This window comes from Acomys minous (genome assembly GCF_964271855.1).
Source record: "Acomys minous genome assembly, chromosome: 12".
Taxonomy (NCBI): domain Eukaryota; kingdom Metazoa; phylum Chordata; class Mammalia; order Rodentia; family Muridae; genus Acomys; species Acomys minous.
In genome coordinates, this window is record NC_140493.1 from 76,591,215 (window position 1) to 76,693,510 (window position 102,296).

The window sequence follows — 102,296 nt, forward strand, 5'->3', positions numbered from 1 at the left end:
CTTGAACATGTATACAGAGGTCAGAGAAGGACATGGGGTCATGGGGTGTCCTGTCCTCTCCACCATACGGCTTTGATGCAGGATCTCTCACTGACCTTGAAGCTGCCCTTATGGCTAGACTGCCTGACCAGAGAGGTATGGGGCTATCTGCCTGTCTTTGTCTCCAAATTCTGGGGTGACAGACACATGGGTTACGGGGATTCAAGCTCAGCTCCTCATGCGTATACAGCACGCTCTGTATTCCTCGCCCTCCCCCACAGCCTTTGTTAGTGGGAGAAAGAGGCACCATGACCTGTGATAGAATGCGTCCCTTGGAAGTCAAGCTAGCCAGACTTGCATTCTGATGTCTGTATTTAGGAGCTTAAGTGACTCATAGAAGGAAATGGGGACCCGTTGTCAGGGCTGAAAACTGGGGTCCAACACAGTGCCTGGCTCTAAAAAAAAAAAGAGCTTTTGCTCTTGGTTGTTATTCTAGAAAAACCTCTAAGGTCTAACAGAGATTCTGTGAGTACCGAAGTGAGAAGTTCATCAGTGTCATGGCAACAGGCACTGGGCAGCGGGATGTACCACCCGAGACCACTACCCTCGGCCACTTCCTTCTTCTTCATATTGCTGCCAGATCTTATCTGACTCATTCATCAATGGGAGTTCACGCTCCTTTGAAGGGAGGCCATTTTCTGTCGTCTGACCATCCATTCCTCCAAATCTTTACTGTAACCTGCCTTTGATGTCCTGGTCTTGTCTTCCTTCCCAAGGGATACACTGTAGAGTGTTTGGACTCCACACTGTCTCTTCTGTCTAGTACAGCTGACAGGAAACGCCAGGAGGGTTTTCTACCCTCCAGAAGGCCACTCCATTTTCCTCCCCTCCCGCTTCTTAGCGCCAGGACAAACTGACATAATCTTAATTGCTTGAGTACCAAGGGCCCCGCTCAGTATGTCCTACACATTGTAGGCATTTAATAAATAAATTAATAGAGGAATAGCACCCAGTAAGGCTGCTCTAAAAGAGGACCTGGAGAGATGACTCAGAGGTTAAGAGCACTGTCTGTTCTTCCAAAGGTCCTGAGTTCAATTCCCAGCAACCATGTGGTGGCTCACAACCATCTGTAATGAGATCTTGTGCCCCCCCCTCTTCTGTCGTGCAGGAACACATGTACGCAGAACACTGTATAAATAATAAATCTTTGAGGGGGCGGAAAGAGAGAGAGAAAGAGAGAGGGGGAAAGAGAGAGAGAACCTGAGTTTGTTTCCTGGTACTCACAGCTCACAACTGCCTGTAACTCCAGCTCCAAGGAGCCAGATACTCTTTTGGACTCTGTAGACACCTACAATTTATGTGTTCTCTCTCTCTCTCTCTCTCTCTCTCTCTCTCTCTCTCTCTCTCTCTCACACACACACACACACACACACACACACACACACACACACACTCTTCTTAAAAATAGGAGGAGGTTTTGGTTTTTGGTTTTTGATTTTTAATTTTATTTTTAATGACTGAATGGAGGGCTGGAGAGATAGCTCAGTGGACTTACTGCTTGCAGAGGACATGGATTTGGTTCCCAGGACCTACATGGTGACTTACAATGGTTCATAACTCCATTTCCAGGGGGATCCAACACCCTCTTCTAAACTCCATGGGCAACACAAACACACACACACACACACACACACACACACACACACACACACTACACTTAACTACATGCAGACAAAACACCCACACATGAAATAAAGTAAGCATATTTATTTTAATACATGAGTGAATGAGAAAATGGTTAGCAAGTAGCTCATGAGTAAAAAGAGGCTCAGCCTTACGGAGCAGAAGGTACGGGGTAAGCCACAATGCCTGGGAGCTTGAGGCTCGAGCAATGGCTCAGGCAGTGAAGGCATGAGGACCTGAGCTCAGTCTCCAAAACCCAAGTCAAAATGTTGGAGGTACATACCTGTAACCCCAGGACTTGGGTGGCAGATACAGAAAAATCCCAGGGACTTGCTGGTGAGCTCCAGGTTCATTGAGAGACCCTATCTCATAAACAAGGTAGAGAGCGATAGAGGGAGACACCTGACAGTGACCGCCACACACAAAACATGTACAAACACATACACAGGGAAGGGGGAAGGGGAAGCCAGGTAGGCTCTGTGGAAATAAACAAGGACCTACTGCGTGCAGCCTTTCTGTCACGTGTTTTACGGGCATCATTTCATATAATACTCATAAGAGTCTACATGTGAGAATAGGAGCCTCCCTTTTCCAGAGAAAATTAACTTGATTGCTTACCTAGAAAAACTGGAGATGCTAACCCAGCGACCCAAAGTCATTGTCACTTTGACTTCATCTCCCAGTCCACTTCTTACCAGCTGTGAGAGCTCTGATGATTTGTGTGGGGTCTCCGACTCTTCCTTAGCTCATCTAGAAAATGGCAATGATGTTTCCAACTTCCGGGTGCTGAGAATTAAGTGCAACAAAGTAACTCAGTTGCTATGAGCTAAGTTTACAGGAAGATTTCTGTAGCCGCAGAAGAAGCAGGGGCAGCTATAACAACAGGGAAGTTGTCACCTCGAATCTTTGCAGTTTAACGCGATTCTATTCTGGGAGTCTGAGAACAGGCATAGGGTCTGGATTCAAATCCTCCAAGAGAGCTTACCATTTGATCCTATGAACATGATGGCTGCGATCCCACACACCACCACAAGGTGGAGCAGGGCTTTGTATCCTCCGGGATCTATTAGGCTACCAGGTCTTTAAGGGAGGGAGATTCATCCTTAGTATTTAAGGCCAAGGCTCAGGAAAGCAAGATTAGGCGCAGAAGGAGCGCGGCCACGTGGGTGGGAAGAGAGGCCCAGGGAAAGCCTCCATCCCTTTCCGCCCAATTCACTGCTCCCCTCACTTCCAGCTGGGGTAGAAGCAAATGGGTCAACAAACCATGAAAAGGTCCACTTTATCCGTCATTCATCGGCACACTCTATTATATGGGAAATGCCAACAGAATGGTGACAACTGCTGACCTAGTGACCAGAGGAGGAGAAGAAAGGCTTTAAGAGGGAGAGTCATGTTTTGAGAAATCATGAAGACGGGATTTGAGTGGGCCAGAAGGCTGAGCTGTGGGCATGAGGCTGGCTTCAAATTCCACCTCAATCGCTATTAGTCACACGGCTTTGGGCGAGGCATAATGTTAGTGCCGAGTAGACTAGTGTTTTGTAGGTTGAACAAGATGGTAGCAGCGAATGTACTAGCGGGTTGCCATTAGGAGCCACAGTAACAGCTCAAAGAAAGACAAGTGTAACTGTTCCTTGTCACATCCTGTGATAATGACTCAGAGGGGTTGCCACTGTTTTAGCTCCACCGAGGTGAGAGCCCCGTGTGGTGTTCAGCATGCGTTGTTCAGCTTGCATCGTGGATAATAGCACTGCCTTCCTGATGAAATTCCAAGGCCCTCTGGTCTAAGACTGAAGAACGCAGACCCCTGTTTTACTTTTGCACAATTCCAGCTTTAACCCTAGACTGATAAGTAGCTGGGTGATCAGGATGCCCAGCAGCAGTAGGCCTGCAGTGAAAGTGATAGTTTACCAGTCTTTCAGTGCGGTGTGTGACAAGACTATCTGGAGTGCATTGGCAGAGCATCTGCTAAAGGCCTGGAGCTGGTGTCCTGGGTGACCGTCTGCTCTCAGTCTACGGCTCTGGGGGGAATATGTTGACTCTGACCAAACTGACCCTGGCCTTGGACAGAAACACTGGCATGGAACAGAAGAGACAGTACAAGAAACTAACTTGGTTGAGTGCATTTAGGCCATGTGGGTTTTTTTGTTTTGGTTTGGTTTGGTTTTTTTCAAGTTCACAAGACCATTTCCTGAGGGACAGGATGAAACTGGTGTATAAGTGACTCTGGAACTGAGGGAAGATAGAGAGAAAGACCCAGAAGCCCCACTTAAACAAACGCGAGAGAGGCCGAGGGCAAAGGTCTGTTTGAAGTATATTCTCTGGTCTCCAGAGGACACCTTGGCCTCACTGCCCTTTCAGGCCTGATGCATCTCTGCTCTCTCATCTGGAACATGAGGGTGACAGAACCTCGGGTCGCTAAGGTCTTTTAAGAACCCTGGACACAAAGCAGGATAGAGGATCCCGGTGTGGATTCTGGCTCCTTTCCAGCCACACTCCTTGTGAGCTATGACCCCAGAGTCATGTGTCCTGTCTGTGGCTCAGCTTCTCTGGGTGCAGGTAGCCTCAAGGCTTGCTCTAGATGACCTCTGAAGAGTGTTAATCTGGGGCACCCAATGCCATTTCTAGAATCCCTCCGTCTTGACTCAATATTGTCTGGGGGTGGTGTGCCAGGGGAGTTTCACCTCTCCCCTCTCTCTCTCTCTCTCTCTCTCTCTCTCTCTCTCTCTCTCTCTCATCTCCTCAGCAGTGAGAACTTTCACAATGACAGGGTCTTGCAGAGGCAGCTGGGAAATTCAGGTGGTTGAAGATGAACATAATTGCCCCTTAAACAAGGGAGCACTCCACTGGGGGCATCATTCTCCCTAGACAAGGCACTGTCTTTCTCTGTGGTTGTTTCCTCCCTCACAAAGTGGAAGACATGTTTGTCCCCAGTCAGCAGTCATACCCTCCACCCCACAGAAGTCTCGTCTGACTCTGGCTCACCTGGGAATATGGCTTGGTGGGTAAAGGCAACTGCCACCAAGGCTGCCGACTTGTGGGACCCACATAGTGGAGGAAGAGAGCTGACCCCCTCAAGACGTCCTCCGGTCGCCACAAACATGCCGCAGTACATGTGTGCACACGCACACACTAAAGACATAAAGATTGTTCGATGTCTCAGGCAGAAACTGGGATAACTAGCTTTTCTTCGCAAATTACAAAGCGCACCCCCATCCTGACTTTTGCCCTGGATTCTCAGGGGATCACTAGAGGCTGCTGTAGAGGGAGGAAGAAGGGGGTGTTCATTGGACTTTCTGTCTCACCGTGATTCATTTTCATCTCTTTAAGACAACGGGGCGCTTCTCATACAAGTAGATGCATTTGAATAGTTAATATTCATTAAGCAGAGCGGTTGGCTTTTAACAGTCGGGGGACTCCTAAAGCCGAGAGTGAGGTCTGTGAGGGTAGGGAGGGTCTCCAGGAGCTGAGGATGATGTCTGCGTGGAGGTCCATGGGGGGAAATCCCAGGATGTAGGATGGTTGGGCGTTGCCCTCTGCAGCTGACCACCCATGTTTCTTTGGAGAGTGTGTTTGGCAGAAGGGTGGCTCAGGGGCAGAATGAGTGGCCTCGGCCTCAGGAGAGTGATGCTATGTAGGACCGAGATAAAGCTATCTGCTTGCAGACCGGGAAGGGCAGCCAAGACTCAGATACCTGCCGAGGCAGAAAAGTTTCATTCCACATTCAGTCAACAAACATTCGTTGAATGATATTAAATGTGGCACTATTTTACAGGAGCCACAGCGCTCAGGAGCCACAGGGCATGAAGCTAAAACATTGGTGCAATGAGCTAAAGTTTTAATAAAAGTAGGAAGGAAATCCTTCAAAGAGGTAATGACATATTTGTAGACTTGAAGAGGGAGGGGGCAGTCAATAGTGCCCCCGGGTAGAGGAACAGCAGGTACAAAGGCCCGGTGGCAGGCATGTGTCAGACAGAGTGTTCCAAGGAGGCCATGAGGCTGGAGTCAACCCATCACATAGGCTTTGTGCTCTGAGTGACTTAGGAAACCATTAGAATATTTATCAGCCAAGCATGATCCAACACTGATTGAACACAATCCCTCAGGCTCCTGGGCCTTGCGGGTGGTAAGAGAAGGAGAAAGACCAGCTGTGTAGATTGCCGATTGCGGATAAAACGGACCTGACAGGGAGGGGGCGGGGGAATGAGGTCCCGAGGGTTGATCAGCCCTTCAGCTTCTATCCAAGAAAGAGCTGATAGGATTTGCTAATGATTTGCTACACGGGGCCTACAAGATGGCTCAGTGGGTAAAGGTGCTGGCTGCCAAGCCTGACCAACCTGAGTTTGCTCCCCGGGACCCACCTGGCGGAAGGAGAGAACCAGGAAAGTGTTCTCTGATCTCCACACGGGTGAGCTATGGCCCATGCTCCCTACCCCAAACCCACTAAATTAAAAATAAATTTAGCTAAAACTTTTTGTAAGGATTTGCTTCCAGTCACAGGGATGGGTTCCTGTTTGGGGAAGATAAGTATCCTAGTATGATGGAATTGTTTTTTGTTTGTTTGTTTGTTTTTGTTTTTTTAAGATTCATTTATTTATTATTATGTATACAGTGCTCTGCCTGCATGTACACCTTCAGGCCAGAAGAGGGCATCAGATCACATTATAGATGGTTGTGAGCCACCATATGGTTGCTGGGAATTGAACTCAGGACCTTTGGAAGAGCAGCCAGTGCTCTTAATCCCTGAGCCATCTCTCCAGCCCCAGTGATGGAATTGTTAATGGAGCCGACAAAGGCTGCGTGAGAAACAAGTGTGAGAGAAAAGACACAGAAGGGTGTGTGTGTATAAGCAGTGGGCAGGGACGCGTGTTAGCATGTCTGTCCACCTCTGAGGATGTCAAACCTATTACATACAAACGTAGGCCAGCGGGCTGGGGGTGTAGCTCAGTGTCAGTGTCCACTCAGCATGTGGGGAGGCAGGAGGGGCGGGTAGGGCTTGGGTTTCAACCCAGCACACAAACAAACAAGAGTGAGCCCCAGAATGCTACCCAAGAGATGTGGCAAGGGTGGGGGTGGGGGTGGGGGTGGGGCCATGATTGAGTGAAAGTACCTGGCTTCAAGTCTCACCTCCTGCTCTAACGGAGGAATTTGGTCCACATTATCCATGGACTCTGTAGGCTTCACACTCTAGGCTTTGAGAACGCAAACTCCAGACACAAGAGACCCAGTAGAATGGCTTCAGATCCCAGGATGGAAGCACGGGCTGGGCTGGAGTCTCTTGCTAGCTTCATGGTGTCGGGTCAAACCTCCTACATCACCAGGTTATCCTGGGGGCTTCTCAGCTGGGGCTCCCAGAGCATCTGCTGGACTTCAGTCCACAGTGAGAGTTCAGCCTATGCAGCGCTTGCTACACAGAGAGCCCTGGGCTTGCTGTGTTATGTTTACTTAAGTATGTGAGCACCTGCACGGGAATTCAGGTGGCCAGCACACCTGGAGACGTAGTGACAGCCTTTTACCCTGCACTGTATAGATAGACAGGATCAGTGAGTAATTTACCACACACCTACCTCTTGCTATCCCACCCTCTGTAGGTTCTGAGAATCCAGACAGTTGCTAAAAGATGAACACAGTTAAAAGTGTGACCAACAAAGCAGGCTTTCTCAGGACAAGGGATGTCATCTTGTTCTTTTGTTTTAATCTTCCACAGCAAGCATGGCTTCTTAACCCCTGCCTGAGAGGTGCTTAAGGGAGAGCTAGATTGGATCAAAGAAAAGGGCCTTAGAGGTCATTTCTCCCAACTGCCTTCATTAAAACCAAGAAAGCCAGAACCCAGAGAGGCTGCTTGCGTGCCCTAGTGACCCAATGGGTGGGAGGCAATTGAGAGTTGTTAGTATTTAGCACTCCCGACTCTTGGGTCAATGGCTCTCCAGTATAATCTCTGGGTTGAGGAATGAATGAAGCTGGCTAGTGGGAAATCAAGATTTTTGGGGTAGGGGTGTGGGTGGACTTGGATCCTTTGATGGGCTCACTGCATCTGACAGGAATCAGAGGGCTTCCTGGTGAGGACAGTGAGATAGAGCAGGGGTCTTGAATGGCTCCCTTGAGCTTCTGGGAGCTCTTTGGGGCCAGCAGTGTTTGCATTGGTCTAGACGTTTTCCACCAAACCTCCCTGCAAATATTTGAAGGCCCCGATACAATGCCACACAAATAACCGTATCTAAAGCATTCCCGTGTAAACAGCCTGAAGTCCTTGGTCAGTCAGCAGGGATCAGAGAGAGAAAAACAAAACCCAACCTGCCTTCTTCCTCAAAGCAATCTTTTGAAGAAAACCCTCAAAAAACAACCTTTAAAAATGGTGTGTTTTTGTTGTGGCTAAAGTCAAGGGGTGTGTGTGTGTGTGTGTGTGTGTGTGTGTGTTACTATTTATTTACAGCTGGGGGGGGAAAGGCTCTGTGTGTGTGTGTGTGTGTGTGTGTGTGTGTGTGTTACTATTTATTTACAGAGGCTGTGTGTGTTACTATTTATTTATAGCTGGGGGAAGGCTGTGTGTGTGTGTGTGTGTGTGTGTGTGTGTGTGTGTGTTACTATTTATTTACAGCTGGGGAAGGCTGTGTGTGTGTGTGTGTGTGTGTGTGTGTGTGTGTGTGTGTGTTACTATTTATTTACAGCTGGGGAAGGCTGTGTGTGTGTGTGTGTGTGTGTGTGTGTGTGTGTGTGTTACTGTTTTTTTACAGCTGGGGGAAGGGTGTGTGTGTGTGTGTGTGTGTGTGTGTGTGTGTGTGTGTGTGTGTGTGAATTCTACTCTGCCTTGAGGCTGGCTGGTTCCCATCACAGATATACACTTCGTTTTGTCTCTCTCCCTTGTCTGAAGATACACTCTTGGTTTTCCTCTACATTTCATGAGTAAGACAGCTACGAACACGGGTGGGCAAATAGTTCTTCCTCTGTTTTATTACACTTGTAATTTTTAAGATTCACTCTGAGTTTTACCTGTGTGTATGTCCGTCTCTCTTGGTGCATGTCAAGTGTGTGTGTGTGTGCCCATGGAGGCAGAGTGCTTAAGTCCTCTGGAGATGGATAGGCACTTGTGGGCTGCCTACCCCACATGAATACAAGAGCCCCTAACCACTGAGATGTCTCTCCAGCCCCATATTTGTTTGCTTTTCTGTTTTTGTTTTTAATGAGGGACCACATAGACTAGAGAAGTATTCTATCAAGAGACAAGGAAACAATAGTGACAATGACAGGCCCAGGGCTCAGGGTCCGGCTTGCTAGATAAGTGTCCAGAGAGCTCAGCGCCATGCCTTCCTTCTTGTAGGTACTTAGTGAACAGGAACTAGATTGCATTATCTGAATAACTTTACGAGAACACCTAGGCAGCTGACAGAGCTTCCCCAATGAAACCAAACACATAGAAGCAGTGTAGCAATGACAACTGAGGGTGGGCTGGCGCTGAGGACCTACTTTGTGACCACCGGTTTTAAGGTCTAGAGCCCCATTGCGTCAGTCTCCTCACTTTCTCAAAGACACTGGCCACCTTGCCTTGCCCTGCTAGGCAAGCACTCTGCCGTCAGGCTATGTCTCCAGCTGTTGGCTTACTTCCTTCGAGACAGTCTCACTAAGTTGCCTGGCCTAACCTCAAACTCACCCAGAACCCCAGGCAGGCGCTGATCTCACGATCTTCCTGTTTCAGCCCCCTCAAGGAGCTGAGATTATAGGCCTCAGCCACCAGGCTTAGCAACACTGCCTACTTCACACATCAGGATATTATTGTCCAAGTTCACCTTTTCCTAATTCAGTCCCCATAATTCAGTCCAGGGCTCCATCAAATCCAAAATAAGAAAACGGCATCCAAGGAGCCCTGAGTGTATTTTCATCTCTTTATTGTATGTAGCATCTTTGCTTTCTTTTCTTTTCTGTTTGTCCAGTCCTTCTGCACCAATGGTACTTCTCTTACTGTTTTTCTTCCTTTTTAATTTTTATAATTTATTAACATTCAATCCCCACTGTTACCCCCTTGCTTGGATCTTCCTGTTTCCGCCCTCCCTCCCTCTTCTGCCCTATTCCTCTCCCCTAGTCCTGTGACGGGCGGGGGGGGGGGGGCACCCTCCTCCCCCCCACCCTCTGACCACAGCCTATCGGATCTCATCAGCATAGCCTGCATCCCCTTCCTCTGTGTGCCCACAAGGCCACCCAGCCAAGGGGCAGTGATCAAATGGAGGGCACCAGAGTTCATGTCAGAGGTGGTCCCCCTTCTCCCCTCCCCCATGTGGAGAATGCGCTGCCCATCGGCTACATCTGAACAGGGTCTAGGTTCTCTGTACGCGTTGGCCTTGGCTGGTGCATCAGTTCGTGCAGGCCCCCCTGGGTCTGCATCCGCTGGCCCTGATGGTCTCCTTGTGGACTCAAAGATCTAACGTCAAAGGTCCTAGGGACTCTGTTAACTGCAGTGAAGTCTCTGGTCAAGCTTCTGGGAACTGGACACTATCCCTGTGTCTTTAGACCCGGCTGCTTCTCTGCTCCATTGTGGCCAGCTCCAGGTGCACAGAGAAACTAATGAGGAGTGTGGGACAAGGACGGGGAAAGGTCAAGTTCTCCATTGCTGCTGGCACAACTGCCAAGAGAGGCCACGGAGGAAAACTGGCTATAAGGAAAGAGATGCGGACCAGAAAGCAATGTCCACTTCATTACCGGGTAGTTCTGAGCATGTGGAAAGAGGCCAAGGGGCAGCCTATAGACTGTGACCTGCATTCCTGCAAAGATGAGGGCTCTGAGCAAAGGCTGCGTCTAAAGTGGACAGCTGCCTCTGACCGGTGGCACCTAGGGGCATTTCTTCTCTCCTGTCTTGTCCTTTCCTCCCCTCTGGTCTCCTCCATCTTCTCCCCTCCCCTCCCCTCTCTTCTCCCCCCTCCCCTCTCGTCTCCCCCCTCCCCTCTCTTCTCTCCTCCCTCTTCTCCCCCTCCCTTCTCTCCTCCCCTCTCCCCTCTTCTCCCCCCTCCTCTCTCTTCTCCCCCTCCCCTCTCTTCTCTCTCCTTCCCTCTGTTCTCCCCCCTCCCCTCTTCTCCCCTCTCCCCTCCTTCTCCTCCCCTCTCCTCACTTCTCTCCCTCCTCCCATCTGCTTGCCCCATTCTCTCCATCTCTCGTGGTTTCTCCCTTTCTTCCCCTCTTTCTTTTTCCCCTCTTCCGTTCTTTTAATCTTTGCCTTTCCTCCCTTACCTCCCACTTTTGTCTCTTTTTAAAATGTATTGCTTTATCTCTTTGTCTCCGTATCTTCCTCCCTGCCCCTGATTCTCTTATCCCATACTGTTGAACAATTATTACACAGAGAGACGCTTCCCCCCTCCCCCCCCCCCCACCCCCTTCAAATCTTACAAGATTCCCGAGAAGCAGCTATCTGATAACTTCTATCTAGGCTTCTGTTTATCTAAAAATAAAATAAAGGGCTAAAGAGATGGCTCCCAGAACTCACCTGGTAAGTCAAAACCTCCTGTAACTCCTGACACTCTTTTCTGGCCTCCTGGAGTCCGAGGCACTCAGGAGATGCCCCCACATGCAAGCAAACACTTAATGCACATAATGTAAATAAAGTGAAAGAATATTCTAAAGTAGTGTAAAACTTGGCAAAATGTGATGACATCTGTTTATGGAAAGGCCACAGTGATGCCTGGAATTCGTATACTGTCCTCAAAGATGAGCACCAGTGACACCAAGCTGTGCCAGTCTTGTGCATGAACAGGAGGGAGCCCCCCAAGTCGGAATGTGCCTGATGACACACAGAAGACATGGGAGGGAATCTTAAGTCGGCTTCATGTTTGTCAACGCCTTTATATTTACACCGGTTTCTGTATATACATTAAAGATCATCGAAGTGGTGCATGACATGGGTTAATTAGTACCAATACCCAGGAGTGGGTGCTCACATGGTTTCTCTCCTTTAACTGCACCCACTCCGCCTACAGACCTTCACCACCTCCTGCGTAGGAAGGGCAGAAAGTCCCTGAATACCCTCCATCAAAGATGCCGGAATCCCTCTGCCTGTAGCTGTGCTATGCCACCTTCGACAGTCTGGACATGTGTCTTCTTTATATGTGTTGGCTCAATTCCTCCTTACACCCTTTCTATTAGAAGGATCTTATTGCTATTTATATTTAAAACAATTTTGAGTGTTTTTATTATGACTTTCTGTGTGTGGTGTCTTACATGCATGTGCACTTGAGTGTGTGTGTGTGTGTGTGAGAACACTCATAGCATGTATATGTGTGGTGTCTACATGCATGTGCACTTGAGTGTGTGTGTGTGTGTGTGAACACTCACAGCTGTGTATATGTGTGCTGTATAGATGCCTGTGCATTTATGTGTGTGCGTGCATAGCTGTGTACATGAGTGTGGTGTATAGATGCCTGTTTACTTGTACACATGGTGTATATGTGCCTGTGCACTTGTGTGTGTGTGTGGTGTATACATGGCTGTGCACTTGTGTGTAGTGTAGTGTGCACATGTTGGGGGATGTGTGTGGGGGTTAGAGGTTGGTGTCAGTCAGGTGTGTGTACATGCACGTGCATGTGTGCGTGAGTGCACGCATGCCCACATGTGAGTGCATGTGTGTATGCACCTGTATGTGTATGTACATACACACGTGTGCACAGGTGTGCGTTCACATGCAAACATGTATGCAGATGGTGTGTGGCATGTGTGGAAGCACTTGGATGTGTATGTGCATATGGAAGATAGCAGCTGGTTGTCTTCCTCCATTCTCTACAATAAAGGACAGGGTTTTTGTTTTTGTTTTTGCTTTTGAGACAGGATTTCTCTGTGTAACCCTGGCTGCCCTAGACTCACTTTGTAGACCAGGCTGGCCTCGAACTCACAGAGATCCGCCTGCCTCTGCCACCACGCCTGGCCACTAGGACAGGGTTTTTAGATTTATTTTTTAAACAGAACCTTTCACAGCGCTGACTCACTAGATGAGGCAGGCTGACCAGCAAGCCGTGGCAACCCTCCGTTCCCCACCTTCCCAGCACTAGAATTACAGGCAGCAACTCCAGCTGGAGTTTGGATCAGTCCTTCAGCTTGCGTTTTCCTGACAGCCACCTCTCCATCTTCCCCTACTCTTACCGAGACTCGCTTCTATCTGTTGGTTGTGCCGGGCAGTTTACATACGGCATGTGCCCTGCTGATTTCTATAGCATCTGTTCTGAGTGGCAAGCTGCTCAGAGCTATGTCTTGGAGGCAGCAGAGACAGGTTTCAAACCCAGATCGGTGTGATGCCAAGCTGGTTTCCCTGTGGCATCTGCCTCTTGGCTGATACAGAAGCTAAAGCCAGGAGGGACCGCTCCTGAATCTCAACTCAGTAGAAGTTTCCTGCAACTCAAGTTCTCTGAGCGTCAGTTAAGAAAACTAGCTGGGCGTGGTGGCACATGCCTTTAATTCAAACACTCTGGGAGTGCCGAGTTCATCTCTGAGTTTGAGGCCAGCCTGGTCTACAGGAGTGAGTTCCGGGACAGCCAAGGCTATACAGAGAAACCCTGTGTCCAAAAACCAAAATAAAATAAAAGAAAGGAAAGAAAACTAGAAAGAGGAATAACAATGCTGTTCTGGGGACGACCGTGAGGAATAAATGGATGCCTGATATACATGCATTGTAAGGCCTGATTGCTCCCACCTAGCAGTAGAAGCGGGGTGCACACATGTCTGTATCTCTCATTCCAACTCATTACGACAGAAATTGAATCTAATTTGCCCCACTGATGCCAGACCCCCTAATGCACTGCCCAGCATGTGACTCACACTTGGGAAATGTTTGCTTCGCTGACTCAGCATCCCCAGAGGCTCTTTACCCCCAGGCCTGGGAGCTGAGTCTGCATCTGGTCACGAGGGCATAAAAGGGTACCTTGGTCATCCCTTAGCGCAAGGCTGGGTGGCCACACTTGTGGACGGGGGACAAGTCACGGCCAGAACCCTCACAGGGCACTGTAGGCAGAAGGTAGAGGCAGGACCCACTGCTCAGAACTAAGAACTCCAGGGTGAAAAGGGAAGAGATGAGGCAATGCTGAGTGAGTGGAGGTGCCCGGCTCATAGAACGGGCCCTTTCCCTTTCCCGGTACATTGTCTTGAAAAGAAATAAAGAGAGCCATTCTGTTTCCAGAGCATGACACAGGGAGTGAAGCGGGCAACTCTGTGTCTTACTCAGAGACACTCAGAGACCTTGTTCCTACACCTAGATTGTGCCTTGGGCTCAACCTGTCATATAGGCAGTGTCATTAGAAAATAACTGCTTAGCGGGGCATTGATGGTCCTCAGTTCAATTTGTCGGTTCCAATCCTTAGCCGTGTGTGGGTTATTGGGTCAAATTATACTCTCTTGGGGCTTCTGTTTCCTCCTTATTAAAGTGAGAATGATACACCTAGTTTTATAGGCTGAGAAGAAAAAGTGTGGTGGTGGCGTGTGTGTTTGTGTGTGTGTGTGTGTGTGTGTGTGTGTGTGTGTGTGTGTGTGTGTTGGGGTATAACTGTGCCACAGCCTGAGTGTGGAGGTCGGAGGACAGCCTATAGAAGTCATCTCTCTCTTATACTTTGTGAGTCCTGGAGAACCAAAGCCACATGGCAGGTACCTTTACCCTCTGAGCCATCTCACCAGCCCAGAGCTTACTTTATTTGCTATGTGAGCCTTATGTGTTACGTGTATGTATTTTTATAAACTAAATTTAAAACTTTCAAATAAATGCGCACGTCTCTCTCTCTCTCTCTCTCTCTCTCTCTCTCTCTCTCTCTCTCTCTCACACACACACACACACACACACACACACACACACGAATCACATCACATCTGGATGTATGAGGGTGATCTGCCTGCGACATCTGTCACCCCATTGATCACCAGGGCTAAGTGGCTGATCTGGCTGGCTAGGTGGCTGTCTCCTTTCTCCCTCACCACTCCTGTGTTTCCACTTCAGCGGCTGCATGCTGAGGAAAGCCTCCCCCTAATAGAAAATAAGTCTTGGGTCAAGGATATGAGGGTCGTGGCACCCACTTGCTAGAACCTCCATGAAAGCACTCAGGACTTATTTTAGTATTAATCTGAGGACACACTCCAAGAAATGGCAGTAAATGTTACATGGGTTTTTTTAAAATACATTTTGGCCTATCATATTATGATTAACCAATAAACATTCATGGCATACCTAGTGTACATGGAGCCCGTCATATATTCTATAAACATCTGAGGACTGTCCACTGGGCACTGGGCCCTCCACAGCAGTTGCAGAGGGAGGAAGTAGTGTGGCCTACTGTTCTGCAATGAAGGTTCTCAATGCTGGGTGTAGTATTTATTAGTTTAATATCATACTAGGCTACCAGTTTTTAATTTAATCTTTTCCAAGCTACTGGAAACACCCTATTTCTTAAACAAAACAATACAAAACAAAACAGCCCAGCAGAAGGATGTGGGTTGTTGAATCAAAAGAGAAGAAATAGCCCTTAGGAGTTGCTCTGGCTAAGTGATCTCGTAGCAGCAGCAGGCTGGCGGGGAGGAAGGGCTTGGAGCTGGAGGCGATTATTCTGAAAGGTGAGGGGGTTGGGATTTGCTGATTCCTTCGAAGGGAAAACTTAGAAGTATTCACATAGTAAATGGTCAGAAGTGTTTGGCAGCGAGTTTACCTTCATGCTGGGTAGTCAGAAAGGAGGGAGGGGCAGGGAGGGAGGGGGCGAGAGGGAGGGAAGGAAGGGACTCCCGAGCCATGTGTCCTGACTGAGCAAGCGGGAGGCCTGCTTGTGCTGACCCATCCTAGATATTTCTCTGAGCTACATCACTGAACTCTTCCAACAACCCGAGGAGGCATAAACTCCATTGTCATCAACATTTACACATGTCCATGATATAAAAACTTATCAAAATCAAACTGAGCGCTCCCAGAAAGCAGCAGGTCCACCTGGCTCCAAAATTGTAACTTCCTAATACTCTGGGTTATATTTATTTATTTATTTATTTATTTATTTATTTATTTATTTATTTATATTTTTTTGAGACAGGGTTTCTCTGTGTAGCTTTGGCTGTCCTGGACTCACTTTGTAGACCAGGCTGTCCTCAAACTCACAGAGATGTGCCTGCCTCTGCCGCCCAAGTGCTGGGATTAAAGGCATGTGCCACCACTGCTCAGCTCTCGGTTATATTTTTTGGGAAAGCCATTTCTTATCCCAAATGAGGCATCTGCTTCCTCATCCTATGAGATAAGCAAGGACATGAGGCCACTTGTAAGCTTGCTTCTTATCTACAGGTTCCGACCCACAGAAGCATTTTACCCAGGTTTAATGAAATGCAGCCCATGAACCAAAGACATTGTCAGCCATTGTTCTTAATAAATAAAGTTTTATTGGGACAACCACAGGTATCCATTTTTTCACTGTATGCAACAGAATTCAATAGTTGCCACCACAGAAACTTGAATGTCCACAGAGCCTAGAATAGTTACCATCAAACTTAACCCTTTATGGAAAAGGATTGCTGCCTATTAGGACATACTAATTTCTAGGGTTTTGTTTGGCTTGGTTTTGATTTTTGAGGTCCTGCTGTGTAGTCCAGGCTGGCCTCGAACTCCTGATCCTCCTGCTCAGCCTGCTGAGATTAGAGACATGTGCCTTCCCACCTGGCCACTGTATAGATTTTAATGATAACGAACCATATACATGGTGAATAGAAGAGACTCTAGAAGACTACAGACCCACTGTAAAGGATTGGTAAGTTAATAGCCACCACTGTTTACATTTTACTCATTGGAATTGTCTCCTGTTTCAGAGAGCTCAGGCAAGCCTTGAATTCCCCCAAACTGGCCTTGAACTTCAGTTTCTCCTGCTTCTTCCGCCCAAGTGCCACCATACACAGATTTGGAATAGATTTTACTTTTCTAATTAGGTTCTAACTCATGTACAGGAGTGTGCACACACACACGCGCAGGCAATATGCCCAGGTCCTGTTGATGTATTCTGAGTCCATCAAAACACAGAGCCACCTTTAATATCCCTCCCAGCATGAGGGAAACAGAGGCAGGCGGATCCCTAGGAGTTCAAGGCAAACCTGGCCTACACAGGGATTTTCAGGCCACCCCCAAAAAACATAAGAGTCTTCAGGGGCTCAAAGGGTGCTTCAGCAGCTGAAAAGCTTTTGTTGCTCTTGGAGGAGGTCTAGCTTGATTCTGAGCACTCATAGGGTGGCTCACAGCTATTGGCAACTTCTGTTCCAGGAGATCTGCTGCCCACTTCCGGCTCTACAGGCACCAAGCACACACACGATGCACAGACATACATACAATTAAAACCCTTTACACATAAGATAAAAATAAATAGTTTTTAATGGGGACTGGAGAGGTGCTTTAGTGGTTAAGAGCACCTGCTGCTCTTGCAGAGGACCTGGATTGGGTCCCATCACCCAGTTAGGGGCTCACAACCACCTCTAACTCCAGTTCCAGGATCAGACGCCCTCTTCTGGCCTCCCTAGATATTGCATGCACATGGTGCACAGACTTTCAGGCAGACCCATACACATTAAAAATAAATGACCAAGCAGGGACAGTGGGGCACGCTTATAATCCCCAGCACTCAGAGAGGCAGAGACAGGTGGATCTCTGTGAGTCTAAGGCCAGCCTGGTCTACAAATAGAGTCCGGGACTGCCAAGGCTAACACGGAGAAATTCTGTTTCGAAAAACCAAAAACAAACATGGAGATGGTTTGATGGTTAAGAGCACTGGCTGTTCTTCCAGAGGATCTGGGTTCTCAAGTTCTACTCCCACACGACACCTCACCCACACGACAGCTCACAACTGTCTATAACTCCAGTTCCAGGGGACCCAACACCCTCTTCCGGCTTCCAAGGGTATCAGATACACACGGTGCACATACATACATACATACATACATACATACATACATACATACATACACACACACACACATGAGCAAACCACTCATGCACCTAAAAAATAAAAACAAAATAATAGGTACATGTTTATCTGCTCACACACCCGTCATTGCAATTACTTGATAATATCCTATATTGCTCTGGGTAGCATATAAGCTGTAGGTCTGGGTGGGACAGTGTCAGGGTATGAACACCTGCACGGTGGGAACTGTTCCCTGAACTCTAGGTATAGCTTCCTGTTCGTTCACATGGGTGACTGCTGCTGGCGGTGGGAAGAGCCTGGAGTTTTGAGAGGGGGGGGGAAAGTTTGGGTGTTGGGTGGCACCCCACACTTAGATCTACAAATCAAAGCAGTGGTGATGATGGTGGTTTTTTGATTTTTTTTTTTCCCAGCTTAAGACATCAACTGATGCTCACTACACTTACACTGTGGTAGTGAGTAAGAGACACGGAAACAAAAAGATTTTCCGTCAGAGATATTTACTCACAACGCTTCATTATCCTGTTAGAGTGGAGCTGGGAGGCAGAGAGAGCGCGCGTTCTCCTATTGGCCGTAACCACAAGAAGCAAGGATCTGTCACATGTCCCAAGAAACTAGAAAGCAAGAAGGTGAAATGAAGGGCCCCCACTTGTGTGAACTTATGATCCTTTCTCAGATAAAGTGATAGGTGTGGGGGATCCCATGCAGACAGCTGTTCACTTCTTTCTCCCCACGTCTGTCCTACCCAGCCCAGGCAATCCAGATTCCCGCCACCTGCCACCAGCTCTGTCTTTGAATGACTCTGCCCTTAGCAGCCTGCCTCAAAATCACCAGTCTGCTCACCAGGAGGTGATCCTGTGCCTAGCAAAAGATAGCTGCTGGCCTCTCTTCGTCCTCAGTAATATTCATCTCTATCCCTGACCCAACCACAATTTCCTCCCAACAGTTGCTTTTGAAAGTGCGAATAGTAAGAGCATGTACTTGGAAGTTCCTTCACCCTCCCCGATGGTCCTGGACACCTGTCCTTCTTTGCCAGTTCTCCCAACCTCAAATGTCCGAGAACCCTAAGTTTCCAAAGGGCAAGATTTTTAACTGGGAACTGGCCTCCCATCTTTACAGAGCGCTAAGTGGGAACGCAGGTGTTAACCAGCCTTGCACAGGTGGTCTTCCTCAGTGTCTACACACCTGGATTTAGAAGTGTATTTCCCTAATGAGGGAACCAGAGGTTCAAAATGGCCTCTACCCCGGGAGAGTGAGTGAGTGAGTGAGTGAGTGAGTGAGTGTGTGTGTGTGTGTGTGTGTGTGTGTGTGTGTCTAAGCAGTTCCTTCTGCAGATCAGGTCCCAGCCTGGAGGTCTGGGTGCGGCCTTTGCGGCCTTCTTTCCTCTCCGTGTCCCGGGGGAGATGTGGCAGAAACTCCTACAGTGTCGTGCCGAAAGGTTCTTGGCTTCCTTCCGGGTCAAACCTGGGTGGAGAAAAAGTTTCTTCTATGGCTTTGGGGGTGGCGGTGCCTGCTTTAGGTGGCACGTAGGACTCCTGCGACCGATCGCCACAGAGCGCAACGCGTCTCTAACTCCCGGCACCGTGGACCTCCTAGAACTTAGAAAAAAAAGAAAAAAGAAAAAAAAGAAAAAAAAGAAGCGGGCCTGGGTAACCCACAGCTGCAACCATCGGTCCAGCCACAGGCCACACTAAGCACTCACTACTAGCAAGGCGTCTCCACAGCCCTAGCTTTGCTTGCAGGGCCCAGGCGCTTTACAGTGCCGGGTTTAGGTTAGAGCGCGCGCCCCAGGTGCCCTGCTCCCGCTTGGTTCGGTGAGGCTGGTGCAGCCCGGCAGCAGCGGAGCTCCACTTTCGCTGCTCCCTCTGACCATAAACTAGTGGCGCCTCCTTTCAAGGGTCCCGCATGCCTCAATCTGCTACCACTCTACCCTAACTACGCGGTCTGGGCCGGAAATCCTGCAAATCCAAACTACCAGGCCTGGCTGAGGAGGGCCTGAAGAGCATTAACTGAGGTAAAAAATAAAAAGGGGTCCCTCCAATTCCTTATAGCCTCGCCTAGAGCCATTCTTCTTCCTGGCATCCATTCCCAAAGGATCGGATTCTCCACCACGCCGCTGCGTCCCCAAATTTGCTACCTGCGGACACCCTGGAGGCTCTCTCTCTCCACCCCGCTTCACGCCCCTTTTCCAAGACACCCCAACTTTCTCCAGCTCTCTCACCTGAACCCCCGAAGCGCAGTTTCTTCTTTCTGGACTAAAGCCGAACCCGCCGCCAGTGGAAGGGCCCCCGCCCACCCCCACACAGCCTAAGCTGCAAGCCACTTGCTTTACAAGTCCAAAGGTCAGCTAAAGTTTGGCTGATAAACAGACTCGGTAGAGGAGATTTGGAGCCCCCCAGCGTGAGTACAATGGGCCCTGGCAAGCCCCGATCCTGGCCCAAGTCTCCCGGCTCCGTTGGACTGTCCCTTAGGCTCTCCCACTCACTCGGTTTTTCCCCCTCCCCACCACCATTTGCATCTTGCCGAAAGCTGAGCCCTTCCCACTCATTTGCATATCTTATATGGCCTAATGGTGGCGATCATGGCAAGTTAGAAGTTTTCTGACTCCTCTCGGAGGAGTCTCCGGGACCCTGGGGAGTAACAGGTGTCTGAAAGCTAAAGGGTGGAGGGGTTCCAGGACTTGGGGTTCTCTTGTAAAACTCCCCTCCACCCTCTTCTCTCACACCCACCCATCCCCTCACCCCCTTCTTTTTCTATCCTTGGAAAATGGTGTCCAAGCTCACATCGCTCCAGCAAGAACTCCTGAGCGCCCTACTGAGCTCCGGGGTGACCAAAGAAGTGCTGATCCAAGCCTTGGAGGAGTTACTGCCGTCCCCGAATTTCGGGGTGAAACTGGAGACCCTGCCTCTGTCCCCCGGGAGCGGGCCAGATCTGGACACCAAGCCGGTTTTCCATACTCTCACCAATGGCCACGCCAAAGGCCGCTTGTCTGGGGACGAGGGCTCGGAGGACGGCGACGACTATGACACCCCTCCCATCCTCAAGGAGCTGCAGGCGCTCAACACTGAGGAGGCCGCGGAGCAGCGGGCCGAGGTGGAGCGGATGCTCAGGTAGGCAGTGAGCGAGGGACTGGGCATGTCGGGAGGCCGCGGAGTCCGTGGAGTCCCCGGCCCGGTGCTGAAGGCAAGCGGTGCAGACTGCTCCCCCGAAAGCCCCTTTTCCACGGGAAAAATCCCCCCGGGGGCTCTCCGCTTCCCTGCCAGCAATTGAACCTAGCCCTCCACCGGGCGACCTGGAACCCGAGGCTTCATCCGCCTCCACCTAGGCGGGCACCCTGAACCCAAGCACCTTGTTGGTGGTACCCAGGCACTAGGACCGAAGGTGCGGAGCCTTAGGTCACATGACTGGAGGTGCGGGGCGGGTGCAGTGAAACAGCTGCGATTCCCGGAGGACCTGAGACTTATGTCCCCACCAACTTCCAAAACCCCAAGCCACATTCACCTCCGCCCCCCGCCCCCCACCCCCCGAGACCTGCAGTTCTTTGCAAAGGGCCTGGCAGCATCGGTGGCTGAGGCCTAGGAAGCAAGTTCTTTGATTAGGTAGGGCCTTGCCTCTGCAGCGCGGATGCAAGCACCGGGTTTACATTTATAAAGTGGAAAGTTTGTTGTAGGGCCACCAGCGCCGGGCAAAAGAAACCACTAATGAAAGGAAGAGAAAATAGATGGGGTACATGTTCCTAAGACACCCCCGCCCCTATGCAGAGCACCCGATCCCAACCTGGGAAAGGTGGGCGTGTACGCATCTCGCTAGCGACACCCCGGCAGTCCCCGGAGAACCCAGGCTGACTGGCGGCTTCCCGGACGGCTAGGATCACTTGCCGGTCCTCTTTCCCTGGCCTACGCTTTGACAGCTAGTTACTAATTATCCAAGGAGCCAAGTAGCTCCCTTAGACTGCCTGTCGCTCCGGGGCCACTTGGCTTCGGGAAGGAGCCCCTCGCGTGGCCTCTGACTCTTAAAGCCCTGCGGCTTCAAAGTTTCAGAGTCCAGGAGTGGGAGTGATTGCCTGGCCTCTGCAGCTCGGCTCCCCCTCCCGCAGCGCCGTTTGGGGGTGGGATATGACCTTGCATTTGAATTTGCACTTCGAGGGACTTACCCACTAGCCAAGGCAACCTGGAGGACTTTTAGATTTTTTTTTTTTTTACCCCCCTCAAAAAATGTTTTTGTTCTAATTCACAAGCTTGTGTTTCTTGTCTTGCTATTTCTCCATGTGGCAGTGATTTCTAACTGACCCGGGCTTAGGAGCCTGCATGGTGTCAGGCAGTAGTACCGACTGGGGAGCCTAGCCCCTCGGAGCGTGTGGGAAAGCAGGCTGGCAGGGAGGTTGTCCAGGGCCTAGTTTAGGAACCCCGCATCCCGTCACCAGCCCCCTAGGGCCTAGGCCCTTCCATCTGGCTTGCCTTGAGCCACGGTCTAGCTCTCCCCCAGCTGATTTAGGGAAGCGGGGGAGGCCTAGGGAGCCTTTCCACCGTGGTCCCCACGCCGGGCTGGACACGGCGGAGACCGTAACATAAACTGCAGCACGTGGAGTTGGGGTGTTATTAATTTATTCCTATAAATCATCAACAGAAAGTACACAAAGAGCGTGATTAGGTTGAAAAGAGAGGCGGGTTATTCATTGGTGAAGTTGTAAACTCGGCTTAGAAAGGGAAGGAAATCCAAACGCAGGAGGGGGTGCTCGCAGGGCACACACGCGCCGCTGCAGGGCGCGCCCCCAGGTTCCCGTGCCACTCCGGGAAGCCGACACCCGCAGGGCCCCGCGGACGCAGAGCCCGTTCGAGTTGGAGGTCTAAGAACTTGGGCCCTCTTCCCTCCTGTAAGCCGGTGGGGAGCAGAAGGAAGGGAGCCCAGACTCTAGCTGGGGTGAGGACCCAGGACACACCCAGAGGCTTTTGTCCCTTTCACAAGCTGGTGCCTCCTTCCCTCCCCTGGGCCTGGAGCGTCCGACTTTATTAAAGTAATTTTTCAAGAAATTGTTAGCGGCTCCCAGGTCACTGCACAGCCGACTGCGGGGTACCAGGCACAGTCTCCCCCCCCCCCGACCCCCACCCCACCCCCGCTCCTTGTTCCCCTGTAAGTCAGAAAGAAAAGAAAGGTGTGCGGGGGAGGAGGTCACTCGGTGGCGCGCCTGGACGCCTTCACCCGGGCTGGAAGAGCCTGGCCTGAGAGAGTGAGAGAGAGGTTGAAAACTGCGTTGCCCTGCGGGTCCCAGGCCTTGGAGGCTGGTGTGCCCTGGGCGCTTAGGAGAACCTGCCGCCCTCCTAGGAATCGAGGCTCTTGAGGCTTGCGGGCTGGGGCCCCGGACTTCAGTACTCCAGGGCAGCAATGTCGTCGCTGAGGAAGGAGCCTCCCGGGCAGACAAAGTGGCCACAGCGGGCTTGCTTTTGACACCTGCGCTGGCTCCATAAAGGGTGAGCGCTTTTCGCGATCCCAAGTTTAACCCGGTGAGGAAACTATTTCCCGATAACTCTGGGTCCCAGAGCTCTCCCGTAGGGAATACGAAGGACGTTCTCCGGTCTGAGAGGTTAAAAAAAAAAAAAAAAAAAAAAAAAAAAAAAAAAAGCGTAACTACGCCATCTTACTCCTAATTCAAATCTTTTAATTCCGGGCCTGAAGGTTTTGTCTCAACGGCTTTTTTTTTTTTTTTTGGAGGGGGGAGGGAAGGGGGAAGGGGGTGTTATCTTTTTCTTTTCCTCATTGTTGAGTTAATTCCCCCTTTTCACAGAACCACTCACACTTAGAACACACTATTTCGTTAGGTTTCTTAGGCACGTAGAATAGGTAAAGACGCTAAACAAAGGGGAAATGGCCAAATGATCTGTTAAAGCGATACAGTATTAACTTTTAAAATCTAAATACTGTTTTCTCTGACTTTTGAAGCTATTGTTCGTACCTGTTAGAAATGTTTTTCCGCCCTAAATATACCTGTGGAAATGTTAGCCGGCAATGAGCTTTTAGACGCTCGCTGGTATTTACGCGGTCATGTCTAAAATGTTGATTGCCCTGTTTCCCTCCTGTTCACGGTGAATTCTCCAGCGCTGACACCGGAACGCATTTCCTCTGCTTTGTTCTTGCTACCTTATTACGTTGTTTTTACTTTCTGTGCTTTTACAAATGCTTGAGAAATTCGTTGTGTATAAATAATGTGAAAGTTGACATTTCTCAAAAACATCTCATTCAAAGCCTGCCTTCTCGCGAATCCAATAGCCAAGGCTTGCTGAAATAGTCACAATTCAAATGCCTATAAAATATCTCCCTTGATTGCTGCAATATTTTAATACTTTAAACAACTTAATTGATTTTTACAGGTACCATTGAAAAATAATTGTTTTTACTACTGTATCTAATTTGGCCTTAGCTTTATTGCCAATTTGTATTGTTTCATCTGAACCCAGTTTTCTCTTCATTTTTTAATATCCTATTGAGCTAATATATGATATATATACATATATACATATATCAACATGAATTGAAGGATTGTTTCTGTAACTGCATTAAATAAATTATATACATATTTGTATTGTTCCTTTAATACTTTTGACCTGTGCTGTGCATTTTACTTTCTTAGTCTTTTAATTTCAATGACAGTTCTCATTCCAAGTCATCTATTTAACAAAAAAAGAAAAAAAGAAAAGTAACAGCAAAGTCGAAAACATTCTAAATTTAAAAAGCCTGGAAGACGCCTGCCCTTGTGTCTTGTTATAATGATCAGCTGGCTGTGCCTGTGTTTGTGAGAAACACAATCTGAGAGAGCTGCTACCTACCGGGGGCGTTTTCCATCGGAGAGATGCACTCATACAGGCAAATGCAGCATTTGTGATCATTTATGTCTTACTTCCATTACTCTTTCTCAATGGGTTTTATTTTGGAGGCGGGGCTGTGGATAATTAAAAAATAAAAACAAAACAACAAAACCAAACCTACCAGCTTTGCAAGTGTCCTGCTTCTTCAACCCCAGGAAGTGTTGCCATTGTATTTGAGAACACTTTTCTAAAAAACCCCCCAAAAAACGATGTGAAATTTTACTATGAAAGGAGTCACAACTATTCAAAGGCTTGTGAAACATCTCAGTTCGATTGCTAGAGGTTTCTAAACAGGTCGAACAGAAAAACAATTTTATACAGGCGTCTTTCCTGCTTGTGTCCCAGGAGGTGGGCTCACAGGCCTGCTCCTGTTTAAACAGGCTGGGACTCCTTTTCGGAGAGAGACTAACATTGGGGAGCTTTAGACTGAAACAGAGCAGCTTTAAAAACTGAGCGGCTTGGCCAACTCAGGCTTCTAGCATCTCCACTCTCAAGTGAGACTCTTTCTTTTAGTCTCTTTAAGTCCAAGGAAAGCAGAATCAAGTAAGAGCCATTTCTTCCATGGGCCTAGGAGACGACGGGGAGTGGGAATAGTGGAGTGGCGGTGGACTCAGAGATGAGTGGTCCTCAGCAGCAAGTACCTCAGAAGCAAAAACTGTGTCTTTATGAGCACGAAGTGGGAGACATCTACTCTTTTCTCCCCGTTTAGTTTTCGTTTTAGTTTAGCGCCACACCTCCCTCAGGGCTGTCGTTTGGACAGGTAGAGAAATACATGAAGATGGGTTTTGCCCCTAACAGGTGTCTACTTTCCCTTGGGCATTTCCCAACAGCACCCTAACGCTCGGCTTATCTGTCTAGTGAGGACCCTTGGAGGGCTGCCAAAATGATCAAGGGCTACATGCAGCAGCACAACATCCCCCAGAGGGAGGTGGTTGACGTCACCGGCCTGAACCAATCCCACCTCTCCCAGCACCTCAACAAGGGCACCCCCATGAAGACCCAGAAGCGAGCTGCCCTGTACACCTGGTACGTCAGAAAGCAACGGGAGATCCTCCGACGTAAGTGTTCTAACCCTGCCTCTGTCTTCTCAACCTACAGTGACTTTTACTCTCACTCTCACCCCACGGGCTGCCTCAGTTTCCCCTCCATCAAGAAAGCCTTTTAAAGCAGTTGGGGGAAATATAAGTAGTTGGCAGGTGGATTTGGCCTTACAGTTGTGACTTATCTGGTATCATTTCTTGTATCATTTTTTATCTCGTACCCTTTCTCTCCCACACATCCCCTCGCCTCATGGCTAGTTACACTGAAAAGCCCTTCGGTGTATATACAATGTATTGTAAATGTCTTTTTCTTCTTCTTCTTCTTCTTCTTCTTCTTCTTCTTCTTCTTCTTCTTCTTCTTCTTCTTCTTCTTCTTCTTCTTCTTCTTCTTCTTCTTTTCAACCAATGTAGGCCACAAGATAGTAATGAACTGTGGAGTGTGGTCATACTCATTCTGCCAAATAGCTACTGTGAATGTCTTTAGTCCTGCTTTCCAACTTCCCTTTCATTGTCTCTGGTTGACATGACCACAGGTCTGGGTTTCCAAAGAAAAGATTACATAGTGGTCAACAATATTGACCACCATTGCTGTTATTTCCCTTTCCCTCTGGAAAAGGTAGAAATAGCTAAAGGGTTTGTTTAGATAATCAACCTGACCCTGTTCCTTGGAAGTGCTGGAGGACTAAGTCCAGAAACGATTTAAAACAATCACTCAACCTTTACCAGGATTAGAATTAGGAGTGAGCTGGGACTCCCTCTAGTGAAGACCCTCCTTCCCCGTCAGAGGCAGGACACAGTTAAAGTGTCTGCACTTGGAACTCTGACCAACCAATATATTTTTTTACATATTTAATTTTGATTAAATGGATTTATGTTGGAAGAAATTATTAAAGAAAAACAAGGAGGGGCTCTGAACCATTTTGTAACAAGTTACCCACACAATCCATCCCCTTATTCTTTGTGTGTTATACAAATGGGTTATTCCACACTTTTTTTTTTGTACAGCTATCAAATTTATCAGATTACCTTTGAAATGCTCCTACCATGTAAAATTCTGATCTTCTTAGAATATCATTGATTATCCCAATAATGATGTTAATAGTGGATTACCTCATGCAAAATGACATGTGGTGGTTTGCTGATCCAATTCTCATCGCTGCAGGGTTGTTTGTTTGTTTGTTTGTCTGGGGGGGGGTTGATGTTGTTTTAGTTTTTGTTCTTGGTTTGGTTTTTGTTTTTGAGACAGGGTTTCTCTTTGTAGCATTGGCTATCCTGGAATCACTCTGTAGACCAAGCTAGCCTTGAACTCAGAGATCCACCTGCCTCTGCCTCCCAAATGTTGGGTCTAAAGGTGTGCCCCTCACTATACCCAGAGCTTATTTCAGTTCTTAATTTCAGGCCTTCTTTCTGTCCCAAGATTCCTTCCACCCACTCCTGAGAAGCTTGGGTCAAGTTGAGGGGAGTTCAAACCTTGAGCTATTTTTATTTGGGGTGATCATACACTTGAACTACTTGGACCCAGTCCAGCTGCTGCCACCCCCAGTCTCGCGCTTGCGCGCGCTCTCTCTCTCCCTCTCTCTCTCTCTCTCTCTCTCTCTCTCTCTCTTTCTCTCTCCTTCTCTCCCTCTCTCCCTCTCTGAGCTGTGAGCATCTGGGTCTTTGCCAACATGTTTATTTTCATCGTTTTCTGGGTAGAATTTTTTCCCCCTCTGGCTGAACAGTCACTTTTAACTCTTGGCTTTCTGGACTTTGTTTTGTTTTTTGTTTTTTGTGCACTGCTTCAAAATGATCACATCTGTGTTTATTGTGCCAGTGTCTGTGGACAGAAAGGCTATCCATGGAAAGAAAGACTTGGGCACTTGTCTCTGACTGAGGTTAACCCTTGAGTTGGCACCTTGTGTGGACAGAGTAGAAGACACTGTGAGGCTGTTTGCTGTGCAGAGGGGTCAAGCCTTTAGTGTATGGGTTGGCTCCCCTGCATGGTGGTCGTATTTAAGGAGTTGACCCCCTGACATGAAGCATTTCTGCCATTCCTGCATGGCCCCAGAACATGGTTAGGAGATACAGTCTGAAGAGCCAGACAGCCCTGGGCCTGGCTCAGCCATCAGGGTGGAGTCACTCAGCTCCCAGGACATACAGGGAGACATAGAAAACACAGGACTGTCTAATAAGACAGAAGCCCCCAGAAAGAGTCTCAGGGTGCTCAGGAAGGGAGAATTGACCAAGTGGGTAGCAGTCTGCAAGGGACATTTTTGTTTAGTGTTATTGTTGTTACTGGGTTTCAGGATACAGGAGACAGAACTTAAGGACATATTATCCTCCTTGTAACTACCATACATTAATCTGTTATGTCGCAGGCACTATGCTAGGCTGTGGGGTACACAAGTCCTTGCCTCTGGGGACTCACACTCCCCTGAAGGAGTTGGGAAACTTGGGTAATTCATGAAAGTGGGTTTCCAAGCCCTCTGAAAAGCATGGACTGGGCAGCAAAACAATTGCTATATCAAGCCAGGCACATGCCTGTAATCCCAGCATTCAAGGAGGCAGAGGTAGGAGGATCTCTGTGAGTTCTAGGCCAGCCTGGTCTGCAAAGAGAGTCCAAGAACAGCCAAAGCTACACAGAGAAACCCTGTTTTGAAAGCCAACCAACCAAACAGAAGACAATTACTATAGCACCTGGAGAAATCCTGGAGGATTTATAGGCGGAGGATTTACAGGAGGATTTACAGGAAGAGGTAGCATTTGTGTTAAGTCTTGAAGGATAAAGAAAAGGATACACCAGCCATGGGACAAAAATTGGGGAGATGAAAAATAAAATGACATACAAAAGTTTCATGAAAGAACAAAAATAATAAACGGCACAATTTAAAGGCTTGTCTGGATACATAGAACCTCCCTGACTAGCTCCCCAGCCCTGGGTGAGGCTGCTAAAGCAAGTGTTCCGATGTCCTTCTAATGGGCATCAAATGTTTTCTGTTCCACTTAATTTGAAAGAAAGTGGAGGGGAATAGGTGGTAGTTGGAGGCCTTGTGGGAGCCCAGTTCTTCAAGCGCTGAGTGTGGCTAGGCCAGGTCCCTGAGGGCTGTAGGCCCTGACTGGCCCACAAATGCTCTGGGATCGTGCCTTGTGCAGGCTTTGGTCTCCCAAAAGAGAAGCCTCCATACTGGGGAATGCATGCAGCAAAAGCCTCCTCCACCAAAGTCAGATTTGAAGAGCTTCGGGGGTTGTTTTGGGGTCATTCATAAGCTAGTGGCTAGGAACGCTAGGGCATCCTAGGCTCATGTGACTTGTTGGATACCTCACTTAACCATGCTGAACTCCGGTTTCTTTGTGTACTCTTGGGAATGATGACATTCCTTCCGGAGAGAGGCTGTGAGAATTAGGTGAAGGGTTATGAGCGGAGGGGGTTGCACTGGAGCGATGGACCACCGCCTGTGAGCTGTAGTGACATCTGTTCACTTCAAATGAAAAATCACAAATGAATCCCTGATACTTCGGGTGATCCCCACTGGCTTTGGCTATTACTCATAGGGGACTCTATGGATGCCTTGGCAAGGCCGAGAAGGAGGAGGAGACATTGAATAGTCCCCTCCTACAATGAACAGGGGACTTCTGTCTCTACCTTCACCCTCAAGTAACAGCACCCAAAGAGTTGCTGTGAAGGCCAAGTAATGTAAAGGGTGAAAACACCTGGAACCATCTAACTGTGGGAGGAGTTATCTTTTTCCTCACTTTATCCCAGGGAAGCCAGTGACACCCTGCTTTTACGTTTAGCAGAGGCCATCTCTGGTTTCTAAAAACACCATGGGCTCCGGTGTGCACAGAACCCTAAGGTGGCCTGAGGACCATCCCAAAGCAAAGGCTCCGATGAGGGCTTGCAGAAGCCAGCCAGCCACCTGGGAGGCTGCTTCTGAGTTGGCCGTTGGCCACTGGTTAAACAAAGCTGGCCCTGCCTGCAGCCTGGATCCTAAGTCCTGGCTAAGAAGAAGCCACCACTTCCTTGTGATGGGCCAAATGGAAGGAGGTCTAGGGAGGTCTTGTGTGTGTGGGGTACATGTCAAACATTAAGTAGTAAGGATTGGTGGTCCAGCGTCTGAGAAAGCTTTTGAAAATCACATCCAGAGGCATTACTGTTGGGCTCTGGTGGTTATATATAGCCGGGCACTGAAAACTACAAAAGTGACCTTGGGAACTAAGAAAGAAAAATATCAAAATTCAGACATGGGGAGCAGGAGCAAGGAAATGAATTGTATGCGACCCACGCCTGTGTGACCCCTGCTCCATGCAGACACTGGGAAGAGAACAGCATAGTGGATACCAAACCTCAGTCCCACCATATGAGCCCATGTCGCCACTGGGCCAGGCTGTCCTCTGCCTTTCACTTATCTGGTGACGATGGATTGGAGATGGCTCTGCCAGGGCCTGAAAGTGGCAGATGGGCGTTTCCTTCCGCCTTCCTCCATTCCTAGAAAGGTCCTCTGATTTGGACTCTGTACCTGCCCTCTTTCAAATTATGTGGGCAGATCATAAGCCATCTCCCTCATTAAAAAATCCCCTCACACAGATACACACACACACACACACACACACACACACACGTGCACACATGTGTGCGTGCATCACATATATGCCACACATGCAACACACAAAGACACCTCACACAACATATACACATATACTAACTACTGCCTTTGCCATTATTCTAAAAGTATAAGGAACATCTTCTCTTTCAGAAACAAAGCTCTAGGCGTATTTATTTCAAAGCATGGTTTTGGCTTTTTAAAGATTTATATGTTATGTATACAGTGTTTTGTCTGCATGTAAAGAGGGCACCAGATTTTATTATAGATGGTTGTGAGCCACCATGTGGTTGCTGGGAATTGAACTCAGGACTTTTGGATGAGCCAGTCAGTGCTCTTAAACTCTGAGCCATCTCTCCAGTCCTCAAAGCATAGTTTTAAAGGTTTGGGGTTTTATGGTTTTCAAGGATCCTAAACATTAGAACACGGATGCCCAGAATATGTAAAGAATGGGGGGTCGGCTACACACCGCCTCTAAGTATGGTAGTCAAGTGCAAATCATACCTTTGAACAATTTCCCCCCCCAGGGCCCGAGACTTGATTGGGCTCATACCCTTGTCATCAAAGTACAAGCAGTCCGAGCCAGGTAGTGGTGGTGCACACCTTTAATCCCAGCTCTCAGGAGGCAGAGACAGGTGGGTCTCTGAGTTTGAGGTCAGCCTGATCTACAGATCAAGTTCCAGGACAGCCAGGAACACACAGAAAAGCCCCGTCTTAAAAACAAAAACAAAACAAAACAAAACACTAAACAAATAAACATTCAGGATTCAGAGTGCTGCTTTATGTCAAAAGGCCAGCGAATCAAAGGGGAAAAAATTAATTTCCTCAAAATATCTACTTGGCTATGTCTGTCCAAGAAAGGAAAGGGTGGCTTTGCTGGAGGACACAAGACAGGCAGGGAGGAGCCTGTCCTAGTGACCCCTTTGTATCCCCTCATGAGACTGGAGCAGACTATAAAGCTTAAGGGAGAGGAATTAAGGGGGCTTTGTTCATTGATCCATCTGTAGTGACTGTCTGTCTGTCTGTCTGTCTGTCTGTCTGTCTGTCTGTCTATCTGTCTATGGAGTGAAGGCTACAGGCTCTATCAAATCTACTCCTTTCTCTTTTCAGAGTTCAACCAGACAGTCCAGAGCTCTGGAAATATGACAGACAAAAGCAGTCAGGATCAGCTGCTGTTTCTCTTTCCAGAGTTCAGTCAACAGAACCAGGGGCCTGGGCAGTCCGAGGACACCTGCTCTGAGCCCGCCAACAAGAAGATGCGCCGCAACCGGTTCAAATGGGGGCCCGCGTCCCAGCAAATTTTGTACCAAGCCTACGACCGGCAAAAGAACCCCAGCAAGGAAGAGAGGGAGGCCTTAGTGGAGGAGTGCAACAGGTAATGCGAGGGGCCCTCTGGAGAAGGCAGGCAAAGGTGCAGCCCCTCGGGCCTGTGGTGTTGAGGTGTCGGTTCTCCAGCTAAGTGTGGCTAAATCAGGCTCTCCCAAAGTGTATTCTACAGAACCCCAAATTTAGTCTATTAATAAATAGATTTGAGACACATCACAGGAGAACTTCTTCAGGAGTCACAGCACTTTTAAAAATTATTATTATTATTATTATTATTATTATTATTATTATTAGTAGTAGTAGTAGTAGTAGTAGTAGTAGTAGTATTTTAAAAGCTCAGAGTGGGGCTAGAGAGATGGCTCAGTGGTTAAGAACACTGGCTGCTCTTCCAGAGGTCCTGGGTTCAATTCCCAGCTACCACGTGGCAGCTGCCTGTAACTCCTGTTCCAGAGGCTCTAATACCCTCACACAGGCAAAATACACATGCAGGCAAAACACCAATGCACATGAAATAAAAATTAAAAAAATTTAAAAAACATAAAAAAGCTCTGAGGAAGACTGGCAAGATGATTAGAAGGTTAAGGCACTCGTACCAAGCCTGACTGCCCAGAATCCACATGATGGAGGGAGAGAACCAAATCTTGCCAGTGTCCTAAACTCAGCACAGTACGTGCATACGTGTACACACACATACACACACACACACACACACGCGCGAAAGAGAAAGAGCCAGGAAGCCCTGTATTTAAGAAGCCCTGTATTTAAGAAGCCGTGTAACATTGTTGTTTTTCGATCATGGACTCTCACCTCTGTGGAATACTAAATTATTATTCCTATAAGCATTTACTTTAGGGGCGATGCTATGGAAACCCTGACATAAAATTAATGCTAGGGAGATATGTTTCCACCCCGTACAGGCAACACCAAACTGTTTCTTAACCCTGGCCCCCACGCCTTTCTGTCTCCATGAGACCAGAAAGAATCTGGGGCCTGGCACAGTTTTTCTGAGAGTGATTGGCACAGCGGCACACACCTGTAATCCCAGAACTGGGGAGCCAGAAGAAGGAGGATAGAGAGTTGGGGGCCCAGCTGGGCTTCAGCGAGAGATCCTGTCTCAAGTGAACAACCAAGGAAATTTGGCAGGAGATTGTGAATCGGTGGAGTCTGTTTGATCTGCTCTGTCCACACAATTTAACAGACTATTGAGAGTCAGTAATTATATTAAGAGATTCAGGAAAATCTAACAATACCATAAGGATCGCATTTAGTTCTGATTTTTGAACTGATGTAAATGGGCTTTTAATCGCCTTAGTTATTTTATCAGACTTATAACCAGCCATACCTGATTTACTATTGAAGAAGGTGGGTGTCCCTGAGATTGGTGACCTCTTTACAATACTTGGAAGGATCCAATTAGTTATTTTTATAAACTGTATACATTTGTTTTGGGGGTATCTATTGTTAATGTCTCCCAAATAGTTGCTACAAGCTTTTTTCCAATCTTCATTAATTACCCTTAATGACATAATCTCAGAATCAGTAAGAGGCACTACAATTTCTGCCGGGTCCATCCCTGACAGTTGGCGCAACCTTATTCTTCCCTTTGTAATCAATTCAGAAATTTTTTAAATATATATTTTTAATTTTTTGCTTTGTTTATTTGCCAGGAATATCCATTCTATGATTCTGTCTTTCCTTTGTATAAGAAGCCCAGTAGGAGAATGTTTTGAAGGCAAAATAACCAGAATGTAACCAAGTTTGGGACCAATCCTATCCACCTATGTCTTTTGAAGTTTTTGTTCCACCAGAATTAACTCTTTTTTGGTCTCAACAATTAGACACGTTGGACTGTTTAAATCTGAATCTCCTTGTAATGTTTGAAATGAGTTACTTAACTCATAGGTAGCTAACCTTAGGCCTTAACCAGTTAATATCTCCCAATAATTTTTTAAAGTCATTAAGAGTTTGTAATTGATCTCTACAGATCTGTACCTTTTGCGGTTGAATTTTTTGTTCAGTTATTTTATAGCCTAAATAGGTAATTGAATTTCCTCTTTGTATTTTTTTCATAGCAATCTGTAATCCCCAGCATGGCAGAATTCTTTGTGCTTCCTGAAATAATTTTTTTAAAAACACTAGGATCAGAATCAGCTAGCAGAATATCATCCATGTAGTGGTATATGATAGATTGAGGAAACTGTCTACAAATTATTTCTAAAGGTTGTTGCACGAAATACTGGCATAAAGTTGGGCTATTCAACATTTCCTGTGGAAGTACCATCCAATGATATCTCTTTATTGGAGAATTACTGTTCAGAGTAGGTACTGAGAAAGCAAACCTTTCCCTGTCCTTCTCATGTAGAGGTATGGTGAAAAAAACAATCTTTTAAATCAATTGTAATTATATGTCAAGACCTAGGTAACAAGGAAGACAAAGGAATTCCAGGTTGAAGTGAACCCATGGATTGAATCACCTTGTTTATGGCCCTCAAATCCGTTATCATTTTCCATCCACCTGATTTTTTTTTTTTTTTTTTTTTTTTTTTTTTTTTTTTACCACAAACACAGGGGAGTTCCAGGGACTGGAAGATTCTTCAATGTGTTGCGCCTCCACCTCCTTGTATCTTAATTTATTTTAATGCAAATACTAGAAGTCCTTGGAGAATCCTTTTAGCTTCATTCTTCCTCTAGTCACTTTCATTCCAGTATTGGTCCACTAAAACATTTACTCCTTGCTCTGGCAGAGGCCTATGGAGTCCTTGCTATGTCTCCGAGCTGGGCAGCCTTGGCAGTAAACTGATAGAGCCAGGCATGCCAGGTGGGAAAGCAGCCCAAGTTTGGCACAAGGTCTTCAAGTTTGCTGAGGAGTGCCTCCTGCCTTGAGAGCCTTCCACTCCAAGAGCAGAGCTATGGCAGGCTGGGGGTTTCATTGGTAAACAGAGCGAGCCACTGCCCCCTTCTAAATGGCCCCATCCGCTAGCTCTTTGCCCAGGAGTAGGAATCTGGGATCTGGATTCCTTGTACCTTTTAGGGGGATCCAAAGCCCCACAATGTCTCCCACAGTGCCTAGAAGAGGCTCAGGGGGAGCAAAAGGCTCTGCCTTCTGTGAGGAAGAAAAGATGTCAAGAGGCCTGTCACTGGGCGTTCGCTTGAAATTGCTGATCCTTGGCTTGCATTCATCTGATAGGAGCCACATAGGGGCCTATGTTCTGCCTTCTAGGCAGCATGGCTTGCTCAGGGCCTGCACTAAAGTTTCCCTCCAAGCCCTCTCAGATACTGTTTGCATGGCCCTTCTCTGGAGAGGCCAGCTTATCCCCAGCCCCCACAGACCTTCCGCCTCTGCTAAGACTTGTGTTTGGGGCCCAGCACACGCAATCCCCCAGCCGCCCTCACCCTCTCTCCCCTCGGTTCTTTGCAGGGCAGAATGTTTGCAACGAGGGGTCTCCCCCTCCAAAGCCCACGGCCTAGGCTCCAACTTGGTCACGGAGGTCCGTGTCTATAACTGGTTTGCAAACCGCCGGAAGGAAGAAGCGTTCAGGCAGAAGCTGGCCATGGACGCCTATAGCTCCAACCAGACGCACAACCTGAACCCGCTGCTCACCCATGGCTCCCCCCACCACCAGCCCAGCTCCTCTCCTCCCAACAAGCTGTCAGGTAAGGTAGAAAGCCGGGATCTCACTGCCTTGGAAGCGACAGTTGCCGTCCTCAACGGCATCACTCTGTTCCACAGGGTGCTTCATCTGAGCGAATAATTTGTGATGGCGGCAGACCTGCTTTCTACCCATTGCCGGAAAAGTGAAAAGAGTGTGTGCCTCTGATTAGGTTTCCTCCTACTCCTTGCTCAGCTGCTTGGCCCTCAAGAAGCCCTTTGTCTTTTTCTTAGTTGTTTCTGTGTGGCTTTTGGGGATGCCAGGTCCAAGCCGCAGGCAGCAGTGATGCGTCACGGGTCACTGTGATGGAGAAGGGCGGTCTGGCCACCCTCTGCCATGCTAGGCAGTATTTATCTGGCACTCTCCAGTTTCAGCAGAATTCAACCAGTTGTTTGGGAAAGGCCACTTGGGTGGGTAGCCTCTGCTCTGGTGAGTCGTCTGAACATGGGGGTCCCTCACTTGAGATCTTCTGTGATGAATGGCTAAAGAGTTTGTACCGAGTTGGCCTGGATCAGAGTGTCTCTGTTGTGGGGTTTGAACGTGTCAATACAGAAAGCCTACGTCTTCATGTGGAAAAGGACCCCTATATGCCATGCACTGTGTCCGCCATGTCTTCTCCTGGGCCATCTTACTTTTAAGACTTTCTGACTTACCAGAAATGAGGAGTTGTTTGGCACCCACATATACCAAACACAGCACTGCTTTCTGATCTGAGGAAATGCTTACGAAAGGAAAACTGGCTATTGTAATCCACAGTCCCCTGATGTCCCTTCCTCCCCTCACCTGCTGGTTATCTTTTTGAAGGGAAAGATCCAAGAGCTGCAAGCTGACCCACGTGTTGAGTTATCCAAATCATCAAAACAGGGTCCAAGCCACCCTAACCCTACCCCTTTACAACAATACAAAGCGTGGTTCAGTCGGTAGGTGGTGGATGGCTAGGGCCGGTACTGAGCAGGGCAGGAGCGGTTGCCCACCATGGTGATCCACAGAGCCGAATCTGGAAGCTGTGGGGGGCGTGGTTGAGGCAGAGGAGCATTGTTGAGAAGACAATGGCCATTGTGCTGGGACCTGTGATCTCCACACCAAAGTCAGGGAGCCCAAAAGCCAAACAAAGGCCCAGCAGCTTTCTGACAAGCTGGGGTTGTGCTGAGGTCACTGTGGGGTCGCTTGCTTCGGCTCTTCTGTGCCCTGGCTGGAGAGCCAGCCAGAGAGCTAGGGCAGCAGGGCCAGGTATTAGAAACAGAGTAGAGGCAGGGACAAGGGCAGGAGACAGCCTCAGATGGGAGTCTCAGGAGGGTACGGTCCACTGAAAATGGAGTCTCTGGGCTGCCCCAAAACTTTGGACCGTTATAAAAAAATTATGGGAAGGCTAGAACCAGAAGGCCTTCAAAGAAAGAAACTGAGGCCCAGAAAGAGATAATTTTTAAAACCCACAAGATGGCGATTAGACATTGACCCTGCTGATTCCTGAACCACAAATATGCATTAGGGGCTAGCTAGGTCCTGACAATATAAATTGGGATGTAGCTCAGTGATTGAGTGTGTGCCTTGCCAGCATCTCTAAACTTAAAAGAAAGAGGGAGGAAAAGGAAAGTGTTGTTACCTCAGGGAGCTCCGTGGTCTTTTCTAGGGAGAGGAGATGCTACAGCTATCTCAGGAGGATTCTTCTGGGACACTGGATATTTTCAGTGGCTGATTAGGCTTTCATTTTCACTCAAGACCCCTCAAGCAGTCATTGACCCACGCCCCAGGGACTGGATTCTCTGGGTGTAATTTTGAACCTCAGTTCTAAGCAGACAGGTGATGTGTGTGACTAATTCACGTAAGTTCTGAGTTTCCTATGCGTCAAGTGGATCCTGGGTGAGCTCCGGGATTAAGTGGGTGGACCTGTAAATACCACCTTTCCCAACCAACCACAGTGAGATCACGCCTGTCACCTCGGTGTTGCTGGGGATAAACAGGGGGCAGTGGGAGCAAGGCCAGGCAAAAGGAACCTGCTTTCCGTTAGTTTCACCTACTTGGACGTTATTCCTAAGAAGCAGTGAGACACGTTCTCATCCCAGGACTGACAAAGGAGTGACTACTGTGCTCTGTCCCTAGATGCCCTCCTCAGGCTGCCAAGATGGCTCTTAGAACTGTCTCCAGGCCTAGGCAGGCAGAAGTACTCAAGAAAGGCTTTGGGCTATAGACCCTCACTGTACCCCCAGAGCCCTCTTCTTGAAGAGTTGAGCCTCCTTGTCTATGTAAGCCCCTCCCCCCCCAATCCCATGCCAAAAGCATTGCTGACTTGGAACCTAAAACTTGAAACACTCAGCGTCAATACTGGTTATCTGTGTCCATCTGTCTGTCATCTGTTCATCTGTTTATCTATCTATCTATCTATCTATCTATCTATCTATCTATCTATCATGCCCTGCTTACTCTCTCTTGCTCGCTCTTCTTGTGCATATTTGTGTATGCACACATGTGTGTATATGTACCCACATATGTATGGGCACACACACTCATACTCCTGTGTGTGTGTGTGTGTGTGTGTGTGTGTGTGATGCCTAAGCCACTAGGTTAAATATTCCTGCAAGCCACTAAGGATGGAGTGCAAAGGAGGCTCAGAGGAAGTAGGTTGAGGTCCAGTGCCTTTCTCGATGGGGTCCTTTACTCGAACCCAGGGCTCCCTGATTTGATTATTCTGGCTAGCTATTGTACTCTGAGGATGCCCTGTGTTCATCTCCCAAGGCGCCAGAATCATAGACAGACCCTTTTTGCCTGCCCAGCATTTACTTAGGTGCTAGAGCTCTGAACTCTGGTCCTTATGCTTACATAGCAAGCTCTTTTATTCTCTGAACTCTAAAGCCGAGCTGGGGAGGGGCAAGACCTCCAGGTTGAAGCTCCCTGCCCTACACCGTCTCTTCTCCATGCTCCAGCCCGTGAGCTAGGCGGTCTGGCTGCACCAGAGAGAGAGATCTTCCCCCAGAGCCCTCTTCCTGGAAAGCTGAGCCTCCTTTTCCTATGTAAGCCCCTTCCTTCCCCCTGCCATGCTTACTGCACGCACCCCACTTGCCCACGATGACCACAGGGTGACCCTGCTCCTGGAATGTCCCACACAATAGGGATGGCAGGGGGAGCACTTTGCCTCTGTCAGCGGCAGGGTGGTTGTTACAAGGTACCCTACAAACACACTCAGCAGAATCAGCTGTTTTCGGCCTTGCCCCTCTATGCCTTTACAATCACACACACCAGCATGCAGCCAGGGGTTGTCACGGCTTTGTCTCTCTTATGCATGCTTAATTGACAATTAAGCTGGAGCTTTGAACCAGCCTGGCTGCTGCTACTGGGCCTTCATCTTTCCACTGAGTGTCACAGGGGCACCCTTTGTCCCTTCTTCTTGGGGGCCTAAAGTGACTGTAGCAGGGCTACGGGCAGCCATTTATCTTCAGACTAGAAGGCCTTTATCCGTTGGCCTCCCTATTCCAGCTCTGGCCAGCAGGAGCTGTCCCTGGTTATAGGGCCCCCGTGACAACCCATTCTGGGGCCATTGAGCAGGCCCGGAGTGATGGCCTCTAACTCCATTCTGGAGCTGAATCAAGGGAAAGGCCCCAAAAGGTCAGAGGGCAGGGCTGTGCCAGGAAGAGGAGCTGGTTGGAGACTGGTGCTTGTATTGATTGGCTCAGAGGAGGAGGAGGAAGTTGTTGTGGGACGGGAGCTGGGCTAGCCTTGGCCCAAGGCTGGTATCTGTGGCCTGATCTGGGTGGCCTTGCTCTTTGTACACCTTGCTTCAGCCTAAGTCACCTGGCTACCTCCTAAGGAGACAAGGGAGGGGACACAAGGTTCCCATCAGCCTTTTCTCTCCCACACATGTCCTCACTCTCAAATGATCTTTTCAGAAGGAAACGAGGACTTGTTCTTCAGCAAAGTCAGTGAGTCACAGAAAAGAGAAGACACTTCCCTGGGATAAGTTTTGGGCCTCTGGGGCCACAGCCTAAAAGGACATATTGTTTCTGTGGCTGCTGCTTTGCCCTGTCATTGAACACTATCCCCCCCCAACCCCCCCAACTCCCCCCCACCCCCCGCTGCTTTCCCAGCCCAGCAGTCCTGACTTCCCCTGTCATATGTCAGAACTTGATTCGGTTTTGGTTTTGGTTTTGTTTTTCGAGACAGGGTTTCTCTGTGTAGCCTTGGCTGTCCTGGACTCGCTTTGTAGACCAGGCTGGCCTCGAACTCACAGCGATCCACCTGCCTCTGCATATCAAGTGCTGGGATTACAGGCGTGCGCCACCACGCCCGGCCTGTGTGTCAGAACTTGAAAACAGAGTCCTGCTTCCTCCTCCTCCCTTAGCCTACGTGGCGCTGCGTGCCCAGTGGCTGCAGGAATCTAACCTTGCGGCTTCCAACCAAGCAGACTCATTCCTGGCCAGGGTGGAGGATGACCTGTATAAATGCACATCTCCACAGCACAGGAATATATTGTACCCAGGGACACCACCTACATGCCCAGGAGCAAGGCAGAGACTGAAGAAGGGAAGTTACGGCATTCTTTGCTGATTCAGCACTTCCCTGGTACCAACCCCCTGGACTGGGCACCTCTGTGCTTCCTCTCTCATTTAACGTTCCCCAAAACCTAGGAGGATGAGTGCTGTCGGTATTGGCATCCCCATTTGTCAACTAAGGGAAGTTAAGATGTTTAGAATCTGAGTAATTTGTCCAAGTTCATAGAGTTAGTCAGCAGTGGGACAGGTTTCCACCTGTAATACTCTGTCCATCTGCCTTTGTTTGTTCTATGCAGTCATTAAAACATGAGAACTCACACACTCACACACACTCTCTCTTGTCTCTCTGTCTCTCTCTCTGCCTCTCTGTCTCTGTCTCTCTGTCTGTCTCTGTGTCTCCCTGTCTCTGTCTCTGTCTCTCTGTCTGTCTCTGTGTCTCTGTCTCTGTCTCTCTCTCTCTCACATACACACACACACACACACATTGAAGTGGGGGGACATGCTTCCTTCTGCTGTCCCCATCTGAATGACAGAGGTGACGTAAAGAGGAGAAGACGACTCCGAGCCCACCTAGTTCTCTGTTTCTTCCTCAGCTGCTGCCCCTGAGCAAGGTGAATTCTTTGGAAAGAAACGAAGCCCTCTCTAGCCCAAGCCCATCCCTATCTGAGTGGGGATTTGAACTGCCCTTGCATTCAGCCCTGTCTGGGGCACTAAAAGCTTTAACAACTTAATGGGGCCTGTGAGACAAGGGTTAGGCACCTCAGCTCACCTCTGGGAGCTCCACCCCCTCCCTGGGCAGCAGACAAGAGGAGGGGGTTTATGAGGGCAGCTGTAAAAAACAAAAAAAAATATTCATCTCAGCAGCAAGGTTCCCAGAGTAAATGCGCCAGCCCTATTGTCCCTTCCTCGGGGAGACAAAACTGCCTGGGATGCTGGCTTGCTCTAGCGGTTCAGAAGTGGACAGGCTCCAGGGTTCGGCTTCTTAGGGGACTTAATCTGACTGTCATTTTATCTCCTGAATTTGGAGGTTATTTTATCTTGTGGGTACCTCCCCATCAACTCCCACTAGATTGGAGAAGACAGTCCGGATATTAATGAGATTAAGAGGTCTCGTCTTTAAGGCATTCATTCTGCTGCCAGCCCCCTAGGAGGCCAGCCCTGGCCTGCATACAAAGACACTGGGCAGGGCTGGTGGGCCCTGGCCTCAGCACAAAGGGACCCCCAGCTGATAGAGAACTCCTATCACCTGAGGCAGCCCACTGGCTATGCCTAATCCCTCTGAAGGCTCCTTAGAGGATTTCTAGTCCCCTCTGAAGAGGAAGGAAGCTGCCAGGCAGCGTGGAGTCCAGCCTGTGGGTTTATGGGAGAAGTGCTCTTGGGATCTGTTTGTAGACTGTTTGATGGGAGGTAACAAACCTGGAGAGAATGAAGCTCTAGAGGGCCAGGGAGAGGCAGAGGTCTGGGCAAGAGCCTTTGAAGCCACCTGCTTAGTAGAAGGTACAAGAGCTGGCCTTGTGCCTCTACCCACTTTTCAACAGGAAGTGAAAACACAAATGAGGAAGCAAGGGGGCAAGCCTGCATATATGTGTGTGTGTGTGTGTGTGTACATCTACACACATAATATGCATACATACATATGAACATATATGTGTGCATTTTATATATAATATTTGTATTATATTAATAGAGTTATAACATATCTTGAAAATAAAGTCAAATGACACATTCACTCCTACTTCTCAGCCTGGGCTATTCTAGGACAGAGTCAGGTAAATGTTTCACTGAAGAGCCAAAAAGTGACTAGTTTAGGCGGTCCCAGTCACAGCCGTTCAGCCCTGCCTCGGTGGCACAGGTGCAGCCATAGACTGTGCAGACACAAATGTATGGCTGTCTCCCTTACGTATGGGATCTGAAATTTGAATTTATATGCGTACATACACATGTACATACACACACATAGACTTCTTAGTTCACACATTATATGAAAGCAGGCTGCTTGGTTGATCAAAACTCTCAAATACTGCCCAGCCCTATTACGTTAGACTCTCTAGGGAGTTAGGCCAAGCATCAGCGGTTATTAAAACTCTCCAGGTGAGCTCGGTAGGCCACTGTGAGTTGAGAACTAACTCTAAAGCTTCTCCATGTTAAAGAGAAGTCTCATTACCTGGGTGTGTGTCAACACGCATATTCTGGTTAGGGGTTGAGGGGCGGAAGGGGAGCCTGAGTTTCTGTATTTTGGTGCTGGCCAAGGAGATGGCTGGCTCAGGGGCCTCACTGCTAGGAGCGAGCGAGCAGCTTGGAACAACTCCATTAGCAGCCCCCTGTCCCTCAACCCTCCTTTGACTGACCACCAACAGTCCCACGTAACACGTCTTTGTAGAGTTCTTCTAAACCCAGTGGGCATGACAGTAGAACCATGGGGCGTGGCGGGAACCTCAGTTCCAACACCGCCTTAATCATTGCTTTCTGTGTGATGCCTGGAAAGCTTCTGGGACCAGAGCCTCTGTTCCTCAGTGGCCAGTGGATGCAACCACTTGTGCAACAAGCTGGAGGAGGAAATAGTATGATGCATATGTACCCGGGGAAAGCCCCCAGAGATAGCAGCAGGCTCTCCTAAATGATGCCTAGTGTTAGTCCCCGCAGAGGCTAGCGTGTGTTGTGTGTTATTTGGCAGAGGGTTTGTTTGCTGCTATTATTTCTGTTGTGTCTTCTCTTGTGAGGGGTTCCGTTAGTTCCCTGCAGCTATTGGAGGTCTCATTCCATCTTGATTTTTAGAGAATTTGGGTACTTCCAACTAGATGCTCACCTTGGTGTGTGCAGTAGACTTGGGCTGGCTTCTTGTCACTTAGCGGGTGTAAAGTAGTTTCTCATCTTCCCCTGGACCGCTCAGTGACATCCATAAGGGGTATTCAGTGTCATAGGCATTTCGTACCAATGAGAAGAGGCTGTGACATGCATAGCCTGATGCTGGGATAAGGGACCAGGTCCACACGTCAGGAGGTCAGAGGCAGCAGGTGACCAAGAGCTTCCCTGTACCTAGCAGGGTATTTTTCCTCCTTTAATGAAAGTAGGTATAAGAGCCCCCATTTGTATGTATTCCTTGTATCTAATCGGGCCATGGAAGCTGCCAACTAGAGGGATGGTGGTGCTTTCCTGGTGGAAGGGGCGTCTGAGAAACTTGCTGCCCTTTGTTCTGAGAAGGGGAGCTGACTCCCACTTCAGCCAGAGGGAACGCAAAAAAGGGAGGGTAGACTCTAGCGTGCAGTGAACACAGGGAGCCCCAAAGCTCCTGGGAAGTCACTTTACTCACCTTGGGCACCTGCTTACTTTTACCCTGTGCCCCGACCCTCCACAGTAGCACAGTGGGTAGCAACAGCCACTACGGGAGGCCTCATCAGGGAAGACTTTATCCTTCTAATTGTCTGAGGACATCAAGAGCAAAGTTTCCTGCGTAGCACATCTGGATGTTGGTGGCACATCTTAGAGATGGGCTTGGGCACTTACTGCCTTTTTCCAAGAGGAGTCTATGTAACGTGGGGTGCTGAGAGGTTTGCTGCTTACGGATAGCTGTTCCTTAGGACCACACTGAGAAAGATGTTCCCGGAAGCAAAGCACTCAAAACGGTTCATCTGAACTGTGGCTCTGTCACCACTTAGCAGTGTATTCTCAAATAAGTGCTTTAGGTTCTTTGGCCCAGTCGGGGTCCTAATATCTAATAGGGCTGTTGGGAGGCTTAAAAGCGATAACATATGCCCCAAGTCATGCTATTGCTTAGCAAGGAAGATTCACCACCCTCCCAAGGATGGGCTCTGGGTCTCCTTGGGTTCTTTGGTCATCATTTGTGCCAACCAGAACCATGTAACCAAAGCACAGGCAAAATCTGGTATTCTCCAGTCTCCCTCCTAAAGCACATTAGAGCCATATGGGGAGCTCATTAAAACTAGACATGGTAGCCCCACACACCCCTATAGGATCAAAATTGCTGATGTGCAGTATTATGTGGGTGTAGAACACATTACAAGACGCGTCCCAGGACATGCACGGCCAGGGGTTGCCCGTCACTCCGCTAGACAGAGCAGAAACATTTCTGGGGTTGACGAGGATCCAGCAGGTTCTTTGCTTGGTTGGGAACAGAGGGGCAGCTGGGGGTCGGGGGGCCCTGGACTAGGATTCAGGAGCAACACTGGACAAATCGTTAAGCTTACTGAGGATTACGGACCTGTCATTACTTGGGGACTGCGTGCTGCTTCCAGCCTTGAGGCTTTCCCCCCCTAGGCCCACCCACCCTTACCCCCACCCCTGGACTCTGCTGCTCAAGTACAGAGAGAGGTTTGCCATCCTGGTACTTCATTGTTAAGCTCATCATCTGTCTCCCTCCCTCGCTTACCCCGCCCCTCCCTCACTCCATCCCTGTTTCAGGACCTCTTCGATGTTAGAAGCCTTCCACCTTTATTAGGGACCATTAGGGCTTTACAGCATCAGCAGATTGGGTGGGGCCAGTCACAATAAACAGATTTATACTGGGTATAAACAAGGCGCCTATAACTGCCAGAGGTTCACACTTCCGGGGCTTTTGAGTGGCACTCTGCATGCCCGTGCCTTGGAACCTTGTCCATGGCAGGATGCCTCTTCTTGCTGGGTGGTTGCCAGATGGGCTCTGATGGCTGTGATGCCTGATGGAGTGCTTGTGGGGCAAGGGCAGAAACTCTCCCAACACCACCTGCGGTTTGCATAGTGAGTGCAAGGAAGTGCTTCGTTGATCTCTAGGTATTTTACAGATGGGCACAGAGACTGCCTGTGTAGCCTATGGTCTTTCTTATCTAGAATGCTACTCCAGGGCTTCCCTTGCATCCCTCCCTGTCAAAGAAAAACACAGCCGGCTCTGCCTTGCTCCCATGTTGAAGGGAGCCCTCCTGTCTAAGCACCTGCCTTACAGAGTGGTAAGACCCTGAGCTGAGCCATAGCCAAGCCATCACTGTCTCTCCTGCAAGACCTGGCACTGTGGTAGCCACCCTCCTTAACTGTGGAACGAACATATCTGTTCTAGAGAGGTTCCTGACCAAGTGCTTATGGCATCTGATACTCTGCACTATAAGTTTGTTATTCCATTTTTATAGTTAAACCGAGAATAGCATTCATTTTTCTATGACATCTGTAAATATCATTTGAAGCCCACCTTCCCTTTTCCGCAAGCAACGTCCTGGTGTGCAATCTCTTATCTCAAGTTTACAGTTCACAAAATAGTGCCACCATTACCAGAAACTTCTCAAAGAGCACAGCCTGGCTTTCTCTCTAATGTTCTCCTAGCTTGATGTCTACTGATTTAGACCACTCACTTAGTCCAGATGTATTAGTTTAGTTTCATGGTCTGCTGATTTAGATCGTTTTACAATCTCTTTCTAAGCAACATTCCTTAGACAAGAAGAGTGTGACACTGGGTCTTTCTGAGTTTCCACTGAGAGACCTGCAGTCCAGACTCTACATCTCAGCTGCCTGAAGAGACAGAAGAAATTTTGCTGGACTCTGAGCATCTCTGATGGTGTTCCCCAAACACTCACCTGGTGCTCCTGTTCTCCTGGCAGACTAGAAGTCAGTCATCATCCACCTGCCAAAGGCTCAGTGCCGGATACCTGCTGCTTCCTGGATCCAACATCCACTCATAAGCCTGCTGGGTGATTAGCAGCGATCTATCATGCTGATGCTGATGCTGATGCTGATGATAGTGATGATGATGGTGATGATGCTGATGGAGCTGTCCCAGTGGTAGTGATGAAGAGGCTTGGGTTTGACCAGGCAAACCCCCATAAGGAGGCAGCTCTAACACTCATCAAGGCCTTAAAGGATCTTGTCCCTGGGTATCCCCTCCCAGTGGGGGGGGGGGGACTGCATATGAATAAGTCACAGTGGAAAACCTCTCTTTTTTTAAGGCAACTTTATTAGCCCTTCAGTCACAATACAGATGTCTGTTTATAGGTCCTCACTTTGTGTGCACACCCAGTGGCTCAGTATTCTGATGGCTTTATGGCCTTCCTCCCATTGCTGAGCCCACTAGGAGCATCACCATTCTCCTTGTCAGCCAAGCCCGGGAGCCTTTGTTGCAGCCCATATTACCCATGCCTGCAAAGGCAACTTCTTAGAAAACTCAGGACCCCAGGAGCCAGACTGCCATAGGACACTGTCTGCCCCCACAGGCATTAGACTAATGATGCCCATCATTAACCCTTCTTAGGCTCTTAGTTTGATTTCTTCTTCTTCTTTTTCTTTTTCTTCTTCTTCTTCTTCTTCTTCTTCTTCTTCTTCTTCTTCTTCTTCCTCTTCTTCTTCTTCTTTTTAAAGCATGTTTAAGTTACTTGTATTGCCTCAGTAAATGCCCATTAACCAATCCTTTTCCTTAACTCAAAAATCCGCCCAGCGGACCACAGACTGGCTTCTAACTTGCTAGGTATAAACGTAGGCAACTCCCATATAGCTCTACAGGGGCACTGAGTCTTCCTTGCCAAGCGGTAAGATGACCTGGGATATGTGTTACCACTTTTTTTTTCTGTCAATGTCACTTTTTAATCTTTTTTATTATAATTTATTCACATTACGTCCCAATTGCTACCCCCTTGCTTGTATCTTCCCATCCACCCTCCCTCCCTCTTCTGCCCTGTTCCCCTCCCCTAGACCTCTGACATGTGGGGTCCTCCTCCCCCACCATCTGACCACAGCCTATCAAGTCTCGTGTGCATAGCCTACATCCCCTTCCTCTGTGCTCCCACAGGGCCTTTCTGCCAAGGGGGTATTATCACTTTTAACCCTCACTTTAAAAGCACTCAGACTTACATTAATGAAAGCACTTGCTCTGTCCCCTTAGAGGGTCCCAGACCAGATGCTATGCTTGAGCAGAAAAACTAGAGAATGAAATGCACCTTCAATCCCAGCACTCGGGAGGCAGAGGCAAGCCAATCTCTGAGAGTTCGAAGCCAGTCTGGTTTACAAAGTGAGTCCAGGACAGCCAGGGGTATGCAGGAGAAACCTTGTCTCAAAAGAAACAAACAAAAAGACTAGAGAATAAATGAGTCCCCTACCTCTCAATGCCACTATCCATTTCAGTACAGGGTGAGATCTCAGGTGCAGATGAGCCTGCTGCATCTTCCCACACAGCCTTCCACACTCTTCTCTGATGCCTCCTAACATGAAGTAGCTCAAACCCCCCAGGAACGTTTCCTCCATTTTGACTGTGTTTTAATTCCTTCTTCCCTTTCCTTTTTCATCCTTAAAAGGAATGTATCTCTCCTCACTACAGAAACAGAGGACTTAGAGGATATACATACACTTCAGTGGTTTCTAATGGAGCCCTCAGTCACTGGGCTGTTCTTTCTCATTGGCTCACTGCACAAATCCTGCGGTACCTGGCACAGGCCAGGCTCCATATAAAAGCCGCTTGGGCAGGGAGGGGGACACTGGAAAGATGGCTCAGCGGTTGAGAGCACCAGCTGCTCTTCCAGAGGTCCTGAGAGTTCAATTCTCAGCAACCGCATGGTACCTCATAACCACCTGGCATGGAGTCTGATTCCCTCTTCTGGTGTGCATGCAGACAGAGCACTCACATAACAAAATAAATATATTCTTTCTTAAAAGTTGCTGAGGAGACGACAGCCTGCCTCAGGGTGCGTACATTCTCATGAGAGATGCAGCCAAGACACAAGGCTGAAAACCAATACAACTGTTTGAAACTATCTGTGGGTCACGATAAAGTGGCTTACCGTATCAGAAGTCCATTTGGGGGTTACAGAAAAGGGGGGAAAGGGGTCAGCTTCAGAATGTCAGGCTTGCCGGGTGACCCTTGGCAAGAGGTATTTGAAACCACTTGTCCACTGTGTCACATGGGTACCTACAACCCACTGAAGAAACCCCATATAAATCTTCACCTGGGTGAGGCCTGCCAGAGTTGACCAATGCCAGGGAGGCTCTTTTGGCTGCGGCTCCAGGCTGAAGTGATCTTACAAACCACCTGATGTTTGCTTGTAGAAAACAGCTCTCAGAAAACAGGCAAGGACATGAGGGCATACCTACCAAGGCCAACCCTGAGGAAGGCAGGAGATAGGGAGTCCGTCCCTCCTCCCTCCTTGCCTGTAGCTTTCTGTTTGAAGGCACCATGTACATCAGCACCTACCCTCCGCTGCTTTCTTTTCTTTCTTCCTCTCGCTGCTGCTTGCATTTACTTTGATTTTTATAAGAAAACCAGTGTGTGGGCTTCACTGAAGTGTCCTCCAATGCTTTCCCCCCTTGAGTGGAGAATGTTTGCCATCCTCCCAGGCATGTCTGTGTCTCTTCTGTAATGAAAGGCGCTCCCACCTGAGGCCCTTTTGGATCTAGAACTGAGACCACCCTAGTGTTTAAACTGCTTTCCTTTTGCATCAGGTTTTTTGTTGTTGTTGTTGTTTGTTTGTTTGTTTGTTTTTCCTTCCTAGGCTTTCAGACTTTCAATCTCCTAAACCCCATGCAAACACAGGTCTTTTATCCTTAGGGAGAAATAGTATTCAGAATGGCAAAAGCCCTACGCTTCCCTCGGAGAAACTGAGGCAGCCGTGCTAACTCGTTTGGAAGCTTTGGTTTCTCGAGTCCCCGACTTGGAGCTAAGGAATTGTTCACATTCTTTTAATGACAAATGAGTATCTGAGAAATCCACCAGGCTGCTGTCTCTCTGCCTCTGTCCTCAGTAAAAGTGACTTAGTGGAGGGAGGAGGGAGGGCATGAGGACGCAGAGCTGAACCACTAACTTAATGCATCCCCTCTCCTCTTCCCAGTGCAGGACTGGGAATGCAGATCTGTCTGCTTGTGGTTTCTGGACACGAGGGCTTCACTTTGGAAGCGCTTTCTCTTTTGCATGCTCCCTCCTACCCGAGCTCAGCTCCCTAGTTTTCAGACCCAATGGGTTTGGGCTGTGCTCTGCATGAGGTTAGGAACACAGAGAAAGAATGTGACAGAGCCCTGGCCAGTTGAGTAATGTTTACTCTGTTGGTGGCTGGGGCACTCACTTGAGCTGGCACAGGTCCACCAACTGGAAGAACATTCCTGCATTATCACAAAGAGGAGCTGGTTTCCAAACGAAGTGTCAGGGGTGAAGGCATCCCCCCTGCCCAGGTTCTGGGTACAGCTTAGAGTTCCCAGTAAAGGGAGCCCCTCAAGTTTCAGTGCCAAAGGCCATGGGAGGGACAAGCCGAGCCCATATTACTGAAGAGTCCCCACTCTCCCCTCTCTCTCCTTATCCAAGAGAAATTCCAGTCCCGACTTCCTGGTTGGCATCGCTCTTCTGTTCACGCAGCATTCTGTCCCTCTCTTACGTTATTTTATTGATCTAGCGTCTATCACCAGAGGAAGGAAATCTATATGTCCATTTTACAGAGGAGGGGGAGGGGAGGTCAAAGCCTCGAGAGTTGACTGATGCAGAATTACAATGGACTTCAAGGGGAGACAGACAGACAGACAGAGACAGTTTTAAATGTCTAGGGACTGGTGTTTTGTTGGTTCCCAGATTTGAAGTCTTTGGTGTTCTTTGAGGGTCTTCAGTGGGCTACGTAGTCAGGGCTCTACAAGCCATAGGTGGAAGCCCCTGAAACAGATTTCTGACACCCGAGCACTTCTTCTCTGGAGTCTTCCTGTAAGGAAGTCACGTCTTTGAACACACGAGGCACAGCAATCTTCTATAAACTATAAAAACACCACATGTACCTAAGTGACAAGAGCAGTCATGGGGCTGTTGGGTAAATCACACCATCAGTGACACTTTTTTTTTTTTTTTTTTTTTTTGGTTTTTTCAGATAGGGTCTCTCTGTGTAGCCTTGGCTGTCCTAGACTCAATTTGTAGACCAGGCTGGCCTTGAACTCACATCGATCCACCAGCCTCTGCCTCCCAAGTGCTGGGATTAAAGGCATGCACCACCATGCCTGGCCCCAGTGACACATTTTTAAGACGATAAGCCTTCCATCAAAAACATTAGCAAGAGCCTCCAGCTGCTAGCCAGCTACAAGGATCATAAGCGTCATCTGACAATAAATGCGGCACTTGAGCTTGGGAGGGCCCTGGAGCTCGCCTAAGGAAGTAGGTGTCCGAAGGATTGCAGGTCATTCTTGTGAGGTGGTGGCCAGCCAATTGTCTGCAATCAGAAGGGATTGATTCCTGATGGGCAGGCATGTGGCATATAGCACTTCGAGTGACCAAGGCGGCTGGCTGATGTTCAGGAGGTGTGCGTGCATGCCTAAGGCTGTTTCTTATATTCCGAGGGACCCCAATCAGCTTCGTGCAAATGTCTGCATTCATCTATTGCTTCTCAAACGTGGCATTTGTGTGGCTTCCCGGCAGTCCCCTTAGTCATAAACCTGCAACAGATTTACACTTTCATTCAGAGCTGACTATACTTTCTCTTTCTGCTTGTTCCTTGATGGGGGCATGGATCCTCAAAGCAGCCGAGGCCCCATTCCTTCATTCTGTAAATAGGCACAATGCCAGGTGCTCCGTGAGCCTGAGGAAGCAACAATGAGTAAGGCATCTCCTCCTTTGAGAGGGAGAGAAAAGTAAACACATCAGAGAACAGGGAGGCCGGCTCCTGAGGCTGGGTCTAGAGCAGCAGTTCTCAACCTGTGGGTCATGACCCTTTGTGGGGGGGGGGGAAATCAAATGATCCTTTCCCAGGGGGGTCACATATCAGATATCCACATTATGATTTATAACAGTAGCAAAATTACAATGATGAGGTAGTAATGAAAATAATTTTATGGTTGGGGGTTGAGAGCCACTGGTGTAGAGCCTTTGAAGAGTAAAGGACAGAATCCTTAAGTAACAGGGATAAAGAACATCTTTCCTACAGATGCTATAGGGAAGAGAGCTGTCCAAATGGGAGGAAGCAGCAAGGCAAGGCAGAGAGTCAATGGCAGAGCCATCAGATCTGAAGTGACCGCATGGAATGTGATGAGAGATGTGGTATCTTAAATAAGGCAGAGTGCAGATGCAGGGCGCACGCGCGCGCGCACACACACACACACACACACACACACACACACACACACACACACACACCCTGCCCCCGCTCCCTGTTCTGTCAGTCACAGGTATTTGGGCTCCTTCAGAAAGCAGCAAGGGGTCATCAGAAGTTTCTGAGCAGAGAGACCAGAGAGATAAGTCTGTGAAGGACTTGCCTCAGCAGCCTGAGGACCTGAGTTTGGTCCCCAGTGACCATCCCTGGCCCCATGCAAAAGCTGGTGATACAGTTTTGTAATCCCAGTGCTGGGGAAGCAGAGACAGAGGCAGATTCCTGGAGCTTGCTGGCTGGCTCTCCTAGCATACTTCATGTGTTCCAGGCTAGTAAGAAACCATCGCAGAAAAAAGGATAATTATGGGGTGGTGCCTGAGGACGGACAGACAGACAGACAGACAGACAGACAGACAGACAGACACACACACACACACACACACACACACACACACACACACACACACATATCCTAGGGGTACAGCTGGGTGAAGATCACCCTAGAAATGAGTACTGACATAGGAAGGTAAGGCCAGGGTTGCTGTCTCTTGGGACCAAATATTTCCTTCTGTCCTTTTGGCACTTCTAGCCAGCCTTTCTGCATGGAAACCAGGTGACTTGTCTGTTCCGTAGGTTGCTGGAAACTCAGCAATAACCCGAGGCCCATGATACCCAGGGAACAATGGCATCCAACACCTAGCGGAAGTCTCTAGATTTGCACTGTGATGCCTTGACTGCTGGATCTGCTTTCTGTGGCTTAGAGGGTCCCTGATAGGGGCATACTTGAGCTAAGTAGTGAGTGGGGGCACATGTCCACAATCTTAGGTCTTTTGTGACAGTTTTTTGCTTGTTTGTTGGTTGGTTTTTTCAGGCTTTTGGAGACAGGGTTTCTCTGTGTAACAGTCCTGGCTATCCTGGACTCGCTTTTGTAGACCAGGCTGCCCTCGAACTCACAGTGATCCCCCTGCCTCTGCCTCCCAAGTGCTAGGATTAAAGGTGTGCACCACCATGCCCGGCTTGAGAGTTGTTTTTTTTTTTTAAGTAATTAATTAATTTTTTTAGTTGTTCACTTTACATCCCAATTGTAGCCCCCTCCCACATCACCTCCTAGCCCCCCTATCTCCTCCCCTAGTCCTCAGAAAGGGGGAGCTCTCCTCCCCTATCATCTGACTTCAGCCTATCGTGTCTCACCTGGACTGCCTGTATCCTCTTCTCTGTGGCCTGACAAGGCCACCCCAACAGAGGGAAGTGATCAATGTGTTAGCACCGGAGCCCATGTCAGATGTAGCTTCTACTCTCCATATTTGGGGGACCCACAAGGAGACTGTGCTGCCTATCTACTACATTTGACCAGAGGGTCTAGGTCCTCACCATGCATGGGCCTTGGTTGGTGCATCCATCTCTGAAGCATCAGCCCCACCCCCCCACCCAGATTTGTTGGCTCTATTGGTCTTCTGGTGGAGCTCCTGTCCCTTCCAGGTCCTTCTGTCTCCCAACTCTTCCATAAGACTCCCTGTGCTCCACCCCAGAGTTTGGCCGTGAGTCTCAGCATCTGCTTCAATCCCCTGCTGGGTGGAGCCTTTCAGAGGACTTCTGTGGTAGGCTGTCATCCTGTTCCTTCTCTTCAACTTCTTAGGAGTGTCTATTCTATTTGCCCTTCTGAATGGTAATTAAGCATTCCTCCTTGTTATTTAGCTTCTTTAGGTCTTTGTATTCTAGTGTGGTTATTCTGTATTATGTGGCTAATATCTGCTTATAAGTGAGTATACCTTGTGTGTCTTTCTGGGTCTGGGTTACTTCATCAGGATGGTCTTTTTTTAGTTCCATCCATTTGCCTGAAAATTTCAAGATTTCCTTGTTTCTAATAGCTGAGTAGTATTCCGTTGTGTAAATGTACCGCAGTTTCTTTATCTATTCTTCAGTTGAGAGACATCTAGGTTGTTTCCAGATTCTGGCTATTATGAATAAAGCTGCTATGAACATAAGCTGAGCAAATATCCTTATTGTATAGTGGAGTATCTTTTGGGTATATGCCCAGGACGGGGAGATACTTGGAGCAACTCTTATGTGCCCACATGGCCTGAGTACCTGCACGGTGACCTAAGGGGTAGACAGATATTGTTAACAATAAGGAACCTGAAGCCCAAGGGAGGCTAATGACCTCCCAGGCATATATGGCTATGGCATGGCAGAGTCAGGATTTACACCCAGCTCACCTGGCTCCAGAGCCTACACATTTTGCTTTCTTCATCCATTTGCAATTTCAAGTACTCTTCTGAATTCATGAACTATACGAAGACCTGGGCCCTAATTTCTCTAATATAAGAGCATCTATCTATTCCTGGTATCTGGCCTGTGGGCAGTCTCATAATATCTGTCCATTCCTGTCCCTACTCTCGGAAGATAACTCTAGGGACTGTTCCATCCATGAGAGGAGCATCAGTGGGAAGGGAAAAAAAAATGGACCCAGACCTTACAAGCTTTCTACCTGGTTGCCTGCCACACTGTGCTGATGACAGTCCCCTCCACACAGTGTCCCCTCCTCCTGCTTATGGATAAGGAAGCTGGAACTCACCCAGTAGACATAGATAGATGGTAAAGCTGTGATCAAATCTCAGCCAGAGAGCCTTTGTTTTTTTTTTTTTGTTTTGTTTTGTTTTTTGTTTTGTTTTTGTTTTTCAAGATAAGATTTCTCTGTGTAACCTTGGCTGTCCTGGACTCACTTTGTAGACCAGGCTGACCTCGAACTCACAGCAGTCCACCTGCCTCTGCCTCCCTGAGTGCTGGGATTAAAGGCGTGCACCATCACGTCTGGCTCCAGCCAGGGATCTTAAAGGGAAGTTCAGAGACCTGACCGTGATTAGCACAGATGCTAGAATACAACCAAGTTCTTTGGGGGAAAGAAAAAGGCTGCAAGCTGCAGCCACTTTTGGGGTGTGCTGCAGGAGGCTCTGGACTCTTACCATACTCCCCTTGTGAAGGATATTACCCTGGATATCCTTAGTTAATTATTTTTAAATAAATAATCATGTAGCCCGTGGTAGGGGAGAAAGCTCCCTGTGACCCATATTTGATCATCAGAAGGCTGGCCCTTTTCCTTCAGCCAAATTAAATAGGCTAAGTCCAGAGACTGTTTGACTTGAGACCCAATCGATGGTGGGGACAGGCTGGGAGGTGAGCACACACCTGGCTCCCAGGGTTATCGCCGCCGGTCTCTCAGGAGCAGGGCATCTTGGGGAGGTAAATAGCTGGCCAGAGAGTCAAAACATGCAGGCAGAATAGGAGTGGAGTCCAGATGCTTCGGAAAAAGGAAAGAGCGGAAGGGTGGCAGCCAGGCCAGGCCCCCTGCCAGGATGCTTCCCCGACAGTGCATCAATCAGCTGCCAGAGCAGAACCCTCTAGAAACTGCTCTCTACCGGAACAGATTCCATCTGTGCTTGGAATCTGACCTGAGGAGTCCTAGCATTCAAGAATCTTCACATCCGTGTCTTAAGGCCTATCCTACTCCCTGGCAAGCATCCTTACCTTCAGTCCCGGGGGTATTCGGCATCATGCTGGGAGCTGGAGAGAGTTGCCTCCCATCCTCAAATAGCCCTGGAGAGACAGCAGTCTCTCTGTTTCATAAGAGCAGGTAGAGGTGCAGAACCAAGGCACGATTTAAACCTGTCTGTTCATAAGCCCCAAAGCTTTCCCATTGCCCCTTGTACTGATTGGAGATCTGTTTCGCCCTTGATGGGTCCGTCTGCCTCTGTCTTCAGAGAGACTCATGCCTTCAGAAGGTTCAACTCCTCCTCCTGCTTTCCACCCATCCAGCCTTTCCATTCCAAGATGACTGAATGGCTGGCTATCAAGCGCTAAAACACTGGCAGTATCACAAAGAACAAAGCGAAATTGATCAAAGTGTCTCAGCCATTACAGGCTAAGGCTCCCAACCCAAAAGACAAAACGTTATATTTTTATATGATATTTATACGTAATCTTATATTGTACCATCGCAGTACAGGCCACGCCACCCTCACCCAAGGGGAAGATGGCTGATAGATCTTGTGAGTGGACGTGGAGGAGAAAACAATTTTGTTTTCTTGTCACCCACCATTGAAAACAAGGGGCACCGAGTCAGTGTTCGGGAAGGGGAGGGGGTAACACTAATGTCTGGTAACACTAATGTCTCCTACTGGGTTCATGTTGTTTTGCAGGAGTGCGCTACAGCCAGCAAGGAAACAATGAGGTCACTTCCTCTTCAACAATCAGTCACCATGGCAACAGTGCCATGGTGACCAGCCAGTCGGTTTTACAGCAAGTCTCCCCAGCCAGCCTGGACCCAGGCCACAGTCTCCTCTCACCTGATGGTAAAATGGTGAGTACACCTGGGCCATTGTAGCACTGGAGCTGATAAGATAAGAGACCTAAACAAACACAACTTCTCACAAGGCCTGCCTCAAACAATGAACCATTGTAGCCCCACAGGGAAAAATGGGGGCCCGTCCAGAGCAGGAACGGAAAGGTAGGCTGCTGACCCAGCCTTTGGCGGGTAGAAGAGGTATTCAGTTTGAACCCAGCCAATAAATCTGACAAGAGTTCTGCTCTCATTTTATTGATTGAATGCCTCGTAAAGAAGCAAGCAGGGTGGGACGCTGTTTGTTTTGGGGGCTGCCAATGACATTTGTGTTGATAAAATGTTCATTCATCCTTCCCCGCCAAGGCCTCCAAAACCAGATTTAAAAAAAAAAAAACAACAACAAAAAGCCAGAGAGCACCTCACTTTGAAACACACCCCCTACCACCCCCACTACCTCCGACTTCTTTGCTCCTGATGAGGACAGTGTTAGGCTTGTAATTATGGCAGATGTGACTCCTGAGCTGGGAGAAAGGCCGGATGGCAGGTGCAGTGGGGTGGTGCCTGACATAAGAAACAGTGACTTCAGGAGCACAGTTACCAGCTCTCAAATCTCAGCTCTAGCACTTCATAATGGCACAGCCTTGGGCAAATTACAGAACTAATTTGCTTCTCTTTTCCTCGTCTATAAAACGGGAGTGGGGGGGGGGAGGCAGTTATCAGCAGGGTTGTTGCGGAAGTGTGATAGCACGTATGAAAACACTTGGCACAGTAAAAATTTTCACGAATGGTGGTGCCGGTCCTTCAGTGTCAATGTCATTTTCAATGAAATTTTCCGTACATCTAATCACAGTCCCACAACGAATGAACCCTTATCCTGCGCATTAAGGCTCATTTGAATTTTCAAGGTTCTGATTCTTTTCTTTTTTTTTAAATACGTTTGACTTTTATTGAATTTGTGCTTTGACCGCTTCATATATGTACATTCTGATTTCCGTCACACGCACCCCGAAAACACACCCCCTCTCTGAACCTCCCTTTGCATCTATCTTCCCGCCACCATCCGAGACCCATCCCCCGATTCGTGTCTTTGGCAACACCAGGACACGGGACAGGGCTTCGGAGACAACAGGAGTGTTACAGCACCAACCGTGAGGGTAGGAAATGGAAAACTTTATTCTCTAGGTCAGGCTCCGCTTCATGGGAGGGAGGAGCTGAGGGTTCCTGACTAAAGGGGTCTGACCCCCCACCCCGCCCCCACCGGTGGCCGGTGGCCATGGCTGGCGGGGAGCAGCGGGGGTGGGGGTGGGGTTGGGTGCTGGAGTGCGGCTGGGAGCATTTGCCATTTTAGACCTTGACGTGGGTGCTGTGTAGGCAACACAGGAGAAGTGAGTCACAGGTGACCAAGTCTCCGGTTTCTCTGAAGAAAAACAACACGTAGGTCTTGAGGGGAGCCCTGGTCTGGACAGCTCCGGTTTCAGGAGACCTGAGCTGGCCTCCCTAGTGGGAGTCTTCGTAAACAAAAGTGTTGGGGCAACTAGGTGGGGAGCATGTCAGGGCCCTCCTGTGCTCTTCCCCACCCCCTAGAGAGACTCTTCTTCCCTGACAGCACTTTGTGCCCACTGCCTTGTCTGAGGCATTTGTAAGTCTTTATGGTTTCTTTTCTTCCTGGTTTTTTTTTTTAACCTTTACTTTTATTTTATGTGAATGGATGTTCTATGTACATGTGTATCTATGTGTACAGATGTTTTGGACACCCCTGGTACTGGGGTTACAGACAGTTGAGAGCCGCCGTTTGGTGCTCGGAATTGAACCCAGGTCCTCTGGAAGAGCAGCCAATGCTCCTTAGCTGCTGCGCAGTCTCTCCAGCCCCAAGTCTTTATCATTTCTTAACAGTTAAAACACAAACACGTTAGAGTTTAAGCATTACTCAGGCTTCCCTGGAAGAGAAGCCTTTACTTCTCAGTGGGTTAAAAACTCCTAGGTGGGCCCAGTAAGTTGGGTCAGTGATTAAAAGAACTGGCTAAGGCCAGGTGTGGTGAGCATGCCTTTAATCCCAGCATTTGGGAGGCAGAGACAGGCGGATCACTGTGAGTTCGAGGCCAGCCTGGTCTACAAAGTGAGTCCAGGATAGCCAAGGCTACACAGAGAAACCCTGTCTCGAAAAACCGAGAGAGAGAGAGAGAGAGAGAGAGAGAGAGAGAGAGAGAGACAGACAGACAGACACACACACACACACACACACACACACACACACACACACACACACCTGGCTGGTCTTTCAGAGGACCAGAGTTCAATTCCCACATGGTGGCTCACAGCTGTCTGTAACCCCAGTTCTATTGGATTTGGTGTCATCTCCATGGGCACTAGGCACTCATGTGATACACATACGTGCAGGCAAAACATCCATACACAGAGAATAAAATAATAATAAACTCCCAAGTTATGGGTTGAGGATGTAGCTCAGCGGCAGAGATGCTTTGCCTAGAAGAACAAGGCTCCAAGCACTAAAAATGTAAAGTAAAATAGAATTCTGAACCTTCGCTCTTTCTTCTTCAAGGTCTTCGGGGTCTTCTTTGAGCTCCCCCACCCTTTCCTTGACATTCCCCCCAGCTCCAGGCTGCTCCATAAGCAGCCCACAGGCATGCTCTTACGCTTTCTTTCAGCATTGCCCTCCCTGGGCCTGTGCTATCAGATTGATGATTGACCAAGACCGCACACCTCAGTGTTAGCAAACATCTGGAAGTTTGTTTGCAGGGACCAGCTTTTCACTTGTCGCCAACACCCTGGTTCGTATGTTATGTCACCATTGCCGGGTGCCCAGCTTCAAGAGTCTGTTCCCTGTTAATGGATAACAGGTCCATCCCAGATCTCGGGGCACCAACACAAGAGTGCAATATGGTTAAAAAGAGCATGGTAGGGGCTGGGGGCACGGCTCAAGAGGGTAACACACTTGCTGCACGGGCATAAGGGCCTGAGTGTGGATCCCCAGAACCCACATAAAACTGGACACAATAGGACACAATAGGTAAGATGGGATGAGGGGACAAGGGAGTTCCTGGAAGCTTGCAAGCCAGCTAGCCTGGCCAGCCTGGCAGTGTAATGGCAAACAACAGGAGCCCCTGTCTTGAACAAGGTATAAGGGGAAAACTTACACCTGAAGTTGCCCTCTCATCACACATATTGTATTGTAAAGTGTGTGCTTGAAGTCACAAACACACACACACACACACACACACACACACACACACACACACACACACACACACCACAAACAGGAACATGAGCAAGGGAACCCAAATGTGACGTCTTGGGTCTGAAGTTTACTAACAGTAGTGTCAAAGAATTGCTTGGCTTCAGCATCTTCACCTGCAAAATGAGAGAAATCGTGTCAGTGTGACAGCGTTAGTAGAAAGCATCTCTGCTTGGGAGTAAGCCCCCCTCCCTGCCACAACAGCATAGCCAGTTTAAGACTATAATTTGTGTATGCTGATTTTTTTTTTAACTCATGCAAAACTCTGCCAGTGTTAAGTCAGCCGTTAGAGAAAGGCAACCCGCTTTCAGCTATGGTGTCTACCACTGGAGACCCTTCTTTTCTTTCTTTTTCTTGAAAAAGAAAGTTTAGAGACATTTCTTAACCCCTCTGAATGCCACCTTCTTTCCCTGAAGGACTGGGCTAATAGCACCAACCTCACATGTTATAGCTCATTAAAAAAAAAAAATGACACGGCAAAGGGATTATATAATGGAGGCTCTCCGAATTGTGTTAAGGGCCGACATGGTATCCTTGGCAACTGTCTGGCTTCCATAAGCCAGCCCAAGGTAATGGCTGCTGATTCAAGTAGGAAGGCACTTGACCAGAGTTGCTAAGCAGAATTAAGTGGATGAGACTGAAAGATCCAGCAATACTTTACTGTCAAGTGACACACAGCTCATCTGTATGTCTCTTCTAAGTGTCAGTTTCTTTCTTTCTTTTTTTTTTTTCTTTTTCTTTTTTCTTTTCTCTTTAAGTTTTTCGAGACAAGGTTTCTCTGTGTAGCTTTGTCTGTCCTGGACTCACTTTGTAGACCAGGCTGGCCTCGAACTCACAGCGATCCACCTCCTCTGCCTCCCAAGTGCTGGGATTAAAGGCGTGTGCTACCACGCCCGGCTATGTGTCAGTTTCTTAATATGTCACACAGGGACAAAAATCATAATGGTTGCTCTGCTTGTGTCGTTATGGACTGAGGACTTCTGGGAAAGTGGCTTAAGAAGAGTAAAGCTATATATACATCATTAAAATTTTTTATTTTAATTTTATGTGCGCTGGTGTTTTGCCTGCATGAGCTGGAGTTACAGACAGTTGTGAGCTGCCATGTGGTTGCTGGGAATTGAACCCAGGTCCTCTGGAAGAGAAGCCAGTCCTCTTAACCACTGAGCCGTCTCTCCAGCCCCTGTATATATACACACATACATATATATGTACACACACTATACATATATATCATTTTCACCATTGACATCCACATTTCTGTGTATCACATCCAACTGAAGTGCTGCAGAATTGATTTGCACTCCATTGACTTTCCCTGAAAGACCATATTACCCAAGAGATTTAGTCTGAGGGCAGGTCACAGATTTCTTTCTTTCTTTTTTAATGACTCTGACATTTTGAAAAACAAGTCCAGCAAACAGGCTGGTTCTCTCTTGTTTGATGTGGTCAAAATTCCTTATTGGTCATGTGACCTCTAACTAATTTCTTGATGTTCATTTTAAAAACACAAACAAACCTCTTCAAGATCCCACCCACTCCTTCCCCCCCCCCCCCCGGCTTATTTTTTTTTTTTCAAGTTAACCTTGGAAAGTGGGGTTGACCAGAAGGACAGGAGGGTGGGAGCTGTCATTTTTCCGGGTACCAGTGTGAGATCTAGAATCTGAAGCACCGTAGGGAACAGAAAGATGTAAATAAGGGAACTGATCCCGTAACCCACCTTCAGTGCTCCTTATGCTCTCATCAACACTTGGGTCTGCTTAGGAGGAGTTGTCACTGTATTTTCTTAACAAAATCAGAGTCATGCGGTGGTGATGCATGCCTTTAATCCCAGCACTGAGGAGGCAGAAGCAGGCAGATTTCTGAGTTTGGGGTCCTCCTGGTCTACTAAGGAAGTTCCAGGACAGCCAGGGCTAAACAGAGAAAAATAATTAGAACTTATTTCAAAATTGTGAATAGTAAATTACTTGATTATGAAAACACGTGCATATAAAACTGATTTTATAATATGTGATCATAACTAGTAAGATGAGAGAAATATTTCTCACAATATTGGGATCAAAATAACACATTTTTACAGCAGTTTTGTTTGTTTTTCTTTTTCTTTTTTTCTTTTTCGAGACAGGGCTTCTCTGTGTAGCCTTGGCTGTCCTGGACTCCCTTTGTAGACCCGGCTGGCCTTGAACTCACAGCGATCTGCCTGCCTCTGCCTCCCGAGTGCTGGGATTAAAGGAGTGCAGCCACCACCACCACCCGGCTACTGCAGTTTTTATTTCGTACTATTGAGAAAGTTCTGGTCGGTGAACCTATAAACACATTTGTTAAATCAAAAACACATCTCTGATAGGATTTGATGCTTGTTATACAACTATTAGAAACACGAAAGATGACATTAGTAGGGACAAATAAAAGTTAAATACAGCAATCACCGGTATGCAAGACTTGGTTGCTTTTACCCATGAATCTCTCATTAAAACGTAACCACAATGAAGACTGGCCTAGCTGTTTTGTCACTAGTGATGTCAGCTCCTTGACTGGAGGAGGAGGAGGAAAGAAGGAGGGAGGGAGGGAGAATGATTGTAAAGGTATGGTGAAGATTTGGAAAAACAGGAAACTCTTAACTTCCCCAACCCTTAGTTGGGGACTCTCCTATAAAATAGATTTTAAAACGGATCCTAGGTCAGACTGACCCAGCCTTAAGTAGCAGCTGGACCGTTTCCTAGCTTCAGGAACTCAGGCAGGTTGCATTAGCTGCTCCTGGTGGCCTTGGTTTTTCATGTGGGAAATGGGCATGTCAGAACGCTTGGGACTATAGTGGGCTGATGCATGAGTGGGGCCCACGGAGAGCTCAGTAGCTCCTTCCTGGCTCCTAGTCCAGGCTATCTGGGGAGAGTCCTGAGCATGTCCTCAGTTGTACTTTTAGCTGTTGCCTTTCTCTAGCGTCAATGACGTAAAAGGTAGGGAACCAGGACAGAGGGCGCATGGGTAGTAAGCAGTGGCCATCAATTAACACATGGGCAGAGGAACATCCGAAGCAGGCTAGCAACCCAAAGACTGGGAAAAACAAAGCACCATGAGGTCAGAGCTCCCCTCTCTCACTGCTCTGTCCTCAGAATCCAGAACAGTCTGCCCTACCGTGTCACTTTTGTTGTGTTTATGAATACGTTGATAAGTCATGCCATTCTGAAAAAAAAAAAAAACGGCCCTTCGGGGTTTGATCCCACCCACGCGCCTCTAATCACTGCTCCTCTTTGCTTTCTGCAGCAGATCGCGGTCTCAGGAGGAGGACTGCCCCCGGTCAGCACCCTGACGAATATCCACAGCCTCTCCCACCACAATCCCCAGCAATCTCAAAACCTCATCATGACTCCTCTGTCCGGAGTCATGGCCATAGCACAGGGTAAGTCCTCCTGGTCAGTACGCCTGGGAGCAGGGAGAGAAATGACAAGCAAAGCAGTGCGGGGCAGGAAAAGGCACGAAGGCCCCTGGGAGAGCCTCCTGTGCACCTGGGTAAGGTGGCTGAGGCAGGGCGTCATTATCAAGCTGCCGTTGAACTCGCAGCCGTCTTCCTGCCTGTGCCTCGATGTCAGGACCATAGACATACTCAGCAGTGCTCAGCACGTGTGTAGATTTGATTTTTCACTTCCTTGGCTCTTTTGCTCTCCTTTGCAACGTGTAGCACATTTATCCTAAATGGCTTTGAGTCCAGGTCACAATTTCCTAGTTGTGCAGCCGGGTCAAGTCACACTGGACCTTTCTGAGATGTGATTTCCTCGTCTATAAAATGAACTGTTAACTCTATCCAGTGATAAGGAATAGAGACATGATTATAAATCTGGAAAGCAAGACCTCTCAGAGCTGTGCCTATACATTTCGTTTCCGGTTCGTTCCTGTCTCTCTGTATTCTCTAGGGAATTCTTGGGGTTGGTGAGGATGGAGCAAGGGCCTTGATGGGTTTCTGAAGATGACATCTCATGTCATAGACAAGTCCTATTTGGCCACTGCTGAAAGTACACAGAGGACCCAGAGAAGGCCACTGACCTACTGTCTCTTGAGATTTCAAAATTTTTAAGAAATGTGTGGAGATGGGGCATGGATCAGGTCCTCATAGCTCAAGCAGGCTCTTGTTCTGCAGCCAGCCTTGCCACATCACAGGTGGGCCACTGCTGGCCATGGAAAGGCTGAAGTTCTCAGTGAGGCAGACTGTGAAAGGCATGGTCATCGGAGGGTGTGGACACTTTTTAGGTTTACTGCCACCAGTTATCTAAGTGCTTGGATATTTTCAGCTTCACTGTGACCCACTCAGCAAGGTCACTGTTTCTCAGAACCATCTTTGTGACATTGGGGGATGCTACTCAGACAGGATCCAGGGATACCCAGGGGTAGCGCATGGATCATCATTTTTCAGCTTTGTCCCATGAGCCTCTTGGCCTTCCTTGTGTCCAGGGCCCCATGCTGATTGCTACCTTGTCTTGTTCCTGCTTTCAGCTTTCCTCCCCTGCTGCCTTTTAAGAACTGAAACTACTTCTGCCTCCTTTGCGGGCAGAACGGGACAGGGACCGCTGAAAGCATACACAACTATTGAATGACCGTGCACAGCTCTCGCCCTGTCCTTAGCTGAAGGGGTGGAAACACGCTCCACAAAAGGGAAATGGAAATAAAGAAATCTTCAGATTTCCAAGGTTAAAAATGACTTCAAATTCACTTCCATGTCACTGGTTCTTGGACTGTGGCAACCAAACTAACACCAGGAGGAGCTACATAAAGACTAGGATGCCTTAAACCAGTTTGCTTATCTTCTAGAAGATTTCATGGGGTGGGAGGAGATGGCCCAGCAGGTAAAGGGGCTTGACACCAAGTCTGATGAGCTGAGTTTAATCCCCAGGACCTACATAAAGGTGGAAGGATAGAACTGATGCCTGCAAGTTATCCTCTGACGTGTGTGTGTGTGTGTGTGTGTGTGTGTGTGTGTGTGTGTGTGTGTGTTACACAGAGAGAGAGAGAAGAGAGGAGAGAGAAAGAAAGGCCTGTGGGTAAGAATACACAAATTACCCTACTTCTTTCTTCCCATACCAAGCTTTGACTAACACACACACACACACACACACACACACACACACACACACACACACACACTTACCTGTACTATTTTATGTGCTATCCAGACTAAAGCTTTCCCTAGGGCCATTCTGTATTTTCCAACTTTATTCTTCGCATCATGTGCACTCATGCGTCTCAGCCCCCTCACAGCATCTCCTGCAGCATGTGGACAGGGTGCACGCTGACCTTAGGCACACATGCACATGTGCACTGGGGTAGACAGAGCATAAAGAACGGTGAGGATTGTCAGGAAGCTTGGCTGGGACCCAATGCCCTCCTTTAAGGGAGAGTCGGTTAGAGAGAGGTTTCTTGTTTCTCGTATGTATAAGGGACTTCCCTCAGTACTTCAGGACTCCAGACAAGTGACTTGTCTCTGCCAAATGCTCATTATCTATGCTTCTTCCGTATAAAAAGGCCACGAGTCACACACACTGGGGGAGCTAGGTTGACATCAGAGGTGCTCGGTCCTGGAACAGAAGCACACTGGGATCTGAGACTGTTGAAATGAGATTCCTGGGCCCCACCTCTGCAGGTTTTGACTCACTGGGCGGGGCTCAAGAATGTATATTTCTTAAAGAGGTCCCCTGGGTGGCTCTAAGGCTCAGGCATGTTTCCAAACTGTGTTCTTCAATGTCAATGTCATCCAGTCTAGACAGGCTAATATTGTTTTCTGGGCAGAGATTTCCCTAAGAGAGTAGTGGGCACAGGCTCCTGGATAAACAGCAACTGCATAGGGTTTCTTGGGAGCCAGAGGCCATCAGTAAGAGGGCGGAAATTGAAATAGAGTATCAGGGTACCAGGTGAGATGCACAACTCGGGGAGAAACTGAGTCCCCAGAGAGAGTAATATTCTAGTGATATTTTGAGGGTGATTAGAAGATCCTACCCCCACCTGATGTCCCACCCAAGGGAGCCAGGAAGAGAGTTATCTGTCCTTCCTTTTAAGTTTCTGATAATGCTATCTGCTGGAGCTCCAAGTGGGCAATTGTTGAAGACTTTGTGCTATCTCCCTGGAGGACTTACCACAATCTTGCTGATGTTTCTCTTTCAGAAGAGCTCTCCAGGCAACCCCCCAGCCTGCCCCCCGCCCCCGGCCTACCACAGGCCTTTCTCTGAATCTTCCTCTTCATCACCTTCCCCCACCCCCATCCCCCCACCCCCCGCCGCCAACCTCCCAGAAAGCAAGGACTAAGGCATATTGGCAACTCCAGGACCGAGACTGGGGTATTTTCTCCTCTTGTCCTCTGACCTCCACTCTGATGCTGTCTTGCCTTTCCCAGTGTCATGGCATGGAGCAGCTAGAGTGTGGAAACCAGAAGGCCCAGGCCTTGTAGTAGTGGCTGAGGTTCAAAAGAGGTCTCAGGATGTAGGCATGGTACCAAAGCCCCCAGAACAGAAAGATGGTCTGACCTACTGCCATAACGTTAACTTCCTGCTTCCTCTTCCTCCTCCTCTTCCTCCTCCTCCTCCTCCTCCTCCTCTTCAAACATGGTTCTTCAGCTATCAGGATCCCTAGTATAGATCCACTCCACAGGCTGCCTGAACTCTTGTGCTTTCTTCCTCTCTCTGCTACTGTCAACAAGCGGTACCCGACCTCTCCAGGGGCCTTGTGGGCCCTATGGATCCTCAGACCTCTTCCTTACAGGACTGTGGAGCAAGGTTTGGTTTCCTTTGAATTGAGGGCAGCAGGGCGTTAGGGATGGGGAGCAGGGGCTGCTGCATACCGCTACCCTCTCCTGGAAAGACATGTCTGGGTAATAAGCCGTACCCTAAAGTGGGCATCCTTATTTATACCAGAGGACACCAGGGTAGGCTTCTCTAAGTTCAGCATGGATAGATGGGCAAATGGTCAGTGCTCCCGGGGCTGCTGTGACCTCAAGGGGGCTGAATTTTGGGAGGTTATAGGATGATTTGGGGAGACTCTCGGGCATTAGGAATTTATCTCTCTGGGTCACACTTCCCTTGTTTGTGAAGTCACTTGCCACGCAGATAGAAGTATCACAGATTCATCCATTCCAGTGACCAACACGGACACACTGAGCGGGGCCTGTATCTATGACTGATGCTGCCCCCATCACCTCTGCTCATCCCTGATAACCACTACGACTTTTCTCTTTTGTTCCCACAGGCCTCAACACCTCCCAAGCCCAGAGCGTCCCAGTCATCAACAGTGTGGCTAGCAGCCTGGCGGCCCTACAGCCTGTCCAGTTCTCCCAACAGCTGCACAGCCCTCACCAGCAGCCCCTCATGCAGCAGAGCCCGGGCAGCCACATGGCCCAGCAGCCCTTCATGGCTGCGGTGACTCAGCTACAGAACTCCCACAGTAAGGGCACGAGTGTGCCAGGAGAGGTGGGGGGGGTGCGGGAAAGAGGGTTGGTTTGCAAGTCTCCTGGAAGGTTATTGGTTAGATATTTCCCTATCAGCAACCAAGGCAATTTTCTTACACTCAGCTCCTGTGTGTCGTCCTTGCTTTTCTGTCCTCTTCCCCAGCCCCAAGACTCCAAGGTGGGGACGTTAGCAGAGGGAAATACAGGAAAGGGGAGTTGGCAAGGCATGTGGGACACATAGAGCAGTTTCCCATTCCGGGCCCCTTGACAAGTCTCACAAGTCAGCCACAGCACCTCCCCCTAAGCATCACCTTAGCAGCCATCCCCAAATGGTCAGAGCTAGCATGCTGTTTGTGATCTATCTGCCTATCTGAAAGGGATGAGAATCTTCTAGAGTCCTCATGCCCATAGTCTACACGCCCTGGAAATCTCTAATCAGAAACCATGAAGCTTGAGCCGGAAATCCAGCTCCATGCTAGAGCGCTCGCCTAACAAGCACAGGGCCATCCGATCAATCCCTGGCAGCGAGGGGAAAGCAAACAAGGGCTGGGGAGAGAGCTCCGTCTGTAACGTGCTTGTTTTGCACAAGCATCAGAACCTGAGTTTGGGTCCTCAGAACCACATCAAAAATCTAGCTGTGGTGACATGTACCTATAGCCCAAGCTCTGCGGAGATGGTGACAGGCAGATCACTGGGGCTCACTGGCCAATAGCTTAGCATACTTGGTTAGTTTAAGCCAGTGAAAGACCCTGTGTCAAAGAGTGACATAGATAACACCAGAGGCTCAATAACTGAGGTCACCCTCTGCCTTACATACACATGCATGCATGCAGGCACACACTCATAAGTACATGTGTACCCACACATGAACATATACACAGCGCAAGCACCAAACAAAGCCATCAACCTACGTGGAAAATGTTACCCATCCTCTACCAAGTCAAGAAGTCTCTGCCCTTGCCCTGAGGGCCCCACCTTCTATTCTTATGCCTCCCCTACATTTGCCTATCTCTGCCTTCCATCCCGTCCCCAGGACTCCACTGTTCCAGCCAAGCCTGGCGATAATCCCAATTTCCAAGTTTGGGAAGGAATTATAGTAGGGATGGACCCCTTGCCTGATTCAGGAAGCATCCATTGTAGACTAGTCTTAAACAGCTGTGTAGCCTCTGGCTACTCTAAGTCTCATTTTCTTCACACATAAAACGGGAATAGGATGCTTATGGGGTCATTATGAACATGAAATAAAAATACGGCTGACCTGCCTTTCGCAAGCATAAAGTGTTGCAGAAACGCAAGGCGTGTTTACTAAGTCACTCTCGAGAGGCAAGGAGGGCAAAGGGGGAGTTCAGTGGTTCTTCCAGCTGCCTTGGGCAAATGGCATGTCTGGAGCTGAGCAGCCACCGTCAGCCTTCTATCCTCAGGGCTCAGTCCTGACTCGAGCCTGCAGGGCTGGTTTCTAAGCAGCAGCTCACATTCCAATTACATATCTTTGGCTATTAAAACTCTGCCACAGCCTGCAGTAGAGTTGGGCACCCACCTGTGCCTCATTCTCCTGCCTCTAAAGACTGGCAGTGCGCCCCGTCCTCCTCCTCACCTCACAGGCCTGGATGGAACAGCATCACAGTGGTCCACCATGATCCATGGGCTTTCTCAGACCCAAAAACTATGACTAGCCATGAAGAGAGAGCCTAGGTGGGCTAGACCAGGAAAGAACCATCAGCCAGTGAGTGACCTTTGCCTCCATTTCGTACTGAAGGCCTCCTTGATAGGGTCCGTGTTTTGGGAACATGCTGGCTACCTCATGCCAAGCAAACACATGCTTTCATTACTCAGGTGACCTAGACTCTACATGATTCTTATGGATGGCTGACATGAGTCACAAGGTTCCAGATGTGGTAGGCAGGTACTAAAACAACTAAATATGGAGTCACAGGCCCCTGGAGGTCTTACTTGGGTCAAGTCTCCTTTTGTTTACCCTTCATATTCATGTGACGTCATAAGGCGTTGATATCACCGTGGTGAAAGTTGGAATAGCTCAGAATTAGACAATTAATTACGTGTACATCCAGTTACTATTATTAGCCAATCTACACCTCAGAAAAGAATTGGTGTTTGAATTGTGACAGAAACTAGTCACACAGCTGGGGAGATGCTATCCCTTGGCGGCAGCTATACTCCAAATGCATAAGGTCACTCGTTGATGCTTATGCTCCTAATATTATTACCCAAAGCCAAGGAAACAAGTGTGCTCGAGGCTATATATTTAGTTCCAAGCAGTTAAAATAGGATATTTTCCTACAATAGATGTTATCCTTGTTTTATAAGAGGAAACCAAAGCAAAATTAAGTACCTTGACTAAGGAACCAGGGTCTCACCATATTACACTGCCTTTTCCAATACGACTGCCACCCCAGGGACATGGGAGCCGCAGTGTGGCTTATGGGGTTATTTTGACCGTGTGCGTGTACACTGAGTTTGTCTTCTCTCTGTCTCTCCAGTGTATGCACATAAGCAGGAACCCCCTCAGTATTCCCACACCTCCCGGTTTCCCTCTGCGATGGTGGTCTCGGATACCAGCAGCATCAATACCCTCACCAGCATGTCTTCCAGTAAACAGGTAATGCGAGCAGGGTGGGGTTGGATAGAGAGCGTGCATGTGTGTGCGCGTGCGCATGCGTGCTTGCGAGTGTGTGCTCATAAACTCAGACTCTCAAGGTACCAACGGAATGAGTATCTACTCAGCCATGGTTTTATTCTTATGAGACTCTTCTGCAGTTAGCTGCTAAAAAGAACTCTTGAGGTCAGGGGGCCGCACAGATGGGCCACAGGCCAAAAGAGCTTATTGCTCCCCCAACAAGAGTATTAGATGAAGACTGAAAAGTTGGACGGGTCACTGGAGTCTTGATGACGTAGTGCTGTTAGACCCTGGAATTGAGCATTCCTGAGTGAGGTGGTTGATGATCTATGCAAAGGGTTTTTCCAGGATGGGGTGGGGAGGGCAGGATGTCTGGTGAACCTTGCAGAGGTGGTCAGTGAGGAAAGAGAAAGGAGAATCAGGGGTCCTTGGACTGATTCTCTTGGTCTAGGATCCATCCCACCCTGAGGCACCATCAGCACAAGAGATAACCTAATTATGCTAACCCTTTGACGACTCCACAGTGGACAGTGTGAGCTTTTCAGAAGCCTGTGCCCATTCGATGGTTTATCAAGAAACTTAACACTCAACTTCCTGGTGCAGAGAAAGCGGGGGGGGGGGGGGGGGAGAACCCAGCATCTTAGTCAGTGCCTCCAGGGATGAGTAATCTCCCCACCCCCACCCCCGCAAAGAGCTGATGGAATCATAAAGAGCTAGCCAACAGGGAGGGCTGCAGCTCAGACAGCTGGACTACCAGGGGACACCGAGAACTAGAAAACAGGACAAGATGTCTGAACGCAGTTGTGGATTCCAGGGTAACACAATAGGACCTTTCAGCAGCCGGGGTCTAGGTACTGTGGGAACTGTTTGGCCTCTATCGATTGCTAGATAAAGAGGTGACAACCTTGAACTTCACGTCAGAAGTATTCATGGAGGTTTGATCTTGTTGATTGTCCCCGCCCACCCGCAGGTCCCAAAAGTCACACCTCGTCCACTGCCACTAGACTCTTTGACAGCCTTAGGAATCTCAACTCTTTCCTTGACTCATCTTCTTCTGGCCCTAGTGTGAAGTAGGGCAGGTATTACCAATTTCTTTGAGCTTTCATTTCTTCATCTTGAAAATGGCCGTTGGAACAGCTACTAGTTTCAAGGATCTGGCTTGTGTACGTTAAGTGTTTGGTACTGTATCCTGGCTGCTAAATGCATAGCTTGGGTCTCTGGGCTCTGGAATCGGGGAGGTAGATGGAGAGGTGTGTGGGACCCTCTCTGCCAGTCTTCTCTCACCCAATAGAAGATGAAAAGACAACCCTCCATGGCCCTGGCCTCCGACTCCCGACTCCTGTGCCGTTTCCCACTCTGTGTAACCATCAGGGAAAACATTTATCCGTGCTCACCAATCTCCATCAGGGGGGCAGCCAGGCGCAGCGGCCCTCCTTGGGAATACCTCCTTCTTTTAAAGGTTTATCAATCCATCTGCCGCTTGGGCAGCCCTAGACAGGGCGGTGATTAATTGTCGCCGTCTTTCCCACATTGACTTTGATGCCTGCTTGTTGAAACGAGTCCTCTGGGTTCAGGAAATGGTCTCTTAACCTGCTTCAAGAAGCTCCCAGAGATGCTGCTGTCAACCCCCACGTGGCTTCTGCCCTCCACTAGGCGGGGTGTCTAGCCAACCTTGAAGTTGCATGAGCAGCTTCCACAACCTGTTACGAAGATGTCACTGTATTCCAGGACATCTCATGAGTGATCAGACCCTCATCTTTGTGACCCCAAAGACAATTACTATACTAATAAGAATTTAAAAAAAATACTCAGGTGGGCATGATGGCATATGCCTGTAATAGCAAGACACAGGAGGCCGAGGCAGAAGGAGCATTGTCTCAAGAGAAAAATGTAATGCTTTATAGTTTATGCCACTCTCTGGTGAACATTTTCACTTAATTGCAATCTTCTAAGTTCAAAGAAAACCAGAATGGCAAGTGACCTACCCAGGAGCATGCAGATGAACTTGGCCTCCAGACTTCAAATTCGGAACTCTCTCCATTTACATGCCTGCCCCCTCTCTTGAAGAGTGCCCATTGTAATCATCCATGCTTTTGTAAGTAGTTAGGAACCAGAGTAAAGATTAAACACGTGGTGCAAAGTTCCAAACACAAAACTTCCTACCTATAAGCCAAAGCAGAAGGAAGAACGGAAAAGGGTAGTCTGAAGGAAAGATGATCTACGAACTCTCTGTTCCTGAAGCACCAGGAACATGAGCAGCTTTTGTTCATTCATTCATTCATTATTTATTTATTTATTTGTCTATCTGTTTATTTATTTATTTATTTATTTATTTATTGGCTTTTTGAGACAGGGCTTCTCTGTGTAGCCTTGGCTGTTCTAGACTCACTGTGTAGACCAGGCTGGCCTCAAACTCACAGAGATCTACCTGCCCCTGCCTCCCGAGTGCTGGGATTAAAGGTGTGCACCACCACGCCTGGCCATTCTTCATTTTAACATATTGTTTTCCACTAGGTATTTCAGAACCATTGCTAGGCATTAGGGCACGTGAGATATGTGGGAGAGAATGGGTCCTTCATTGAGTACATTAGGAGAACTGCTAGGTTAAATGGAGCTTGCTACAAAGGGTTTCTCAGAACAGTCTATGTGTGTGTGGAGCCAAGCAACTAGTGTGTGCCATGCCCGGGGCCATGAGGACACACGCTGGACAATGCTGTTTTGCTGGCATTGTATAGTGACAGGAAAATCCAGGGTACCTGAGTTAATTGTGACTCCACCAGCTCCTGCTGTGCAAACTTGGGTGACAAGACTGTTGATTGCTTTATAAATGGGGAAGGCCCTACCCTGTGTCTCAAGTGTCTAACAGCTATCAGGGACGTAGTCGGATGCAGAAGGAAGCTCCCTCTATATTCCTTCTTCCGTCTGTGCTCCTTAGCGAGGCCCTTGTCTTCCCTTCTGCTGTCTTCAGTATCCACTTCAGTGCTTGCTCTATAATGCACTCACAGGAGGCCCTGGCAGCAAAATGTCTCATGATTGGGGCCATCTCCCCTGCAGGCTCACCATCTTGTTCCCTGTATCCCTTGCTGCTACTGCAAAATAGCAAGTGGGTCAGGAGCCACCCATAGTACCAAAGCCTTTTGTGTTTTTGCCAAATGCTTGAGCCATGGTGAATGTTCAGGGAGTGGGTGGGTGGATAGATGGATGGATGGATAGATGGATGGGTGGATGGTTGGATGGATGGATGGATGGATGGATGGATGGTTGGTTGGATGGATGGATGGATGGTTGGATGGATGGATGGATGGTTGGTTGGATGGATGGATGGATGGTTGGATGGATGGATGGATGGTCGGCCAGGTGGATAAATAGGGAAATGGACCCAGAAGTGCTGGTTTTTAGGACTTCCAATTTTCCAGCAAGCATTCAAGGAGCTACTCTACTGCACATTATCTGGCTAACCCTCCTCCTCCTGCTAGGTAGATATTTTTATGCAGAAAACTAAGGCTCGAAGATAAAGAGGGAGATGAATAATTTCACACAATGGGCTTCTACCAGACTCTAATCTTCTTACTCCAGATCCTTTAAACCTCCCAATAACTTTTTCTTTCTTTCTTTTTTATTTTATTTTATTTTTTTGAGATAATGGTTTGGGTCCTCTGGGTGGCTTCTGAACCATTTGCTGTTTGCCTGGAAGGTGGGAGAGAGAGAGAGAGAGAGAGAGAGTGCTCGTGTGGTAGCAAAAAAGAAACTGACTGGAAATAGATCCAAGAGGAAGGAGCCCTGGCTGGCTTAGAACTCACTGTACAAGCAAATCTCACATCAATTTTGCAGCAATCCTCCTTCCTCTGGTCCCGAGTGCTGGGATTGCAGGCGTGTGCCGCCATATTTGACTTCTGGTAGCGATGCATGCTGAAGCACCATAATAAAGCTGCAGGGTTGTGCAGGTATAAGGCTCAAGATAGGCTGTGAACCTGTAGCTGTCCAATCCAAGTACTTACTGTTGCTCCCACAGGCCTGCCTCAGGGCCTTCCAGCATCAAATCTCAGGACTCCTAGGCTGCCAGAGTCCTCGGCAGCTCCTTCCATCTGTTTCTGGAGAATTTGCCTCTTCCTCTTCAACTCTTGGGTCTCGGGAGTCACTTCCTGAGAGGGTTTGTGTCTGAGCTCCTGTGCAGCGGTGCTCGACAGATCCAGGAAAAAGAGTATACCGAGCTATGGCTTCAGCAAGAATCAGTGCAGGCAGGCTGTGAGCTGACTCCTCTTCCCGTGGCCCTTTCTACCCACTGTTCCACTTCCTAGTTTATAGGGAGGTCAAAAGAAGCCCTCAGAGGCCCTGACAGGAGAAGGTGGGCTGCTTCACCTGAGTTCCCCCAGCAGCTGTCCCTTCTTGTCAAACCTTCTTCATTGTCAGGGTGAGGGAAGCAAGATGGTCTGATGGCTGGGAGTGCCAGGCCTGGGGGTTGACCAGATCCAGATTAAAAATTCTACTACCTTCTATCCATATGCCCTCAGGGAAACATGTCGAGCCTCAGTTTCCTTCTGCACACAATGAAATCTCTTTCATGGGATCATTGCAAGGACTGACTGCGAGAAGACCCCAGTCGAACGCATCCCTCCATGTTTGACCCAAGGGAACATCCAGGTCATGGAAGCTGGGTCGCATCTGCTTTCTCCTGCTAATAGCGCTGCACATCTCCAGAGTTTCAGAAAGAGGTTTATAAATGACCAAGAAAATTTATTTCCCCCTATAGCACCACTCAGATTTTTTTTTATAAAGATGCATTTATTTTTGCTTTATGTGTGTTAGCGTTTTGCCTGCGTGTATCTCTGTGTACTGTGTGCATGTAGTACCCAAGAGGGCCAGAAAGCGGTGTTGATTTCCCTGGGACTGGATTTATAGATGGTTATTAATGCTGGGAACGGAACTCCAGTCCTCTATAAGAGCAGCAAGTTCTTTTAACCTCTGAGCTATCCCTCAGAGGTTAGCCCCAGGACTTTAACCTCTGAGCTACCCCTCTGGCCCCAAGACACCGGTCTTACATCATAGCTAAGTGTGGAAGCTTTGCCACTGTAGGTCCTTATGCATTTTACTCATAGTCCATACAAATTGTAGTCCCCCGCACCTCTAAAATTATAAAATATAATTATTACTTTCACTTAATAAAGCTACAATTAGCCTAACAGAAATTAACAATAGACATGAGATGTTTGTAGTCCTCAGTCTTCTCTCTGTTCTTACTCCCAACTCAGTTTTGAGCCCGGTGTAGGCTGGCTTCCAGCCTCACCCTCCACTGTGTTCATATCACCACCTCCTCCTCCGTGTGGCAGATTCAGCGGCTGCTTTCTGGTGCCGTGCCACAGCCCATCGCTCCCTCCTTTCTCCCGCGGGTTTTAGGGCACCGTATCAGTCTGCAGTACCCAACACGCCTCCTCCTACCCTTAGCTGGTAACTCATCCCAACACTGGAGCGCTGAGGGGGTCCACGGGTCACTCTTTGGCTTCTTCTCATCTTACATCACCAGTCCCGAGACTTTGGGCCAAATGCATAGACTGATGGTACCTGTGTTCTGTCTCCAGGGTGGACCTGCCCACCGAGGGTGCACCGACAGTGTCATCTTCAGTGAGACACATGCATGCATCCCTGATACATGCAGCGCGTGCCTCCCAAATCGGGGCCCACCTAAAATACGAGCTCTCCATTTGCCCCAGTTTCTCCTTACCCAAGTCACTTCCTTGTTGTGCAATTCCATTTCTAAAAACCTTCGCTCTTTTCTCTATTGCATCCTGCCCATCCGTTAGGTTCTGCTAGGAGTCCTTTGGAATCTGTTCTGAGTCTGACACTCCTCACCACTCCCAGGGGCACCGTCTTAGCCCACGCCAGACTTCTCTTAGTTGATCTCTTTCGGGGGGCTCTTGCCTCCCACTTCTACTCTTACATGCAACACTGTGGTCTGGTTGCAGCAGCCGGAGCGATCTCTTGAAGAGGGAAGCAAACTTGTCCTTCTCACACACACACCCCCGGAGGGCTACAAGGCTGTGGATGATAGGGCTTTGCTGCTATCTCCTACTTCTTTCTGCCCTTCCTTTGTTCGCTGGCCTTACATGGGGAGCCCAGGGACTCACAACAGCCAGCAGGTGACCACATCCAGTACTGTCCATTTGCCTTCTTCTGCCTAGAACACAATTTAAGGGGGCTTGACATGCTTGCTCCTTCATCTCGTGCAATTCAAAATGTCACTACTTCCCTAAATGATGCCCCTCTCCCTGAAGGTCAAGCCTAGCTTACCAGGCTTGCTTTCCAAGAGTATCTGTCTCCACATAAAAAGCTGTTGACATGTGATAATATGCGCGTAGTGTTTAGTGGCGGCGCATTGTTCAAGCTCACTCGTAAACTGCGTAAAATTATAGGCAGGCCGTGTTCGTAGTCGCATGGCCCTGGACACATAGCAGGCAGCCAGGCATGGGTTATGTGAGTAAATAACAGCCACCTACCTCATAGGGCAGAGGAGGCCAGCAAGATGGCTCGGTAGGAAAAGACCAGTGATATGAGTTGAATCCCCAGCATCCACAAGGCGAGAAAAGGACACCTGGTGCCCCCTGACCTCCACACACAAGCTGTGGCACGTGAGTGCCTGCGCACTCGCAATAAGTAAACACAAAAAGAAACGATGGTAAAGAGAAGGTTGTGTGTGTGCAAAGCCCTAAACGTAGTATCTGCGCACAATGGGACTTCAGGGTGCACCAGCCACCACCAAGTCATCTGGGGATGAGGGTCACACAGTGATCCTCTGGGCTGGGCCCCCATGAAGTTGGGTGTCCTGGGACCCCAGTGCATACCTTATCAGCTGTTTGTGTTTAGACTCTGAAGGGCGCAAAATCATTCCAGTTTCCTTGACAACACTTAGGGGCTCTGCCACCATTTTATTATGTGGGCAAACAGCTGATAGCGGGGAGGCCCATCCCTAATGACAGGTCATAGTCTCACTGGCGTCTCCTTATCTGCCCTCCGTGTTTGCTCTTCTATTGAAAGCTGCGAGGTCACGAGCCATTTTCTCTCTCTTCCACCTGAAATCTGAAAATTGGAAGGAAGAAAGGGGGAGGGGCTGATAGTGGGCAGTAAAGAGACTAGAGGGATGGGGGCGGGCCGAGGCAAGCAGAGGAGGCAAAGGGTATCGGAGGGCCCTGACCAAGGCCTCAAGAATGTAGCAGGACCAGAAACCACCTCCTCACAAATGCATAGCGCAGGCCCCCTCTTAGGATACCTCAAGAACAGAGGAAGGGGCCCATGCTGGGCGGTATTCAGAATGGCCACACCTTTGAGGCAACGGTAACCTGTACTAATAATGCAACCAAGCCCGAGGCAGCCTCCCTTCTATAGAGGAAGAAACTGTGAAACACACGAAGAATAATTTGGCTGAGAACAAAGGCTAAGTAGAAGGAATGCTCTTGGCGCCCCGACACATGCTGGAGGTCACCCAAAACCAACCCGAGGCTCTGGCTCCGCAGTTTTCCCGGGTCTGAACCCACTGGACCGTCCCTGCTCACTCTAAACCTTGCTTTCTTAATCTGTCCAATGGACATTGTGATGATCTCATGGGGTCGTGGTTGAGAGCACCGATTAGTAAGAACAGAATGCAATAGTCGGCCTGTGTGTTGCACAAGTGCATGTGTGATGCGTGTGTGTGTGTGTGTGTGTGTGTGTGTGTGTGTGTGTGTGTGTGAAGGGAGCAAGCATCCTGAGAAAACAAGCCACTGGACTGACAGGAAACCTTCAATGCTAACAAAAGTGAAAGGGTGGGAAGAAATGGTGGGGGAGGGGCGGCGGGGAGTGACTCTGGAGATAAAAAAATAAAAAAAAATAAAAAAAGGAGATTCCTGATTTCCCTGAACGGATCACAGAGAATGAGGCCTGGAAGGGGACGCTGTCCCACATGGGCCCTGTGGCTCCTCAGAGGGTGGCTCTGGATACTCTGAGGTCTCCCCCTGGCTCATCCTGAGGTAGCATCGACCATCTTCAGCCCTTGGCATCTTTTCCTGATGGGAACAACCCCTGAAAAGGTTACTTATGATTCCCAAAGCCCTCTCCCTGATGGAAACTCTGAGCAAAGGGACGTTTCCTCACTTGCTTTATGGCCTTGCTGCTCCTGGGTGATCAGGCCGTGTCAGCAGAACCCGAGGAGCTCTCTGAAATGCACACTCCTGGGGCAGGTGAGGTGTCTCAGCGGGTGAAGGAGCTTGCCGCCAGGGCTGATACCCTGAGTTTGATTGTGGAAGTTGCATAGTGAGAGGAGAGAACAGACTGCTGCAAGCTGCCCTCGGACCTCCACAGGTGCACTGTGAGTGCACGCACATACATGTAAATAAATGTACCCTAGGCCTAACTCAGGCTTAAGAGCCGGAAATGGAACTATGTTTTCGCAGCATCTTTGTTCCTGCCTGTTCTAGCCAAGCTTGGGAAGTAGTGGTCTAGGGCGCATGCGCTTAGGAGTCTAGGGCGCATGCTCTTTGAGATCTTTGGAAGAGACGTACTAACACCAGGGGCCTAGAGCTCGACCCACTGTTTTGTGATCACCCTGAGCACTATATAAATGCCATTCCCACCCCACTCCAGGGGTTAAAGTCAGCAAATCAGGACTATTTCAAGGTCCCAAGTAATGTGCTTCTTTCCTCGCAAGTGCCCAGGAAAGCTTTACTAAAGGGATTGCGCCCCAGTGGCCACGGTGCAGCTGAGTGGCCCCCCATTCCAGCCCTCCACCTCTAGTGCTTGGCTGGCTGAATCGGGTGTCAGCTCCCTCAGAGAAGCTAAACTAATGGCCTGTGTACACACAGCTAAGTTCATTCCCCCTTCTGTTCCTCTGCAGTGCCCATTGCAAGCCTGGTGATACCCACAAAACCACTCACTTTGTGGGCAGCAACAAGGACCCCATTTTCCACACCATCAGGTTGTGGGCAGCTGTCATAGAAAAGCCCAGTGACCTGAGACTGGGGAGCACTGGAGAGGTCCCTGCTTACCTGACATCCTGCCGGCACCTTGGACAACCCACTCTTAACAGGTGCTGCCCGAAGCCCGGCTTCCCTTCTCTGCAGTATTGTCGCGATGCCTCTCCTAAGTTGCCAAGCTCTCTCGGTTCTCCCAGAGGTGGCCAGCTGGTGCAAAAAACGGTGCAACGGGAAGTGAGAAAACCACGGAGTCTGTGCTACAGCCCTTCATCGAACAAACTGACGCAAAAACTTGAATCTGTTACTGAAATGAGAGGAGGAGGTCCAAGGAGGATGTGTTCTATTGAACTGAGCCAGACACTGTAAATACTGACAGATCCCCTCTCCCCATCCCAGATGATCTCAAGATTTCTTCTAAAGAAGTAAATTTGTCCAATGGGTGTAAACTATAAACTACTGTAATTAAGTGCAATTTCCCTTCCGTGTATCTGCTCCGCCCTCCCCATCCCCCGCCCCTGTATATAATACTAAAGTGTCTATCACTCTTCTTTGTGAAGGTCGGAGTTGAAATTCCAAGAGTGACTTGCTCCCTCCCCCTTCTCCACGGAACACGGCAACCTGGGGGGGCCCCAGTGGGGAATGATCTCATCACCACCACCCCCTTATGGACACAGGGATGGCATACTTAGTACAGACTGCCAGCTGGGTTGCCGTCCTCCATGTTAGGACACATGTCTGGGTCCCTAGAGGGGTGGGACATAGCGCAACAGCATGATACCCTCGCTTTCTGTGGGCCTGAGGCTCAGCCAGTGGATCCCCAAAACAAAGCATCCCAGGACAGGGACACTGACTAGCGGACAGCCATCTCAGGAAGCCTCCCATTAAAGCAATCTATTTTGTCACTACTCAGAGTCTTGTGTTTCTCCTCCCCTGTAATGGCTTCACCAAGAACCCCTGGCCTGCTCTCTTGGCGGTCTTCCGGTGAGTCCCCTGGAGGCACAGTGTGTATCCTCCGGGATGGCCTGCACGCGTGACTCTTCTAGGAGAGTTCATGTGAGCTTTCTCACCCTTCTGTGTGAGAAACAGTCGAATGCACCATCAGACATCGCAGGGGCAAGGTCACAGTGCCAATTCTGGGTCACTTGTCATAGAGATGGAAAGTATAAGGGAGGAAAATGTGGTGGGGAACCTGTAAAAATCTCACTTTAAGCATCAATTCCAGGCTTTTCCTCACCTTCCTACCCTCCCATGGGACTGCCTGGGCCCAGGGGAGGGGCCTCTTGTGGTCACTACCACTTCCTCTGTGGAGGATGCTAATAAACTCAATGCTGACTTTGAGAAGAAAGACCCCACCCTAGAGGCAGTGGTGCCTCCTTCTCTTCCGTACTAAAGCCTGCCTGCCTGCCATTTTCTACCTTCCAATGGAGTATTTCCAGAGAAAGTACAGACAAGCAAACTGTGGCGACCAGTGCCTGGGTGGCAGGGTTTTCATATATCCCAACAGAGCAGAAGGTGGCCATTCTCAGAGAGCCGGGGGAAATTTGCTGAGGACCTACTGTGCGTTCCAAGCAGAGACAGATAGATAGAAAATGCCAGTTCCTACAGGTTTCTGGGTTGCCCAGACAGTGTGATTTGGGGCTGAAGTGGACAAGAAGAATTTCACGTTGAGGTTGAGATGAATCCAAGGCACGGGCAAGCGCCACACACACATAGATAGGGAAGATCCCTTTGGACTATTTCAAGTGACATTGTCCAGGATCTGGAGAGCTGGCTCCTGCAGAGGGCCCAGCTTTATTTCCCGCCACCTGGAACCACAGCTCCGGGAGATCTCGTCCCTAAAACCCTCTTCTCACCTCAGAGGGCCAGATGCTGCAGCTACAGACAAGCAGGTACACACACATGAATAAAATCGTTTAAAAAAAGGTTTTGAAAGGGCGTGTCCGGTTCCAGAAATAGCCAGGGAGTAAAGGCACCAAGCCTCAGCTTGAGCCCTGTATCCAGGTCACACTGTCTGGGGGAAGGGTGAACATCCGTGTGGCAGAGTTTAGATCAATAGTCACTCGACCTTCCTAACGCTGTGGCCCTTTAATACAGTTCCTCATGTTGTGGTGACCCCCAACAGTAAAATTCTTTTCATTCCTACTTTATGCCTATCATTTTGCTGCCTTCATGAATCATAAATGTAAATATCTGTGTTTTCTGATGGTCTTAGGCGACCCCTGTGGAAGGGTCATTTGACACCCACACACAGGCTGAGAACAGCTCTCTTAGACTGTTTGGCATTGCTGCAATAGCCCTGAGCACCTAGAGGTCCTGTTGATCCAAGAGGTCATCTGAACACGGGCACAGGCAGAGGAAAGGGAGAGAGAGTGGGTTAGACACAGTCTCAGGGAAAATTATTTTTCCTTATGGTTTTTTCGACAGGGTTTCTCTGTGTAGCCTTGGCTGTCCTAGACTTGCTTTGTAGACCAGGCTGGCCTCGAACTCACAGCTACCCACCTGCCTCTGCTTTCAAGGGAACTTTTTTAACCAAACCCTATTTGACCCAAGATACATGGAAAGATACATACCCTGGCAACCAACAGTCCCCAGAACACAACAGCAGGTCTTTCCCAACATCCCTTCACCAGCTGAAAGAGGAAGACAGGTCCCCGCTCTCTGAGGGTCCAGGTGCAAACTGCACATTCTGAAGATTTGTTTGCAATTAAGAACTCCCATACATTCAGCATTTCGGAAGCTCGCTCCTTACCCACGGAGTGCAAACTGACAGGTGGCCGGTCCCTTTTCTCCCGGGACCCACTCATGTTCTAGGGAGAGTCCTTGGGTGAGATGCTCTTCATTTAAACAGCCACGAAAATGAAACAAGATCCTTAGTGGAAACCTGCCTCGAGAGGCACCAAACCGTTCTGTTCCTAGCGGTTGTGGAGTTTCCCCTCCAAAGGTCCAGATAGCTTGTCCTGTTTGCTGAGGAGTCCAGGTGGATAAGAAGGAAGGCGGCTGAGACCCTGAGCCCTCCGCTCTCGGTAGGGGGCAGGCCTTTGATATGCTTCTCGGAGTCTGGATGCCTTGATTAGGATCAGCTGCGTTGTCCTATGTGAAAACTTCAATGATAACAACCACACCTGATTTTTAAGGTCCTTCGAGGAATGGCAGAGTTAGTGTCGGTGGCTGAGAACTCTGAAACCTGCGCATGCATGCTGTATTGCTATGCATTCTGGCATCATAAGAGTTGCCTGGTTTGGGCTGATGTTTCCAGATGTCAATCAAGATTTTCCTTATCACCTGTGTGGTGCTGGGTATTTGGTCGAAGGCTTTTGTTTCTATGGCACAAGGCAAATGAGGTGGTAAAAACTGAGGCTTGGGAAGAGCACACCCAAGGAGAGAAGGCTTAACAGGGGTGGGGGAGGGGGTGGGGGGGTGTTTGGTCTTCTGCCAACAAAAAAGATGAAATGGGGGCCCAGGGGAGGCTACGGATAGCTCCAGGAGGCTAGAACCTGTCTCCATACCTTAAATGGATGCGGAGCAGAGAACAGGGGTCTTAGAAAGACTCTGAGCCAGGAAAGGCAGAGTCAGGAGGAGGCCGGAGCCAGTTGTACTACAGGTAATGCTGGACTGATAGCTTCCTTTGAAGCGGGGATTAAATGCTACAAAAGCCACTTTGGAAAATGAACAGTTGTCAGCAGCAGACTGCGAGGGCAGCACAAGGGAGACACAGCTTCCTCCAACCCATCACACAGGCCGCATGTTCATTAAAAAAAAAACAACAAATCATAGCAGTCAGCTGAACCAACCTGCCTAGGCGTCTCCTCCCCTCTACCCTTCTTCTGTCTCTACTTCCCTCTCTCCCTCCTCTGCCTCCTGGGTGCAGGGGTCACTCCACTGTGCAAATACTGAACTGTCTGCTGAGATTTACAGGGCGACTATTTTATAACTGGATCCTCGGCGTGTGCAGGACTTTACACACACCTGGACGAACTCTTTTTCCTGGGCGAAGAGGGAAGAAACACTTTCTAAAGGAAAACAAGCAGAACAAACACAGAGGGAGCTGCGTCAAGAGCAGGGCCACCAAAGCCAAGCCTCCTGAGGCCTCCGTGTGTATATTGATGCCAACATACCACAGAAGAAAGTTGATGTTTTCTTTCATTCTTATTTTCTCACAACATATATACTGTTAAACTCCCGTAGGAAAAATCCTTTCCTGTGTCCTACTGTCTTGACATCTGCAATAAAATAATATAAACTACTCCAAATTCATTATGAAAAGGATATACAAATGGGTTTTTTTGTTTGTTTGTTTGGTTGGTTGGTCATTTGGTTGGTTGGTTTTGGTTTTTGAGACAGGATCTCTCTGTGTTAGCCTTGGCTGTCCTGGACTCGCTTTGTAGACCAAGTTGGCCTTGAACTCACAGCAATCAGGCTGCCTCTGCCTCCTGAGTGCTGAGACTAAAGGCGTGCGCCACCACACCCAGCCTACAAAGGGGTTTTTGTTGGTTGATTGGTTAGGGTTTTGCTTTTCTGTAGTTTTTGTTCTTTGAGACAGGGTTTCTCTGTGTAGCCCTGGCTGTCCTGAAACTTGCTCTGTAGACTAGGCTGGCCTCAAACTCAGTGACCTGCTTACCTCTGCCTCCTGAGTTGGGGGAATTAAAGGCGTGCACCACTATGCCTGACACAAAGTTTATTTTTTGAAAAGCAACACAACATAAGGAAAGCAGGTGTGATTCCTGAGCCAGCATGGGGCTTTTCGTGTGTAGCTTTGCTTTGGAAAACACAGTATCTGAAATAATCTTCCCCCTTCATTTGTTCAGTAAATATTTCCTGGCCTGGAAGATGGCTCAGAGTTGGTAAGACTCTTGCCACATAAGTATGAGGCCCTGCATTTGGATTCCCAGCACTCATGTAAAAAGCCAGGTGCTAAGGAGACAGAGACAGGCTGTCCCTCAGAGGACCCAGGCTCAACTCATGGTGCCCACAGGGCAATCTACAACCATCTTTAGCTCCAGTTTCAGGGGGATCCAACACCCTCTTCTGGCCCCTGATGGCATGGCACATACACAGACACATATGCAGGTAAAACAGATACATAAAACAAAAATAAATAAATCTTAAAAAAAAAAAAAAAAAAGGGAACCCAGTATGGTGGTACACATCTTTAATCCAAGCACGTGGGAGGTAGAAATAGGTAGATCTCTGAGTTTGAAGCCAGCCTGGCAGCCTGGTCTACATAGTGAGTTCCAGGACAGCCAAGACTTAAAAAAACCAAAAGTCTAAGATGGCCTGAATTGTTGAGCTTACTGCCTCTGCCTGTGCACGCATCTCTCAGTGAGTGAGCCATACGGAAGCAGAAAGGTCAATACTGGTGTTGCTGGGCCTGCACCAGGATGTTCCTGCCTCCCCTCCAGTGACTCGATGGGCCCTACAGGCTTGTTGGCATTCGTTGGCTTGTGGTGGTCACGTAACCCCAGTCTCTGTCCCTGTGATGATCTTGCCCCCGTGTCAAGAATCTCCCTCCTTCCAATTTCCTTGGGTTTTTCTCCCCCAACGTATTCATTTTGCTTTGTGTGTGTGTTGCCTGCAGGTGTGTTTGTCTGCACACCACACGGTGCCAGGTGCCTTTGGAGGTCACAAGAAGGACTCAGATCCCCTCGAACTGGAGTTCCAGATGGTTGTGAGCCACCATGAGGGCGCTGGGAACTGAACCCCAGGCCCTTGACAACAGCAACAAGAGCTCTTAACCCCTGAACCGCCCTCTCCAGGCCCATCCTTCCAGACTTATAGTTAGGGCCCACAGGTACGACCTGAGATAAGCTTCCTTAACGACATTTGCAAAGACCTCTTTTCTTCTTAGCACTTAAAGATACCAGGACTACCGCTTTTGGTGGGGGTGGGGGTGGGGGGGTACATGTCACCATTTAGCCTCAGCCTCATTTAGAGACTTTAATTCCAAACTCAGAAACAGCATCTAAGGAGCTCGTTTCTTGTGTACAGTGTTTCCCATTATGATTCATCTTTTTTCTTTTTCTTTTTGTCTTTCTTTCTTTTTTTTCTTTTGTCTTTCTTTTTTTGGCTCAGAAAACAGTTGATAACAAGAAAAATGCTTGTTTCTTGATCTTTACAAAAATCTTTCTGGAGTCCAAAATACTCGGGAGTGGCTCAAATCGGTAAATAGATGAAAGCCTCAAGGATGTTGCTCAGGTATGTATCACGGAGGCAGAACAACCGGCTGCCACAGTGGTTAGGGCTGGCCATTCATCTCCTCGTGTGTTCACCTAGCAAACATTTACGGCTGCCACATAGAGCTGAGTCTTGTTCTCCGGTAGCTCATGGATGGTGCTGGCTTCAGTGGATGGTGAGCTAGGCCCTGGGCCTGGTCTCTAACCCTTCCAAAGATATGAATAAATAGTCCCAGGCTGAGAAGTGACTCAATCTTGGCTCTACCACTTATTAGTTGAGCGCTCACTGGACGGCAGTTGGAGTTGGCTATGGATCAGATGAGACGCAGGTGCATAAAGCTCTTTGCCAGGCTCACAGGGAAGTGCCCGATAACGTAAGATGCTCTTTGCATCCCGCTGCACTTGGAGGACCAAGGGAGAGATTGTGGTAGCCAGGCCTTGCCCCTCCCCCACTGAGCGCCATTCCCAACTAGGATGCAAGCTCAGTGAGGCAGAGACGTGGTGTTTTGTCACCAGTATCTGACACCTGGGATATAGTAGGGACTCAGAAGCAATCTTTTGAATGTGTGTGTGTGTGTGTAAGCGTGTCATGGAGTGTGACCCAAACACACACGGGTGGCCGCTGCCATCACCCCATTCTCTGGAGGCGTCTGCGACTCTGAAGAAGGAGGCTGTCACTGGTGGGGATAAGGAGGCAGAAAAGAGGAAAATAGTGTCTCTGGGTGGCGCTTGATGGCTACTGTAGTTCTGTGGCAAAGTAAGAACTGCAGTTCATTCAGAACATTCCAGAAGTGAAGGTTAAAAGCATAAAGAGAACTAAAGAGAAAATGGGGCTCCTTCAGACCTTCAGATCCATATCAGCTTCTAAGCCTGAGGTCCAGGCAACTCAGGGGAGGGGGAACGGGCAAGGAGGAGGAGGAGGGGGGAAAAAAAAACCTTCCACTGACTTAGGTCCAATCTTTGAATCCCGTCCTCCAATATGGCTGCCATTTACAGACTTCTTTTCTTTTTTTGAATCTTGTTTAAAGATATTTATTCTATTTTGTCCCTGTATGAGTGCTTTGCCTGCATGTTTAAATGTGCATCAGAAGATGAGCCACACCATGTGGTTGCTGGGAGCCAAACTCAGGACCTCTGCAAGAGCACCACCGTATCCTTAGCTACCGGGCCACTTCTCCAGCCCCTAGATTTCAGTCTTCTTAAAGACAGAGCACCTGTTGTGCCTTGCTTTACAAGCCTCACCCAGGGTCTTAAGTCCGTTGACTACAGCATATTCTCCATACCTTTTCAATATGCAAATTACCTAGGTGGGGAGGCGAGACGTGCAGTAGGTGCTCATGCACGCACGCACGCACGCACGCACGCACTCAGGGACCCTCTCGTGCCCGCTGCCTTTGAGCCGGACACTGCTTCTACAAGCAGAGGGTCCCAAGATGCTCTGAAGGAGATCCTAGCCTGGCAGGGGAACAGACCAGAGAACAAACGTGTAGACTTCAGAAAGTACCGTGACAGGATACTAGAGGAAGCCCTGCCTGGGTGGAAGTACAAAAGGTCTCTAGGTAGATTATGGGCTGTGTTGTGAAGAATGACTGACAGGCCACCAGAAAGACAGCGGGGGGGGGGGGGGGGCCGGGGGGGATGGAGGAGACATTCCAGGTCGGGGACTCACAGCCTACAAAGTGCATATCCAAACCAAAAGGGTTCCTGAAATTGTTTTGCCCTGTTTCCTTATGTCCATATTGACACCCACCCACACTGGCTTGGTACCCCTACGTGAACTTTTCTTGTAAATCATGATCTCTGACACCTTGAAATGAATTCTTCCAGCTGTGGGGGTCCTCAGGTCAAGGTAAGAGGTCACTAGCCAGCCAGCGCCTTGGTGGAGTGAACCCAAGCGCCGAGAATCAAATTCATGGCCCCCCCCACATCTCAAATGAGCAGAGAGGCAGGGCATGGGGTAAGGCGCATGATGTTTACATTCAGAAACTGCAAAGCCACTCACTTGCAAAGTGTCATTACATGTGCAGGTGGAGAGGTAATTTTCCTGCTACTCAAGGACTCTCGATCTGGCTCTGATTGGTTTGAGGGGAATTGTTTTATGACCCCGAGCCAGGCAGTGATAGATAGGAGATGTGGTTTGGTGGGCAGAAGTTTATAAGGCAGGAAATTGCTTCACTGGGCACAGCCATTCAGAAGAAAACACCTCTGGGAAAAGTAGAAGCCGAGCCTGGGTGAGTCTGCCCTGGTCACTTGTTTACATCAGCAACGGCCGGTGTTCCTGGTTGCACAATGTGGCAGCGTCATTTTGAGTGGGGGAATCTTTGCCCCTTGGAAGAATAAACACATTCCTTGCTTGCAGCAGAATTAGCAGACCGCACAGGCTGTGGTGGCCCTCCTGGAGGGCTTAGTGTCATAGGAAGGTGACTCTCCACACCAAACTCAGTTCAAATTCAGTCCCATTTTCCTTTAGTGCAGCGAGGGCTTAGATGAAAGTGAAGGTTTGCCAGCGCCGTTAACTCCTTGTCAGGTAGATACAAGAGCCATGTCGGGACCCTGGTTTGGAGGTCATTGGTCAGCTCGGTAGCTGGGAGGGTGAGGTGGGGGGCAGGGTGTGGCTTGTTTTGGAAATGTCCCAAAGCCCCTGTTTCCATTGTCCCACCAGCCTTGCAAGTCCATAGTTGGGTTCCAGAGTCCAGAGGTTTCTATCATCTGAAGATGGCCAATCTGCATAGGCTACAGGAAGGAGAGATAGGAGGCAGGGGCTGGAGTCTCCAGAACCACGGGGGTCTGTCTGGCAGGTCGGTCGCTGGCAGCTTGCAGCCCAGGAGCCATCTCTAGAATCAAGGGTCCCTCCCTCACCCCTTCCTCCTCACCTTGTTTGCAGACCCCCATCTCAGTCCTATCTGGGCTCTGAGCTACAGCAGGGTGCCTCAGTAATGGGGGGGGGCCTGTACGGATGCTACAGAAGGCATTGTGATGCCTTCCAGCTCTAAGATGAGAATGAAATGGAAAGACAAGTCTCATTTGTAAGGGTGTAGCCACAGTAAGGGTCTCTGGGACAGCTGGGGTGGGCAGCGGGGCTTGGAGGGGAATCTTGCTTTAAGCTTTTGGGTTTTTTGTCTTTATCTTTGTATGGTTAATCATGGACAGCTTATCACTACCCCTGACTTAGTCTGGGACCTACTCTCTGTACACCCATGCTATTGAGCTGAAGACCAAGAGGCGGGAGAAGTGGCCTGAAGAAGGCGTTGAGATGGTTCCCAACTGGAATTGTGTCTTGTTCCCTGGAGACTACCCATTTCATTCTGACTTTCCCTAGCAAGTTATAAAGAAACACAGACCATGTCAGGTTTTTTTTGTTTTGTTTTGTTTTGTTTTGTTTAGATGTACTTGTTTTTATTTTATGTATATGAGTGTTTTGCCCATAGATATGTAACTGCACCATGTGTGTACTTGGCATCTATAGAAGTCAGAAGATGGCATTTGTTTGTTTGGGGTTTTTTTTTTTTTTAAAGATTTATTTATTATTTATACAGTATTCTGCCTGCGTGTGAGCAGCAGGCCAGAAGAGGGCACAAGAACTCATTGTAGATGGTTGTGAGCCACCATGTGGTTTCTGGGAATTGAACTCAGGACCTTTGGAAGAACAGACAGTGCTCTTAACCTCTGAGCCATCTCTCCAGCCCAAAAGATGGCATTTGATCCCCTAGAACTGGGATTAAGGATAGTTGTGAGCTACCATGTAGGTGCTGGGAATTGAACCTGGGTCCTCTACAAGAGGAATGAGTGCTCTTAATGGTTAAGCCATTAGCCCAGCAGCATGCCATTTTTGCTATCTCTACAACCTCATGATGCCTGGTATATAGTAGATTCTCTCTGAAGACTTATTGAGTGGATAAGCATGTCATTAGTGCACGAATGGATAAATTCATGGGTTATATGAGCATATATGTATTTAATATTCTAAAGCACTGATAGCAAACATCTACAGAATCAAACAAGTGGGCTGTTTGGATTTCTGGTTTCTTTCCATATGCCTGTTATGTCAGGCAAAATAAAGTAGTGCATTAAGAAGGTCACCAAGGGAAAAAAAAAAAAAGGGCCACCAAGAAGCCAGACATGGTGGTGGCAACATGGCTTTAAATCTCAGCACTCGGAGGGCAGAGGCTACACAGAGAAACCCTGTCCCAAAATGCAAGACAAAACAAACAAAAAAACCCTACAGAACACACACACACACACACACACACACACACACACACACACACAGGCCACCAAAGTAGCTATGAGGACAATCCCCAGCCTAAGATCCTTTAGATAATTATCCATTCAGAATCCACTTTAGCTGTTCCAACACTCCTCAGGAGCCTACACTTGTTGTTGTTGATCTGCCCTGCTCATTCCCTGTAAAGGACCCCACAAAAGGTTCATTCATTCATTCCTTCATTCGGGTCTCATAATATTGCCTATACTGGTGTTGAACTCTTGAGCTCAAAGGATCCTCCCATCTCATCTTCTTGCATAAATGGGATTATGAGCATGTGCCACCAAACCCAGACAGCCAAAAGGGTTTTAGAGCCACTGTCCCAGGCATTTGGAGAACAGAGTTTCATGGCCACATGATTTCTATACCCTGCTAAGAAGTACCAGAAGAAGCCCACAAGTAAAGGGACAGACAGTCCTGTTGTTTTCAGCTGGAGGAGTGTGTGGCCATAATGACACAAGGCCAATTCGCAGAGTGGTTTGAGAGCAAAGGTACTGGCCATGCAAGCTGTTAGAGGCCCACATTAGAGTGCCATGCCTGTACATAGTACATGCGACTTGCAGAATGTCACTAATGACAAGCTTCTAATGCTAGGGCTCAGGGCAGTGAAGCAAGAGCTCCAAGAAGCCATAGGAATTAATCCCACCACTAGGGAGGCAGAGGAAGGCAGATTTCGGAGTTCGAAGCAAGCAAATCTCTGAGTTCAAGGACTGGCTAATCTACAGAGCAAGTTCCAGGACAGCTAGGGCTACACAGAGAAACCCAGTTTGAAAAACAAAACAAACAGAAGAAGCCACAGGAAAAGTAGCTACCTTGCCTGGAGCATCCTTTTGATCCAGAGCGAAGTCATCATTAGCTGTATTCCTAAGAGAAAGCAAGCTTGAGTCGGGCGTGGTGGCGCACGCCTTTAATCTTAGCACTCAGGAGGCAGAGGCAGGCAGATCGCTGTGAGTTCAAGGCCAGCCTGGTCTAGAAAGTGAGTCCAGGACGGTCAAGGTTACACAGAGAAACGCTGTCTTGAAAAAAAAAAAAAAGAAAGAAAAGGCAAGCTGACAGATTGTGGTAGAAGACACAAAGCCTAAATCCACCTTAAGATAAATGACAAAGCTTCAAAGAATGTTCCTGTTTGTAGTGCTCCAACGTTCTGGGCTCCATGGAAAGTAGGTGTTCCCTCAGAAGCCCTAGCACAAAGGACCTAGCCAGAAAATGTGATGCACTGCTAAGCCTTGCCTCACACCATCAAGGTCCCCTCAGTGCAGCAATGCCACCAGCACAGCACTAGCCCGCCATCATCTGGGCTAACTGTGGCTTTCCTTTGCCTCCCAGGCTCTCAGGTGTAATGTCGCACACACCTTATGTTTGTCCCTGTTCTCAGTGGACACGGCAATTCTCCTCATGGATGAGACACTGGGTAAGCATGCCGTGGGGCGGCCTGAGCTCCAGACAGACACCTCCCCCTTCCTTGTTCCTGAGGTCTCCAAGTGACAGGAAGCCCAAATAAAACAGCACAGGCATAGGCACAGATGACAGGGACAGTGGCAACCAGGGCACAGACAGCAAAGTTCACTTGTTTAGGTTTTGGGTTTTTTGTTTTTTGTTTTTTAATTTGTGTGTGGGTCTTGTTTTGTTGTTATTTTTGTTTTCTGAAACAAAAAAAAAAAACTCACTTTATAGGCCTGGCTAGTTTAGAATTTACTACGTAGACTAGGCTGTCATTTATTTTTGATCCCTGAATTGAAAGACTGGACAATTTCTTCCCAAGTAGAGACATTAGAAATGACTCTTTCAGCCGGGCGTGGTGGCGCACGCCTTTAATCCCAGCACTCGGGAGGCAGAGGCAGGCGGATCGCTGTGAGTTCGAGACCAGCCTGGACTACAAAGTGAGTCCAGGACAGCCAAGGCTACACAGAGAGACCCTGTCTCGAAAAAACCAAAAAACCAAAAACAAAACAAAACAACAACAACAACAACAAAACAAAAAAAAAAAAAAGAAATGACTCTTTCATCAAAGGGGGAGGGGAAGGAGAGCGAGAGAGTCCATGTGTCTGTCTGTGTGCTCATGTGTCTGTGTGTGTCTGTGTGTGTGTGTGTGTGTGTGTGTGTGTGTGTGTGTGTGTGTGTATACAAATGCAGAGGCAGGAGGATGATGCTGAGTGTCTTCCTCTACCATTATCTGCCTTATTCCTTCAAAACATCATCTTTCACTAAACCCGAAGCAGTTCCTGTAGGCTGGCTAACTGGGGAGCTCCTAGGATCTGCGCGTCTCTGCTCCCCAGTGCTGAGGACACAGGCACACACAGCCACACCCCATCTTTTACATGGGTGCTAGGGATTCGAACTCAGGTCCTCATGCTTGCAGAGGAAGTACTCTTACCACTGAGCCAGAAATGACTTTATCCACATTTTTGAGAGGATGGCGTTGAAGTCACTGGCAGCTCTACTCTGGAATGTTCTGAGGTTGGGGATGAGTAAATATGCCTGGTGGCTTGGGGCATCTTCTCCAAGTTAGTTCGCTCTGAGGGAACTGTTCTCAAGACTCTGGGCTCCTGACCACCAAAGCAGATAGATCCCCTGGGATCCCCAGCCCCAGGCGTCTCCCTCCTCTGACATTCAGGCAGGTCAAGTGCCACTGGGTCTCCTTAAGGACGAAAACAGCATCTCATTAACCTGTGTGTCCTGCTGCTCAGTGGAGTCACCACACGTAGACGCCTTTGGTAAATATTTGTGGGGAACAAAACTACAGCGTTCACTTGGTCATGACAAACATTTATATGATCGTAGTCTGTGCAGTCCACTGGGCAGAGGGATTCAGTGATGAATAAGAAATAGCCTGAGGCTGGGGGTGGGGGTGGGGTGGGATGTGGCTCATTGGTAGAGCACTTGCTTAAATGCTCAGGACCTCAGCAACACACATACACAAAACACACACACACACACACACACACACACACACACACACACACACCAGGGTTTCTGTCTTCAGGGGTCTTACTAGTGAAAGCTAATTAAAAAAAAACCCAAAAAACAAAAAACAAAAAACAAACAAACAAACAAACCCACACATGCAGCACAGTGGGCACTACCCAGTGCCTACTGAAAGAAGAGGCGCTTCTGGGAACAAATAGCACAGTGGCCGTCTGTTCACTCTGATTAAGCAGCCAAAGTGAGGGTCCATAAAGCTATCGTGGGCTCAGTCTCCCGCAGCTGGAGATAACCGAAGGAGCAAAGGACGGGCTCAAAGGCAGATGATCACAATCACGGGCGTGACCATGGTGGGTGGGCTGATGGTGACCCGCCCATCACCCTGTAGGAGAGTGAAGCCCAGATGACACCTGTTGAGACAGGTTAACTCCCATTTGCCCGTTGTCCTGTGTTTGCAGAGGAGCTGCAGGGAGCTGGGGTGGGGTTGGGCGCACAGGGACTGGGTCACCACGGGGTGAGTCTCCATTCAGCACAACTTAGCCCAGAGGTAGGGCAGCTAGCTGTCCTGGGGCAGGATTTATAACTCTTGATTTCAAGGCCTTATGGTAAACAAGCCTTTCTCAACTGCAGGACCTGGGTAAAGGGGTGTGCAGGTAGGAGCAGTCTGGAAGTGGGGGGGCGGGAGGGAGAAGCTGTTAGCCACGTGTGCAGTTAGGATGCGCAGCTGGAAGAGTTGCAGGTGGGGGTGGAAATATTCCGGACTAAATTGTCGCATGGGACATTGAACTCGTTAATAACAATGCTTTCCTTCTTGCCCCATTCCCACGAGCAACGGTGGTAAACATGCTTCGGCACCTGGTGAAATCCTAGGACATGCCCAGAGAGCCGGCTGTGGGAGCGTTTGTCCTGGCCTGGTTCCTACTTATTGTTGATTTAAATGCTGTCGGCAGTGTTTCTGGTCGTTTATCCGGCACTTCTGAGGCAGGAATACAGCAGAGAGATCCTGGAAAATGCTGAACTTTCCACTCATGCCGCAATAACGGTGGCCAGAGAGGGAAGGGGACCCCCGACGCTGCAGTCAGAGGGTGCTGGACAGGAGGGAAGGTGGGGACCTCAAGGTGAAGTGGGTAGACCTGTCTGACCCCTGACGCCCCAGCTGCTCCTGCCGCCTCTCTGCTTGTGGGTTTCCCCTTAATTCTCATCCTCACTTGGTCTCTCCAGAGCCCAAGGGAAGCAGCCATTTTACCCCGAGCCACACCCCTGCAGTCCAGCTTGACTGAAGGGGACAGTTATTCCTGCCATTAACACTTGGGCCTCCTCTGTGTTCCACTCCTAGGTGGGACTGTAGGCTCAGGGCAAGGGGAAGAGGTCTCTAAGAGGACCCCCAGGGTGCGCCTCCCCCCCCCCTCCCCCACCCCCGGCTCTTCGGAGACATCAAACACAGTAGGCCTCCCATGCTGTTGGAGTTAACAAACACCTCAAGGCCTCTCTCCTTCAGCTTCCCAACTCCAGCCTGAGCAAATCCACCCCACCCCTCCCCACCGCCCTGAGACTTCAAAGCCAGCAACGTGTTTGCCTGGCAACAATGCTTTCCTTCTGACCTGAGAAAGCATCCCTGGCATCATCTCGTCTCGTTGTCGTCGCTGGAGGACTGCTGGCCAGGAGGCCAGACCTGAGCCTGGAATCCTGCTCTGAGGCCGGCATTCCCCACAGCCCACTCTGCTGATCTAAGGACAGGGGAATTTGTGAGACAGGCCTGATGGGAAATGTGACTCCACACCTTAGGGAAGACTGCTCCAGTCAGAACTTGAGACAAAGAGAACAGGCTGGACCTACATCCAAAGCAAGATGTGACTGGTCTTGTCAAAGCACCCAGACACGGTGACTACAGCGTGCACTTGCTGATCCCTTTGTTTGCAGGGACTCCCCAGGACAGGGCAATGTGTGTGCCAGGTGCCTGTGATCTCTATAAATGAGCTTGCATGAGGATCTGCATATCCCAGTCATCCTCACAGAAGCTGCCACTGCACTCTTAACTTCTATTCTGAAAGCAACTATTAATAGTTTATCTAAAAGCAAAGGCCACAGAAGGGTGTGGCAGAATGGCACAGGGCCTGGAGAGATGGCTCAGTGGTTAAAAGCACTTACTGCTCTTCCAGGGGACACCTGGGTTCAGTTCCCAGCACTCAGGTCAGGCTGCTTACAACTGCGTCTAAACTCACACAGCCACATACACATTGTGAGTCAGAGAGAGGGAAGGGGGAGACAGAGAGAGGGGGAAAGAGGGGGGAAAGGGGGGAGAGAGAGAGAGAGAGAGAGATGCCTGTCAGTGTTGGAGATAGAGAAACCTGTTTTAGGGCAGGAGAGCACCTTCCAGCTGTTTCTCCTGAACAGCTGACGAAACATACATCCTTTCAGGAGCTCTTATTTTAAGGACTGAAAAGTAGTCCCAGGGGCTGAAGAGATGGCTCAGCTCCTGCTGCTCATCCATAGGACCTAAATATGGTTCCCAGTGCCTACACCGGACAACTCACACTGCTGGTAAGTTCTAGGGGATCCGATGCACATCACACACACACACACACACACACACACACACACACACACACGGAAAAAAAAAAAGAAAACAGTCCTAGACTTAACACTCACTTATATGACTATAATCATGTAATTTGTCCCTAAAGAAGGGCTCTCGCCTTCTGTGCCTTCCGCACTCCATAGGAAAGGTAGAACCTACATGTCCCAGCCCTTTGTGAAGGTGTGCTCAGGAAAAAGGAAGTGTGGGGTAGGCAGCATGAAGGTGTATGGGTACCAGGGTCACTCTAAAAGTGGGCTCCTACCATGACACAGCCACTTACTTCCCATGTGACTCCAAGAGCGTTAACATCTTCCTTCTCCTTGTGTTGTTTTTTTGTTTTTGTTTGCTTTGTTTTGTTTTTCAACACAGGGTTTCTCTGTGTAGCCTTGGCTGTCCTGGACTGTCTTCGTAGACCAGGCTGGCCTTGAACTCACAGAGATCCACCTGCCTCTGCCTCCCAAGTGCTGGGATTAAAAGTGTGTGCCACTACCACCCAGCTGAGCATTAACATTCTGAACCTGTTTCTTCATCTTTAAAGAGACAGAACTTTCTAGAAGACCCTGCCCCTGCGCCCCACCCCCCAAAAAAAACCCAAAAAACAAAATGAAACTGTTTTTAATCAGGGTACTGGTATGATCCTAACACTGAAAGGTAGAGGCAGGAAAACCAGGAGTTTAAGGTCAGTCTCAGCAACATGGTGAATTCAAAGCCAGTGTGGGTTACCTGAGACCCTGACTCAAAAAGCAAACAACACTGAAAACAAGAATACTCGCTATGAGGGACTATAGAGATGGCTCAGTGATTAAGAGCACTGCTTGCCCTTGCAGAGGACCCAAGTTGAGTTCCCAGCACCCACATGGTGGCTCCTCGTCATCTGTGACTCCAGTTCCAGGGGAGTTGAGATCTCCTTCTGACTTCCATGGGCATGTGGTACACATACATATGTTGTATACATGCAGGCAAAACATATACACACAAAATACATCTTTAAAAAAATAAAGTGTGGTAATTATAAAATGACACAATTATAAGATGCTAAATAATATCTCTTAGAATGCCCCCCCCCATCTAGGGCTGCAGGCCCCACACAGAGGGCATCCACTGTAGCTGGCTTTGTAGTTAGAGGTAGCATAGCATGATGGCTGAGAGCTCAGATGCTCCAGCTGGACTTCCTAGCGTCCATCCCACTCCGATACTTTTCGCTTGTGCCCTTCACTAAGCACTGTCTCCATGCTTCGTTTTTCCTTATCTATAAAACAAAGATCCTGACAGCATCAGCCATGACGGACTGTGGTTACAATGACACGGATCGACACAGATAAAGGGCTCAGAAATGCTATGTGTGACACACAGCACCACGTAAATGTTTACAATTCGTATTATTGGCTCCTCAAACTAGAGATCTACAGCACTGCTCTTATTAACACCGCGCAGGGCAGACGCGAAATGGATCACGTGTTAGCATTGGGTAGATGCTGAGGTCACATGTTAGCGTTGGATAGATGCTGAGGTCACGTGTTAGTGTTGGGTAGATGCTGAGGTCACGTGTTAGCATTGGGTAGATGCTGAGGTCACGTGTTAGCATTGGGTAGATGCTGAGGTCACGTGTTAGCACTGGGCAGATGCCGAGGTCACGTGTTAGCACTGGGTAGATGCTGAGGTCACGTGTTAGCGTTGGATAGATGCTGAGGTCACGTGTTAGCATTGGGTAGATGCTGAGGTCACGTGTTAGTGTTGGGTAGATGCTGAGGTCATATGTTAGCATTGGGTAGATGCTGAGGTCACGTGTTAGTGCTGGGCAGATGCTGAGGTCACGTGTTAGCATTGGGTAGATGCTGAGGTCACGTGTTAGCACTGGGCAGATGCCGAGGTCACGTGTTAGCACTGGGTAGATGCTGAGGTCACATGTTAGCGTTGGATAGATGCTGAGGTCACGTGTTAGCACTGGGCAGATGCTGAGGTCACGTGTTAGCATTGGGTAGATGCTGAGGTCACGTGTTAGTGTTGGGTAGGTGCTGAGGTCATGTGTTAGCACTGGGCAGATGCTGAGATCACGTGTTAGCGTTGGGTAGATGCTGAGGTCACATGTTAGAGTTGGGGAATGGTTTGTGGGAAGGGTGGGAGACAAGGGTCGCTAGAATCTCACCCTTCAAGGCACCTGGAAGTGGATTTGTACGACTCCAGAGGAAGGGTGGAAGGCCACCCCACTAAACCAGGCGTTCTTGAGCTGAGCTGAGCTGAGCTGAACACAAGCCCTCCAACTCCTACGGTCCCTTCTTAGGCCTCTCCATCATCAGTTAAGATTTGGAAAGAGTGTAAGACTTGTTGTTATTACTTCATGTAAGAAACAGAGTTGCAACTCCACAGTAAAAGTTCCCAGAGAATCGATGCTCTGAGACTGGAAGACTGTTTACTCAGTCCAGGGACAGCGGTCTAATGACCTCACGCACCCCCTGACCACGCAGGTGTTTCCACGTAACTTGCTGGCATCCTCCGTGCTCTGTATGCTGTGACCTGTCCAGCATCAAAGAGCGTCATAGGCAAACTATTAAGACCATTAAAATAGTTGTGCAAGGCTGTTGAGGTGAGGAACAGCATTCCCCCTACCTCCCCCCAAAATCCAAAGGATTCTTAAGCACCTGGAAAACAAGCAGAAAATGTAATCTTTACAAGTTCCTGTCACTATATACACAAACGCTAAAAGTTGTTAGCACTGGGTCCACTAAGAGGAGCATTCCCCAAAATTGAGAGGATTATAAAAAGACATCAAGAAGGCTCTTTAAAAAGGGAGCAATCCTTTATTATAAAAGTAAATTAATTTATAAATTCGATGTAATTCTAATAGAAATCTCAGCCTGAGGATGTCAACATATAGAAAACTTACAAGCTAAGAAAAGGGAACAAGAATTGCAAAGACAAGCCAGGCCTGGCAGCACACGCCATTAATCCCAGTATTTGGAAGGCAGAGAGGCAGGTTCAGCTGTGAGTTGGAGACTAGCCTGGTCTACATAGTGAGTTCCAGGCCAGCCAGGGCTACACAGTGAGATTGTCTCAGACAATAACAAAAATAACTGCAAAGACAATCTGGAAAGGGAGGGAGGGTGACATTTGCCTTATGACATGCAAACATTTATGATAAAAGTAATATTACCTAAAACACAGAGGCTAGAGAGATGATTCCATGGTTAAGAATACTTGTTGTCTTGCTTGATGACCAGAGTTCAATCCCTAGTTCCCACAAGGTGTCAAGAGACAACCAACTCAGAAGAATTGACACCTCCCCCCAAAGTGGCAATGGTATAAGCATGCATGTACACACACACACACACACACACACACACACACACACACTACCAAAACCAACCAACATCCTAGCATGGAGGGGGACTCACTTACTGAGGAGGTAGTGACAGTTGATGGCTTCTGGAGGAGGGAGATCAGTTTTCCTTAAGGGTGTGTGGGCCATAAAGAAAAGGTCAACAACACTCTGGTGTGTGGCCCCCCCACCCTCCCACCCCCCACCCCCACCCCCACCCCCGCAAGTATGAGCGCAGGGATAGATAGCATCCATTGGACTCAATGAGGTGGTAAACAAAGGAGCACAGGGAACCTGAGCAGGGATGGGGAGGTGAGGGGTAACTCTCCAGGAGTTAGAGGGAAAAGTGGGAGAGAGACATGATGAAAATGCATTGCATGAAATTCTCAAAGAATTACTAAGTAAAGAAAAAAAGTTACATGATGAAAATACATTGCATGAAATTCTCAAAGAATTACTAAGTAAAGAAAAAAAAGTTACATGATGAAAATACATTGCATGAAATTCTCAAAGAATTAATAAGTAAAAAAGTTTTTTAAAAAAGGCTGAAGGGAGGACTCAGTAATTAAGAGGACATAACTATCTTGCAGAGGACCCGGCACCCCCATGGTGCTTCATAACTGTCTATAACTCCAGTTCCAGGGGACCCAACATCTTCTGGTCCCCATGGACCCCAGTACATACATGCAAACAAAACACTCACGCACATAAAAAAAAAACCACATAAATATTTTTAAAAGTGAAAAGAAATTAGACCTCAGGAATAAATGAATGAATGAAGAGTGTTTAGGAAACTGAGAGGAAGTGGGGAGAACTTGTGACAAAGCGAAACTTGGAAGTTAAACGTTAGGTAGGAACTCGGGGTTTCCACTCCGTGAGCCTTTGATGTCTGTGATGCCTCCATCACATAGAGTGGGAGGTCAGTGTTCATGGCCATGCTGATGTGTCTCTGCATGTTACCATCTCGTCTCGTCGTGTGTTGGTGGGCAGTGGTTCTCAGGTGATGGTTGCTTGTAGTCTCTGTGAGGAGACGGGCAGTTTTACTAAGCCACACGACAGCTAGAAAGTTCTCGGACCCAGACCTCATCTCGTCTAACCTCTGTCCGACCTATGCCTCTTTCCTCATGCGCGCTTACTAAGTGTAAGCTGAGCTTAGGTGTGAATCCCTGCAGCGGCAGAGGACTTCCCACTTCCCAGCAGCGATGACGATGACTGGTCCTCATGACCACCTATGCACCTGCCCCGGTTTTAAGTTGCTGCCTTGTATCAATTCGTCTGTTCCAAGTGGCCTGGTTTATATGAAGTTCAGACAAAACCCTAGACAGGACCCTGAGGTTTTCCTCCTCCTAGTCTCAGGAGTCTTATTAAAGAGAAATGGAGATTTTGTTTTGGGAGAGGAGGTTGATCGAGGCTATAGGGCAAGACAATTGGTATTTCCTGTGTCACATGTTTATCACGGTGGGCTCGAAAGGAATTGCAGCTGTTAACATTTACTGACGTGTGTCCTGCCTTTCCATGTACTTACCTTAGGTGATGCACATAACAACCCTATTGTTATTAAGTGGTAGAACAGACTAGTATTTGAGGTATGGAAGTTCCGTTCTGAGACCACACAGCTGACAGCTGGCACTCTGGCTCAGGCTGTCTCAGCTCAGAGGCTGACCTGCTAGCCACGCCAGCCTGCACACGTTTTCAAAATCAATATGTTTTACCTCTGGTGATCCAGCTTCCAAGTCAAAAAGACCGATGCATGCCCCTATCGGGTATGTGCTATTTATCACATTCTCGGGGCATCCCGTTGGCATGTGGAGGTGATAATGATGGTGACTGGCTGGATGAAGGAGGGGAAATATTTAGCATCTCCCTTACGGAAGGCTGCCCAGGATCTTATGTGCTGAGAGGGGGAAAGAGGCTTCCTGCCTTCCTTTTCCTTTTCGGTTGCTTGGCCCCAATTGAGTTGGCCTCTCTCACACCTGGAGCATAAATAAATAAAGCCAACTTCTCCCCAGGCCTTTCTCTCAGGACCCAGCTGTAGGCTAGGAGCAGAAAGTGAATATGCAGAGTGGCCAATTAGTTCACTGTGGTACCCTCCTGACCTCTGATCCCTGCTGGGCCACCTCATCCATTAGCTGTCCCCCCCCTTCCTTTCCCACCCTCCTCTCTCACAGTTTGAGCCGTTGTCCTGCCCATTCTCTTGCAGCGAAGAAACATGCTCAGCCATTGGGTCCACAGCTTCCACTCCCTGCTCTTTTGTCCCCTCCCTCTGTTGTCCTTGTTGCTAACCTGGTCACCACTCCTTGACCCTATGCTCGACCCTCCTGGGGTTGAAGAGAGGCTGCACCCCAAGGCAAGGCTAGCTGGGAGGAAGAGAGCCGAGCCGGCCCTTGCTTTTCCTGGTTCCTTAGATTTCTTTCCACAGACAAGTTTGGATCCTGTTCCTTACGATGCTGTGATGCTGCTGTTGTCCTTGGGGCCACGAGTTCTTTGAAAAGCAAACGTATTGAAATAGCTATCTAAGTGAAGTCAGCAGTATTGCTCCTTCACAATCCTGGCTAACTGTCTATGAAGCTTGGCTATATGTATTTTTAATATAATATTCATATATGTATAATATTCATATATGTATATGTGTGTAAATGTATGCATATGCATATGTATACATATATGTATAATATTCACATATGTATACATATATAATATTTGTATATGTATACATATATATGTATATATAGAAAGGGGAAAGCTAGTTCAAGATTATGCATATATGCAGATATTTTGTGAATAAGAATGAAGCAATCGTCCAAACAAGAAAGTCAACTCAGTTTATTACACTCGATAAAACCTCCCAAGTGTTCACAGCACCTACTAACCCGTCAGACTTCCAGCTTTGCATGAAAAGCTGCTGATTGAAGCCATCCTAGCTGAAAACAGCAAGTGCTTGGCACTTTAGACCCAAATCCTGGTCCTGGCTAATCACGTGACTTCCCCTTTTCAGAGCGTGTTCTGTGCAGAGCACTTCCCTCTCATCATGAACGGTGTGTGACGTCATGGCTAGTGAGCATTCCCTCTCACAAGAAACAAAGGTCAAGAAAAATTAAGTCACTGGCTCCGAGCTTTATTTGCAGATTTGTTTTTATTTATGCACATGCGTGTGTGTACACGGATGAGCGCGTGCTGCCAGAAGAGGGTGTCAGATGCCCTGGAGCTGGAAATCCAGGTGGTTGTGAGCTACCTGGTGTGGAGCTGGGGGAAACTCACGTCCCCTGGAAGAGTGGGAAGTGCTTTTAAGCACTGAGTCATCGTTCCAGCCCCCCTGGCTCAGTGTGGTGTGATCAGTTAAGGGTAGGAAAGGGACACGGACAAAGCAGTCATGGCTAATCCCAGCCTTTAATCCCAGCGCTTGGGAGGCAGAAGCAGGCGGATTGCTGTGGGTTCGAAGCCAGCCTGGTCTACAAAGTTAGTCCAGGACAGCCAAGGCTATCCAAAGAGACCCTGTCTCAAAAAAACAAAATAAATTAAAAAATGAATAATTTAAAAGAAACCAACCCAGGCCCCACAATAGCTATCAAGTAGAGAAACTAGGATTCTAATGTGATTCTGCTTGACTCCCCAAATCCGGTGTTTCTTCCAATCCCTGCTCCATAAAAATTACCTCAAAGAGGCCCGTGGAAAACACAGCACATAGGGTAATAGGAACTGAAGAGCAAAGGAGATTAAATTCCCATCAAGGGTAGCAAGGACATCTTAATGAAGAATATAGACATCCATTCACTTGATGGAATTCACCTTAATGCCAGAAGGATTAGCAATGCATCTGTTCCTCACGGCTAGGGACATCCTACTGTGTATCTGTGTTGATGCTAAAGAGGCAAGGCACATCCTTGCCATAACCATGCCAAGCCATGCTAAGGCAAGAACTGTATCTGATTCACCACGTTCTACCCTTTCCCTTATCCATCACACCCCAATCGCCCCGGAAGAGGGCCATTCATGACAAGGTTCTTGTTAGGTATTTCCAACCTGAACTAGGGCAGGGTACCCTGAGAAGGATTTGATTGGTGGCTTGCTGGCTTAGGGGGTACAACAACCCCAAAGCTTGAAGACCCCCATTTCTTTCTTCCTTCCTCATCTCTCTCTCTCTCTCTCTCTCTCTCTCTCTCTCTCTCTCTCTCTCTCTCTTCCTCCCTGCAGCTCCTTTGACAAAGCCCACAGGCTGAGCGATGGGGGCCCCACTGTACCAGAGATGATTTATGGTGCTTTGTTATACAAATCTTTTCCTATTCCTTCCCATCCATTCTGCAGCCAATTCGTCACACTATTTTAACACAACTTCAGATGGTGCACTGTGGTTCACAGTCCTGAGGACACTTGTCCACTGCACTCCTCGTATTCAGATCAAAAAAGAAAGAAAGAAAGAAAGAAAGAAAGAAAGAAAGAAAGAAAGAAAGAAAAAGACCACCCCCCCGTTGTAGTTGTCTTAAACTTCTCTGCTTTTCCAAGAACCCAGCGCACAGGCAGAGAAGTGAAAAGAAAATGGGTAGCGTGCACCTAACAGGTATGAAGGCAAGGTCTGCAGCTGCCTCGTAGTTACAGCAGTGGCGTCCACGGCGTGGTGCAGCCATGATGTTCAGCAAGGCTGCGAAACCACTTTGCAAACAAAACCCAGAGCTGTATTTTACTCACTGCTCCGGGAGCTCCAGCTCTGCTGGGTCAATTTTATTTTCAGTACTAGAGATCAAACTCAGAGGTTCCTGTGTGCTAGGCAAGTGCTCTTTCACTGAGCATCGCCACCCACTCCCCAGCCCAAAATGAAATATTTTGAGGCTTCCTGCTATGACATAAGCCGATATTAAACTAATCAAAATAACCTTCGTCATGGCTATACAAGTAAAACAGAAATAAGCATTTCCTTCTAACATTTTTTTTCTTTATATGTGTGTGTGCGCACACATGAGTGTTTGCATATACGTATATGGCTGTGCATACGTATGTGCGCACATGCATCTGTCTGAACACACGTGAATGCCAGTGGTCAATGTGAAGTGTCTTCCTCAGTCACTTATCCACCTTATTTTCTGAGACAGGGGTTCTAATGGAACCTAGAACTCATCACAGCCTATGCTGCCTGGTCAATGAGCTCCAAGGATCTGCCTGTCTTTACCTTTCTTTGGGGTTACAGACTGGTGCAGCCAGGGTCTACTTTTTACATGGATGCTAAAGATCCAAGCTTAGCAAGCATTTTACTGACTGAGCCAGTACCATAGTTTTGTTTTGTTTTGTTTAAGATTTATTTATTATTTATACAGTATTTGAGCCAGCAGGCCAGAAGAGAGCACCAGACCTCATTATAGATGGTTGTGAGCCATCATGTGGGTTCTGGGAATTGAACTCAGGACCTTGGGAAGAACAGCCAGTGCTCTTAACCTCTGACCCATCTCTCCAGGCTCCATAGTTCTTAAAAAGAGATATTTTGCAAAAACAATGTGTTCAAAAAAGCTAGATACTCATTACATTCAGGCTTTTGCCCTATAGGATGCTGACATTTTACTGTTCCTTCCGAGTGTTTTCACTTCTGCTTTGTTGTAATAAAACAGAAGGCTATCCCAAAGTAAATTAGGTGAAGGGGAGGGCATGCATGTAGAAGATTCTTTAAAGTATTAAATTAATTGTTAACACAAATTATTATGTAATATCAAATATGACCATCTGATTTGCATTCTCCCCCCTCCCCAAGAATCCAGTCACCAGTAACTGTACAACCATGGCCCCCAAACATCTTGAGGTGGCACAGCCATAAAAAGAGTGTTTGGGTCTGTCTGTGATGGCACAGTAAAAGTCAGTGTGTGCTGGGAATTGTGCAAATCACTAATTGAGGAAACAGATTATGTTTCAGCAATAGACGACTGTTCTCCATTTTTAAAAAATGATTTACTTACTTGTTTTGTTTTGAGAT

At 48.5% G+C, this 102,296-nt stretch overlaps 1 protein-coding gene across 8 annotated transcripts; it reads left to right on the forward strand.

Annotated features, from left to right (window-relative positions):
• Positions 1 to 20,138: 20,138 nt before the first annotated feature.
• Positions 20,139 to 77,998, forward strand: HNF1B (HNF1 homeobox B). 8 transcript variants are annotated; one of them, XM_084750524.1, is made up of 10 exons: positions 21,938 to 22,422; positions 22,872 to 23,017; positions 25,268 to 25,467; positions 31,140 to 31,404; positions 34,774 to 35,009; positions 54,701 to 54,861; positions 61,358 to 61,493; positions 65,321 to 65,515; positions 68,018 to 68,136; positions 72,666 to 72,946. In XM_084750524.1, exons 3-10 carry the CDS (start codon positions 25,293 to 25,295, stop codon positions 72,735 to 72,737), a joined length of 1,359 nt encoding a protein of 452 aa, XP_084606650.1. In that variant the 5' UTR covers positions 21,938 to 22,422; positions 22,872 to 23,017; positions 25,268 to 25,292; the 3' UTR covers positions 72,738 to 72,946. The 8 variants fall into 8 exon arrangements, with proteins under 8 accessions (XP_084606645.1, XP_084606648.1, XP_084606644.1 ...); XM_084750519.1 differs by lacking the exons at positions 21,938 to 22,422; positions 22,872 to 23,017 and adding an exon at positions 20,139 to 20,659 and having other exon boundaries at positions 61,361 to 61,493; XM_084750522.1 differs by lacking the exons at positions 21,938 to 22,422; positions 22,872 to 23,017 and adding an exon at positions 20,139 to 20,659 and having other exon boundaries at positions 31,218 to 31,404; positions 61,361 to 61,493.
• The last annotated feature ends 24,298 nt before the right edge of the window (positions 77,999 to 102,296 follow it).

What these genes read in the sequence shown, in the direction of transcription:
- HNF1B (XM_084750518.1), top strand. Translation starts at nt 20,316, where the DNA reads ATGGTGTCCAAGCTCACATCGCTCCAGCAAGAACTCCTGAGCGCCCTA. An exon ending in TTAGTGGAGGAGTGCAACAG is followed by an intron (nt 31,405 to 34,773) that starts GTAATGCGAGGG and finishes GGTTCTTTGCAG; the next exon opens with GGCAGAATGTTTGCAACGAG. An exon ending in TCCTCCCAACAAGCTGTCAG is followed by an intron (nt 35,010 to 54,700) that starts GTAAGGTAGAAA and finishes GTTGTTTTGCAG; the next exon opens with GAGTGCGCTACAGCCAGCAA.